General features: G+C 39.9%; 2 protein-coding genes across 7 annotated transcripts; both read right to left on the bottom strand.

Annotated features, from left to right (window-relative positions):
• Nucleotides 1-2,022: 2,022 nt before the first annotated feature.
• On the bottom strand, nucleotides 2,023-48,489 carry PGCKA1 (PDCD10 and GCKIII kinases associated 1). Of its 5 annotated transcripts, XM_074587786.1 has the most exons (6): nucleotides 47,626-47,728; nucleotides 27,739-27,788; nucleotides 25,113-25,203; nucleotides 22,103-22,157; nucleotides 5,442-5,489; nucleotides 2,024-4,345 (listed from the first exon to the last, which is right to left on the bottom strand). In XM_074587786.1, exons 5-6 carry the CDS (start codon nucleotides 5,471-5,473, stop codon nucleotides 3,394-3,396), a joined length of 984 nt encoding a protein of 327 aa, XP_074443887.1. In that variant the 5' UTR covers nucleotides 5,474-5,489; nucleotides 22,103-22,157; nucleotides 25,113-25,203; nucleotides 27,739-27,788; nucleotides 47,626-47,728; the 3' UTR covers nucleotides 2,024-3,393. The 5 variants fall into 5 exon arrangements, with proteins under 5 accessions (XP_074443886.1, XP_074443885.1, XP_074443887.1 ...); XM_074587785.1 differs by lacking the exons at nucleotides 22,103-22,157; nucleotides 47,626-47,728 and adding an exon at nucleotides 48,211-48,489 and having other exon boundaries at nucleotides 2,023-4,329; XM_074587784.1 differs by lacking the exon at nucleotides 22,103-22,157 and having other exon boundaries at nucleotides 2,023-4,329; nucleotides 47,626-47,762.
• A 4,416-nt stretch (nucleotides 48,490-52,905) lies between these two features.
• NWD2 (NACHT and WD repeat domain containing 2) lies at nucleotides 52,906-111,857 on the bottom strand. Of its 2 annotated transcripts, XM_074587781.1 has the most exons (8): nucleotides 110,701-110,814; nucleotides 103,977-104,376; nucleotides 89,202-89,290; nucleotides 83,626-83,742; nucleotides 63,370-63,573; nucleotides 61,396-61,540; nucleotides 60,502-61,091; nucleotides 52,906-58,568 (listed from the first exon to the last, which is right to left on the bottom strand). In XM_074587781.1, exons 4-8 carry the CDS (start codon nucleotides 83,674-83,676, stop codon nucleotides 54,633-54,635), a joined length of 4,926 nt encoding a protein of 1,641 aa, XP_074443882.1. In that variant the 5' UTR covers nucleotides 83,677-83,742; nucleotides 89,202-89,290; nucleotides 103,977-104,376; nucleotides 110,701-110,814; the 3' UTR covers nucleotides 52,906-54,632. The 2 variants fall into 2 exon arrangements, with proteins under 2 accessions (XP_074443882.1, XP_074443881.1); XM_074587780.1 differs by lacking the exon at nucleotides 103,977-104,376 and having other exon boundaries at nucleotides 110,701-111,857.
• Nucleotides 111,858-118,176: the final 6,319 nt, after the last annotated feature.

The following is a 118,176-nucleotide window of genomic DNA, read 5'->3' as shown; positions in this document are numbered from 1 at the left end:
CCAGGTGCTTTCCTCTAGTCTATTTTAATTCTTGGGGGGAGCAAGATGAAACCTGCTGTGACTTGCACTCGAAGGTCAGGTTAAAAAAATCAAATTGAGTGGATACTGAAAAATTGGATACATTTCCTGAGGTGTGTGTTGCATTTCTTTCTTTAACTTTTTTTTTTTTTCTTGCTTAAATAATTTTTCATGGTTTATGGTGCAGCAGGAGCTGGTGGCTCCCTGGGGCTGGGATGTGGGGAGCAGCAGAGGTTCCCCCAGGGATGGCAGGGCTGGGCCTTGCAGCTGAGGCCTGTCCCACTGCCCCTGCCTAGGAGCAGGGGGGGCACTGGGGCAACCCCAGCCCCAGGCTTCAGGTGTCTCTGGTGGGACCAGGCCATGGCTGGGCCAGGCCGTTAGCTTGCAGGTAGGCCCAGCTCAGTGGGGCCTGTGGCCAGGCCGGGCAGGGCTGTGGGGAGCTGGGGCAGGGTCTGATGCTCCCCGGGGGCTGACATAGGGTCCTGGGCAGGACAGGGAGGGTGAGCCCTGGGAATGGGTAGGGACAGTCAGGCCAGGTGATGCCCTCACAATATAAAAGCAGACATATGCTACCAGTACTGTTCAATACCTTCATCAATGACATGGACAGTGGGATCGAGTGCACCCTCAGCAAGTTTGCTGATGACATCAAGCTGAGTGGTGTGGACAACACACTTGAGGGATGGGATGCCATCCAGAGGGACCTGGACAGGCTTGAGAGGTGGGCCTGTGCAAACTTGATGAGGTTCAACAATGCCAAGTGCAAGGTCCTGCACCTGAGTCAGGGCAGCCCCTGATATCAATACAGGCTGGATGATGAAAGGATTGAGAGCAGCCTTGCTGAGAAGGACTTGTGGGTATTGGTGGGTGAGAAGCTAACATGAGCAGGCAATGTGCACTTGCAGCCCGGAAAGCCAACCATATCCTGGGCTGCATCAAAAGCAGCGTGGCCAGCAGGTCGAGGGAGGTGATTCTGCCCCTCTACTCTGCTCTCATGAGACCCCACCTGGAGTACTGCGTCCAGCTCTGGGGCCCCCAACCTGAATGGATGACATGGGCCTGTTGGAGCAAGTCCAGAGGAGGGCCAAAAACATGGTCAGAGGGCTGGAGCACCTCTGCTATGAGGACAGGCTGAGGGAGTTGGGGTTCAGCCTGGAGAAGAGAAGGCTCCAGCGAGGCCTTATTGCAGCCTTCCAGTATCTGAAGAGGGCCTACAGGAAAGATGGGGACAAACATTTTAGTAGGGCCTGTTGTGATAGGACAAGGAGTAATGTTTTAAACTAAAAGAGGGTGGATTTAGATTAGGTTTTAGGAAGAAATTCTTTACCGTGAGGGTGGAATAGATTTCCCAGAGAGGTTGTAGATGCCTCATTCCTGGAAACGTTCAAGGTCAGGTTGGGTGGGGCTCTGAGCAACCTGATCTAGTTGAAGATGTCCTTGGTCATTGCAGGGGGGTTGCACTAGATGACCTTTAAAGGTCTCTTCCAATATGAACTATTCTATGATTCTGTGTTCTGGTACAACCGTAACTAGCAATATGCAATGTACAAATAGTCTTCCACTGTCACTCAGTATTATGGTAATCTTTGATACACAAATATGCATGTAAAACTTGTATGTACTGTTTATTGTACGCAATGCTTAGAAGGGCCTACAAAAGTAGGAAAGTAGTAGAGAAATCAAATGATAAACAGTACTGCACTACTTTGAAAACATCTGAAGCTTTTTATTTTACAGATACAATGTGATAACTTTCATCTATCTGAATTTAGTTTTTTTGAAGCTAAGACTAGGTTTTTTAATTGCTCTTAGGGATATCATTTGTATTTTGAGAAAATGAAATCTGGATTTGGTCTTTCAGTATTTGGAGGAAAGAAGAAATTATGCATTTAAACAGAAATAATTTAAATATCTACACATTACTTAAAATCCACCTCCTAATATTCTGATCCTTAAGTGTGTTAATGGTTAGACTAGGATTCAGCGTATGCCGTTGTCAAATACACAGTTGGTGCTTTCTATGTATCTAAGGAAGGGTGTATCTTATAGTACTGATTTTTATGCAAATGTTATATAATCAGAAAATGCATAAAGCACAAAAGCCACCAGCTGATTTTTCATATGATTAAAAAATTTTATTAAGAGTTCATAACAGACTCAGAAACCACAAAATTTCAGCATAAAATGTCAAGGACTTTCTATTTCAACCATTAAGATCCCACTTTTGATGAAATGGCAGCACCAATTTGTTCTTTATCTCCTTTGCTTCCCACAAGAAAGGTTAACATACTGGTCTGAAGATGAGAGGGAGAGTAAACACTCCAGGAATGAATCTCTGATATTTTCAGATCTTACACTCAGTTCAACTTGGAAGCTTGTTCCCTTTCCTGCTGGAAGTTTAAGGACTGCAGCAGAGCTGGGGATGGGTCCACGCTGGCTCTCGCTGTTTGTGTATAAACAAAACACAGCTTGCTGGGGAAGTTTGAGACGCAATCTGTTTGCAAACTGTATTGTTAAGGCAAGTGATGTGTGCCTGGAAAATTTAGCAGAGTTGAGAAGTCTCAGTCTGCAGTTTCACAACAGTTTTAATCTATCCAAACCGGTAGGACTGAGTTTTGATCCCTCTCCAGCACCTCTGATAATGTGTGTGCAATTCCTACCTGAGCTACTTCAGCTCATTAAAGCAACAGAAAGTTACCCACTGTCTTGGATTTGGCTGGGCTTCTGCTGTTCTAATGAATTGAAGCAGGTCACTTGGGGTATCAAACAAAGTCCAGGGGAGGTGTCAGGGAAGATATAAGGTTATCACCCTAACACCAGCTGCGCGTGCACAGATTTAGGCTTAACCTGGAATGAAACCGTAACCACAGTGAAGAGCAAGCCAAGCTGCTTTCCCTATTTCGTACTTCATTAAATTATAGAACTTTGAGTCAGTTTTATTTTTTCATGCTAACATTATGAAAATCTGTGGTTTCTAACTTCATGTTCGTGTTTTAAATAATGGAAGTTGACTGAACCTGGAACATGCAGTGTGCACAGACCCTCTTGAGGGTCAAAACCAAAGGAAACGTTTCCATGAGTCCAGGTGAGGTGGGTATACAGCAGAATATCCTGTGTGGAAGAAATGATGCTTTGCACTCCTGGTTGGCCCCATAGAGAAGACTGTGAGTATTACCGTTAGCCAACGGAGCACTTCTGTACCTCAGGCAGCAGAAATTAAAAGGCTGTATAAAACAGCTGAAGGGACAGAGCTTTAGTCCCATTCCTTTTATATATGCTGTTCATAACAGCTGTCCGCATGTGCTGTACATGTGTTCATATAGATCCAGAACTAAAATCTGGATCTCACCCAGTGTACTAGATAGAAAGCTTCGTCTAGTACTCATCGTCATCTTCCAGGTCTTCCCCTGCAGTTGCAGCTTCCAGTGCAGCCAGAGCTGCTGCTACTTCTGCATCTTCCTCCTCAATTTCTCCATTGATGTCATTGTGGTTGGGTTGTGTGGGTGCCTGTGCTACTTTGGTAACAGCCACAGCAGTGATACCACCAGGAATGCCCTCACTCAAACCTGTGGAGTCAGTTTTAAAAGGTTCAATACTGCTTTCCTTCATAGGTGAAGGCAGAGTTACACAAAGGTCCTGGTCCTGTATTGGTGAAGGCCCAGAGTTTTGGTCTGAATGTGCACAATTGACTGAAAAGCTATCTTTTTCAACATAGTTCCTGGTTTGATTGCCATTTTGGGGATAATCAATATCTGGCAGTTGTATGGCGTTGTTTTGTGTCTCCAGTATTGTGCTTCCTTTGAGAAAGATGCTATCTTCTGCAGACCGGGAGTTCCCAACTTGAATACTATTTGGCTCATTGCAGGCTGCCTTCCTCTGTCTGCCTGCCTCTAGGTCAAGTTCTTGGCCAGACCTATTTGATTTGGTGTAAAAGTCTCTACTGCTGGCTGAAGCAGACTCTGCTGACTGGCTGGAGGTTCCCTGGTCACTGGCTTCGGTCACTGGGTTTGTGTTGGGATCGAGCGTGGGGTGCACTCCTGCACAGGAGTTGCCACCATTGACTGCAACATTGAGCTTTGCAACACACTTCACGCCATCCTCTTGAAAATCGTTGCCTCCATGGTTCCAGAGATTTTCTTTTGTGCTATGTACCTGATTTTTATTTTCTGTTCTGTTTAGCTCATCCTTCTGGAGTTCATTTTTATGTTCTTGAATTTCACTATTCTCTTTGAATTTTGATTTATTGCTGCCTTGGTCGTTGTTTTTGTAGCTGTTTACTTCAGGAATACATCCAGGTGATTGTACTTCTTCCTGATCAAAAATATAGCTGGAGTAAGGAAAAATTGTACAGGAAATGTTAATTATGCTGTTAATCAGTATAATTAGAAAAAGGATTAAGCTAAGTTTTTTTTTAAACTGGAGATCTTGAGGAACGGGTGTCACTAAACTTTACGTGGAGTCCTGAGCATAAGCTAAACTGAATGAAGTTGCTGAACTGAGCTATGGGCTGCTCTCTCCCGGGATCGACCATAACCAACCCCTGTAGTCAGATTCACCAGTAGCATAAGGAGGATGTCAGAGAACCTTGTCCTGGTTGTTGCATGTTTCCAGCTTTATTTTTTATTTTCTCTGAGGGTTATATTAGCCAATAAGTATTCGCCACATAAATTGTTAATTAATATGTACTCATGTAGTTGCTAGAATACCTCCTTTTTTTTTCCCTGGTGTTCTTCCTTTCAAGTCTTTATCTCTTTGTCCTTTTTTTATTTTTATCCCCTCCTTTTTCCTTTCTTACTCAATTTTTTTCTCTCTCTCCTAACTTTTCCTTGACGTATTTCTTCCAGAGGCTCTCTCTTGTTTTTATCTCTCCTCTTTCTCTCATAGTCCCGGTTTTCTTTCCCACTTCCTTACCTGTTCTAGAGATGTGTCTGAGTGAAGGAGTAACCATCAATTAGGGATGAAGTGTTGTCTTTCTAAAACTAGCTAGTCTCCCTCTCCAGGGAGGCTTTTAATGTAGGAATTGTTCCCACAACTAATCTAAAAGCTATGACGGAAGCAAGGATCTGTAGCCCAATTTCATTGCTTAGGAGGAGAGGGGGGATCTGACAAAGTCTCTGCTCCTTGTTATGCTAAACTGAGGGAAACTCATGCTACCTAAATAAGGAAAAGAGGTGCTAAAGATGAGTTCACTTATTCTGTAGGATAAGAATTATAGAAATGGACCTCAATTACAGTAAATCAAAAGGACGTTCACAGGAAATCAGTATGCCTGTGCTCTGGAATGAATTTAAAGATAACGTAAACTTCGGGAAAACTCCAGCCTTGTAAATAGGCTTAATTTAAGCAACAGGTGTAGGGAAGCACAGACACATGTTTTAATGCATTTCTTTTATTCACTCTAAGCAACTCTTGTTCTGTTGTACCTTTGTATCATTTTGCAGCACCTGCACCCCATCTGGATTTTCTTTAATCTGAAAAGAGAGAGAGGGAAGGCAAGGGAGAGGGGAAGTGAGTGAAGCATTATGAAATTAATGTATGGGCAATTGCATTGAAAATGATGCTCATGTTTAGAAGGGTTTTATTAGCTAAAATGAAAGATGCCTATACAAGAATGGATGCAGTACAGTTTAAGGTCTTTTTAGGTTGCTATCTTGCATTGACAGTGGCCTTTAGTTGGGGAAAAATCCGGGGAAGAAATTAACAATTCTTAAACAGACAGTGGTGTTCACCCAGAATATTTTCCAAAGCAGTTTTATGATTTGGAGTCAGAGAGTACTGCTGAGTTTTTTTGGTGGGTTTTTGTTGATTTTTTTTTTGTTTTGTTATTTGCGTGTTGGGGGTTTTTTTTGTGTTTTTTTTTTTGAATTTTTTTTTTTTTTAGCAGCTGTTGATGGACTTCTCTTCCATGAATTTGTCCAGTTGTCTTCTGAACTCCACTAAACTGCTAGCATCCACAGCATTCTTTACAGCCAAACCTTACCTGTGTGAAGAAGCACCTGCTTTTCTTTGACTTGAACCTGGTTCTTACTAGCAGTATTTGGTGCCTTCTAGTTCTTGTATTAGAACAGATGGTGAGCATTGTCCTCTTGTCACTATAGTACAGGTCTTGTACTGCCCCTTCAGTTCTGATATGCTGTCTGAAGAATCCTCATCTTTTTAAGTAGTACCCATCTGACATTGTTTCATATCCATAGATTGTCCTTGTGGTGGTTCTCTGGGTCTTTTGCATTTCAACATCCTCCTCAGATGAGGTGTGGGAACCACAGATGTAGAGTTCCCAGGGTGTGGGGAACCACAGATTTATTCTTTCCTAATAACACTTGTCCTCACTCAGTTGGCTCTGTGACAGCTACTGAACATTGAGGTGACATTTTTGTGAAACTGTCTCTTAGACACAGACATATTGCTGGGATTGGGGCTTTATTATATGCAGTGTGTTGCACCTGCATTTTGCTATGCCAAATTCTTCAGGTTTTGACTAGAGCCGTGTCCTGGTTTCAGCTGGAATAGAGTTAATGTTCTTTCTAGTAGCTGCTGTGTTTTGGATTTAGTATGAGAAGAATGTCAATATTACATATTGTTTTAGTTCTTGCTAAGTAATATTTACACTAGTCAAGGACTTTTTCAGCTTCCTATAGAAGCTGAGAGGGAGCATAGACAGGACAAGGTGGCCAAAGGAATATTGCATACCATAGATGTCATGCTCAGTATATAAATGGGGGTTGGCCAAGGGGCAGGAATCCATGATCGCTGCTCGGGGCAGGCTGGGCAATTGGTCATTGGGTGGTGAGATCTACTTGTGTTGTATCACTTTATTTTGTATATTCTTTTACCATTATTATTATTGTTATTTTCCTCTTCTGTTACTGCGCTGTTAAACTGTTTATCTCAACCCAGGATGTTTTTTTCCTTTCCCCTCCTCTTCTCCCTCTTCCCCCTACCCTACTGGGGCCTGGGGTGGAGTGAGCGAGTGGCTGCATGGTCCTAATTGCTGGCTGGGATTAAACCACGATGAGTTAGTGGAGTGTTTGCATTTTGCTACATCGCTGTATACTGCAAGCTTTCTGTGTATGTGTGTCATTGCCTGACCCAGTGAGATGCTAAGAGCTATCTATTACATGGTTCATATGCCAAAGTCTTTTATTATGAGAAGAAATAATTTGCTAATTTGGACCCTTGAGAACTTTTATATTCTGAACCTAAAGTGAAGATGCAGATCTGAACATCCTAAAATCCTGGAAAAAACATTATTCTTTATGGGTTGGGGCTATCTTATTTCAAGTTAATCAAGTCAGGACAGGTAGGTAGTATCTTTGATCTATCATTATTCGGGCTCTTTCTTTTTCTCTTGAGATGTTCTACAACCTCACATAGTATTGCCATTGCCTAAGGACAGCAGCTCACTTCCCATAAAACAGAAATTGATGATGCAAGGTCAGGGTATTTTTTAGATTGATTTATTTACAAAACACCAAGGGAAAGTAGTATTGATTTATTCTTACCAGGCATGGCCTGCACTGCACACCAGTGATTATGCTAGCAGAAATTACAATCAAAATTCTCTGTTGTATGGGCTTATTGTCTCACTTTGTTTCCTCCAAAATCTGACTTTGGTGTTAGCACTGAACAAAATGCTTGATGTCAAGCCCCTGATTCCTGGAGCCTCTAAGGGCCTGCAGTCATTCAGCAGCCAGTTTTAGCTAGGGTATAGCTGTTCCTACCTATGCCTTTGATCTTTGCACATGAACTGTTTTGGAGCAGAAACTTTTATCAGGACTAGCCAGCTTGCTGTAACTCAGTGCCTGTTGGGATGGTTTGTAAGCCAGCTCCTTTGCTTACTTTGTCTTGGTGCTGTTTCTCTCTCTTCCTTGAAGGCATTCTCCCTTCTGCATTTCAGCTGATCTCATGCTGTGTGTCACTGTGCCCCACCCCTCAACATCATAGCAGGAATTCTGATACAGGGGTTTTCATCTGAAGAGGATGCAGTAACTGGTGAGGTGGTCATTTGTGCTGACCCTCCTTATGTGCAGTTGCTTTACAGTCGAAAGGCGTTTGGACAGTTTTGACTAGATAACGGGACTTATTTGAGCTGGCTGGCGTAGCCGTCTTTTCCAGTCAATGAGGAATTCTTAATACAATTTGCTTTGATCACACTAAAAGCTGAATTAGCTATAGCGATTCTTTAAGTTAGGACTGGTATGACGCTAATTCAGTTGAGCTAAGGCCGATGTGGACACTTTTTTTGATTTATCTATCTGACACCTTTAGTTTTCACTTAAACTTGCTTCTAAACTGAAAGAACAAAAACTGCATAAAGTTGACCAGCTGTTGATAGATTCAACCTTCAAGTCTCAGTGGTTGGCAGGTTACCACATGTTAGATAAGTCACCACGTGATCTCTGTTCAGGGGAAAGGCAACGTAACTTGGCTTATGTTAAGCCTCTATCTATACGGACTCTTACCATCCCTTGTGCGTGCCATGGGCAATGTTATGCAAATGTTATTTCAGCTCTGCTAAATCATGATAACTGAAACTGCTGTCATTGCCATGCCCACGCAGCCTTTGGCTTGGCTTTAAAATAGGTTTGGTGAAACCAGTCCTGGTTTGTATGCAGACCAGTTCTGAGAACAGATAGTGCTTCTAGCTGGGTGTGGGCACTTCAGGTCAGGCTGCTTCTGTTTAAACTTTTATCTGACAAATTTCCTACTCAGCGCTTTTATTTATAATTTTTTGTGATTTTTACATCACAAAATCTTCCTCATATGTTTTAACCATTGGGAAGTGCTAATTGCTGTCCTTTCTGTTGTAAAGATGCTTGTGGTTGTCCTACAAGGCAATTATAAATGAAAATTGCTGTTGTTGTTTTCATAGGAAGCACTTTCCTGGCTGTGTTTTTTTTGTTTTGTGTTGTGTTTTTTTTAATTAGAGTTACTGTTTGAATTATCTCTGCAGCTACTGTGTTAAGCTTTTCCACTGATTAGTTACAATTGGATCTGTCCTCTGGCATGAATAAACTATTACATATGGAAAATACTTTATGTTATCTTATAAATTATTTCACATCCCTGAAATAGGAATATGGTTTTCCAATGTCATTGTCTGAACACTGGTTTGTTTGTTTTTTTTCCCTTGCACTTTTCTTTCACACGTATAATAATCTTTCAAGTCAAGTTGGAAAAGATTACTGGGGAACAAATTGCTTTTATAGCATGAAAAGGCATGTTTTAATTCTACTTATCTTGGTTTAGGTACCTTGCTCTAAAGACTTTTGTATTGTGTGATGTTTGTAGTTCAATTAATGAATAAGTAGCATTAACAAACTCCTGTCTGGAGCAGTTTGAGTCAAGCACATGCTGCAGACTTGCAACAAAAAAATGGTTAGAGAGCTCAAGCAATGGATATTGATGTGTTTTCTGATATAGAGTTTAGAAACATTGCATCCTTTTATGTTCATATGTTTATGTTTTATGTTTATAAAACATTTATTCTCTTACATATTCTATGCTGCTAAATTGATTAGTTAATTTCAGATGAACATGATGTGATGTGGAATGCTCCCTTGCAAAAAACTAATTCCACCCCGCAAAAAAGGCTGCCTCACTAAATCGGTAGTAAAATGCTTGGCCTTAATATTTAGGTCCTCAGAATTCAGATCAAGCTGCCAGTAATCCTAGACATCATTATTTCTCAATCATGAAATTCCTGAAGGCCTGTAAATTTCTGTCACTAGTTATTATGCAGTCATTTAATCCTGAACACTAACACATCATCTGGTGTTAAAGCTCTACTAAAATCCATACTAAGTAGGGATTTTTTTTTTTTTTCAAGATATGCACTGGAACACTTGGAGCATTTACAGGAAGGAGATGGAGCTGTTCTGGTGAGAGGAATGAGGGAGGCCCAGAATTTTTTTTTTTTTTTTTAACTCTGCTTAATTTTGAACTTTCACTTTACAGCTTTGAGTAGCTATTGAATCTTCAGAAGCTTGTTTCTGAGGTTGAGCTTGTACCAGTTTCTACAAAATAATCAGATTCTTGCAGCGTGAAAGAGTAGGATAGCCTTGTGGTTTGCATATTCAGTGTCAGTACTTGCTTCAATTACAGTAATGATGGTTTTCTTCAGTGAAAGACAGGAAAGAGGCCCAACTCCGTGTGTGTTTCCCCCAGGCAGTTGGCCATGCAGAAGATAATCTAGCTACAGTGTCCTTGCAATATATTAAATGAGTGTTCACAGAGAGACCAGGAAGACCTGATGTTATAAAAGAGTGAATTTCTTCCTTTAAAAGGAAATGATATAGAAGAGCAACTATTTTAAAATCAGTTGGGAAAAAAATCCTACTACAGTTATTAAAGAGGTAGTAATTAGACTTAATATGAGGAGAGCAGAACGCTAATCCCATCAGTGAAACAAATGCTGAAAAAGGGGAGTCTGTTTTTATTTGATTTATAATAAAAATATTTTTATGGTGGCACCTGCAAAGAGAATGAAATGGGACTTTTCTTAAAGTGTGAGACCTTTCTGAGGGTAACAAGAATAGTATCTGACTCCAGAAACTTAACTTTGCATTACAAGCCATAGTGTGCTTTGAGGGAAGTTTGCTTTGCTTTATCAGATTTAAGAAACACAACATATCTCATTTTAAATTATGTAATAACATAGCTTCTATTGTCTATTTAAACAGTAGCTGTGTTATGAATAAACAAAAGGCAAATGAAAGATAATGTCATGAAAAAGGAAGGAGAAATATTTTGGAGACATAAAAATAGCTTGACAGCCTTTCCTTGATATTCTTGGAAGTTTACATAGAAACAGAAAAAAGACAATCTTATTTTTGTTCATGGTGTGTTTTTTCTTCTGTCTTGAATTTTTTTTATTAATTTTATTTCTTAAAACCCCTCCAGGAGCAGAGGCAGAAAGGTGAGGGGAGAGCATATTAAAATAGCTTTTTTACTAGGTCTCAAATTGTTAAACTCTGGCTTGGTGCTTTTTGATCTGGGTCATTCTTTTTAAGCCAGTTGTTTTGTTTGTTTGGGTTTTTCCTCCCTCACACCCTGGTGTTTTATGAGCTTTAGCTGGTTTTTTTTTTTGGTTTTCACTCTCCTTCATCCTTTCCCTCTCTGGATTACAAAGTAAGGAGTTGGGTTTTTTTTTCCATGTGTGTATTATCTGGGCTGCTGAGTCTGAATGATGCATCTCCCAGGAGCCTGGGACACCTCTTTCTGCTCACTTTTTCCAGTAGAGGTACCTTTTGGACTAGACCCTGTTGGTGTCTTCCCCATCAGTCTGCTATGCTTTGCGCTCCTCAGTGAAACCTGTCCATTCTCAGGGTAACGGCTTGAGCTACCAGACTCTGCAATGGACTCAAACCGATGCTCATCAAAATTAAGCCTGTCAGCCTCACTGCTAACACAAACACAATTTATTTAGTGGGGTTCTTTTTTGCTAGCGAGGTGTCATAGATACCAAAAGCTAACCAGCAAGGAGACATATTCACAGAAGCAAATGTGGGAAGAGAAGGTGTCTGCAGAGAAATGTGTACAGAGGGAATATAAAGAATTTGGGGTGGGAATAACCTTAGAGAGCTCTAGCAGTTGGCAAGCTTCTCCTAGTGGGAGGTGCGGTTTGCTTTCCGTGCTGAGTAGGCATTCACACCTCTCAGAAGATTTCAGAGGCTGTCCTCAGCATGTGCCAAGGTTTGAGAAAGGGTCAGGTGTGTCTAGGTTGGAGGAGGGAAGTGCAATGTGTTACTGAGGGGTGGAGGCAGAGGAAGAATTGATCTGGATGACAGATAATATAAAAGAAGCATCGAAAGATTGTGGGACAGATGGTAGAGCTGAGAAGAACTATATTTAGAAATTTAGAAAACTAGTAAACATACAGTAAAAGAAAATCACCAGCCTGTAGTAGAGAGAGTATAACGGGGAAAAGGTTGTAAAGAAAGAAACAGCAGGAACATAACTTCATTATCCATGTACTGTGCAGGATAGTGACTACTATTGGATGAATATAATCTATAAGAACTGTCTCACTTTGCTTACAATACAGAGAACACTTCAAATCCTTTGGGTTTTTTTCTGTCCTTAGTTATTATTATGAGGCCAGAGGCCTTAAGAGAGAGAGAGAGGAAAAAATCCCCACCATCCTGGGCCCAGAATCCTTTCCTACTAATGCTCTGTGGAGACTAACAACGCTGATAAAACCTCTGTAGCTCACAGATAAATGTCTTTTGAAAACAAATTACTTTCCCACAAAAGTCCAGACCAGTTCTACTCCTGTACCTGAAAATTACAGCCCAGTTTGTCTGGAACATTCACATTTAGCGTATAGGTGAGAACCAAAAAAAAAATTGTGAAAATTAAAGCAGCATAGAATGCCTGATCTCTTTCATGGAGTCTATAGAATCTTTGGCAACTGCTGTCTTAGTGTAGTTGTTACAGAGGCAACAATTTGATAACAAGTCTGTGTTTAACTCTGCATTGAGACCCATACTTAAATCTGGACTAAAATCTGTCTACATTCCTTTTTTTCTGACTGATTCTTAGTCTGGAAATTTGTTTTAAAAGTGCTTCAGGGAACAACTGAATGGTCATATAATCTAAAGGAAATGAACTAACCCAAGGAAATACCGTAATATGCTCCCTTATAGGAAGTGGATCCAACCTCACAGGCTCTTTTTGTCTGTTTTTTTGTAGCTGAAATGACTTCGGACTCTTTGTTCACACTTTCTTAAAGTGCAGCACTGAAATGTTGTTTCCACGCTTCAGCCATCATGCAGCCCAGCCCTAGTGAGAACACCTGGCTGTGCCATCCTGCTGATGGAGTATGATCTGTGGATTGGCTCTGAGGCACCCTGTAGTCCCTGCTGTCTGCATTGCTCTGTGAGAAATGGGAACTGTGGAAGTGTTTTTCCTGGTGCAGCTTGGTTTACCCTCCTGTTTTGAGGAAGGCAGGCTCTATATTTGGAAGTTTGGAGTGTCAGTGTGTCTGCCAGAAAGAGCCTTATGCTATCCTGCCAGCACAAGGTTAATGCCAAGGTTATCATTGCCTTGTCCTTCCCCTTGTTACTCCTCCCCCTCAAATGTGCTCTTTCCATTTACTTTACAAACAAAGCTGGGGAGCTGCACAGGTCTACCAGTCACTTTTATTCTTCATTGAGGCCTTATTTGTCTACTGAACAGCTTGCATGCATCTCTAGTACAGCTAACTGTGAAGAGAAGTTGACATGGAGGGACCCATCAAAGACTCATACAAAACTTCAGCCACTGCCTAATTACAGTGGTGATTGTGGCAGTCAGCTTCGGCTGACTCCCATTGCCACTCTCTGCTTGTTGCTTTCCAGATCAGATCCCCTGTTTATCACAGATAAATGCATCATTGTGTGAATGCAAATAATTCCTTTTCAGACTATCTTCATCTGTTGAGAAGAATATTTATGTATTTTTTGAAGATGATTCTTTCCCTTATTTTCTCCCTGGCCAGACTGAATTGAGCCCATGGATTATACGTTGTTCAAGGCAGTGGCCTGATTCTTTATTTGTTTCTGTGACTGAAGTGTCAAACTTCTGGGTAATATTACACACTGGCACTATGTACAGACAATGGCTGTTTGCTTCGGTGAGGGAAGAATTTGATGTATTTGGTAGGCTATTCAAGGCATGAATTTTGGGGTTGGTTCTGTGTGTAGGGATTTAGCATTCATTTATGCTTCTTCCCAATGAAGCCATGAAACTAATTTAGACTGGTAGTTTTTACAAGAGAGAAAAGTGTCTTCAACCAGGGCGGGTATCAAAAAACTGGATATTTTCATGCCTCAGAAGCACGTGTTGCTTGTTATCTGGGAATTTATAGGACTGACTCAGTTCTGGCTTCATATGGCTTCATTGATGCTTTGTATTCTGACATAGACTAGTTCTTTTGTTACTGAGGAAGTATCTCTGATATCACAACATGTTTTTCCTTTGTCAAGGTAGCACGTGACAGGATAACAGAATCCTTAAATGACAAAGGTATGCGAGCAGTTGTAGCAAGGGAAAAAGCAAGCCAAGTGACACCAACACAGAATTGTTTCCAATTAGCTGAACCCTACACTATTCAGGAGACTACAGAGCAAAGTGATTTAATATGAAACACCCAAATCACAAACACTATGCTTGCCCTATGAACCATCAATACAGCATCAAAAGAAGCGTGGCCAGCAAGTCAAGGGAGGTGATTCTGCCCCTTTTCTCTGCTTGAGTGAGACCCCACCTGAAGTACTGCATCCAGCTCTGGAACCCTCAGCACAGGAAAGACATGGACCTGTTGGAGTGGGTCCAGAGGAGGGCCACAAAAATGGTCAGAGGGCTGGAGCACCTCTGCTGTGAGGACAGGCTGAGGGAGTTATGATTGTTCAGCCTGGAGAAGAGAAGGCTCCAGGGAGGCCTCATTGTGGCCTTTCAGTACTTAAAGGGGGCCTACAGGAAAGATGGGGACAAACATTTTAGCAGGCCCTGTTGTGATAGGACAAGGGGTAATGGCTTTAAACTAAAAGGGGGTAGATTTACACTAGATATAAGGAAGAAATTTTTCACAGTGAGGGTGGTGAAACACTGGTTTCACAGAGAGGTTGTAGATACCTCATTTGTGAAAACGTTCAAGGTCAGGCTGGACAGGGCTCTGAGCAACCTGATCTAGTTGAAGGTGTCCTTGGTCATTGCAGGGGGGTTGCACTAGATGACTTTTAAAGGTCCGTTCTAACCCAAACTATTCTATGATCAGCTAACCACAGCCTACTCACCAAATAACCAGGGGGAGTAATGTTATCATGATTTTAACCTCTATCTGTGTGGCATCATCTGAAAATGTGTGTGTCTATTAAGTGTTTATCCAGGAAATTTGCAATAATAATAATTGACAAAAATTTGCGCTTACTGTGCTCTTTGTCCCAGGATCACAACATTAGCAGTCAACACTAATTACTAGGTACATGAAATAGTACAAACTGCATATTATACCTTTGGATTATTCATAACAGCATCCAAGGGAGAGTGCAGTCTCCCAGCTGAGAAGTATGTCTACTGGGCAGGAGTCAATTATGTCTTCTAATTGTGGGTGTGTGCTGTGGCATTTCTCAACGCTGGGGAAAAGAATCCTGCCAGCGTGATGTCCAGCTACAATCTGATGAGAAAAGACTCTGGCAGTCAGGTTGCTCAGAGTAATGGAAATATCTGCTTACATTCATATTCTCACTCAAAGAGCTGAGAAAAGGTCAGATTTAGGTTGATTCTGCTGATATTAGAAAAATACTTGCTAATTATTTTACATATGTGTAATTGTAATACCAGGAAACTATACCACTATCGTTGGCAATGGCAATAACTACTGGCTGTCATATGCCAGTGCAAATACTTTACCTGGAATGCGGAGCGTCTGAATTGGTGAAAATGCATTAGAATCTGCTCCCCTTCTTTACAGCTGCTCTCTCCCCCTGCCCGCAGGCATCTAGCTATGTTTTTATCATATCCTGATGGTATTTCTGCTCCCACCTTGCCTCTTCACCTTCTTGTTTTTTCATGCAGCTGTTTTGCACCAAACTAAGATGCAGTGATGGCAGGTCTCAAGGCAGGGAAGCTTGAGTGTTGCCAGTTCAGCTTGAGCACACCTGCATTTGTTGTTTGCAGGTGTGCTGGCGGAAGGGAAAGGTAATGAAAAGTAGATGCTATCAGTTTTACAAAAGGTGTTTTGTTTTGAGTTGTAACTGTTGGTTATTGCCTAAGCTGATCTTCCAAAATACGTAATAATATGCATAGCTATGTTAAGTCCTGCTAGCTCCTCCTCAAAATGTCCTTCTTCTGCAATCAGTAAGGTCAGCCAGACCTTCCACTTACCCCTAGTAGCTTCCTGATGGCATTAGTCAGTATATGAAGTCCCATGTTTTATTCTCATCATAGATTCCTATTTCCACTCTGCCAATGTTTTTTATTTTAAAGTCATTTTTGTACTATTTCATTCACTGACTAATGTCTCTGGTAGCTGTAGGCTTTTTTGTAAGCGCCTCTGAGAAAGTAAGGCCAGCTCACAGGGATGGCAGACCTATTTGTGAGGCCCATATGTGAGTGCCCCAGAGGGCACATGGGTTACAACTTGGAGGTGATCTGAATGTGTCCATTTTTCCTGTTATGCTCTTTGCAATTGATTTTAAATATTTATAAGATTTTTAAGAGGAAATGCATTGTCTCTGACTAGTTCCTCATCACTCATAGCACTAGGTCACAGAACATTTCCCTACCCCCATTATTTACCATACAAAGTGTTTGTTTTATTTTTGATGATTAAAAGGAAGAGTGGGGCAAAGGGTAAAACTCTCACAATCATTAGCCAGTTTGCTCAAAGGAAAAACAAATATAGCTTGTAGCATAAAACCACTCATTTCCTCTTCAGCCAAGCTTATTCTCTACATCTGGTCTTCCCAAACTTACTTCACTGTCTGGTGTTTAAGTTACTGGAGTTATTTCCTGTCCTTTAAAATTGTTAATTCTCTAAAATAGAATAGCTTATACTCTGGTGGGGCATAAAACGCTGAATCGTGTTTAAGGCCACATTACACACAGGCAAACATAGAAATGCACTGCTTTCCAAGGGGGATGCATGGTCTAAATGTGTGACAAAGCAAAAAAAAAAAAAGGATATGATAAACAGATGGTCATGTACGTGTGAAAGAAGCAATCAGCAGAGAAACTATATTTGATTCAGTAATTGTGTTAGGCTAGGCCCAAGTGGGGATCTGTGTTTGGGAACACAGCTGGAGCCTCAAAATAGCTATCTTTATGTTACAAAGAAGGACTGTATCTGAAATCTCATCTCCTTTGGGAGGTTAAAGTGTCTCATTGCAACCTTGTCCAACTTTGCACTTTGGAGAATGGGTTCTTGGGTTCCAACTCTTGGTCTGAAAAACCTTGGTTTTATCCAATGTGTTTTTAAAACATAGAAAGAGCCCCAGAGTTTAAGAGCTGAGATAATGCTGCCATGGGGCTACAATTCACAGGATCCTTTCCTTACGCTTTGCCTGGAACAGCTCCCTTCCCAGTGGTGGCTTCAGCAGTCTTCGGGCTTCAGCAGCACATGAGGATGTGACTTTGATAGGTGTGAGACATGGCTTTGAGGCTGAGGGTCAAACTGAACCAGGGCTCCTAATTTAAGAGGGAATTCTCTAACCCTTTGAATACTAGGTAAAATAATCACCGCTTCTCCTGTGGTTTTGGCTGAGAGTTGCTGTGGCTGCTGTGTTTTAGGTTGAACATTGTACTCTAAGTCTGTGTGAGATGATGTGGCCTTCATGCACCTGCCAGGCTTTGGAGCCTCAACACCACCATGTGGTTTCAGGCCACAGGAAATTGGGTATAGTCACACTCTGGGGCAAGGGGCTTCCTAAGCTCTCAGCAGACTTGTGCCTTGTCCCTCCTGGCTTAGACGCATGTGGATATTTGATTATAAATCATTGCTCTTAACTTAGACTCCCTGTTCTATCATGTATTTGGCTGGACAGCCTTTCCTGATTCCTAATACAAATAATCTGCTTATTTTACAATTCCCAGATGAGCTTGGTAGGAGATATTTTGCTGAGACCTGTCAAGATGGTAGGAGCTCTGGTATGTCTATCAAAACAGCTTTAGTCAGCTAGACACCTTGGTGGAAATGCAGTGTCTGTGGACTTACAGAGAGTGGTGTGGATTTCGGTTTTGGGCTTGGGCACTTAAAATTCACCCAAGTGTCACCAGGATGCTAAAAGAGTGAACACGATTAAAAAAGGAGTTGGAATAAGAAATCCTTTAAAATGCCCTTTTTCCTGACTCTACTTAAAAGGTTCTATCCTGACTGAATGATATACATTTGTGTGATACGCAACAGATAGATTGGCCTGGGCTCAGTGAAATCAAAGCTTGAATGGGGTCTGAGGACAGGTTGTCCATATGGATAACTTCTTTTTCTGCTGGCTAGACGTTACACCAGAGAGAATCTGGGTCCTACTGGCATAGCAGTGGTATGGTTAGAAACTGAGCATTGGAAGCTGATTTGTGACTTCCCTGAGGACAGTGCAAAGTTCCTGTGCATCATATATATGACACAGCAAATCTTTTCAAGAGAAAAATGTGACTCATTTGCCTCATTTGTTCAGTCTTGCAGGTCAGCTCAGATTCAGCTAGAGGAAGTGGCTTGTCATTTTTGTGCCGTAATTTTTATGGTAAAGAAATGACATGGCAAGTTAGGTTGTAAGGTTGTATTTCTATATGCGTTTACGTCTCCTTAGGTACTTATAAATGTACCTCTCCTCAGGTGTCATGCACATATATGTATAGATAAATAAAAAGGTCTTACATAGGGAATAGGTCCATGGTAGTCCAAACAGTTTTCATGTTGGTAAAATTGTCTCATTATTTTCTCCCCAGCTTTGAAACACAACTACTGAAGTTTTGATTGTGGATTTCAAAGAGTCGTTGGTCTTATGCCTCAGGGACTTCTCAAGGGAATAGTAGGAAGACAGAGAACTTGTTTGATTTTGTTGCATGAGGTTGCTGAAGGAGAAGTGCATGACTATTGATGAATGCCATAAATGCCCAACTTCCATTTTTTAATGTTAATTTTAGAATAGGAGGTAGCTTATAAAGATGTTGCAGTAAAAATAAAAGCTATAATTTGGAAATTCAGTTACATGTTCACATCATTTTCGTGTAGCTGTTAAAAGCTGTTATTTGCTCCTAATAGTTTCTGAAATATTTGAATATTCCAAAATACTTCTCTGCTCCCTGTCTTCTCGTATAGTTCTTATTCTGTACCTTCACAAGAGGCTGCTTCCTAGTTCCTGCTAGAAATATCTGTACTTTAAGGTGTTACCTAATGCTTGTCCTATGTCATATTGGCTGGAGGATCAAACCTAAGTTTGAACTGCTCTATCTTGGTTCAGTGATATTCTGTAATTTCAACCCTGTTCAGTGGCCTGGTCTGAGCATCCTGAAGACCGCAAGCCTTTTATACTGGGTGCATCCATATTCTGTGTGCCTACTTGAGAAACGGTCATACACAGAAATAGGTGGAGACATTTCGGTTTGCATCAACAAAAATCTTGATGAGTCCATCCATTGACTAATTTCTGACTAGCTGTCTATTTCACTCGAAACGCTGAGGTTTTTATATGTATGTTGTTATTCTTTATGCTTTCTTTTTTCCTAATGGTTGAGTCTTTTCTCCTGGCATAAAAGCTACATACAAAATCTGGTGACTTTTTTGTTCTCCCCAGTAGGTGTCTCAGAGCTATCCTTAAAATATTAAGGAAATGAGAAAAACTAAAGGTCTTTTGATAGCTTTCTTACAGGTGCTTCTAGTTCTGTCTACAGGGCTAGATGAAGAAGTGAGATTTCAACCTTTGGTTGAAAGATGAGGTAATGAAGAAGGACTTAATAACTTCACAGGACTCAATAAATTTAGGTCTCAAAGAGTAGAGAGAGAGGATAGAAGCATGCTGCTTGATCCATCAATATATTAAAGGCTTTAGTAAATTTTGAAGACTGAGAAAATTCAACATTTTCTAAGAGGTCAAAGACATCCGTTAATGATAGCAATAGTTGAAAGATGTTGCTGTCTCTGGTGAAAGATCAGATTGAAATTTCAGCTGACTTTGAGGAAGGGCAGATGCTGACGCCAGAAAGGTACATTTGAAGAAAACATCAACATGTCAGGGTCTGCAGCTGCATCCAGCCCTTGACAGATTTACTTTTGGCTATGTCCCTTTTTGGCTGCGTATGAGATGCTGCTGAGCAAACTGATGAATTGGAGTGCCTAATGAGGCATAGTTGGGGGATCTCAATACCCATGTGTGACTTAAAGATGAAGTAGCACTAAACTGAGCTGAAAACCGGGGTATTGCTGATCACTCAGGTCACTGGTTTGAACTGGTATGGCAGTCCCTAAGATCCTGTAGCAATGCAGGGTACACATGGCAGCGTGAATACAAAGCAGATTCTCTCCTGGCCATGTATGTGGCCTTAGTTTGCTGCACCCTCACCAGAGGGGACTGGGAGAATGCAAATAAGAACAGAATCTGCCTTTCAGAATATTTAATACTCTGGGGCTGAATAAGCCAGAAACTGCACAGTTCGATTTTCTTTGCAGAACTGACAGGAAAGCAAACAAATCCTTTGACTTGAATTTTATATGTCAGCTTTACTGGCTGCGGAGCTGCTTGTTTTCTGTCTTCTGGCTCCAAAGTCACTTTTCCTTAGACTTCCATTTGCAGAATCAGCTGAAGACTATGAGCCTGCTTAAATAAAAAAGTATTTTCTAGATATGGATTGTTTCTCAACTGAATATTTACTTTTATATATAATATGAATATATAAAAAGTTATTTTTGTAACCTTCTGGAATAATTTAATTTTTATTGTATCAGTTTTATGGATGCTGATATCAATGAGAAATCCTGCTTGGGACATTAGGAAACAGAAAATATCAGACAGTGGGCATGAAGGCTACAATCCTACTGCTACAGGATTTAGTCTGTGAGAAGAATTTGGGAAGCCAGACTGGTTCCCAGCTATGTTATGTGATTATGCCGTGTACACTGTCACATAGCTGCCACTAGCTTGCAGCATAGCAACACACTGTACACTGCTATGGAATCGAGCTCTCCGTTGATCCTTCATCTGCGGGAAGCTGTTGCCTCTTGCATTTTCCTGTGAGTTCTGCTCAGCAGTGAAAACCCAGAAACAATTTATTTGCCTTCTGCAGCGATTTGGTGGCTACAGATAGCAGAATCTTTAAAAAATGCTGTTGAAAGACTTTGAATATTGACATGATCTGGGAAACACTTTGTGAACAGAGGAAGACGGGAAAGGAGAGAATGTGGAGACTACATATGTTTTAGTTGTAAAATTCTTGTAAGTTAAAGTAAGAAAATAATAGAACCTATGAAAACAACAATTAAGTGTAAGTGCACTAAGTGGTACAAGTTAACTCATGTAATTCTGCCATTCTAGCTTATTGGAAACTTTTTTTTGTTTGCACATCAGTTTTGTGGATAGGCTCAGTGCTTCTTTGTTTGCTTGTTTGGTTTTTTTCCGCTGTTGAGTCTTTGGAAGTGGGCAGAGACACTGCTGGAGTTTAGGAGGCCTTTATCCTTTAAATATGCCATACATTTTTACTTCAGGGAGCAAGATTCTGAAAGTAGGCTCGAATGTCGATGGAGATTGCTTCAAATAGGTATTGGAGTTTTTTGCATATATGCCTTTAGGCAGGATTGAGGCCAGGGTAGGATATGTGATCTCAGCTGTGGTATTCAATTCTAGCTTTGTGTCCCCAAAAATCATCTTGCCCTGAATATTTCAAATGCTTCTGATTTGTTTGTATCATCCGAAATATTGCTAGTGGCAGGTATTGTGGTGGTATTTTACTGCTCAGGACATCAGCCTTTCTTGATACAAAGAAAATTGGATAAAGCTGTAAGCAGATAGTATGAGTCAATGATTCTCTTCTGTAAAAAAAAACCCAACCCAAACCAAAACCAAACAACAAATGGATCAAGGGGCTTTCTTAAAATTGTCAGGATATTGCGTTTGACCATGTAATGGAATAACCTGCAGCTCTTTGTAAGGGAAACGTTAGAAGTCAGTGTGCTCTCCCTCTCCAGCCAGATCAGTCCTTATGTGTTCCAATTTGTTCTTCTTCCCCAAGTCCCCCTCCTTCTTTCTGCCCTTGCCTTAGCTTGTTCTTCCTGTACCATTTTCTCCTTCTATTTTTCACCTGTGTTAAGTGAATGAGTCAGTGTATCTTTTTCTAAACTTCAGAGTGGAAACTGGCAAGATTTTATTTGTTACAACAGAAATATTAGGGGTTGGAAAGAAACACAGTTCAGAACCTGTTCTGTTACCAGTGCTAATAGCAGCAAAGCATCATCATTAGAAAATATGGTGGAGTACCACAGAGAGAAAAATAATCTCGTCATGTTCTCCGTTGTGGAGTGCTGAAGTTACAATTGAAGTTAAAACTTACGATGGCCATTAAGTTTTAAACCTAAACAAGTAGAATAAAAAAAATGTAAAAAAACCAATCCTACCTTTCAGATTGTACTCCATTGACTGCTTGAAAGGTTTGGTTTAAATGTCTTGATCCTGGAATAGTAAAACGACACTTTGCGAGTGGTTTCTTCAGGTGCCCACACAGGGTGTAGGCTGTCTACTGCAAATAATGTGGAAATATAACAACCTCCTTTTCGTGCCATTGTGAATTTTTAATTTAGACAGTGATCAAACAAATCACTTGAGTAGTATGCTCATCCCCTTGAGCTGAACTGGAATGCTAACCTGCTTAAAGTGACCATGAGCTTGCCTGCAACAGTGGATTAGGACTCATGTGAAGTGTTTGTACTTTAAACAACAACAATAAAATCAGAAAATTTTCAAATGTGCAGCATTATGGGAATTCTTTTTTTCTGTGCTGGGAGCCAGAATATTTATAGTATCAAGTAGAACTTTACCTTTACTGTATCATAGAATCATAGAATAGTTTGGGTTGGAAGGGACCTTTAAAGGTCATCTAGTCCAACCTCCCCTGCAATGAGCAGGGACATCTTCAACTAGATCAGGTTCCTCAGAGCCCTGTCTGAGCCCTTGTCTGTATGTTTGTCAGAAATTTCTCCTTCAGATTTTCACGAACTTTGAAATTTAAGGAATGCCTCTGGCATTGCAATAATATTCTAGGTATTGCTAAAGCTATTGTTCTTTCAGATATGTGTGCTCCAGGCTAAATGGAAAATTCAGCAAAATGTTTTCTATTAAGAATTTAGAGACACAGATAAATTCATGAGATAATGACAGAATTAGAATGAAACAATGCAGGTGCTTTTTGTCCTTTAAAAATATTAATATTTTCTGTGTTTCTTGTAGTGAGTAGAATGTGGGCATATGCCCATGTGGACCTGTGTGTGCTTGCAAACCTGTAATGAATATTAATTACCAAGTTGAGCTAATTTATGTGAAACGGGCAATGTATTTTGCTGTGAATTTTAGAGTTTGGGCCATGTGCTTTGTTTCATTCTTGGCAACTCTCTGCTTGAGTGACAATAACTTGAGAAGTCTTGGTGCAGCTTATATTACAAGCCCCAAATCCAGGCAGAGTTTTGGTTGCTCCGTTCTTGAAACCTGCAAGGCTTTTCTTGTAAGAGAATGAGGTTTTTACTGGCCTTGAGATCCCTTTCAGTAGAATTCTCCTAGGATCTATGCCAAGGCAGTTCATTCCTGAATTCAGCATCCATAGGTAGCAGGGATGGGGAGGAACAGTACAAGGCAATTTCATGGTCATTGCTCTTGCTGCTGGTTTTGGTACACTATCCTTGCATATATATTCCTTACAATTATACTTTTCAGAATTTGTGGGTAAACTCTGAAAAGTTCTTATAAAATTCCACTGCTAGCTTTCAGGTTTCAAAGTACCCTTGGCTGTATATTTTCATCGTTGCTGTTGGCCTACAAAGTCAAGAAGACAACAATGCGTGATGTCTGACCCATAGGAGATATTTGGAAGATTTTCGATTAAAAGCCTGAAATATGACTGAAAACTAAATGCAAATTGAAGTGCATTGAATGCACCCGATATCTGATGTGACTCATAGCTAAGTAGAGCCTGGGAACCCTTGATTCATTGTATTGCTCTGTTGCCCTACAGCAAGTCACTTAACCTGTCCTGTATGCTACCATTTCATATCCTTCTCATAGCTTAATGTTTGTGTGGGCATTTTGGAGATTTATAGCCCTATTCAATCTTATTATACTGTTGCAAAGAGTTGAGAATGTTTCTGTGCATCTGTTAAAAGGTGCTGTCAGTACTTTAGGTGGAGTAAATAATCAAGCTTATGAAGAATGAGTCATTGTGTTTTCCTATTTTTAGGCAACCTTTTACTGGGGTCGTCTGGTGTCTCTTTTTACCTTAATTCTGTTCTTATTTGATATAGCTGTCATTATTAATTACCAGGTAGATTCTTCCATTTAATTTTTGTTCCAATCTCTAATTAATGTTACAGTGTAACTCTGTCTTGATGTCCTTCTTTGTTTTGTGTAAGCCATGGCCTAAACATTTATGTGTACAATGAAAGTAAAATGAAAAATAAAATCGATGGCCTCTTGCCACATGTTGAAAGGATGCAGATTTTATTTTGCAAATGCAAGAGATGTAGCCTGCTTAACTAAACTTTACAGTGCATTCTTATCTCCTGTGAATTGCTTTTGTCTGCTTAACAAATTTTGAAGTAGTAGGTTAGCTGTAGGGTTTTCTATTAATTTCTAATTGGGTTTTGTTTGTTTATTTTAAATCTTCTAGGAAATATGTTTCTATAATTCCCTGGAAATTTAAAATGAAAACGTCAAAATGGAGAGCTGATTGGAGTCATAGCTATTGGTAAGTTGTAAGCTACCATTGTATCATGTCAAGTGATAACTGATTTCCCTGTGAACTTCTCTGATGCATGTGACTGGCTTTTGCCCAAAAAGTATGGTGTGTTTTTTCTTTAAGAAAAAGGAAAAGCAATGAATTAGTGAAACTGTTTGCCTATAATGTTGAAACGAGTGCCAAAAACTCAGTCTCAAACAGTGGATATTTAACAGAAAAATATGTGCAGAAGCTGGCTTTCAATTGAACCAATAGTTCATTTTCTCTCTCAGACAGAATCAGGCATAAACCATTCTATATTTGTACTTAAACTAGAGTTAAAAATATCCCCTTTTCATTGTACTTGGAGCTTTTTCCTCTTCTGCTTGGTGATAGCTTGGAACATTGCTGTTAGCCCAGCAAATTACACTCAGAAATCTTAATTAAATACTCTTTTTACCATCATCTTTGCTTAGCAACATCCCTTTTGAGATATTCTGGGAAACTTAATATTTGTCTGGTGTGTAAAACAGTGTTCGTAAATCAAGGAATGTTGCCACATCCTGCTCGCTTATGTTGTTTAATGCTTTTTATATTACACTTTTTGAGACAGAAGCATGAAGCCTTATATACCCAGTCACTCCAACTTGTTGCACGAGACAACTACAAGTGACCTGAGACCCAATCTTTGGAATATGGCTTACCATGTTGGTGTAGATCATTAAAGCGAGTGAATAGTATCTACATGGTTGTCATGGATCCAAGCAGCAAGTAGTTTTCACATTCCAAAATAACCTGGAATTTAAACAAAATCATTAGGCTCTTAGAAGCTCCTATTTGCATTTTCCATTTAATTTAGTTGCTGAAAAACATGCTATCTTAAGTAATATAGTAAAAATCTAAATGCAATACCCTAGGCCTGCTTTGGCATAGACCCTGGATGTGCTTCACACCTGGGTCTGTTTTGTGCAGGATAAAATAAACCTTTTGGACACTAAGCAGTTATTTCTGTATTTACCTTCTAGTACTGCTGTTGAATCTCTTTCTAGGTTTTTGTTTTTTAAAGTTGTATTTGTTCTCTGCTCAAAGTGTGCGTGGGATGCTGCTTTCTCTGCGCAGGCTGGACAGTTGTTGTTCTGATCCACCTGTTGTCTCCATTAGGAGCTGCCACCCTCAATTTTTGAAGCACCGTTCACAGTTTCTCTGTTGTATAACATTGTGTGAAGCTGACCAGCACTTTTCATAAGAAAAGAGCCTCCTTCACCCTAAGGATCAAAGAGAACTAACACAAGTTTTACTCAGACAATACAGGGTTTAACTCTTTCTTCCCAAAATTCATAACTTGGTCTTCCAAGCTGGTCTGAAGATCAGTTGGTTATAGACATTACTTCTTTTCCTTTGTTGGTCAAAAGTATTAGAACTCCATGCTGTCCCAACAGTTTCAGAAAATGTTCAGCTATTGACAGTTGTTTTAATTTATGCCCTGAGGTTTGCATTCCCCTCACAGTTTCCCTCCCTTCTCTAATAGCCTTGGCCCTGCCCCATATGTGCTTTTGTGGTATTGTTCAAATACTTTCTCTGCTGCAAACTCTGCTGTCCAATGGCTTTTTTGGGGTCTTTTTGATCAGTTCAACTCTTCATCTCAATTCAAATTTCAGTGGAACAAACCTCTTATTTCCATGCATTCTTTGTGTTTCTTCCCATGTGTTTCATTATAATTGTTTACATATGGTTGTATTAATGTGCTCTTTGCGCAAGGCAAGCTGAGATGCGTTTTATATGAGGGATACTGTATAAAATATAGGTCCACTGCATGTTGATGGTAAAACTGTGATTGACCTTGCTAGGAGTGGAATCAAAGCCTTTAAGATTCTGTTGCATTGTCATGTAATGGAGAAGCTTTGTGAAATCAAAGCTGAATTTGAAACTCTTAAACTGCTTCTATGAATGTTGGAGTAAAGAAATAATCTTTCAACTGTAAAACTGCACGCTTCTCTCTTAGTTTCTATAGGGATGAGGAGAAGTATGTATGTAAATGTATGTAACTATAACTGTCTTGATTTATTGGGGGAACTGAGGAGGAAGAGAGATGAAAAGTCAGTTTTCTTTATGAAAAACACCTAAGAAATATAATCATATTGAGATTAGTTGTTCTATCGATCTTGAATTCAAAAAGGTTTTCAAGACTTTTTGTGTATTTATTGGTATGCTAGTTCTTGAATTTTGTCATTATGCTACTTGTAAATATCAGACCTGTCACTATATATGAAGAGCATAAGCAGGTAACTGAGATACCATTCACCTGTTACCACTTGAAAGAACACTGTTTAACAATTCTTCGAGATCTGACCAATGTCCCTGATTTGAGAGCCTCTTCAGTAACTGAAAAGGCACAGGTTGTTTCCTGAGTGGTAAAAACAAGCTGATGAAAGGAGAGCTCTTGATCCACAGCTGAAAATAGGTAGTAATCATCTGAAAGAGTTCTGTGGTCTTGCCAGTTCCTGGGTGCATGGGCTGAACTTCCAGTCACCACCTGTGTGAGTTGAGTTGTGCTCATTTTGCCATAAATAGAAAATGGTGTAAAGTGCTGGTGTGTTGGACTGTAAGCAGTGGTATGTTCAAATATGTACAGGAGATTCCTGGAGAATTACCACCTTTCCATTAGGTAAGTCAGCTTAGGATAGTGCTGTCTGTTTAGTTGATCTTGCAGCCTGTTATCACGTGCCTGTTTGTGTCTAGATACAGGTTCTTAGCTATTGTTGTCTTTTAGTGAGGCCCCTTTGGATCACTATCAGAAAGAGATATTTTTATGTTCTGTTTGCTCCAGCACTGTTGTAGACCGTGCTGCCACTTTCTGTTTCTTCCTGGCAACTACTGATCATGAGCTAGTTTAGACGGTAGTATCCTTGTTCCTAGCAGGCTTTCTGCTGCCTAGACTATTAATAACAACAAAATAAATGTGTCTTATGTTTCATGAAGTGTTGTACAAAATAGTAAAATAATTGATTGAAAGGGAGCTCCAGAGTTCATCTGGCCCAACCTTCCACTCCGTAGAGGTCAATATGGGTCTACAGTGTGGTATGAAGCGTATAACCTCCAGCTCATTAATTCATGGAAAGCTTTGATCTTTATTGACAGTGTCTGCAACAGCAGCATATGGCTCTGCTGGGCAGGTGATGCAGTGTCAATATACTCTGTCTGTGTTTGTATAGTTCTTTATTGGTAAAAATCTCCCAAAGCCTAGGGTGAAAGTTCAGCATCGAAAACTTTTCACTTCTGTAACAGTTTCCTGTTCTTAGCTTGGGTGTTAAATGTGTTCTGGTTGCTTACCTCCAGATTTCAGCCCAAAATGCCAGCAATCTCTCTCTTGTTTAAAGAACCTAGAAGAAGAAAATAACATACTGGTGTATTGCTGTATATTGCTATTTGCATATATCGCTATGTGCTATGGCAATGCAGAGACATTTGTCTTCCCTCGAGAAGAAGGTATTTGTGGCAATTTCCCTGGCTCCGGTGTTAAAAAGAGAATTTTTTGTTACAGTAGAATACACTGTTCCTCAGGTACTGCTTTCTTGTTTTAAAGTTTTTGTTGTCAGGACAAGCAAAATAATGACTAGATAAGAAATGTCTTATGAGTGGGACCTTTTACAGCTTCATCCTGAAGGTTGCTTGGGCACAGAGATGTTCAGATAGATACCCAATTCCTGCAGAGATTATTCAGCCAGCACTGAGAAACCACGGCAATCTGACAGTACTCTGCATGGAGCAGCTTCCTTTTCTTCCTTTGCAGGAGTTGAGGACATGCAGCCTTTCTTATGATCAGAATCTGAAAAATCAACCTACCAAGATGCTTAAAAATTAATTAAGGGGAGGCAGTGAGCAAAACCAGCTCCTGGTTCCTGCAGCTGTCAGTGCCCATAAATCAGCTCTGTTTTTCCTTTTGAAGCAGGACAAGAGCATGAATTTAATTAATGGGTTTGACTTGCTCTGGAAACACACGGTAGAAAAATTGCCCTACCCACACCTTTCACAGATGCTGTAAACATACAAATGTTATTGTGTATTTACTCATGAGTGCTTTCCAGCATCATTGTGTTAGACACAGTCGAATGCCTCAGGCAGGTGGCGAGCCAATGACTGCAACAAATCCTTGTTCTTTGGACACCCAGATCAGAGCCACAAAGGAGCAGCAGGTTAGCTCCTGGTTTCTTGGTTCCACCCGAGTTCTGCTCAACAAAGGCATTAATAATGGCTGCTACAGAAAACTCTAGGGGAAAACAGACAGTGTGTGTTTTGTCTGTTCTCTATGATCGAGAATTTAATTATTAAAAAAAACCTCAACTAGATTTATCCCACCACTCTGTTTAAAAAAAGGAAAAAAGCTTATTCTTTTTTAAACAGTGCCTGCAATGGACAGGAAATCTCTGCATTGTTTGATATTTCTTGTATTTCTAATTCTACCTTGTTATGTGTAAAGAAACACAGAAACTGTGAGGCTGGATCAGACCCGAGTTCAGTGCTGTACTCAGCATCAGATACCTCAGAAGAAGTTGTGCAAACACCCTGTGGGGAGCTGGTATTATGCAATTTTTACATTCATTCACATCAAACATGGCTTAACTCTCTGAGTTTGAAGACTTACAGTCTCCTAAACCCTTTAACTTTTTAAAACTTGAATTTGATTTTTGTCATGTTCACTGTTGTGATGATGGATAGTGTTTGTTTTTTGCTATGGAAACCTCATTACACTCTTTCCCTCAGTAACAAATTTATAGCAATTGCCCAGACTAGTTATGCTGGAGGAAGAATTTTCTTTGCATTAGTCCCTTTTTGATCTGATTGAATTTCCCCAGTATTTATACTATATAACAAGATGGTTACACTTTCCCTTTAGTCCACAATGCAGTGTAGGATTTTGCTGTCTAGACAGCTAGAGGACTTTGAAAAATGGATATTGAGAAATGCAGCTTTTTTTTAGAAGAAAAAGTTACGCAGAACGTTATTTGAGCTCTTCTATGTGGATAGGTCTTTTTGGTTAGCATGGATGTCTGAGTTGTGGAGTTAATCTCTGAGTAAAGAAAATTGGAAAACAGTGATGCTTTACTCAAATACTGAAAAATAAGCTTGAAAAATACTGAAAAAATGGTTGGACGTTGCTTTATATTCCCAGTGTTTCTTACAGGTATGAGAGCGTTTTGGAAACTTTAGATGCAGAACGGCATCCACTCTCCTGGTTTTTGCTTTAACACTGTGATGTTGAACTATCAGTATCAGGTCTAGTTTTTTTTCTTGGGAGGGAGGGTTGTTTCTTGCTTAGAGAGAGTTTTTGGGCAGGACCTAACTGGAGATTCAAGGAGAACTGGGCTCCTGAATTTCAGAACAACGTTACCAGACCTGTGGTGAGTGCATTTATGAATGTTTATCTGGAATTTAAGATTCGGAGTGAGTGTTAAGAGTGCAAGCCATTCTATATTTTAATAAGGCAAAATCTCAGACCTCTATTCCTTTCTCTGTCATGCTCATATCCTGACAAGATCCATGATCCTTGGTTTTTAAACACTCATGCCAAAACAAGAACATCCATAACAAATTTCAGTCAAAAAATGCTTCTTCTTTTCTAAGTTTAAATACTTAAGCACACATAACTGTACTGGCCAGACACTGACATCGGTAATTCTGGGAAACGTTCACAAAGAATGCCAGACACCGGGCGACTGGTGCACTATCTCTTTGTGTTTGTTGTAAGAGAACATTTTTTCATTTAACTGTAGAATAAATAGTTTAGCTTTCTCATCTATATATAAAAGCTTTAATCAAAAGATTTTTTTAATTTCCTAAATTATTATTAAAGCTATACCTGGCAGCATTTTATCATGTAAAAAAAATCTTCTTCAGCCTGATTTCATCAGCACAACTTCCTGTAAAGGCTGTGTTGCACGCGCTGGCATCTTATGTAGTGATGGCTGAAGAAGTAAATCATCATTCCCAGCTATTGGCCTTATCTCAGTACTGGTTAAGGCCATTTTCAGCGCAGGGAAGGTGGAAGAGGCTGTGTTTCTTCTTTTCCTTTTAGCAGGGGTCACAGCACATATTAATGTAAACTGAAATTTGTTGCAGTTTAGCTTTCATTGCTGCATGTTCTACGATGACTTCTCCATGGCAGTGGGCCTTCCTCCAACGGGAAGAAACTTGTGTGGTCCTTAAGCTTGGTCAAAGCTGGACTTTGAGTCACTCATACTTGAGTGTTAGACTTGGCTCTGTGTTGTTTTATTGCTTGATTGCTGAAGGGTCTGACAAATTAGAGGCAGGGACTTAATGTGCAAGTCGTGCCCTGCTTTTAGCTGTTCAACCTGCCTCTGCATTGTCAGGAGCTTCATGGGGATGCAGTGGGGGAAAGGCTTGTTTTTGGCCTTTTTTCCTGTAGAATCATAGAATTATCGGGTTTGGAAGGGACCTCTGGAGATCATCTAGTCCAACCCCCCTGCCAGAGCAGGGTCACCTAGAGCAGGTTACACAGGAATGCGTCCAAGTGGGTTTTGAATGTCTCCAGAGTTGGAGACTCCAGCACCTCTCTGGGCAGCCTGTTCCAGGGCTCTGCCACCCTCAAAGTAAAGAGGGTGTACTGGAAAACACTGAGGCCCGGTGCCTGGCTGTAATGCCATGGTGTCACCTAACAGTAAGAGGTAAGAGCCAAGGACATACTGTAAGCCTGACCCATCACTATTTCCCTGATGCTCTGCTCCCTCTCTGCAGACCTGCCGTGGCTCTTTTCCTTGCTTGGACTTACCAGGGAGCTTGTGTTGTCTATATTCTTACACCAAATCATGTATTTACTGATGGAGGGGAAGGGAAGATTGTGTGTGTGCTGGATGCCTTTCTACTCTTTCATTAAAACTGTCTGATGTGGCATGCACTACCTGATGCAAATGTATCCATGATATTAGCCAGTCTTGACAGCTTTTATCTGGGTTGCAGCTATCTTGCTTAGGACCTGGCTCTGTCAGCGGTATTCCCAGATACCCGGTCATCTCTCAGTCTCTGCCTATTTTCAGGCAATGGTGACAGAGCAACATCTGATTTAGCTGGTTTTGAAATTATGAATGTTTCTGAAGACTGCTAACAGAAGAGCTTATGACAGTGTGTTACAAAGAGCCATGTGGAGTCACCTGTAGAAATGGGATTTCCCTCCATTCACGTTTTTGAGGATGCGGAAATGGACTACATTAAGTCATGAGCTATAATTTAGACAGTGAGAAGATTGCAGATTGATTCTATAAGGAGAAAAATCCCTTAAGGAAACACATTATGTCTATAATCCTGTCAGAAGATTAGAGTTTCAGTCAAAAACTAACTTATATAAATGGCTTAATAGTAAAGACTGTGCTAATAGAGGTAAGAAATGTATTTTGCTGAAGGCAACGAAAATTGTGGAACTTTGAGAAATGGTATTTCTTTTCATTTTGAGTAGACACAGTAGCAAAATGTTCTGAGCTATAATTAGTTGACCAGGACTCTTCTATTGCAACATTTGAAATAATAGTCATTACGTAGATTTGTGGTTGAAAGAATCCCAATGTGCTTAGCATTCACTTATATATTTGGGTAACATATACAGCCCTTAAGGCCGCAACTTCAGAGTGGGACTTGTTCATTATAGTTCGTAATTGTGTGAATATTACACTGCCACAATTAAAAAAAGAACTGATGTGGAATAGAGGTGCTTCAGATGACATTTTGAATATTCAGTGCTAGCAAACACTGGCTTGGAAGGGGGTTTTCCCTATCACTTTTGTTATGTGCATATATATATCTATATATATACTTTTTTTTTCCTGTTTTCTGTGGTTAGTGTGTAGAAAGCCCTACACTATCAAAGTTAGTTTACAATAGTGTATATTCCTCTTGTCAGAAAGATAAGTGAGTCGCAGCAGCAGCTGCTGCTTCTTTCTCCTGCTTTTGGTAGGGTACATCCTCCTTTTGAAAATGAGTTTTTGTTGAGAAGGTGGAACCAGGTATCCTCTTGCTTAGGAACTATGATATTGAGTGGAACAAATGGATGGACCCTTATTTTTTTAGTTGGCGTACACTTATGCAGCTCATCTTACATCAGTAATCAATGTAACCAATACATGCACAAAATGACACATACATTTATTTTGCAATTTGTTATGAAATAGTTGCAGCTACAGCATGAAGTTTGGCTGACCGCTTCCTGGTATCTGCGTCTCTCCCGGAGCACTGAGTGCTGGAGAGCCAAGGCTGGAGCTGGTATCAGCGAGGTGAAGTGTTAGTACGAGGCTTCCTGCTCTTCCTGAAGTTGCTCAACTTGTGTGAGGGAGGTCTAAAGCTGTCCCCGGAGGCCAGAAAGCCCCATTGCCAAAGTAGTCAACAGCTCTACCCTTTTCTCCTTCTGCTTTCTGTGCAGGCAGCATGCTGCACGAAACAGACCAAGACCAGACTGTAGTAGGGTAGCTCCTCTGGGTGAGAAACAGGCGGTTTTGATAAACCTTAATGTGCCCGTAAGGGCCTAAAAAGCACATAAAATCCTGCTGAAGCTAGCTTCTCCTGCTCTGTTTGAAAGTTCTAGCTTTAATGCTAGCAATATTTTCATCCTCCATCTGAGTAAGAGCTTGGGAGGATGTATCAGCAGTGAGTCCTCTGAGCAAAGAAGGCAGTAGCGAAGATAAAGATTTTGAAAATGAAAACATTTCCCTAATGTGGTCTCTAATGCCCTTTCAAAGCAGGTAGCAAAAGTGCTTTTCAGACAAGCTGCTGCAATTCAATTAGACTGACCTAATTTTTATTTCTTCTCTCTCTGCTACAGTTTTCCACGCTGATCCAATTTAACTTCCTTATCATCATGTTATGACCTTGGGTTACAGCACCATTAATTGACAGAATTTAAATATAGAAAATGTTCGCTGAATGGTTGTCTTGTGTATGTGCTCATCTGAGCTAAGAAAATGGAAAAAAGACTTTGATTTGGGCAGATAAAACTTTTTAGGAGGAAAGTAAACTCTGTTGCAGCCCAGAGGAAATGCTACTGGCTATGATTTATGCCATTTATATACTCTTTAATTAGAAGAAGTAGAGGTTATAGGCCCACTCTTCTATATTTATATTGTTATCTTTGTGCTGACTGCTCACAGTGACTTATTAAATGGCAAAAAACTCTCACTAAACACCTATAAACTCAGCTGTGCGCATCACATCCCACAGTTAGCAGAACTGGTTATGCATTTAAAGCAGTTTTAGCTAGAAATAGAAATTCTTACTGGATATTTCTTCAGCAGCATCTCTTTTCTTTATTTAACTTAATTAAAAGCCGCTTTAAAATGTATTGACGACATCAACATTTGGATGAGATTATGGAGTGATGGTTCTAGGTTCCAAGACTTTGAAATAAACGAAGGTTCTTTTCAAAGCATGAAATTACTTTTTCTTGCAACCTATTTCTTAATTTAAAATTGCTAATCCTATGAGACTGACAGTCCAAGCATCCGCTTAAGACTGAAGCCTTGTTTGCCCACAGAAACAGCACTGTTGTGAAGCAAGAGTAAACTAATCAAGATAAACCAATTTTAAATCAGTGCATCATTCTTATGCACGAAATTGCTTCAGTATAAGTATGCCAGTGCAACACGACACATTTTTTAGAGCTGTGTGTGTAGTACACACTGGTCTTTCCATGAGCTGCTTGAAGCAGTGGCTTTGCAGCTGAAGCAGTGCCATTGCAGCATTTAATACAGGCTGGATTCTTGCATCCCCTGTGCCAAGAGACCCCTGCAGTGCCCTCGTGTGAGACCGGCTTCCTTGGGTTTTGCTAGGTGTTGGTATTTACTTGCAAGCTGCATATGCAGGATTGAAACCAAAGGGTTAGTTTTAAATGGTGAGAGGCATCCTCACTGTCTGCAGTCTTTGACCTGTGAAGAAGGTCTCCAATTCAGGTATTTATTTTTCTGTTGTAGGTTTAACTTAACTAACTGGCATCATTTGTACATATTCCTGGGATTTTAAGCAGAGAATGCATAGGTTATTGTCAATCAGTGTTCCTTTTGATTTTACACTAACAAATGCTGTGTATCGCGTTTTGAATGAGTTTTGCCTAAATTTTGGAGTTGCTGAGGATGGTTAATTCTATAGCAAAAACTTTCTTTTCCTGCAATGTAATCAAATATGACCGGTATCAGTTCTTCAGTCATGTGATTTAATTCTCAGAATGGATCATTCCTCAGCTGTGACAAAATCTAATGTTTTAATGTTAAAATCAATTAAAATGAAAATCCTGGACTTTCATTACACATCCCAAAGCCAATATTGATGCAGTGCTTTTCTTTTTACAAATCACCTTTAATTGAGGGCCTAAGTGATCTATGGGAACTAAAAATGAGTATTATAACCAATAATAAGGACTTGTTTCCCCTCAACTGTTTAAGTTGTTTCTCAGGTCCAAGTGGCAGGGCCATCTGTATGAACTGGGGAAACTGGACGCCGCAAGGGTCTGTGCTGTCCCTTGCACTGCAGTGTTCTAGGTCTTTTGTTGTGGTGACTCACCATACACACTCCACAACATTTTAACATCTCGAGACATTCGGATTTATTGTATATATTTTTTTCAAACATCATGTAGTAATAAGGATGAATGGGGAATGGCAAGTTTGGTTTACAGAAGACACAAAAAATATAGCTTTGTTCCAGTTGACAAAACACACATTTTTGTTTGTGGTTTCTTTTTAAAATTCTCCATGACAAAAACATTTCCCCTTTAACTTTATAGAATGATCTTTGTGGTGATCTTTCCCTATCTGAGAGAGCTTTGAGGTTCTTGTACCCCTGGAAAAAACATCAGGGCTTAGTCTTTGTGTTACTTGTCAGGCTGCCAGTTTGATTTCCAAAGAACAGAGTTCCTTTCCCGGGTTGGATCACAATGCTGGTAAGATGAGATGGTGAAGCGACAGGGAAGTGGTAGAGTTGCTGATGGAGACCCAGATATCTGCTAGATTCTATCAAATCCTGCCTTGTTCATGTCAAAAACACACCAGAATTCATTTCAGCTAGGACGGACTGGCGAATCTGCATAAAAACGTAGCTGATGCTTTCCTAACCCTTCTGCTATCTCATCAAGTTTCAGTCTACATGGCTCATTGTGATGAGGTGAGGAAGGGGTCTGGAAGAATAAGATATTTTGTACTTTACAGAAAAGAAGTCTTTTTCACACTGTGCTATCTGGCATATTGCTTCTTGAAATCCTTTAAATGTAGCAAGCTGATGTATTTATTTTCTCTGTAGCAAAAACTTTCTTGCAGCAAAAGTGACACGAGTGACTTGCAGTGTATTTTCATGTCACAACTAAATTTCTGTGATGCTGAAAGGCTGACAAGAGATGGCCCTTTTCTCACCTATTCCTTGTGCTGTGCTGTATGTATTCAAAAGGACAAAAAGTCCTGAATTTGAAGATTCACAATGAACAAAAGTCCTGGAAAAAAAACCCCTCACTCTGCTGTGGCTAGAGCTTAATCTGAGCCTATAAAATGAGAGCCTGTGAACCAGAGGGCTTGACACCTGCTGAAACCATTGCATTGTCCTAAGACAGCTGGAGTTGAGGGTGCCTTGAAGGTGTCCCCTTGGGCACTGGCTCTGAGAGCAGCATCTGGTGGCGCCTAGAAGTGGGTGGTAGAGGTTTTCCCCAGAGGTGAGAGGACAGAGAAGCAGCTCGCTGCTGATTTTGTCCTTTCTTCCTCTAACAAAGGAGTCTGCGTATTCACGTGGTGTTTAATAGTCAGAGAACAACCAGGGAGTTTGCAAAACAAGCCTGCTGTTCAGTTTGCAATGCCTGTGCTGTTGTGACATTGTCTTAAAACATCAGCCCTGCTGCAGCCTGTGCGGGAAGAGGGGAGTGCAAACTCATCACTGTTGTTCCTTCTGGAAAGGAATACGTTGGAATATGTTGCATGTAATGTTGTACAGAAGAAACAAAGCTTGGCTAGATCAAGCTATTTTGAAAGATTCACTGATTATTTTTTTTTATTTATTACTTTTTCAGATAGTAGAAAGTTTTACAGACATGAAGGAAGTGTGAAAACTTGGGAACTAGGGCTTAGGGAAAGGATGTCTCCATAGGCTAAGCCTAATAATAAGGAAACAGGGTGCAAACATTAATATTAGGGCAATTAGCTGCGTGTTTTGGGTGGAGCAATGATTGGGGAGGACAGCTTTGTGATTAAGAGGCCTAACTAACACCCAGCAGTTTGTTTGTGGCTTCCCTGCTGGTGCTGCCTGCCCGTGATCTCCATTGCCCCAGCGGTGGGTGGGCTGCAGGAGTGGTCTGCGGAACACAGCTCCAGCCCAGCTCCCACAGTGGACAAGTGGCTCACAGGTAGTTAGCGATAGAACAAGAGGGAATGGCTTCAAGCTGCAACAGGGTAGGTTTAGGCTGGACACTAGGAAAAAAATCTTCACAGAAAGAGTGGTCAGACACTGGAATAGGCTGCCCAGGGAGGTGGTGGAGTCACCATCCCTGGATGTGTTTAAGACTTGTTTAGATGTGGTGTTAAGAGATACGGTGTAAGGGAGAACTTTGTAGAGTGGAGTTGATGGTTGGACTCGATGATCCCAAGGGTCTTTTCCAACCTAAATGATTCTGTGATTTCTATGATTTTAAGTGCCACATCATGGCAGAACAACTCACAAAAGCCTACCTTGCTGTGTGGGATACTAGTGCCTATTATGTATAAGGTTTTGCCCTGCAAAATCTGTGTAGCTGTCTAAAGTCCTGTTGCTGGGCTTCACAGCAGCATGCTTATGGCAGGTAACCTTCGGTCTGGGCAACGCAGTTTGACAGACACGTTGTTGAAAGGAACTTAACGTTCACAAACCTAGTGTTTCCTTGACCTTGAAGAGTCGCAACTGCTCTGGGTGAGCTCTGAGCCCACCTCATGCGCAGGGCAGACACCAGAGCCCACTGCTATCAAAGCAACATGAGGCAGTGGCCACCACACATTGTGCAGTAACCTCATGATGTCGCCCATCACTTAAGATTTCAGGTACCTCTTAACGTGGAGGTTAAGCGCCACCTGAATCCAAAGGGATTAAAACCCAGAGCATTTATTTCTCAGGGATAGTATATTCTTTACTAATAAGCAAGATGGGATTGGGTTATGCTTCTATATTCTCCCTAAAGTAAGCAGGTGCCAGAAGTCTGGATCCAGTTTGGAGCTCTCTAGGTAATCTATAAATGTTTAAATAGGGTATGTCTTATTAGGTGTCTCTGTGACAGCCAGAGTAATGAGGCCTTTATCGCATCTGGTGCCTGTAGATGCTGCTGTAACACAAACAAGGAAATACGGCAAAAAAATGAAGGTAACTCAGAGGTAAAGCACCTACAGCCTCTTTATATGGGGAAATCCTGCAAGAAGGGAGGGGGCAAAAGCTCTAAAGTATAATGGGAGCTGGGTAATTGCACGCTGTGAATAACAAACACCTTAGTCTTCCAGGCATCTCACCTGGATGCTTCAAAAAGGCCATTCATGGAAAGCTTTGTGGCAATTAATTGCAATCTTTGCTTCCATATAGAGATCTTCAGGCCTCCTGGAAAGCAAAATAAATGCCTGGAGAAAGAAGAAAGGTGAAGCGCAGACTCTGTTTCAGGCATGCCTTTGTTACCAGGCCTTTCAAAAGGGCTCATTGACAGGAGTGCTGTCTTGTTTGTGTTGCTTTCTGCTGGACTAGAAATAGATGTTTTAGTGGGAGAAAAGTGTATTGGCTCAAAGAGGAGAAGATTTTCTCAAATCAGGTTTTTCCAGGTGTGCTATTTTTTTTCCATGGGAGGAAAGTAGCAAAAGATCTCTCTGTGTGGGAAGGTGGCATGGGAGGGGGGTAAAGACAGTTCTGCAAACAGCCTTGTTTCAAGTACCACCGTAGAGAGAGACTGCAGATTTTTGGAGACTGGGATCCATGTGGTAGGTGGGAGGGCATTTCTGTGCTATTGATTAATTCCAAATTGTGTGGGAATTTCTTGGCATAAATGAATGGGGTCTTTGCCAATTTAAGCTTAATTTTTCTTCTGTAAAATGAGCTGTGAGAGCTGTGTGATGAGGAAGTTTTGAGGATGAAGGACTCCAGAATCTGCAGGGCTTTGTGGAGTTAACCTTTCCATTTACCTGGGAGAGGGAGCATGGCTTTTACTGGGCGGTAGTATATTTACTCACGTAGTTTCTTATGCAAAGTTTCCAGAGCGTTATTCAAGAAACCCTGTATATCTCCTGGAGCACAAAAGGCTTTTTAATGATATCTTTGGATATTATGCTCCTTACTGGAGATGCCATGGAGATGAGGAAAACCAAAACAACCCGAATAAAGTACAAATCCTGCAGGGTAACTTGCACAGATTGGGAAACAGAAGGCCAAACCTAGAAAACAGGTGGCTCTTGATGGACTCAGTCCTTGGGTTAGAGAATTTATGCCAGTATCTAGGTGAGCTGTTCAACTGCGTTAGCGCTACACTGCACAGTGAGCTCTGTGGACAGAGGAGTATTGCAGGCTGTAGGAATGTGAGATAAAGTAGAACTGAACCGGCCAGAAAAAAAATCTGTTTTACTGAACAAAGAAATCTCAGTCTATGATTAACTTTATTTCATGTCAAGAGTAGAACATACAAATCTAGGCTCTTTCATGGCCTGATACTGAACAATACAAGCCCTGTAGCACGGAGAGCATACCACTGCTGGATTATCTGTCCTAAACGTACTTTAGAGAAATTCAGTCAGGTTTACTTTATCCTAACAAATACTCATTTAATGCAACTGTTACAGCAGTGTAAACCACAGATTTGCAATAAGCCATGATTCTGGGGCTCATCTGAAATACTGGCCTTATGAAACAAATTTTTGCAGATTTGTCTTTTTTGCACCAAGCTGGAATGATACAGAGAATGGAAAATAATTTCATAAGATTAGAAGAATCGGTAGTTTACAGACTTCAAAATCGCGTGACAAAGGCAATCTAACATTTCTGGTAGCTTAGCAGGTTAAGGCAACTCATCAGGTTTGGGAGGAAAACATGAAACTTCAACTCTTTGAAGGGCAAACAGAACCCACAGGGAAGAAAGTCAAAGTTGGTTTCATTGTTTCAAAGGAAATTTAAGTAGATACAGGGAAAAAGTTGTATTTTGTGTGGCTGACAGGCTGGAAAATCTTTTGTGCAGATTTCAAGTTATAAACGGATCTTCAAAGTGGAATGTAAACAGAAGGAAAAGATACTGAAACCTGTTTATAAATAGCTTGAGTTTGCAAGAGTTACATCCTTTGTTTGTTACTGCTAGCCCGAAGTGAATTCTACACAGAGGATTAGGTATGACCCACAAAGCACATGCTGTAAATTCATAGTTTAGCCCAAACATATATTTTCCTGGCAAGACTGAAATAAAATGCCATGAATTACCAACTCAGCCTTCTGCCCAAATTCATGGCTCCTAGCAGGTCTGAGAATCAGGAAGCTGTGCATGGGGCACAGCGTTTGGGCTAAGGCATATACAGAAGAATGGAGTGGGAGAAGTAAATGTAAAGCTTGGAGAACAATATAGTTAATGCAGATGAGTCAGTGGATTTGAAAGAAAAATTTGATTTTGCTCATCTTAAAAAAACGAACCTCGAACTCAAACTTTCTTTACCCATTTATCCTGCATGTAAACAGTGGTAAAATCAATTTTATCACTTTCATCATTATTTCTTATCCCTGTTGCATTTTAATTGGATCACAACATGAAATTCAAATAAGTAATATAGCTTGTGTTGCAACACCGGAAGAAGATCCTTTCCTCAGCAGAATAATTTGTCATGTTCTGGGAGAAAATTTGGTTTATTTTGTGACCAAAATGGTAATACTGCTAGTTATGTCAGATAGTAGTGGTCCACGGCTTTTATGAATGCCTAGCATGTACGGGCACCAAATGTTTAGAATCTGTATTTCAGTGAATGGTATGGCTCAAGCAGTTATTTCTGAGATAATCTCATAGCCTGTAAGTAGAACTGCTTAGACCCAGTCAGATAAGGGGATGTTTGAGAAGGATCAAATACGTACACGAAAAATAGGAATCCTTCTAAAACAGTATAAGGTATATAAATTGTTTTCTTTATCAGGTTATATCTGTATCAGATCTCAGATCAGACATAGCCTGAAAGATATTAATACACCTGGTTTTCCTTCACCCTTTTTTTTGGGGGGGGGAAGGGGTGGTGGTGGTGTCTTTCTCCCAGTTTCATTGCTCAAGATGCTCCCCCTACACAGTACTGCTTCTACATAACACGTGTGGGAAACATACTAGGACGCATTTTTTACCTCATTGTTACCGAACGTTTCACGTAAAGAATGGTCGGCAGAGAGTAGAAAAGCAGGGGATTATTTGCTATATAGTTACAAAGTACTGTAAAAACGGATAACAAAACTTTTAAAGCAGAAAAATACAGAAAACACTAAAAGTCACACTCAAGAATCTTCAAGAAAAGACTCTGATACAATACCTTAATAAAGACCCTTTTATGTGATATGACTTTTTCTCTTATACGAGTTCTTTTTGACTCAAAGGGTTTTTCTTTCCTTTTAAATACAGCACTTAGATTAATGTGTAAAGCATAGAGATAATTTAATCTAGAGCCGTTTAGAGTGCCTGTGAACTTTTCCATTTGGTTATTTTAAACCAATTTCCTTCACAGACATTGAGTGATGATGGGCAGCTAAGGGAACGATTAGACACACCAATTTCGTGAACAAGAGTAAAGAGTTTTTATGCTGTAATTACAATAATTATTTCTCAGCACAAGGCAAATCCAAAGTATTGACCACCGCAATAAAAAGGTCAAAATGTGGCTAAGATATAGTAATGGTGAGATAGCAGTGAAATACAGCTGCATTTCTGTTGTATTATTGCTTATCTTGATTGTATTTGCAATCTTTTTCAGTCTCTCAGTAGAACAATACTTGAAAGCTATAGGAAAAGTATTCACTGCCTTAAAAGACTAAAGACTTCATGTTGTCTGGCACCTAGCCAGTTTAGTAATCTTTTTTTTTTTTTAATCCTATGCAAAAGAATGGGCTGTATTCACTGAAATTATCAATGAACATTGCACAATTAAGTCTGACTTGTGGGACTGTGTTTTGGCAGCGAATAGCTCGTGAGGCTGTATGCTAACCACAGGCTGACGTTTCCAGCAGAACTCCTTGTTCCAAAGAGTTTATGCCATGGCAATAAACGGTGTGTCTCAGGTAGCTCTATCGTAAAGCAAATGCCTGCTGCCTGTGTGTTAGAACTTTATTTATTGGCCAGTCTGACATATTGCCCCATGACAAGAAAGTGAAAGTTATTGACACTGGTTTGGATTTTTAAATTGTGTTAGTCTCCAGAGGCAGATTTGTCTCTTGGAGGATTTGGGAGACCTGGATTAAAATTCTGGCTGCTGCACAGAGTACAGGGTTGATTTAGCTCCTTGCTTGTCAAACCTGGCCTCCCCGCCCCAAAATGTGGGTAACAATATGTGCTTTAAGGTGCTCTTTTGCTCTCTCCAGGAGGAAAGTCCAGCCGCATTGATTTCAGTGGTGCCACTGTAAAGCTTTACCGTGGAAGGACAGCAGAGAAATGAAACAAAGCTAAGGCTGTAATTTGATGAATACTTGGTGCTGGTATTAGCCGTGAAAGCAGCAAGCTGGCCTTCCCCTAGCATCTAGCTCTTTGTCCTTGGCTTTGCTCTGTTTTCTTAAACTGTCTTTGGGGTTTTTTGATCATCTCTGCATTAGTAAATCCCTGTGTTTGTAGTCTATATAAACAGAAAGTGAATAGAAATGTTTTTATAGAAGGTAATTAATTGGATAATTGCACTTGGATAATTGCACTGAGCATTAGTTTTTAATGTGTATTGATAAATATGGACTAGCCTTCTAGCAATCTGTGTGCATTCATCCAAAGCAATGGAAACTATTCCCAAGTGATTTTAATTTAAAAAGAGATGTTAAGCACAGAAATCGGACATTGCACATGGCTGTAGCTTCCCAGGCCCCTGGAGGCCTTCAGTTTAGGTCTGATGACCATAGCTTTTGTTTCATTTACATTGCAGATGAAAGCTTACGGTATTTTTGGTCTTTATCCACGTTTGCCTCTGAAACAGTGCCTGGCAGTAGAATCTGTATCTTTGCTGCACAGACATTGCCTATTCATTACTAATGTTCAGTGGAGACATACACGTACGCTGACAAGAGAAATGCAGGGCTGATATCAAGCCGTGCAACATCTGCTAAATTCACATGGGGAAAAGGAATACGAAAACAAATACACAAAGGGCACAGCTACTGAGATGGTAAATATTGTTTTTTCCATGCCACACCCAAACCAAAAATAGAGACAGAGGGGCCCTTAACAAAGCTTTATTCAGGTTCCTGACAGCTGACAGTAACTGCTTGTTTTCCACTGAGCTCCAAGTGAACAAGACTGACAGCTTACTTCAAAAGCCTGAATTTGCCTGAGACTTATTCTTCTTTTCCTATGAGTAGATGAGAAGAATAGCTCCATGGAAATTAGTAGTGTTAAAATCATGCAAAAGCGATCACTATCAAGCTTGCACGCCGTAAGAGGAGTAAGAGCTGATAACGCTTTTTTGGAGGGGAAGAAACTGTGTGTAATGTGGAGCGGTGTGGATTAACTAGGTGGGCAAGAGGAGCAGCAGGCAAGGGAGCCCAAGGGCTGGCTGCAGTCCTGGAGCTGGGAGGTGCCCTGGCATGGCGGGCCTTGGGAGGGCCCCTGCTCTACCTAGGCGACTGTAGGAGGGAGAGGAGGAAATTGTTGGGTGGCTGTGTCAGGGCATAGGTGGTGCTTTCTGCATCTGAGGTGCTTAATAAGGTAGATAAAGCTGGGCGCTCCCGAAGCTACCGCTGATAAAACAGCGTTGCAAAGTGGCTGTGGGATGAAGGGGGAAGTGAGTGTAATACAGCCCAGTCGATAAATACAGTAAGTGCAATAAATACAGTGGGGAGGATAGGCAGTCAGGGGAGGAACAGACCAAAGCCTGACAGGTCCTCAGGACTGTGGGAATGTGGGTCCATACGGCTCGTTTGGGACACTCCCCGCCTCTCCTGCCTGAAAGCTGCCTTCAGAGACTCTGCATCAGAGTGTATTGAGAGGGGACGTTAATGCCAACCTGCCTGGGCAAAGTGCCTTAACATCCAGATGCACCTGTCTTGAGCGCGGGAGATCGGGCAGAAGTGGAATAATCTGTTTTCATACGGTCTGGAGAGCTTCTGTCTAGCACAGGCAAACCTGTGCAGCTGCCCTGCTGTCCTCCCTGCTGGCAGCGGTGTGCTGGGTAGCACCGCCACACACCAGGCTATTGCTTTTTTCCTGGCCTCTGTTGTTAGCGTGAGGACTTGATACTGGAGCCAGTATGAAAAGTTCCCAGGGTGGACTTCAGGTTGAAAGGGTTTTCTGTCGTTGGGTGTGTGTTCTTTACGTGGGCTGCTCGTGTCCTTGTTACTCAGCTCTTTCAGAAGATTGTCTGCTATAGCGAGGCATGGGACCTTGTTTACATAAAGTCAGACAATTAACTGCTCTTTAATAGAAATACACATCTATATTAAATAGTTGGGAAATGACGCAAAGTTAAACCAGGCTCAGTTGGTAACACCCAAAAAAATCAAGCCCCAAGGAGATGGCTTACTCCTCGCTATCCCAAATGGAAAAGTAACTTATGTGAATTAATAATAGAATATTCAACCAGAAGTATTTTTCTAACCAGAAAGCATCTGTGGCTTTGCAGCAAACATCTGTGGTTAGGGTGAAAAAATGGAAGTTAAATAAACTTGTATCAAAACTGCAGACAGAAAAACGTCATACAAAAAAGAAAACTTGGGTCTTTTTTCCCTGCTTCCTGCTGTAAGTGATTAAATGTTTAGTTTCCAAACAATGTACTCGGCTCTTAATAAAATTTTAAAGTTCCTCCATATGTCTAAATGAAAGTGACTCAGAGGAGAGCTCACAGGAAAACTGCTGCCTTTTTTTTCCCCTTTCCAATAATCTCTTTTGACCTTTCTGCCGAAACTCATTTATTTTGTCCATTTTGATAGCAAACTTTCAATAAATAAAACTACATCGTGTTTTATACCTATTGTCCTTAGCAATACATCCTGCTTGCCAGCACTCTTCTGTAGCTCAGAAAAAAAATCAACAATTGCAGTGTATCGTTGCTTGGACCTGAAGTTTTGATGTTACTTCTCTAGCACGAGCAGGTGCTACATGAGGTGCTCCTGATTAAGGAGCAGTGGGGATTTGGCCTCCTGCTCTGCGGTAGCCATGCCCTCTCCATGACAACTTCGTTGTGTGGAAATCACGGGCATACTCTGCTGACAGGTGACCGTATCTAATTCTCAGATGAACAGGGTCTGAAGGAGGAATTGCAACTTCCAAGCAAGTATTTATTGCCTGAGTACATTTCATTGTGTTTCAGTGGGTTGTGTGTGTTGAGTCCCCCCCACCCCAAGTCTTTTGTGAAATGATATCAGTGGAAAATGTAGACAATGCTAAGGCCATGTTTAACTAGATGCTGTGCAAACATAGCAAGAGACCATCCCTTCCTGAAAGACGTGAACGAAGGCTTTCATTCAGTAAAGCCTGAGAGCAAACACTTAGTTTAAGTAAGTTTGTTTCCTTGATATCAGCTACAAACAACAGTGTGGTTAGAGAAGGTCCTCAGCGCTCACAAGTGTCTACCTTGTGTGGAGACCACTTTCAACTGGGCTTTTCAAGGAAGCCACAGTTCCCTTCACTTGCAGGTCTTGCTCTATCTTCCCACCTACCTAGAGCTGTGCAAAAATCATCAGGTTGATGATTTTCATTATGAGCCTTAAATCTGGTACGAATTTCCTGAGATTTGCAAGCTTTTTGGAAGATCTGGATTGACTTTTGACCAATGCTTGTCTTAGCTCTGGTTTTGGGGTAGAGAAGACTATTTCAAACTTCTGGTAGTGTTTTGATTTTTATGTTTGCTTGACTTCTCCCAAAATCCAAGTGAAAAAATGTCTTTTAGGTTTCCGATAATCTTGGTTTCCAAGAACCTCTCTCTTTCCTTGTTTGTGAGCAGGAAGTATTTGATTTTTATGTCTTTCCCATGAAGCAATGCTATGTTTTACTCAATGTGACAAAGCAAGAGAATAGGTTGGTTTGTTTCATCAGAAAAAAAAGTAATAATTAGAGCAGTACAAATTCCTGTAATAAGTGTAAAATTGTGGGTATAAAACCCATCTGAACTATTAGGGTGTTAAACAGCAAGTGCCTCATTTGTATTCCTTTCTTTAGGAAAGGAGTTATGGTTCGGTCTCATTCAATGCACAGTCTGTCTTTCTGATCACAGAATAACTTCAGTGTTCATTCCACCTTCCATCCTACAGAGATACTTTGCGTAATTAACATTCAACAAATGCAACTACTGAGCTACTAAGTGCTGGTTTACCAAGACACGCCCAATTTGTACAAACATTTCTTAAAAGAGCCTGGCCATGGCAGGCTGTTCCTACCGTGTCAGGTGCAACGTTCCTCCTCAATGAAAACTTGTGTAATAGGTTGGCTGTTTACTTGGGAGCTGGTGCGTTCCCCTCACTCCCCTGAGATTTAAATTTAGCTTAGCAAATAAGCCACTTATCTACAAGAGCTTCTAAATAGATTTTTGTAAATAATTTAAGTTCAGAGGTGAGTTATAGTAAATTTGGAACAGTTCTTTTAAGGTGTTACTGGCTTCTTGCTACATTCCCACTAGCGCAGTTGGGAGCCACTCTGCTGGGAGTTTAGGAGTACAATAAGTTTGATAAAAAGATTTTTTTGGTGTCTTAAGCTGAATATACTAGGCCACACTAGGATCTTTGTCCTCCTCAACATTAGACCTCAACATAGACATGTTTCAAGATGGGCATCCTGAAAGTGAATGACAATATTAATTTTTTGAAGCACTACTGGTAAACTTGTTTGGGCTCAGATGTTCTCAAATTTATTTTAAGTACTGCTAATGAGAAACCCCTTTTTTTGCAAAGAAAGTTGAGAGCTTATCTGAAGCAAGTTGCTGTAGGTATTATTATTCTCTGCTTCTTTTTAGTATCCCCTAGCATTATGTGGGAAGAAGAAAAAGACATGGGCTTTATATAATAAACTAAGGAAAAAATTAATTGCTTGCAATCACCACTCAACCATTGTAGGAGTAAACCAATAAACACCACTTGCTGCCTTTGTGCAGTGGGAGTCCCCAGGGGGTGGAAATCTTATGGTGCACTAGAGATCTTTTTGTAAATATAGATTCTGTAGCTTTATAGAGTGTAGTCTCTAACTAAATTCCTATAAAGGGATTAAAATAATAAGAACACTGAAAACAATTACAGTTTAAAGAAAAATTGTGATGAGAAAAAGATCTTAGTTATAAAAATGCTAATGTGGTACCCTGGAAAAATCCTTCAGCATAAGTAAAAAAAAAAAAAAAAAAAAACCCAAAAAAAACCCAACTGCAATATTGCCAACAATTGCCAGTGAAACTTTATTACTCCATGTGAAAATGGATATGCTTTAATGTAATTTAAAATCTCGATTAACTGTGTTTTAACTGACTTTCCTGTGACTCCCTATTTTGTAAATTTTTCTCCTTTTATGGAGCACTGTAATACTCCCCATCTGCCTTTCATTTGCTTTTGTAAGGTTTGGTTTTTGTTTTTTTTTTAATGTACCAAATTCGAGGAGAGACAATCAGAAATCGTGTGAGTTCAGTGAGGAAGCCACATCCTTTAAAATACATTTGGATTGAAGTGACTGAAACAATGTGCAATTCATGGCATAAGTAAAGTCAGAAGAGTTCTAAATCCCTTCGTTTCAGACATCAAAGACATATTAACTCCCCCTTTGCCTCACGTACTCTAACACAACCATTTCAATAACTATGAAATCTTTAAAAATATTACTTTTAAAATAGATTTAGCTTTAAAAAGTTGCTTCGTTTGGATTTCCGCTGAGCCAACTGTGTTTCTGAGTATAAAAACAACACTGACTCTACAACAGGTGGAACAAGTAAGATTAGATATTTTCAGGATCAAACTGTTAAACTATTTTGAAAGCTAAAAAAGAAAGAGAGTGCAAAATATGCCCTGTAAACAGTTTCTCTTGAAAGCACAGCATTACAAGTTTAAAGGAAGAAGAACTTTTCCTACCTGTAGCTTTTGTGCGGATCAGGAAGTGTAGCTTTTTTCTGATTACAATCTTCCATGGCTTAGCTTGGCTTCTGCATTTGAATGTTAAATATGTAAGAATGCCTTGTTTAGCTTGGGAGTTTGCATGACCTCTTAATGAGACACTGTAGTTAGTGTCATTGGGTATTAAGGCATCATGTGACTGTAGATGAAAATAAAATCCTTTAAAGTTTGCATTTAATACTTCCTAGAATCTGTAACCCTTTACCTGCAAGCTGGATAAAAACCTGATAGAGCTCACTGTTTTCTGGCCAGGGTTAGAAAAAGGAGAAGAGCAAGAACACATGCCAAATAATTCCTTTTCCTCTGGGACAGTTGCTTACAATAACCACAACAAAGTCCGAGCCTGTCAGTGTATTAATGCCGTCATTTGCATATTCTTAAAATTAAATCTCCCCACGTCAGAAACGGCGCTGGAGGGATTTGGCAGAAAGTTGCTCTGTTATGTTTTGCCTAGCAGCGCCATTTGATCCCTGCTGTTTTGGGGGTTGCTCTACAGGGGAGCTCTGCTCTGTGGTATATTTGCAGGCATCGCATCACATTTACCTGTGAAAGTTGCAGACTTTCCTGGAATCATTTTGGTTTGGGTGTGGTGTTTCCAGAAGTGATATGAAAGAAGTTCTGCTGCCACAATCCAGTTAGGATAGTGTTCCCTGTGCAGGAGGAGAGATTTAACTTAGGCATTATCTGCAAGCATCTGGATCCGGTGTTTTCCAGCTGTAATCTTTAACGTATATCGATGTACCTGGAAACTGTAAAAAAAAAAAAAAAAACAACCAACCCTCCCGGAAAGAACTGGCACTAAACATTGCATCATCTAACTGCTGTGTCACGGCCGGGGGGTCCAAAGCAGCGCTACCAGAGTTTACTCAATAATACTTTGAAAATGTTCTACTAAAGCCTTTGTTTGTTTGTTTGTTTGTGGTGATAAGTCTCGTGGAAGCAGTTATACGAGGTTCGGCTGCTGTACCTGTAGGTGTGCTGTCCTTGCCCTAAATAATGGTGGATTTCGGGTTGCCTCCCTGCCTGGCGGGGGTTGCATCCTTGCCCTCCCCGTGTAAGGGGCGTGCTGGAGTCCCGCTTCCCTTTCTCATGCAAAGTATCCTCCTGAAATCCCACTCCAGCAGCGTGCGGGGTTTGCCCGGTTGTGCTTCCCCTCTGTATGCGCTGCGCTCAGCTAAAGATGAGACCGTCAAACTCATTTCAGCAGTGGGCTGAGGGCAGGCGGGTCCCTTGCCGGGGCGCAGACTCACCTGCGCTGCCTGGCCCCCGCCGCCCTCTGCGGCACCGCCACCCCGGCCTGGCACATCGGATGCCACAAAACAAATTAATAAAGGCTGCTTTGGATAAGCTTATTTTAAAAGCAGAGAGCTACGGCAGAACGCAAAGGCCAAATATCATTTACAGTCTGTGAGCTAGTGAACTGCAAAGCTCTGCAACAGCTCTTTGGCAGATTTTTTGGCTTTATTTTTATTTTTATTTTACTATTCCTGAAAGCTTTTAGCACTGGCTGAAAATGGACTTCAAGAGCCAGAAATGTCTTATTACAAAACCTTCACTAAACTGTGCCAAAAGCTCTCTAGTCAGTAAATAAAGAATCGCCAGGGTAATATACCCCCAATTAGTTAGAGGCGGTGAGGAAGGTGGGAGATGCAAATGGCTGGGGGCTGCCTCTGCAGCGTGGAGCGTGATGCTGTGGGCAGACCCCTGCGCAGCGTGTGCTGTGTGCCCGGTTTACAGCCCTGCCGAGTCAGAGCCAGGCCCCGTGGGCCATCTGGTGGCATTTTGCTACTATCCTCATGGTGGTTGGGCTAATGAGCTGGGCTAATGAGGCTGAGACATGTCCCAGTTGAAAAGCTGTGCTGTAGGCTGGGAGGTCACTGGAAGTGACCTCAGGGAGGCTGCCTCTCCCTTTCTGCTGGTACTCATCCTCCTCATCAGACCCTTTTCAGGACTACCCTATTTTTGGCATCCCTGAGACTATTCATTCTTGTAGTTTCTTGAAACCATAGCCAGGGTTTCTGCAGTAGTAAAGTTCTGCTCCAGCCCCTGCAGTGCCCAGCGTGCTGTGCTCCTCTAGTACTATTCCTGAAACCTAGTATTTTCTATGAGTATGTGCAAACTGCTGGGATCTTTTCAGGCTGACGGTTTGGTCAGGTTTTCAAAGACGTGTCCTGCATGGAGTGATCACTTGTCTCACCAATCCATAGTCCTTGTTCAAAAACACGGGCGTGACAACATTTTTTTCAAGGGAAAAGTAGTTGAGACATTCAGCCCGCAGAAATCCTCTTTTTCCTCTGATCTCTAATTCTTGTACCTTAGTCAACTCTTTTGGCTGAGGTTTTCTGGAGAATGTTCCTGCTGAGATAGAAGTCTGCCTTGAAAAATTACAGCCTAAAAGGTTAACTTTGTAACTTCAGATACTATTGTTAACATAGGGATGATGGGGCAGCGGAGGCAGGGACAAGAGCTTGCTAGGGGCAGATTTTAACAGTCACTTTGGAAACCACTTGTGATTTTAAGAGGATATTCTGCTGGACTGGACATCTCGCGAGAATGTTCCCTCACACTCCTCTGGTTATTGGCCTGTGTTTTCAACTGAATTTAGCACTGGTCCTTGATAGTGAAAGTCCCTTTTTCACAGAAGGATGGTAGTGCAAACTGCCTCTTCTGGAGAAACACATGATAAAATGCCTCATCCCACCCTGGGAAGGATTGTGATGGCTATTCCTTCAGCCTTTGACCTCCCTGTTGAAACTGAGAAGTGAGACTATGATTTAGATGCACACAGAGATCACCATGTCACGTAAGTCAGGGGACTCCCTACAAAATGCAAGGAATGGTGTTCAGTGACCTGGCTGGAAACCACAGAAAAAAATGTTGCTCATTACTCTCCTTGCAGCGAAGCAGTGTTGCAGGAAGAGATATCGGGTAACATCTTTAATGGGGTACAAGAACTTTGAAGTGGGTCATATTTGTATTGTAAATGCTTGATAGTGATTCTTAGTAACAAAACCTCGATAATCAAAACTTCCCAAAGGCTGCAGTCCACGTTTGGATGATTACATAATCAATTTTATGGTTACATAAAAAATGTGTAGAAAAATAAGATCTCTTTGGTTTTATAATTAGAAGAAATAAAAACAGATTTCAGAACTCTGTCTTTTCGCACTCTTAATATTTATGTTAAAACAGGTATTTTTTAATACTTAATCACAAAATAAAACAATGCAGATTGTTGCTAATAGCCTAATAGTAATGACTCAAAGGATGTATGATACAGACACACATAAGAAGCAAAATCTCAGGATTTTAAGCTGATGTGGAGCTGAAATAGTCCCCCCTGCATATGAACGCCATTTTAGCAATGGATTTTTGCTTGAAATTCCCTTTGCTAGACAGCTAAAACTTCTGTTTCCACCGGTCTATGTACAGGGCTTGAGTATGCAACATGGAGAAATCAGGGCTGGGGAACCACTGAAACCTGAATGCCTTCTGAATGCCTTTTCCAGGCTACATGTTAACTCACATTTTGATGTTATCTGATAATAATGTGAAAAAAGTCGAATGGCCACAGGCCGTATGAAATGAAGTCACGGGCTGTGCATTCCCCAGCTGTGGTACAAAGGAAATGACTGATAAAAATATTATTTCTAGCTGACCTCCGGCTTACCTTTGTCTGCCAAAGAATTTCCGGCTAATTCCCCTGTAAAGCTTTCTTGCAGCTACAGCCTATTCCTAGAATCTTCTGTGTCAGAAATTATGGACCTCATCTGAGCCTGTTTATTGATGCACTGAAGATAAAGAATAAATGAAAGCTTTGTTCTAGATATGCAAATACTGCTCCTTAAATAGAGCAATTTACTTTCTTTTCTATGTAGGGATAGAAGAGCACTTGGCATTTGGATGGCTCATTATTAGAGAAACTACTTTGTCCCTGTACCACTGCACAGACATACCTGGGGACAGATTTGTGAGGGGCTACGGGGTAGTCACTCTTGCAGTAGCAACTATTTGGACACTGAGCAGCCTAATGCCATTCAGGAACCTGTGTCTGCTGCTTAGGCTCAGTATGAGGAGTCTGACCCCTGAGAAATAGATTCAGGAAGCTGGAAAGCTGAATGAAATCGTTTATCTATTAAGACATAGATAAATTATGAGGAGGGACAGGACTTAAACAGCATCCTTCAGTGAGATTAGGAACCCAATACTTGGCTGCAGGGCTTAAGTAGATTAGGAGTCATGTTCATGTTCAGCTTTGTCATTGTTTTACAATTAAAAAAAATAGTGGTAAAAACCACTCATGCTGTCCTTGGTTAGAACATAAAAGACTAAGGTTCAAAGCAGGACAAGAACACCCATGCCTTTTAATATACAGCATCACTGCTTTCACGTGTCAGCCTATTGCTTTGACCAACTAGACGAGGCCTAAAATCAATTCCCTCTTTGACCTGAGCTGAAGGGAAGATTGCTTCCACTTTTAGGTGGGTCCTCTGTTTTGCTGGGTATCTCCTGCCCCAAGAAGCTGTGCCACTGTGCAGAAGACCGTGAAGTTCATTGAAACAGAAAACAAGAGGAGCAAGTCTGGGTACTCTATCAGTAAGTCACTCAGCTGAGCTGGGACCAGCTGGGTTCTGGTAGTGCTTCCCCAAAAGGAAGAATGTTACTCCATTTCTGTGTTTTGCTTTGTTTCTATGTTATACTCCTTTACTGCCCAAAGTTAGCCACTCTCCTGGCAGAGAGGAGATGTGTTTTTACTCTTCTGAGATAATGAAGGAGCTAACTTTCCAACATTATGCAGGTTATGCACAAGAACTTCAAGGCTGAAACGCGTGAGTCATGCCCAGTGTTTGAAATAAGGTGGAAGTTGCTTACCTTCAGAACAGGATCCCCGGAGGCGTGGATCCCACAGCCCCTTCCTGTAGCTCCAAAGGTCTGAAAGGGAGTAGGATTTCAGGTGCTCCCCTCTTTTCTGAGCTTTCCACTAGATAGGTTCCACAAGCCCTCATGCCTGTTGACTTGCACAGTGGCAGTATGCAATCTAGTCATAAGCAGCATCTAAGCACGGATGTTTTGTGTGAATTTCATTGATTTTTTTGAATGCTTGATTTAGTTAACTGGTGGGAAAAACACCCTTAAATATAGCCCTTAAAAATGATTTAAATACAGGCTAATGGGAGCTGCAAATGCCTTGTGTCCCTCAGCCCTTTAATTTCCCTAAAATTAAGGGACACACACAAGACTGTTTCCTTAGTTTATTAGTACAAACAATGCATACACAAGACTGTATATTGTTTGAAGACTGCAATAGATTTCTAATTTAACAACTCTGTAACAAAATTTAACTAAATTTGACATTTATGAAAATATAAATCTCTGATTGGGTAGGTTTTCCCAACAATACAAAGTTTACATAAAAACATTCAATATGATCTATTAGTTGCAAACAGGTTAGGAAAAAATCATTCAAGTCACTTAATATACTATATTGGCTTGTACATTGAACATTCACACACTACATTAAGTTCTAGCTTAGCATTCATTTCTTGGAAATTTGTGGCATGGAGTTCTGATTTTAAAAATAAAATTGTTTTGTTTAAATAATTTCAAAAAATTTCTACTGGTGTGTCAACTTTAACATACGTAAGGAGGGAAAAAAATCTTCTTATCCTTTCAGATGGTGTCCAGTATTTTATTTTCCTTAGTCAAAATGTATTTTTTTTAAAGCATTTGTCATTATTTCACAATTTCTGCCTTGAAACTGGTAAAACTGTACAAAAGGCTCAGAACAGTTCGAAAGCAGAAAGTGAAGCTTGTATGTATGTGGAAGTAAGAAAAACCCATTACAAATTGGACCAGTAAAGAACCTTTGGACAGCCTTTACATTTAGTGGAGTATTTCAGCACATATACAAGCAGTCCCAGAGTGTTTGGTCATCTGATCTGTATTTATGATGGGAAAGAGCAGAAATGATAGTAAGGCAAATGTTATCAAGATTAATACATGGCATGTCTGAAAACTTTCTATTAAGATTACTTTGGGGACATAGGAGATACTTTAGACTTTCTTACAACAAAATGGATAGCAACCTTTTAACATAAAGAAATTAATGCGTGTAACTGTAACGCCCTTTCTCTTTGAAAAAGTTTTCATTACGACCTGTACTAATACACTGTGAAGACGAAAAAGTTCCCCAAACCAAAAATATAAACCCCAAGCCCTATATTCCTTTTATGACCTAGGTTTTTATCATTTTTGTCACAATACAGAAACCTGAAATCCCTGCATGCAATTAAAAAAAACCAAACAAACTTTCAGTCCATTCATTCAGGTGAACAAATACTTATCAGCTCACATGTTGACATGTTTGCAGCTGACTGGCACCTACTCCTTTCAACCCAAAGATTAATCCCAATTAAAAAAAAAAAAAGTAGGTATTTTTTAAATGATGATGGAATGTATCAAGTGTTTCAGGTTGGCAGGTGACATCTTGTCATTGCACCATCAAGCAGTAAAACACATTTTTGCAAGTGGGTATAAAGTTGGCTGTTAGCTATAGACCCATCTAGGTGACTTGATATAGAAAATAGTGGTCTGGCTTTTCTCACCAATCGTGTGGAGCTTTAGCTGTAGTTAAAACAGTTTGTCAATCCCAGATAAGATCACCTAACTTCTGTAATAGCATAACAATTCTGATAGTATTGCTAGAAATTTTTAATCAAGGCCCTGGTGAAATCCTGGACTGAACCTTGTATTCCAAAATTTAAAAAACCCTGCAGCCCATTTGCTTTATGTTTGCTTTTTTTTTGTTTACATAAATGTAAGAATATTTCTTGAGGAAAAAACAGCTGGTCTGCCCTCTGCTGTTTCTGTCTGTCTTCCAAGAAATGCACTGATTTTTACGTGAATTCAGAAGACAAATCTATGCACGTATACTATTATTCAGATAAGCTAGTCCAGACGGTTACTTAGTTGTCAGCAGCAAAACTGTGTCCTCTGCAATCTATGGCTGAGCACACTTTCTCATAGCAATAGTTGTGTTTTTTGGTTGGTGTTGCTTCACTCACCTCAGGCTCTGTAACTGTAATGGGGCTATCCCTTGCGAATACTTCTGTTGATTCCCTCCAAATGCAGTCTGCAGTCACTTTGAAGCTATAATTGTGACATTTTGGCCTAATCACCTGTGTTGTGTTGTTGAAAATCTGACGGCTGTTTGAAGTAGCAATTTTGATTTTCAGTGCAGCGTCAACTCGATCCACTACAGTGTAAGTACCTATACTTCCGTCATCAAATCCAATAATAATATTTAAATGTCTCTGTGAGAGTGCAAGAAAAGTGGGAGTTTTATAAAGAGAACAGGCACCGATGTTTTTGCCATCCGCTAGCCTCATTACTATTAAACTAGAGACTGCACCGTTGTCATCATCTTCTTCACTGCGAAAACAGATGTACACAAGATAGCGGCCATCCCGAGACAGCCTCTGCCGCCAGATGACACCTGGAGCGTGAACCACACGAAGTTTTCCACTGTATAAATCAAGCACGTTGATGTTTTCGTCACCACGGGTTATAATTCCTAGCTTCCCGTTTGGGGATATTTCAAAGTCTTCCAAATTTTTTAAGAAATTGGTAGGCAATTGTACGCGTCTGCAGATGACTTCCTCCGTCAGGCTCCAGATGTTCACAGTTTCAGTAGATGTTATAAATACTATAATATCTGGGCAGTCTGGTATCAGCTTAATATCCACAATGCTTGCGCCATCATCACAGCAAAACTTCTTGGTTATACTGCCTGTCCAGAGACTCACTGCCAACACTTTATTCTTCGCCATTCCGACTACGAATGTATTTGCAGTTGTTATAAATGCATTCTGTAAGGCAACTAAAATATTGCAAACCCTATGTCCTGTAGCCAATCGCCAAACTCGGGATGCATTTTGCTCACAGAGAGAGACTACAAATTGATCGTTATGAGTAATCATTAGCTCTGAGATTTTTTGTCCATTAATGCGAAAGATATTTTCGCCACTAACAGTGTGCCATACATACTGGCTGCATTTATCGTCTGATGTAACCATTATCTCTCCAGAAGAGGTCAGCACACAGTTTTCAACGATACCTTCGTGCTTGAACACGGCTTCAATAAATCCAGTGCTGAAGTTCCACTTATGGACAGAATCTGATCCATCCAATGTGTATATTAATTCCCCCCTGGCTGGCAACACCAGTCTTTGGATAGGCTTGCCAGATTTGTCAATATTGGACATAGCAGTTATGATGTCTATATCCCAAATAGAAAGGACACCACTGGTGGATAAGGATAGCAGCATGTTATGATGATTTGATTTAATTAGCCTGACTATAGTTCCTGAGATTTCCTGTAAGCTTGCCATACACTGTCCCGTATCTCTTCTCCAAACAAAAATGGCTGAGGTATTTTCCATTGAAGCAATTATACAGTTGCCATTTTTGGACAACACAGCAGATATAAAGCGCTCATTGTGTTTAGCTCTAAACTTTTCAGCCACCTTCCACACACGAGTGTCAAGAAGTTCAATGCTGAGAGCCTTACAAATTAAAATTGCACTTTGGTCTTCAGAAAGCTCTATGCTGACAACTTCACTGTCTTCTCTCCTGCAGTCAAAGTCATCCGTAAGCTGGGGATTCGCAATTTCCTCTGTATTCCACACAGAGAGGCTACCCTCATTGTCCACCATCACCATTTCTTGGGCTGTGTCCAGAATGAGAAGGAATTTCACAAATCCACTGGAAAATTCGGAGGTCACAGTGGCCAGCTTCTCTCCACTGCCCAAGTGAAAAATGGTGGCGGTGTTCAAATACTGTCCGCAGAACGCATAAACTCCATCTGGAGAACACTGCACACAGGTCACCTCGTACCAGCAGTGGAAGTGATAGAGAGGCCAACCGTAAAGCAGATCTATTACAGTGACGTCTTTGCTGGCCTCCAGCCAAGCAAGCGCATGGTTGACTGATAGCGTAAATCCATTTATAAAACTGGACCCCCCCCCAATTCCACAATGTTTCGACCCCTTAATTTCCACCTCAGATAGAAGACAGGAATTTACGTTATCGTATATCAAAAGAGTGTTTTTTGTTGTAGCCACTACAAGGTACTTTTCATCACTAGTAAGCTTCATGCCTAAGATAACAGATGGAGCTGTTGTGATCTGCCTTAGTAACTGGCGGGTCTCTACATCCCAAGTGCTGATGGAGCCATTTTCTAAAGCAGCAATAATTGTGCTGGGATTAAAAGTAGGCAAAATCTCAGTGACGTGCATGCAGCTGGATGACAGTGGCAGGCGCTCGGGGCTGTAAGTCACATCCATGGAGGAATGCAAAGGGACGATAGAGCAGTACTTGGGTCCGTCCTTGTCACATTCTAAGAGGAGATGTCTGAGTTTGGGCAATGAACTTACCACTGGGAGAAGCCTCTGCTGCAATTCAGCGGAGAGCGAACCTGGGTATTTTACTACTTTGAACTTTATACTGCGGAGGGTACTGGCCAGAAATTTCAGCTCCTTTTCTTGCGAGTAGGTATAAGCCAGTTCTATGTCAGAAAGAGCTTTATCAAACTGTCCTATTCTAATCATGGTGTACAGCCAGCTGAAGTTCATGATGACTCCATACAGAAGATCATCTGTTCTTCCACATCTTGTCAAGTGGTGAATAAGTTCTGTCATTTTTCTGTGATTGATAAAAAAGATATCAGGCTCTAATGGATTACACTGAAAGACCCATGGCTGATCAGGTGCCTGCCTGTCAAAAGCAGTCTGATCCATGCAATGCTTTTCATCCTCGTTCAGGCCTCTACTGTCATGGTCAGGACAACCATTCAGATATTGGTCATTGCTGTAAAAAGGCTTTCTTCGTCCACCTGACCAAACACCAAGGAAATACTCTGCCATGACTGTGTGCATTTCATGCAAATCTTCTTCATTGTGCAGGTACAATTTCTGGGCAATTAGTTGCAAGTGCCTATTTGCCCAAAGAAGAAGTGTTACATTTTTCACCTGTCGCTCTATCAAGTACCCCTGTAAGCCCTCCTTAAGCCTTGCAATGTATATATATGGAATTCTCAGCGGGTTACTTTCTCTGACGCTCTCACTCAGTTCATACATAACACTGTTGTCAAGGGCTAAAATATCTTCCAGTTCCATTTCACTTAGGCCAGATTTGGACATAGTGATGTAGCCAAGTGCTCTTGACAATAGTCTTGATCCACACTTGTTTTCCAGTGACCAAAACAACTGCTCTATGCTTTCGTGGACAGTGACACAGAGGGAGGACTCATCCACATCTTTGTGAGATCTCCAGTTCCTGACCTCTCTGAAGGTTAAGTTCACAAACATCGGCAGCGTGCACTTGGAGAATGCTTCATTGACGTAGATTTGTTGCCCTGATGTTACTTTTCTTTTAACCCGCAGCAGCTGATGTTTCAGTACTTGGCTACACATCTTTCTGTCCCTTGCAGTCAATTCAATGTAGTTGTCTTCTTCATGAATAAGGCACCTCAGTTTTTGGAGGATCCCGTGCTTGTTTGGCAGTGTTGACAAAATTATCCGTACTGAACGGGGAAGGTGAATGGGAAGCCACCAGAGCTTTCTGCCATCATCACTATCTGTTAGCTGTTCCAGGGCATCGAATATTATCACCAGCGGCCTGTGGAATGAAGACTCATTCAAGAGATTGATGAACAAGTCCCGAAGGTCATGAATCTTTTTTGGGTAACTTTGTACGAGACAATGATAGTTGACTGCTAATTGTTCACAAATACTTTGAAGTATATTCTTCAGGTCTGTACTTGTTTCAGTGGATCCCAAAAATCTTATAACTACCACAGGGTCAGAATCTGGTCCCATCTCTTCTTGCAGCCAGGAATAGGCCTAGAATATAGAGCATAATTTTGTTAATATGTAAATGAAGCACAGTAACGGAGTTTATAAATAGAGATTGCCTATACATAAATAAACACTTTAAAATGTTACTGGTTGAAAGACAATGCTCTCACTGGCAGAGTTAAAGGCTGTTTTGATTTATGTGCACTGGGTGAAACTTATGGGTGCAGTGGATTAAATTTATATGATATGTTATCTTTGTTTAGCACAGGTAATATCCAAAACACTGAAACCCTTACATTTAAGGAGACATGAGTAGAATGTAGCCCATAAATCCCAGGGTACCCTTTGCAAAATCTGTGTCCCACTTCTGAAAGTCAGCAGAGAGATTCTTTTATTAACCACCTTCCTTAGATGCTAAGCAACGTCATCCCTGGCCAGGCAGACCAGCTTGCCACCTAAGCTTGTTTAACGTTGATTCCCATCTGAGTGGATGCCCTGATGGTTTTGGAGGACAGGGATGAGAGTACAGGATTGCTACCCTTTACTAGCAGGTTACCTTAGTTCCTGGACCACAGAAGTACGCTCTGTTTTAGTGTGCCTCTGACTCTTTCACACTGCCACAAGGGGTAAAAAGTATCTCTTGCTGGTTTTTTTGGTTAGCATACTCTAAGCAAGCGAGGAATGTGACTTTAAATGCTCTCAGTGTGTGCAGGGTAGGACACTCGGTTCTCTTACTTGCTAAGTCTTTTCACCTCACTTTATTACACAATACTTTAAAAGAAAAGCATAACGAGAGTCTCTAGGTTAACTTATGTACTCAGGTCTGAAATGAGATCTTGAATTGCAAATCCCAGTTTCATGTAGGCAACTAATGTGAATCTATAGGACGTCACATTTGGGAAAGATACGGGATTTTAAATGTTATTGTTGCCTTACAAGTATCTAAAGGGTGGGTTGAAGGAGGATGGTGCCAGACTCTTTTCAATGGTTCCCAGTGACAGGACGAGGGGCAATGGGCACAAGCTGGAACATAGGAAGTTCCGTTCAAATACAGGGAAAGACTTCTTTACGATGAGGGTGACAGAGCACTGGAACAGGCTGCCCAGGGAGGCTGTGGAGTCCCCTTCTCTGGAGATTTTCAAGACTCACCTGGATGCAGCCCTGAGTAATGTGCTTTAGGCAATCCTGCTCTAGCAGGGGAGTTGGACTAGATGATCTCTAGAGGTCCCTTCCAACTCTGAAGATTCTGTGATTCTGTGTGATTCTCCATTTCCTTCTGGCTGATACGGCTGTTTCCCAGCCCACTGTGCTAAATTCTCTGAGCACCCTGCAGGGAACTCAAAGTTATGACTCCCAGCTGGAGAACTAGGCTCAGAGATGCCAGTTTGGTCTTTTTCTGCATCTGGTCCTGCCTTCCAAGTGTTTCACTCATCTTCCTCTTGTACTCAGCTCAATGATTTAAACAGCGTATGTCAGATAAAAAAGTACGGGCATTTTTGCAGGTTATTACAGATAGATTTGTAGCAAGTGTAGCAGCCTAATTCTGGAGTAATTTCTGATAAGAACATAAGATGGCATGACTTGGAAAGACACGTTATATTTGTGAGTAAGACTAAAACCAGCATATGACGTTTAGATGGTTCTAGATTCATAGGAGCTCAGTGGAACAAGAGGGAAAGAGACCCTTCTAAAATACATGTTGTTAATTCAAAAATATATTGATTCCTATTAGGTTTTTAAGATGTCTGTTAAAGTACTTCAGTTTTGGCTAAGCACATGACAGAGACATGTTATTACTGCAAGGTAAGTCTTTTTATGAATATGTGTACAGTAATATGTAGAATATACTTTTTATTATCTTTATTTTATATATTGAGGGCTGGTATCAGATCTGTTGACAAAAGGAAGAAAGAGAACTATGAGGCCCTTACACACTAATGCTCCTAACATCACCGTATTATGTAAAGTATTTATTTACCTTCTTTGCCACTTCGGCTAATAAAAGAGTCTTCCCTGTGCATGGTCCTCCGTATATGATAAGAGGGTTAATGTGTCCTATTTTACTAGGTAGAATGTATTTGTGAATTATGTTTAATGCCTCACATCTATATTCATAAAAAGTGGAGTATGTTTTACATAGGGATGAGTGTTGAAGAACTTCATCGTACAGCAAGTCTGTCTCGGTGTCAAAATTCTGCTGGACTGTTGCTTGGATTATATCAATCATGTCTTCATAGAACTGTTTACCAAGCCCTTCGATGTAATGGTTCTCCACTTCTTGGGAGTAGCCCAGTTTCATGTCACAGTGAGTGACGGATGTGTACACTCTCAGATTGGATGATGCGACGATGGTAGGAATGAATTCATCCCTGAGCTTGATCAGTTTCTCAAGGGCTTCGGGATCTCGTAGAAACTTCCCAGCTGTATGTACTACATCCATGTATTTTCCCATCTCTGGAATTTTAACAAAACGCTCAATGTTGGCAATTTTCCGAATGTAGCAAACACACTTCTTTAGGAAAGCTGGTGTTTGTTTACCCAAGGCAAAATCAAGTTCATCTTCAATAGCTGAGGATGAAAAGAGAACACAGAGTTTCTGTTATCTTTTCTTTATAAACAGTTCAAGAACATCCCCCACCCCCAACAGGCAGACTCTTAAATGATTGCATCTGTTTTCTGTGAAAAACAGAAAAAGCATAGAAAAATCGCTGGGTGCTTTCGTATGGGTTTTCGTTTCAAGCAAGCACAATGAACATTATTTTTTCTCTTCAATTATACGTGAAATGCCGAGAGAAATAAGTTTTCATTTTTGTGGAAAGTGGGTAGAAAAGATAATAAATGAATATATAGAAATAGTTAGACTGAACTTTACCAGAGGAAAGGTATCTTTTTGCTTGGCTGTGTTTCATTTTCCCTTTCTCATACAGCAATTTCACAGCAGTCTTAAAAATCTTCTTAATCTCTTCTGATATATCTTGCCATTTGTTCTCATTCATAGAGTTTGAAGAAGATTCCATCTTTTAAAAATATCCATAGTTAGACAGTAGCTGTAATACACACATCTACAACTTCAGAAAGTAAAAGTCTAATATTCAAGTTCATAAATAACATGGTAACAGAGAAACACATACACTAAAAATAAATAAATAAGAGTTAAACTTTTTATACTGTCATAATGTATTCAATTTTAGAATTATATAAAAGTTATCTACTTTGAGTATTTTCTGAATTCCTTTTGTAGGCAGCTTAATGCAATATTTTTCAAGGATAAGACCAATAACACCTTTAAAGAAAGAGGGTTTTGAGAACCAAGCCTGAAATAATGATAATAAAGCAGCAGTAATACTGCTGAAATTATCGCTCCTTTAATGAGAAGTAATAATAATAATAATAATAATTATTATTATTATTATTTAAAGTTGGATCTCAAAACTGAAAATGAGGTTCCTGGTACCTGTAATTAAGCACCTCATATTAGCTACCATATTTGAAAAATACAAGATTATATCTGACGTTACTTTCATTCATTCATTGCTATAGTAACGGTAATCTTACTGTCATCAGAGAGGGACTCTAATATAAATTCACTAATCCTTTCAGATGGTGTCTCACAGATGCCACGATGGAGGTTTCTCTGAGGTAGCCAGTAGTTGCTGCTGCATTACTTACTGCAGGTGAAGGGTTTAAGGGGTCTCCAGTTTTCCTGGAGGGTGTAACAGGCAAAAGAACGGCCTCCAGGACGAGCTCCCTAGCAACTCTTTCTTGACACATTCAGAGCTGTGTATCTTTTATTACTTTCTCTAAGTTTATGAGATGTAACTCTATGTTAGCTTTAAGTTATGAACATCTTTTTACTTACTCCTGTGTATCAGTAGCTTGAGGAAAGGTAGAAAGCTTTAATAACAAAAAAACCAAGCTTTATTCAAAGGGATACTCTGGGCATTAGCAAAACAATGCAGTTACAAATCTTGCTTTCTCCTTTGTGATCAATACTACAGAATTAGGCACACTATACTGTCTTCAGGTCATTAAAACTCTTTCTGTGTCTATGCTTTTCACGTTTTCAATGTTTTTTCATGCAACAGAGAAAACATTCTGCTACACGGTAAGTGAATGCAGCATAATGGTTTAACTTAATTTTCTTGTATAATACCATATGCACTCAAAACGAAGGGAATACGCTGTTAAGGACTTAATTTTTCGTACACTGAAATGTGTCCTTGGGTATATAGGATGTATAGAAGGGTAGAACTGAGCCCTAGGTAACATGCAGTTTTTATTGACATCAATTAAAAACAAATGCCTGTTTTGAAAATTATAATTAAAAGTGTTCAAAAATCTTCAGTTACAATACAGTTCATAAGTTCAAAGTATGAGATCTGACTCAGGACAGCACAGCGCTTGTTTGACTTAAAAACCTTTCTTGTATGGGGATAGAAAGGAAAATGTGTATTTTCTCTGCAAGTCCTGTTCACTGCAATCTAGCAAAAGCACAATACCAGGGCAGGAAAGCCTGGGCTCTCCCTATTCCAGCATCAGGGAAGGGAAGAGAAATCTGTATCACTGTCCCACTAGCCTCAACAGGTCATGGATGGCTACAATCCACTTGCTCTAGCTGTTATTAGAGAGTGCATCAACACAGGAGTCATGACCCATCGTGTCCCTTGGCGTTTCACAGCTGCTCCCTTCACCACCTATGGGAAAGGAGCATCACAGCACCGGTTGCTCAGGTGTGGACAGGGCTGTAGAAGTTAATTCAGAGACAGCAGCAAGTTTCTGGCCTGGGGGACTGCCCGCCACTGTAACTGCTAGAGAAGAATTTGGTAAGGAGGTGACTATGACTTACCGTATTCTGGTAGTTCTTCAGCATTTCAGATTTTGGTCTGAGGTAATACGCTGGTGGCACCGCATTCTCATCCCTGCAGTACCACTCTTCTAAAATCCTTGTCTCTAGCTTGGCCTCCACAGCAGCATCCAGGATCATTTCAAATTCTGCTGACTCAACTTCCCCTGGTATTCGGATGTTCCCATACTTCTCTCCTAATAGGCCCTGTGTATTTGCAGGAAAGTAGGGATTAACTTTTGCTTTTTGGTTAGGCAAAACCCCTCCTCAGGATATGAATTTCATAAAAATCAGTGTGGTAAAAGTTTAAGGACTTTGAAATTACTAGGAAGGGAAACAGATACGGTGTAAGATGAATTATGGTTGAGGGCTGAGCTGCATCCTACTATGATGGCTTGGTAAAATTTCAAGTAGGTGCATAGTCTTTCTTTATTAACTGGTAATAAAAATAAAAAGGCATTCAAAAGAAGAAATTTAAAAATGCCCAACATACTTTCTTAGCACAGTATTGACTCGAATATTATTGATTCCCATCAGCCACAGGTTGGCATTAATCTCACATAAAAAAGTGAATGTGGAAATCCTTTCCTCTGGACTCAGGCTAAGAATGCGTCTCTGGATTCTTTAGCTCTTGGCTTTATTCTTAGTTTCCACAGTAATGGAAGAGATGATTTTATTTGCTTGTTGATGAAAACTCACATGATATTATGTACAGCTTATATTGATGTTATTAAAAATGTGGCTTATACCAGCAATACCAAGGATCAATGTTGCAGAACCACAAGCTGCTTTGATGTCTCATATTCCCTTGTTGCAAAAATGTTCGATGTCTTTGCCTTGGTATCTGTCTGCTGAATGAACCGCGGGGCAAGGGAAGACAGTTTTGATCAAATACCGAATAGAAATAGAAATTTTAGTCCTTAAATGCACATATTTGGTATACAGGCAAAGATTTGTGGAAATCAGTTCTTAAACTGTGGCACAGGATATTTTTCACCTTCAAAACTGAGGATTAAAATATTGGTTGTGATACTCTGAATAATTTTTTTAAATTTATTTCCATAGGTTGCTGTCCATAAATATTTTATAAAAAAAGTATTGGGGAAAACGTTATAGAAGATAGAGTTGCAGGACACTCTTGCATTCTTTTGACCAAATTTTTCAAATTTGCGATCGTCAGCTTAGTTCTGCATTCAAATCTTGGTCCATAGAAGCCAGTGAGAACTCTCACTTCCTTTAAAGTAAGAGTTTTTATATCTTTCCTCATTTAAATGTATTCAGTGAAGATTTTGAGTTAATGAGAAGGAGTACTTAATGTGGAGAGGAACCAACAGTATCAGCATCTTGATTTGAATCAGAAAGATCTCTTAGTAAAGTAATGCTAATGCAAATACAGTTACCCTAAAAATGTAAATGACCTTGTTTGTAAATAATAAAAATCTAAATATTCATTATTTTTAAAGCACTTATCATAATGAGAAGCTGTTTTAAACTTTTCCAGCTGTAACTAAACCCTGAAAATCAATAACTGATGATGATGAACCCTGCTTCACTGATTATAAAAACGTGAAGCTGCAGACCCCTTTTCTGAATCCACTTGTGTTGGCAGAAGGTGCTCAAGCGGCTCATCATGCTAGATGCTGTAGCCCCAGAGCAGAGGTGGCAGAGCAGTGCATGTGAACGCTCCCTATCCTCTTTGAGGCAAAACCACCTCGGTTAGCTCAGACCGCAGTTCACGTTGCATAAATGAACCTGGCTGATTTTTGCCTGAAGAAGATGAGGAAGAGCTCACATAAACTACACTGCTGGCTCCGATGGCGAGCGGTTGGCATCCTCCAACAGAGTAGTGACAAAGAGCTGATGGACATGAACAAGTCAATGTCTGTCCACTGCTCAGGAGAAATGAAGGAATGTAGGACCTCTGATAGTTCATATAGTCCGGGTTTTGGTCTCTGACAAGTCCCAGCACCCAAATCCAACAAGAAGCTGCTCTGATAGAGAGGCATTAGGGAAAAGATGGGTTTGCCTGGCTGCCCATTCATATCCTACAATATCTTCATTGAGGGTGCACATCAAGGAATCACGAGAAAGGAACAAACGTGTTCAGTAACTAGAATTAAATAATAATCAATTTAATGAAATGATCCACTGTTTTTATAATATGAATTTATTTTTTCTATGTGGTCATTCTAACTACTATGTCCCCTCATAGATAGAGCTACGTTTCTTCACATAATGAGATGACCAGGAAAAATTTTTGAGTTTTTACTGCTCTGAGCTATTCATAGAGCCCTATAATTTTGTCATTCTGAAGGTGCAGAGGTTAAACAAAATGTAATCTTTTTTTTCCTTCTTTATTCAAGTGAGGTTAATAACTCATATCATGCTGAATTGCAAGCCTTTGCACATTCAGATTGATGTAGAAATCTCATAAATTTCTCTCAGAGGAACTTTGCTATGCAAATTTTGCAATTACCTTCTATAGCAATTATTACTTGAAATTCATTAGGCTACACTTTTTCTGAATTTAAGTCCAGTGGATTCAATAGAAGCCCAAGCAAAGATCAATAGCTGGGCCCTTCATTAACAATACTAAAATGTCAACATTAAAATGTCTGGTTTTAATGTACTGCATTTTATCAACTAAATTTGTTTTGGGATTATTCTGTGTACTTTTCTGCTTCTCTGGTACAGTTTGTGCTGTTCTCTCTTCACTGTACTATAGGTAAATTACAAAAAGCAGTACTTTAAAATGAAAAGACGAATGGTTTTTTCTTGTATTTTATCTGTCATTGCAACAGACATTATGTAAATAAACCTGTATTAGGGATCATCCTTCTGGCTACTAGAGCAAAACACAATAAAAAGGAACTTTGACGTGATCAGAATAATAGAACCACTGTGGATGACTGCGTCACAAGCTTTTAAATAAGACACAGGCCTATACAAATACTACTGGAAAGCCATCGCATTTTTTAAAATCAAATGTTAAGCAGTAGAGGACATACATACATTTATCTTGGTGTATCTTGGTGCTATAGATGGCATTGCTAATATTTTGGTAGAAGTCCAGTATTAGTTGAGGGAAGAACAGAGACGCATAGAAGAGGAATCACACAGACAAAAGAGTGCCCTCCATTTGGAATAATGGCAGTGAGTTTAACAAACAACAAAATAAGCCTTTGCTTTGAGGTATTTCTCCTCTTCTGGTTTGGTTGTGGTTTATGCAAGAGTTTTAAGGTTAGTCTTAAAAGATGATACATGCATAGTGCTAGGAAGAAAAGGAATGAGGAAGTGTGGAGGAAAGAGAAGTCTGAGTGAATATATGTTGCAATGCAAGGTGCAAACTGGGTCTAGCTTGTTATTGTTGACATCTAGTGTTTAGGACTGCCCGAAGCTAACAGCTGTACCAAGAAAGGAACACATCAGTTAAATATCTTGTAAGGATCTAAATGTGCTAAACAGTTTAGTTTTAGAACTTAAAAAGTGGACCATGGCAAAAAAGGAAGCTGCAGAGGCCATGCCAGCACCCGTCTACTGCATATTTGTTCCCTGGGAACTGCTGAGGGAACAGCAGGCAGCACGGTGCCAACCAGTCTTCTGTAACTGCACACCAGAAAATGATTGTGGTGGAAGTCTTTCGTACTAGCTGCATAAGTTGGCCAGGCCAGAGCACACCTCTGAAATTTGGCTGTGTTTAACTCAGGAATACTGCTTCGTGTGGCTGGTGTGAGCAAGAACTCCATGTTTTAGCCATAACTTAGGCATTTCTACAATTAAAGCAAAGTTAAGGAGCAGCTGAACAGAGATTCTGAGGACACCTGCGGCACCTACTTGGTGAATGTGTGCATTTAGAAAGGCAATTAAATGATTAGTGTCTTTGATGTTCTAATGCAGTAGAATTGATAAGTAAACAAAGAGAAATAGAAATAGAAACAGGTTAGGGAATAAAAAGAACAGCACTGGAATGAGAACGGAATTGATTACATGAGTAGAACTAGCAAATTGTAAATACTGTGCTGAGCAGGTCTATCATTTAGAGCAGAGCAATCCCAGGCACTGCACTGCAGCTGTCTTCCTCTTGGTGCCCCAACAGAAGTTAGTTGACGTTCTAGTATTAGAGGTACCTGACTCTGTAGCCATTTGAAAAATATTCTGGTAAAAAAATTTATATAGTAGAAATCTCTTGGAGTGATTCCTGTGCTTCCCAATAACTCCAGACTAGCCTCAATCTACAGCCCAATTTCATTGGCCATTTAACCGAGGTATTGAAACACAACTTCTTTTCATTTTTTTGGAGAGGACAAAAGTAACTGACACTGTTTTTCTAAAGGACTGTGATATCACACCCCACTGCTGGAAGCAGGAGACTTGCTGAGTACATGCAGCATTTTCTCCTGAGAGACTGGGGTGCTGGGTTGCATCACATAAACACACCAGGCTCGTGGGCAACAGTTCTTCACCTAAACACACCTTCCTCCAGATGCACTGCATGTTTTCCATTAACAGTGGTCACTAGCAAAAAAAAAAAAAAAAAAAAAGACTCTAAACAGACTATATGCATTTGTTGAAATATTAATCTTAATAAACTACTTGTTTGTAAGGCTAAATGACAGCCTTAGGATGGGTTTATTTGCATGCACAGGCTGTGAAAACTTAATCTTCCCGTGTTTAGACACAGGCGAGGCTTGGAAATATCTCCATCTAGCTGGTACCAGGGAATACCCACCTCCCCTCCACTCTTTCTGGGGTCGTTATCTTTATATCTGACTGTGTTTGTGTAGTCTATCAGGGTACAACAAAAGCACTCAAGCCTTTAGAGGCCTAAATGAGAAACTCTGAATTGCACTTTTCCTTTGGGGGCTTCAGTGTCTGCACTGCATCCATGCCAGAGCCTTGCAGCAGCCTCTGGAAATATCTGCCCCCCTCTCCATAGTCCCTACACATTCAAGCAAATGCAAATTTCTTCATAGAAAAATGAAGAAAAATGAAGCAACAGAATTGAAAGAAAATAGAATTTTTCACAATCTTCATGTTGTTTCATACTGAGTCTGCAAATAAGAATACTGTTATTTCAGACCTTTATCAAAAATATCAGAGTATTCTACAGTAATAACCTAAAACTTCAATTTGTGGTAACAACATTGCAGCATTTTGATGATTATTGTAAGAAATTATTTTTAAAGGGAACAGTAATGTTTACACTATGTTCAGTACCAAGAGACAGTTTTATATGCAGACTCGTGAATCAAAATCTCCCACCTGATGAGTCATTTTCCTTTAATAGTAAAAAAACAAATTAAAGATTCATTAGATTGAAGGTGATTGAACTGTTTAAAGCTACCAGGCTGGCAAAGATGTATAAAACCCTCAGCAACCATTTGTATCTAACAAAACTTTATAGAATTAACACAGAGCAAGCTCAGCAGTTGTCTCGTTAGCTTTTTTGAGCCTGAGGCTAAAGTTACTATTAAATGAAGATTAAAAAAATACCATTTAGATCCAGATGGGAAATATTTTTCCCTGTGATCTTCTTGGTGTGGAAAGATATTCAAATTATAGGCACAGTCAGGACAATGACCAAAAGGAGGAAACTAACCAGATTTGGATTTGATCTTGATATGATGGGTTTCATAGTGCAGCTCGTGTAATTAATTCAGACGTCATCACTAAGATGTTCATGAACCCTAATACCATGCCTTTTATTGATACAGAACAAATTGAAATGTTAGATATATTTAATACCATCTAAGATATTTAGTGGTAATTTTAATAAAAACAAGCTGTCAAATAACAGCAAGTTATATTCATTACTGATTGGTTTCATTAATCTGTTTGGGTGTTTGGTTTTTTCTTTTTTTTTAAATTATATGTGGGCATCTGCAAACCAAGTAATGTGAAAAGTCAGATTTGTAATGTTTTGTGAAGCGATTTCAGATAATTGTCAGCTTAAGAGCAACAATTTTTTTTGCTGTTATGCCAACACAGAAAGCTTCAGTTTCATTGAAAATACAGTTTTGGAGCTGGTGAATGATCTGATCCAATTCAATGATCTTTTGCTGAGCTTCATGGGATCAGCCATTCCACTTCTACGTCTTGGTCTTTGTCAAGTTCCACATGTGACACTGAAGCACATACATGTGTCCTCTCTGCCTCTTCTCACAGCAGTCTTGGATTGCCAACTTTTTGAAGAATAAGGATTCAAGAAATCATCTTTGAAGGAATTTAATCTAACCACAATTAATTTTTTAACCTAAAATACACCTCTGTGTGTCCAGATCTAGGCACTTCTTAAACAATTTGGTTTTGCAAGACCCATGAGGGATTAGGGAGTATTCTTGTCCCCATTTGATGTGGGAAGTAGGTGCAGGGAATTAAGAGTGGGCAGAGATTTGGAGCCGTGACAGGTATGCAGTGGTTAGCTATAACTGGGTAGTGGAAGTTGTTCCTAATTCTCAGCCCTGTCCTTACAGAAACTGCTCACTACTAAAGGAGGAAAACCTTGCCCAGTCATCAATTAGGTCTCGAGTGACTGACTTTTCAGCCTGCTAAATTAATGTAAGCTTAAACTGAGATGACTTATTCAAAGTAGAACAGCTCCTTTAGGAGAAAGAGTGTATCTCACATTATTGAAGATGCAGTGAATGCTTCATACTCTGAGATTAAAATTTCCTGCAGGCACCCAGCATCAGCATTCAGGTGTCACTGAGATACACCAAGTGGTTCTTCAGCAGGTGCTTGACTTGTAGGGACTTAAGTGCTGTTAAAATCCCTTGGGATGTTATGTTGTTCATCTGTTGTCAAGGGTTGGGAAATGCTGCTCCCCCTGATGTCCTGGAGGTGTCCTACCATCCTCAAGGGAACTGTGGATTGCAGTCTGGTAGAAACTCGTGCCACATCGCACCAGGAGGCCTTGGGCAGAAAGCTGGTGAGGAGCAGGCTGTAGCTAGTGGGTCATAATCTAACGCGAGGCAGCTAATGAGGAAGCTGACCCATGGAGCAAGAAGCCTGTTTCAAAATCTCTCCTGAACAAGGAGGACAAGTCTGTGGTAATCGGGTATATACCCTACTCATCAGGCTTCTGGGCATCAGTGATGGGGTAACAGTAGCGTGCCAAAGCTGCTGCTAGTGCGGCTCATCTCTGTATATGAAGCCACATAGCTTTTGTATAAGTAACTGTATAGTAATTGTAGCAGGAACATGAACTTTATCTTTCCAGTTTGCATGAATGCCCTATTCCAGGGCTGCAAAGGCAGTCCTCTGGATCCCCGTCTCCCCTGTTGTCGCTTGCTCTTCACTGCCTCTTGTGAATCCTGGGGTTAGAGATCTAACCCTCTGCTCCCTCAGCCTGTGCTTCTAGGCTTCCTTCCTCTTGCAGTTAAATATTTCTTATGAAAGAAAAGCTTTTTTTCCTCTTTAATGCAATACATTTCAGTCAAATAGCCATTTTACTCAGAGAAATGTGTTTTTTGTGCTACTGCTTGCTGTGATGTTAATATATCTATTAGCTGATAAAAAGTACATTACTCCATAATAGAACAGACTGCTATAGACAAAAAAGACTCATAAAGAAAAATACAAGTGAAAGATTGACATATCTATTTAACTTCAGTTTTAAAAGAACTCAAATTTCTTATAAGAGTTTTGTCAAAAAGCACGTTTATTATAATCGGATGCTAATATCCATCCATTTCTTTCAATTGATTATCTGTATGTTCGAATTGAAGACAGAATCACTTCAGCATAACTACAAGAAATGCTCCATTGTATTCAAACCTTACATTTTATATGTATACTGGCTACGCTTTCTGTCCTGTCTTTCATACTGAATTCGGATGTGCTAACGCAACCCATTTACATGTGCAAACCTGCCTAGGTTTGGCATGTTCAAGTCAGGGAAGGCACGCAGAATTTGTAACACCTGGTCTGCAGAAATGTGGGCTTAACTGACATAACCAAATATACACGTAAATCACGTCTTCCCAATCTGGAACAAATGGTTAGGGTACCAATTTTTAAGGACCTTTCATTTAACATCCCATTCAAAGAATTTTAGTACAACTACAGGTCTTTTTGGTTTGTTGCCAGTAGATTGTAACTCTGTTGTAACAGTACCCTATAGAAATTACTTATGTGATATAAGATGTTTAGGCACAGCCAGAGACATTTTGGGGAAAAAAAATCCCCAACAAAATAACAGGGGTAGCTGGAATCTTGCTTCTGAGAAATAAATATGATTTGAATGGAAACTGAGAATTTACTACCAGAAACAAACAGAAAATAATGTCCTATATTATTTTTTTATTCCTTAAGGCAACAATAGCCAATTTTTCTCAAACTCAAAGCAAAAATGCTAATGGCTAAACAACCGTGAATCATCTGAACTGAAACTAGGAAAGTATATTTACTTAAATTTATTGGCAATGCCCTAATGATTTCAGTAAGAAGAAAAACAAATATATGAATTAACTGAAAATCTCAATGGAGTATATATTGTTAGGGTAAACTCCAAGCCATTAAAACCGAACTGAACAACTGAAACCAAGATGGAGAAAGCTGCAATAAGGCACTTCATCTAAACCAAGTTTTAGAAAGCTGGAGTTCCAGAGTAGCTGGTGCCCAAGAGATGTCTTGAAAATAGCTGCTTCTACTCCCATTTTTCCCTTCTAGCTGCAATGCGGTACAGTGTGAGGGCCACCTGATACATGCTCAGAGAGAATATTCTTCAATTAAATACATTTGACTGCTTTTCTTGCCTATTCATGCTAGTGATCAAAGGACAAAAGTTTTGTTGCATTGGAATTTAATCTCCCAAAAATACTTTAATATGAAATCAAAAATATGAAAAAAGGCCAAAAAAGTTGTAGCCTGTGATTTCTAGGATGTACAGATCAAAGTGCCTTCAGAACGGTATATTTCTTCTACTGCCAACACTTGTAAGGCAGTGCAATTTAGTGGCCAAAACATCAGAGCTGGTGCAGAACTCTTAAATCTTCTTTCCATTTTTGCTTCATCCCAGTATGGAAACTGGTAACTTCCTGATGCTTTTGCCACTGCCTCAGATTGCCGATCTATAAAATGGGGCTAATGATAGCTTGCAAAACAAGTATTTCTATTTTGAGTGTTGATATGCAAAGGATCCTGTGTATTTAGGTATCAGCAGGGATGGGACTGTTGCTTTACGTTGTTTGTCCTGTTTAGCTTTTAAGGGAAAAATTATACCATCGAGCAGTAGCACACATTTTAATTTGATTTTTCTCCATATCTAGGTGCTAATAATAGTGTCCATACCTCAATCCTTTGGTTGAAGCTTATGGGTAAATAGATTTAGTTTTAGAACTTCAGCTGACTGTACAGATTTTTAATTGAAATTATTGAAGTGAGTAGAAAACTGAAGGCATAATAAAGACACTTCTGTGCTGAGAAATAGATTATTTTTTTCCACCCTGCCTGGGTATGTATTTATGTTCCTTGGCTTGAGAAATGTTGCTGTGCACTGTTTCACAGAGCCATGCCCTAATTTCTCTCTTCCTTTTTTCCCTGGAGGTACTCCAGGGGTACACTGGGGGGCTATAGGTGTTTCAGAAGCTTGAGATGGGTATTGGTTTCACCTCCATGAAAAACAAAAAAAGGCTGTTAAACTACCTTGTAAGAAAACTGACTGGGACTGGAAGGATGATGTGCAAGTGATGAAGTCTTTTGCTGTGAGTAATGTTCTTGACATAAGGCGTAAGAAGAAAACGATGGCGGAGTTACCTGATGCTTAACCCACCTTTCAGAGAATTAAAGAGAGCAGCTGAATCCAGCTGTAAATGAAACAATTCCCTCAACTCTGAACTTCATCCACAGTGCAATACTTTTAAATCTCAAAGCTTTTCCCTAGTGGTAGGGAGGTATGAAACAATGATGAGTAATTTCTCGGGACATAGTGGCTAGGAGCTAACAGTCCGTCATGCAGAGTGAAGGTGCTTCCTCAGAAGAAATTCATGACCTACTTCCCTGATACATTTTGTTTCAACAGAACTCTCCTTTCTCCTGCCTGTGAAAGTATCAATGGTCTGCTTCCTCCACAGTCTTTCTCCTGTCTTCTACGTGATCATGTTGATTTTGTTGCCTTTTCCTTCACTGTCATTGATGGGTCTTCGATCTCCCTGAACATGGGTGCAGGTGAAAAACCAGTCAAAAAGAATAAAATTGGGAAGGAGGTCTGTGCATAAAGGTAGGATAGAGGAAGGACTGGAGAAGATTTTTGCCTACCTCTGGCTATAGAGTTGAGCTGCTTGCTCACTCTGATTCTCCAACAAACAGATATATCATTCTCACTTTGCTTTCTTTTTTTTTAAATTGGGTGGAGATTTCCTGATAGACATGTATGTACATTTTTCCTCTCACATAAAGCTCAGGACCTTGCAGGTAACTCCTACTGCAGTCCTGATTCGTGTCAACTCTCTGACAGGTCTTGCAACACTCTGTAACAGTGGAGCTGGGTAGAAAACCAAAGTACAAGGGCTAGATTTAATAAAAGACTTTAGGACTCAGCCCAGACTGGAGTCAATAGCCTTGTCTGTGGAAATCACTACAGGGAGTGGGAAATGTACCTGTCCTGGAAACAGCAAGGAGATCAATCTTGTTTACAGGAGGGCATGGTGGAGTAACCTCCCCTGCTTTGTAGAATAATCACAATGCTTACCAAAGCAGGGAGGAACTGTGAAAGGGCTTGAAATCCTGTCTTGCATCTCATAGGTGAGGTCTGCCTAAAAAAAGCTTCTCCTACTGTTGCTCTTTAATGTGTTAAATACCATTTGGGGATGGTACTTAAGTGACAAATGATGAGTCAAAGAGTTTAGATTAAGGTAATGCTGGGCGTGGCAGGAAGAGATGAATTAGGCACTAAGGGATTAACAGAGAGGCATCGTGTCGGTAGTCGCCGCCAAAATTGCAGCAATTGAGGAGGGATTTTTAGGACTGCAAAAACTATCCAAATGCTACTGTAAGCACATACACACACTCTTTATTGGAAACAGACCTATATATTTATGCTTTTCCGTAACATAATTAAGCTGTGTTTCTCAGTAACATATATAGCCACTATGAAGGTATTAGAAAGCATTAATTAGTGAGCATTATCAGAGGCAGAGATCACTGATGGTATAACAGAGTTTTTAACATCACTCCTGACTTTAAGAAAACTGAAGCTAGTTACAACATGATATGAGATTTTGCTGCAAATTTCTATTTGCTGTTTTCTTCCCCTTCTTATTAGAGCTGAACAGATTAGTATTCATTGAGTCTACAAATGAAAACCTAATTTTGTAATTAAATGTCAAGAAAATGATTTCACAACTTGCATAGAATAATACAGTCCCCATGAGCCTGGTATGACCCATGGCTGTATAGTGTGTAGTGAAGCACCTAAAACACATTTAATAAACTTGTTTTGCAGAGATATAACATAAATGAAGGCCCAAAGGCCAATTTTTAGTATAAGGGACATTAGTTCGATCAGATTATAATGCCCCCTCTCTACAAGCACTCAGAATTTAATTTTAGTGTTTATCACAGTATGCAAAACAGGTATCATAATGTAACATCAAACCTGCTTTGCAAGTACACATGGAATGGCCTATATTATTTATTTTGACTGGTTCCTGGATTTTGATGACTTTTATTTGATTTCTGTATCCTTATGTGCCAATTGTGATGAAACATTCTTTTCTCCAAGCCAGCTGGCGTAGGTTTCCGGGCTTGTTATTTGGGACAATTGGTGGCTGATACTCTCTAAACTTTATCAATCTATCTAGTCCTTCAAAGATGAAAAGAAATGATTAGCTAATTCATTCCACAAGAAGAGACACATATAAAAAGAGTATAATTTTCCTTCCCCAACAATGCTAGCAGTATGATGGCCCAGTAAACTTAAGACTGATGTGGAACTATCAGTCCCTTCTGTATGTTCTTAAATTATTTGCATGTTCCCCCTACTTTTCACATGCTTAGAGGGGAAGAACCATTTTTTTCTGGTTTATTAAAATGTTATAAATTTGTAGGAGGCTAGAAAGGACAGTAGGATGAAAGGAACTAATAATCTAAACTGTAATAACAGTTAAGGAGAGAAAGAAAAATGTGTAAGGGATCTTCAAAAAAGCTGAACTGAAGGAAAAAGACTAAAGCAAGCACTGTGATAATAGAGATTAAAGCTTTCCTTGACTTCATAAACCACACCCCTTCCACACTTGACAAAGACTGCGGCTGATGAAGAGCATTACTTCAAGTATTCAGCGTATCAACAGTATTTAACTGTTAATTCACATCACCAAATATTACAATGAGAATGCTAAACCTAATAATTTAATAATTTATATTAAATATAAATCCCTCTCTTCATAAAGCCGCCTTTAGAACTGTCACATTTCAAAAACTATTGTTCTTCAATACTACCCAATATTAGTTTTCAATTTATAGTATAGAGGAAAAAAAAACCACCTATATAAATCCTCTTAACTTTATCTTACCATACTTCTTCAATAATGAAATATGTTAAAATAAAAACTTACCTATAGTAGCTTTCTAGTGGGATATCTTCGTGCCTTTTCTAACACTAATTTTTAACTAAAAGGTAATTAATGGTAAGTGTACAAAACTAAGTACTGGCTGCAGGTAACAGATCAAATCATTTGCCAACTGTTTAAAAACTGTAGCAAATCCTTATGGGAAAGGACTGAAATGTAGCAAAGAACATCAGGTCGTAACACTTCTTTCAATAAAAACACTATCTTGCTCTGCCATGCAATGGCATGACCAAGAGGCAGAGTACATGCTCCGCAAAAGTATGCAGCCCAGGGATGTGCTGTTTTTCCAGCCACGAGTAGCTCTACTATTCTAAATTCTTTTTAAACAGATTTAAGCATTAAAGTAATTTCTATACTATGCAAATGAGTTAACAAGAAAAGAACATATAGTTTACCTATAATAGTTGCAGTCTGCATAGCATTCTAAGCAAGTATTCTCTGCTTCATGTTTTCGAGGTGGAGTGGAATAAAACGTTACTGTGTGAAGTTTTCCACTTATTAAAGAAAGAAGCATATAATTAGCTGCTATGTGGCATGCTAACAGAACAGGAACTCCAAAAAAAGCACCTTGCACTGAGAGCAAATATTTTAAGAGAAAAGAGGCAATACCTTATGGATGCATACCAGTATTACTATGGCGAACACTGATACTGTCTCTTATTTTAGTTCAGTAAATTAATATCTTTAATTGAAGAAAAAAGGATCCTGTGAAATTTATACACTCTGATTATCTTAAAAAAACAGACCTAGCTACTACCAGCTGGCTTTAACAATAATCAGACTGAAAAGTGAACTAGTTATTTTGTGGGTAAGTGTTTGTTTCTGGGTCTGTTATTGGAGAACCAAAGGATCCCTGAAGTGAATCTCTGAATTTGAGAAAAGGGCAGGTATATACCCTAAGTGCAAGCAATAGCATTAAGAGTTCTCTTTGAACCTATCAACTACCTGCTAAATACTGTAAAGTATGCTCTTTCTTTACACAGAAATAGAATCGCACAGTTTAGGATTCCCCACCCCCACCACCTCTGCAGAATAGCCAATGTTGGCTTTCTGATCTAGTTTCATTTGTAGAACAGACCGTTATGTCTAGCTGATTACAATACTACCTCAGAAGATGGTCTGGTAAAGCTCTTGAGGGTCAAGAGAAAATAAATCTCATAAATCTCATGCAGCCTCTTTCTTCCTCTACACATTATACATAGAATGATGGAAACTTTAGTTCATGCTAATCTTGTTCTCACTAATATGGTCATTTATATTAAATATAATACTTAACCTTTCTGGAAGGCAGGACCAAAAATTCTATTTATGTCAAGAAAAAGAAATACAGTGACTTAGCAGAAAATACATACAGTCTTCTGACCAGAGGCTGAAAATGCAAGTTATTTTAAGACTACATCAAACCCTGTGCAGTTTCAATGTTCCAAGGAAAAGCTGCCTTGTCTTGTAGGTTTTTTCAATGGCATATATTTAAAAAATGGGTAAGCCTTTTTAGACCCTAGATTTTAGATTTAGAGAATCAGAGGTGATTCACAGGAAAATACATTCCCAGCCCTACAGCAGATCAAGGAACTGACTTACAATAGCTTAATCATATAATATCACCCCTTGCTTGATTCCACTCTGTGTGTATGTGTGTTGTTCAGAGATAAACAACACGGAAAGGGATACACACCCTTTGCCTGTTTGTCTGGAGGCTGTGAAAGAAGATCGAAGCTTGCTGAGGGGAAAGTTGCATACTATGTCTTTAAAATTCAATCACTTTCTCATTTTGACGGATTTTCAAAAAATACACAGAACTCTGACATTCACAGAAAAATTTTTCCTATTCACTAAACAGGATTAGTGTCCACAGACATATACTTCACTTCAGGTTAATGCCAACAAGTCCTATGGAGCCATTCCTGATATGCTATATGACCCCGAACTCACTTATGTTAGACGGAGTTCTTATTTGGCTGGGTTTTGAATCAGATGTGGGGTGAGAAGAAAATTCATAGTTTGATATTTGTTTCTTGGAATATACTTTATTGGCAGAGGTGGGCTGTTGTGCCACATTTGGTTCCAGCTATTTCTCCTTATTAACTTAAAAAAAAAAGAGTTGCTTCCTTGAGGAAAATTAAATTCTGAAATGTACCAAGCACTTGTAACTTCTGCTGAATTCCCAAAGAGCACTGGGTGCTTAGCATTCCCCCTGAACTGGCTGTTTTATTATAGACACATTGGACTGACTTTAGCCTCCCTAACTTAAAACATGTGGCCTTTTTCCCAGGAAAGCAAAAGCAAAATGTAACTTGGGTGTTCCAGAACCTGTCTGTATTTGGTTTTTACATTAGGAATAAACCCTAATGTAACACCAGACCTGAAATGGAAGATGAGGAGATTCAGCAGAGCTGGAGTAATATAATTTGGAATTTTCTCTGAGCTGGAATGCGCTCAGAATTAATTATCAACCATTTGTACTAAGCAAAGAGAATCAAGTAGCAGTGTACTTCATGGAATAATTAAAGCATGCATTGCACTGTAGGAACAAAAAGATCCAGAGATGTAAAAAACCATTTCGCTCTTCAATTTACTATATTTCATCTTCAATTTCAAGGTGATTTAAGGACATGCCAAATATTGTGAATTGCTGATAGTCTTTCAAAATCCTACTGGAATCCAAATTTTATAATGCTAGGTCATTTTTAATAGTTCATTAATGCTGAAATTAACAACAAGCTGTCAATAATTTGAGATGGATAATGTAAGTTACGATGTCTGTCCAGAGTAGGTAGAAAATGTTTTTACTATTCTTTGGACCAGACGATTTGAATGATGGGTGGGGAGAATCTCTTAGGTTTGTACAAACCCAAACATATTTAATTGAGCAAACCATTACAGGCGACAAACTAACATTTCATTTCCATGTCTCCCTTTCATTTTACAGCTTTTCCGGATGTAGTCATGCAAGAACAGCAGTTCAGGCAGAGACTGTGTGGAGCCGCACAGATGGAAGAGAGCACCCACGTGTTATAACTTGCAGGGTGTGTTTGAAGAGAAGCACAGAGGATCTTGCCAGTTCTCTCAGCTGTACTAAGGCGCAATCAACTGCAGGTTAGTACTGGAGTATTACTCAGGGAACCCTGATAAAAGGGCAGTAAACTTATTCTGCAAATAATCACTATAGACTAACGACACCCTAAATAGCTCAAGGCCTTAACTGGTATCAAGCACTGTACTTGAGTTCCTAAATTAGCAGTCTAACTCCCTAATGTCTTCTTGCTGTTAATGGAGAAACGGTCATCTAGAAGATGACTCAGATATTACTGGAGGTACCTATATCTTTCTATTAGTTGTCAAAGGTGTTGATACTAGGTCCATAATCATAGAATCATAGAATCTTCATGGTTGGAAAGGACCTTTGAGGTCATCGAGTCCAACCATACACACACAAAAAAATCCCTACAATCTCTGCCACTAGAGCATGCCCTGAAGTGCCAAATCTGTATGTTTCTTAAATACCCCTATCCTGCTCATGATCAGTACTAGCTGTGGGATGATAATAAACCTCTATCGTCACTCTACCATCCTGTCTGTATTGCCATCTCTTATGAATTTCCTAGGAAACATAGCCCAAGAAAATGTAAAGCTTCCAGTGATGCACTGAATGTATTTTGTCTTTGGTATTGTTATGCAATGCAGAGTTTAAGTAGTTCACAATTTAATAAATATACTGCATTTCAATCTCCCCACGTAGATTCCAGAGACAACCAGTATGATTTCTGCATAAAATTTGTACAGAAAGTATTTTTTCCACAGAAGTAGTACTTTACAACTCATAAATAAATATTGATAAATTATTCTGTAGATCAAAAATAGCATGGTATGTATTTACCTACAGTAAAGGCTATGAGTTCTTAAATGATCATGTATAATAGGCACTGATTATAAACAGCAAAAAACCAATGAAACAAAAAACCCAACTTAACCAAAAAAGAAACAACTCCCCTCTCCCTTAATTGGATCAAGTGTTGATAGAGCTCAGGCAGTAGGTAAGAGGCAGACTGTACATTCCCAAAGACAGTGTTGCAGGAAATGAATTATCCATTTTTTTCCGAACTGCTTCCACCTTTGTGTTTAGGAATATGTGTTCATTTGGATTTTGTTGTTCTGTATCTGAAGAAAAGCTTGGGGCTTCCAACTTATGCACTGCACTAATTTAAGAACTGAATTTCATTTTCTCGCCATCTGATATCACAATGCAGGCACAAAATGCCATAAAGAAACACTTTCTAAAATCAATCCATATCTGCTAGTTAATTCTGAATAGTTCGATTTAATTCCAGTTCTGTGTCTGAATTAAAAAAAACGGTAATTGAAAAGTAAAATAGTACCCAGCTGAAGTGGGGTGCCATGAAGTGGCACATTTTATAGAACTTTCTTAAGAAACGGGAACTTGCCCCAAGCCTGCGGTGCCAAAGTCAGTTTTTAATTATGTTGCTATAAATTAAAATTAATTATGTTTGTTGGAACAGAATCTTCTTCAATTTGTGTTGTAAATGAAATAAACCCCATCCCACTAAGGTGCAACAGAGAAAAAAAACAAATATGCACAAAGAGATGTCTGTAGCTTTGCCAGTCTAGTCATTGGGAGAGCTATTACTCTGACCCATACTTGGAAAACCTGGAATAAATATTGAAGTCACTGGTGCACTGCAACCTCTTTGCTAACTGTTTTGTTCTCTTTAAAATTTCTGATTTGGCTTGATTTCTTTCCTTAGTAACAATATCAGGCAGGCAGTTCTTAACAGCTTCAAAATTCTGAGCTGCTAAAATATGCAGCAATGGTACATGATGAGGTTTCCTTCACTGTCAGAGATTTTGGAACACCCATGTCTAAGGACACTGGGTTTCCTACAGGAAAAAACGCCATGCCTTTCTGTTCCAACTCTGTTTCTTCATCAAAGGGAAGATAAAAAGTAGAAAAATAAACCCAGAAAACTAAATTTAGTCACCAAAGATGGAAGCTACCCAAACTCTCTAGAGATCTGGGACAGTGTGTGCTTGTGAAAAACAGTGTCATGACAGCATGAAACCCAGCCCAGTCTCGGTACTCCAAACACCAGGCTCTTTATGGTCTAGCACTGAGGACGGCCTTTGTTCCCCAGGGCTCTGAAGCTAAAGAAGAGAGTGAGGCAAGCAGGTGAATGAAACAGAGCCAGAGATGGTTGTAATAGTGTGATAAAAGTACAGAACAACACATGCTACAGCTTGCTCTTTGTCTAATCTTTGGCATGGAGGGAAGTGATCTCCAGCCTTCACAGCAGGCAGTTTTTTGTATTCCTTCTGTCCCCATGGGGTTTTGTGGTTTCAGTTCCCTAAATCTTTAAAATTCTTCCCTAAAAAAAAATAAAATAAATCAAGGACTTGCAGTTTTTTCAGAACTCTTCTCTGCCTTATCTAAGAATTAGAGTTCAATTACCTAATTTAGGTACAGAGGAGAAATCTACCTTTTCTAAATTATTTTCTTAGCAAATATATTCTAGAAAAGAAAATTTGGAATAGCAAATGCATGGTCGTAAAATTGTTTTCCATTGAAGTCTAACATCAAAACACAGGTTAATAAATCAGGATTAAAGCTGTCAAAGGAGAGTGGCAGGCGTCCTTTGATGTCTAAGTGACAAGCATTCCCACTACCCTTCCGGTTGGAATAAACAAGTGACTATGGAGAGGATAATCAGTAGTGTGTTAATAGTAAACAGAAGCAATGTTTTTTTTTTACTTTCAGACCAGTCCTTGAGAACTTGTAATAAAGATGTATAACAGCAAAATGCTTGTAATGCTTGTAAATAGAAAAATGCTTGTAAAACTCACACTAACAATTAGTATAATAATTGACAAAATTAGTTAAGTAGGATTTGGTATGTTTACTTGAAAACATTCAGCCTAATGGAGAGATACTGAATGAGTCTGTCTTTTGCCCTGTATGTTCTGGTACTTCTAAAACACTAACGAAACTGGAACTGAATTTATCTAATGTAGGTGGGATATCTATTTTTTCCTCTGCAAGGACTTTGCCTTAAATAATGTTGGTTGTCTTCTTAAATGCAAATGAAGAGTTTTATAGAGGTTAATTTAACTTGAGACTTATCCTAATATCGCTGCAGTCCTACAGCTATGTATAGAAAAATAATTGTCGTACATCCCGCATTTATTTCTCGCAAAGATGGAGCCTCAAGACAACTGATAAAGAATGAAATATGTTTTGGAATAATATAAATATTTATCTTTTAGAGAAGTATTCCTGATCATAGCAAACCCTACTCACGTGACTGGTTTTGTACTTTCACTGAAGTCTGCCTTGCACATAGTACTTCTCAAATACAAAGTAAACTCATGTTCTTCCCAAATCATCTTGTATTTTGTTTTGATGCTTTAACAGCTGCTGTTAAGTACACAGTATATACCACTGAATAGCCAATCTCTTGAAAGAGATTCTACGTCTACCCAGAAAGTTAAAGAACAGCCTTTCTCTTCACAGATAATGAGGATATGCTACTCCACAAACAGCTGGGAGAAGGCATTTATCAAAAGTCAAATATTTTTTGTCTATGCACTGAAAACTAATACAGTTGGCATACCATGCACTAAACTAGTCTTTAAATATTTTTCAAGTTAACTATGTTCATCTTAAAACATGGTACAAATCTTTCTAAGCACAGAAGAAGGAGAAAAAAAATGCACTACTCTGAATTGTATATTTAATAAAAAATCCATATCAGCAAAATCTACTGTATATGATTCATTGGAAGAGGGAAAAGCATACCTGGCAGGACTTTACATATACAGCCTACTCCCAGTGCCTTTCAGCTACTAGAACCCTACACAAAGTTTGGCATGACTTCATAAATTCACGCTGTTTCAGCTGTAAAAGTTGCAAGGGATCGCTGCCGACTGTTGAGCTTGATGCAAAACAACAGGTTCATCTACAGAAAAAGACCTCTCTGACATTAAAATAAATATGTAATCCTTTACAGACCACTGCTGTAAAAGTGGTTCAGTCTTTCCTTTAGGCCTAATAGGGAAAGCCCATGAAGATCTATCTTTTTTTGCCAGCTTTACTGACTCTTGAAGAATCCTACAAACGATGCTTGTTCTGGCAACAGTAAAGAGAAGTCAGGGAGCAGGTAAAACACTTAAGTCTTGGAGCTTCCTTGGGTTGCCACTGACCGCCAGTCTTTTCACACTCTAATACCTGGCACCCTAACTTGTTCTGGTTTACAACACAAAACAGCAAAATGCAGGCGAGAGCAGATAGCTCTTCACTGCTGCTATGCTCCCCTAAGTCCTTCTAGGCCAGCCCATAATGCATGTGTGAGAAGTGCCGTGAAGTAATGAATAGTGGCCTCCTTAAACAAGTAGTCCATACTTCTGTCGTGATAGTAGTACAGTCACACCTTGTGGTTTCTAAACCCATCTTGCTATGGGGATTGATCACGAAAGATCCTTCTTTCCTCTCCACTGAGTAATCACTGTTAAGCTACAGTGCTGTATAAGGAAACATTTGGATGCAGTATAGCAAATGTACAGCGAGAAGTATTAAATATTTTAGAAAGAAGAAAAGAATACATTTGTTACTGAATCATGCATGCTAGGGTAGCTAACATTGTATTTCTGTTGTAAAGTAAAACATTATTTTTATACCCACAACAAAACATGGACCTGCAGAACTTTTCAGGCAATCTTCTAGCAGCTTCATACGAGTCTTTTGCAGCTCGGGACTGTCCCATTCATCTGCTTCAACTCCCCAGTATAAGTCTATGACCTGGAAAACAGTATACAACATTGTTACTTTATGGTATGCCCTTTCTACCTGTCAAATTAAAAATTAGCTTTGTCAACACTTCCTGTACTGCTAAGCATTGCTCTGCAGCGCAGTGAAAGGCAATGAGGTCTGTATCCAGTCCTTACAGACTGGCAGGGTTTCCTTAGCTAAATGGCAATTCAAGCCTCTTCTTTTCTCTCCCAGATAGTCCCTCCTAGGACAGTCTCTCATTTCATATTCATATTTTTTTGCAGAGATTAGCATGACAAGATCTTGATTTGATGTAGTCTTTATTTGCTACTAGATTGCATATAATGGATAGGTGAGAATAATGACAAAAGCATCGATAAAATCCTGGCTGCATGGAAATTAATGGGAGTTTTGCTGTGGATCACAGTCAAGACCACGACTTGACACCCTGTGTCATTTGTATCCACAGGATATAAACTCATCCTGTGCACAAAAAAAAATACTCAAAAGAAAGAATACGCACACTTCTGTAATATTGTACTTCCTTTGTTAGCTGGTCTTTGTTACTTTGGAAGCAGAGATTGTATAGATATGGAATGGCAGACAGCTTGCTGTCCAACCTTTCATCTGTGGCTACAGACTCAGTTTTGTGATGGTAATTAGATGCAAAAAAACTCCTGGAAGAAACTGGAATATGGATGTTAAATTTATTTGAAGAAATTAAGTGATGAAGTGTGATTTCTCTACACATTTTAACTAAAAGTCTGAATTCTTACTGTAGAAATTGAATTTAGAATAGGATCATATGTATACTTTTCTTTTGGAATAAAACTTATGGTACGTGCTACAACTCTCTCATTTAAGCCACTATTGATTGCATATATCATGTACCTAACTTGAACAAAAAAAAGTTCAAATGGATAGTTAAAAAAAAAATCAAAATTGTATTAAGACATGAATATATTACAGTACTGTTTACTGTAATATTATTTGTACTGTGGAAGCACTCTGCTGTTTCCATAAGAAACAGAATCACAAAACTAGCTGTTGTCTAAGCAGATCATAAAATCAGCCTGAAGATCTAATATAAGAACTAATAATGGGTGGATGTAAAAGTAAAATTCACCATTTACATGGTTAATCTCCTTGGAAAATTTCTCATAACAATAAATGCCAAGGTTTAAGACCTAATCCTAGAAGTATTTATGTTTAATTTCACAACCAACACTCTCGTTGGTCATTTCTACCAGAAAATTTTTGGACACAGGTCAGTGTTTGCTGGAGTAGGCCCACTGTTGCCAAACATGAGAGGTAATGTACAGTCTGACTGATGATAAATGAAATAGCCCAATGTATAGAATGCACTGTAGCTTACACTGCCAAGAAAATACATTTAATATTTTTATTTTTTCACAGAAACTCTGTTCCAAAATTTTGCTGGAACAAGCAGCTTCTGCTTCACAAAACCGCATCTCAAACAGCCTTCCTATTTCCCTCATGTGCACCAATTTCTTCTCTGTGCTTTTCTCTTTTAGTTTCATTAGGAAAAAAGTGTTCCCTTCTTCCTCTCTCCCTTCTGTTATTATCTATCCAACTTCATTATTGAACTTCACATCGTATTCAGCTGTCTGATTACTTGAATGATGTATGATACGGCTTAAGTATTCTAGCCATAAAATTAGAGCATCTCAGCGTACAGTCAAAAATATTTGAGTTACTGGTTGAATGAATTTATTGTGAAGCCCATCTGAAACATAAAAGCAATTTCTATTTTAATTAACTGTTCAGAAACCATGTTAATTCTGTAAATGTGAAGAGGAAATTCTTGGAATAGCAGATATTGTAGGGTCTCAGTGGCTGCTTCCTGTGTGTTATAGCGTTACAGATTATTTTTATGGGGTAACACAATTTTGGTGCTGTCCTGGTTTCAGCTGGGAAAGAGTTAATTTTCTTTCTAGTGATTGCTGTGAAAGGAATGTCAATAATGCATACAGCTTTAGTTATTGCCAAGCAATGTTTATGCTTTTCAAGGACCCTTTTCAGCTTCCCATAGAAGCTGAGAAGGAGTATAGACAGAATGATGGAATGGCCAATGGAATTTTCTGTATCACAGGTGTCATGCCCAGTGTACAAATGGGATGAGCCAGGGGGGCGGGAATCCGCAATCACTGCTTAGGATGGTGCCAATTCACCAATTTACTGGGTCGTGAGAGTGACTTGTGTCTTGTATATTCTTTTACAATTATTATTATTATTACTATTACTAATTATTATTGCTATTTTCCTTTTCTGATATTGTTCTCTTAAACTATCTTTATCTCAGCCCATGAGTTTTTTGGTTTGGTTTGGTTTGGTTTCTCTTTCCTTTCCTCTCCTTTTCTCCCTCTTCTCCCAACCCTTCCTGGCGGGGAAGGGGGAGAATTGTGCAAGTGGCTGCGTGGTCCTAGCTGCCGGCTGGGGTTAAAATGTGACAGGCACATAGTATCTTAACATATTATAATTTTCTCCTGGAAGAAGAAATATTTAGCGATCAAACCTCTGAAGGCACCAAGAAATTCAAAATGAGGGGCTCATCAGTTATTCTTTATGTAAACTGAAATAAATAGGATTGACAAAATTAAAGAAATGGAACAAGACGACAATTGTATCTGATGTTGAAGTACGTTTTGACTTATACTTGGAAAAACTGCGTGACAAACACCCACTCTAATTTCCAGTAAGGCTGCCAAGGTGAGATACAACCAGTGCTCTGTGCGAGAGCTACTTACGCACAGTGGACTCGCACTGGTTGTGTTCAGTTCCACTCTAGTCACCTAACAGAGACTTTTCATTCATAATTCAGTGTTTTCTTTTGCTTATTTTAGCTTTTGTCCTACCAGTCTTACAGTTTGACAGATTTTTCTAAGGAAATTAAATAATTTCATCTTTATTGCTTCCAAGTGCTTAAAAAAACACTAAAAAATTTCATACATGCAAAATTCCGAGTCCCTTCTAGCATATATCACATGGTAAAAATAATTTGAAACAGTTTATGGTTCCCAAGAAGAAAAGAGAATGCTGCTAATTAACTGTGGTTAGCTATCCTCCAAAATTTTTCTATTATAAATACTTTCTTGAACCTCTCTGTCCTCCCCTAAAAAAATACTGTATTTCAGGTACAAACCACCATGCACTCTGGAAGTCTTTTTTCTCAACTTATTTGCTTTCAGTCTTCACCCATACCTACCTGTTTTTCAGAAATATTTTCTGATCCAATGGAAAAGGAAGTCCATCGAGCAAACAAATTCATAGAGTGATTGAATGTATTCAGTTCTGCTTCCACACACATGGCAGTTATGTTCCCTAACAGCCCCCCCCCGACTTGAGGACGCCTGAGGGATCTCATGCTTTGCAACAACTGAAACACCTATCAGTGCAGCCAGATGACTCAGCGGAAGCTGGAGCAATGAATGTGCTCAAATGCATTTAACTGGGGTCATAACTTATCAGGAAGAGGGTGTCTTCAGGGCACCCTATATTATAGTGCATTTGTGGTAGCCACATGCAAGGTAGTTCTTGTTTGGTCAGTAGATTACATATCAGGATGAAAAGTTCTGTGTTATGCTCTGTACAGGGAATATAAATTTATCCCTGTATCTGAAAAGTACATAATATTTTCTTGACACCACTGCGCTAAGAACTGTAGTCTTGATTTTGCATGCTAACATAAGAAACTCAGTGTATCAGGAATGGAAAAGGCAAAAAAAATGTTTTGATAGATGCTATTTCAGAGCCTACTCCAAAATGCTTTACTACTTTCCCTTGGTAATTTTTTGTATGAGTTTTCCTACTTTGCTTCCACAGAAATGTGATAGCTTTCTATCTGCTTTCTGAAATGTGTCAGTGGAGCTGTCTCTCAGACCTCATATCACATAAGGATGCTCCTGGTGTTGAAACTATATAATAAAATAATTTGCTTCCATGAATATAAATTAGACTAAACTTAATTATTCCTCCCCAAGAGACTACATTACAATCCATTTGAAGACAGACATGTTTCCTCTCACAAAGAATTCAGTGGATTATGATCTACTTGGAGGAGACATTTCCCTCCTATCACTGAGATGTCTCCTCAAAGATGACTGAGAAATAGAGAGTTCATATTTTCCATTAATATCACTTGGTAATAACAGGCAAAAAATGCTCTATTATTTAAATATCTTTTGCTATTCCTTGCATGTGCCACTGCAGCTGGGACTTCCCAATCAGCTGATGAGCTGGGACCTTCAGATGAAATTCTTTTATAGCCATACTCAAAAATCACTCTGGAATTTACCACCATGCAGATTCAGCAACTCCACTGTGACTCAGGGAATTAAAACCAAATATCCTAATTTAAGAACTTGTTACTTTGATTAAAAACCAGCTGCATGTGCATCAAGAATAATACACTGGGAGGAACAGGATGTGGTCTAAAAGGCATTAACTGTTTCGAGGTAAGTTACGCTCTGGAAAGCTGAGGTTTTGGGGTCACTAAAATGGGAGGTTAATACTAGTATGTGAGGAAGGCTTGAGGGTGTAGAATCAGAATTTTTGAATAACTGAACAACATTTTTGCAGCATCGCACACCACATTTGTTTCTCGTAGCAGACAGCCAGTTCCAGGCCTGCTGACATATATGGGACTTTACTGGATGACTTTGCTGGACTATGAACATCTGACTTAAAAGTACCCGTGCCTTTAGCTGTGATGCCAGACTCCTGCGTTTTAAGTCAAATGCAACTGTATTTATTATCAATTGGCTCTTACCAAAGATGTGGTCTATGTCTTGGGTCTTGGGTCTATGTCTTCCACAACATGAAGGAAAATATGAACTGACTGAAGCAATGGAAATTTTACAATTGACATTAAACGAAGCAAATTCCAGAGTATATAATCTCAATAGAAATGTTCCACATTCAATTCATTTTGGTAATCAGTTTCAATATTCACCTAGTTAAATTATTTTCCACATTACAGTGGAAGACAAACCTGTAGTTAGAGTAGATATAATATAACAATTATCTGAATATTCAAGTGGTGCTACTTCAGTGATGATTACATGAAATTAAAAATAGCTTGCATTAACTTAAGTATGGTTTCTAGAACACGGTAATTCAAATGTAACATTATTTCTTCTTAAATACTTTGAATACCTAAAATGGAGGTAGTTTCATTAAGTTTCTAATGTGAAAGTTGTCAGTTCGTTGCCATACTGCTTTTACCAGTGCCATGTGGCCATTGTAAAACCCTGTGGTTTTTTCACCTATTCAGAATTTACCCCAAATCTGCCTGTATAAAATAATTTATGTACATCAATCCAGTACAATTAACATGTGAAATACATTTTTTTGCAATTTTCTACTTTACCAATGATATGACAACAATTACAATATTTAAACATGTTATACGTTCTAACCAGAGTTAATTTCAAGAAAAAGTAATGCAAGATTCAACAGAACAAACCTACCTGAAATTCCAGCCCATAGTTTTCCCTGCAGAATTCTCTCAGTTTAGGATACACATGTTCTCTTAGGGCGCTCCTTTCTGCTATTGTATCTGTGTTAGGGAAAAAGATGTTACTAATAATATTTATATGAAATCTGTTCTTTTAGTCAGAGATATAGATTTATCAGATAAAAAAAAGCCCTTAAAACACACACACACAAACCTAATCAAAATCAAGTGCTGGGATTTAATCTCCAAAGTGTATGTTGCACTTTGTGATGTTTAACATAAATGTGTTTGTATGTGCAATAATAGGCTTCAGGCACATCATAATATTGCAGCATATTTCAATAAAGCGCAGCTGAATTAATTTTGTAATTCAACAGTCAGAATTTCTTTATCAGTTTGACTTCTGTTTAGTTGTCAGGAAGCTGAATTTTACTAATTAGAAACACCATGGAACATACCAAAGATTAAGTAGATCTCTATACTTAGAAATGAATCAGTAATATGAGTTAATGCCATTGTGTCAAACACTATCACTTTCTTCACCATCTTTAATCTGATAATATTTTAAAAGGAAGTAAGTTGTTAATAGCATAATTTATGGTATTTTTGGTCTAGGTGATTCCTGCTATCGTACTAAATGCACAGTTCTGATATCATGTTATTCTCACCACGCAATATGACACGTGTTTTGATAACGAAGTACATATGGCAATGACACCAAAATTATTATTAAGTTCTGTCTGTCCAAGTTAATCTGAACACGTATATGTAAAACATATCACTAAAGAAACATACTGTTAATCTGAAGTAAATTGGGTTAGTAATGAAATCTTGTATAGATAATAAATTTTATTGTGTCACAATAAGACTAAGATATGTGATGGACTTTGCTAGGTCTAGATTGTGACTGATTTCGACTGAGTTAAGACACAGAGGCATGACACCATTGCTAAGTTATTTTCAAAAATAAACCACAACTGCTGTAAGCCACTAGATCTGAGTGCCACGTGATGAAAATTAAACAGTGTTAACTTATGGATGAGGGAGAACATCTACTGCAGTTAAAGCAATATTTGTATAACTGCACTGAAACAAAACAATAGGTTAAAACTGATTTAACAATCCCCATATTGTTGTAAATCAGAGATATGTGTGTAAATCTAACAATGTTTTGCTTATCAGAGCCACAGCTGACACATTTTAGTCAAAGATCTGTTCATAGAATCATGGTCACAGATTTACAGTATTTTTTATTTTGACAATTCTAGGAGAATGTGAAATCCATACTTTAATTAATTACACAAAATTCTTAGTATTCTTCTTAATATTTAAATATATCTTTCAAATATGACACAAACGTGGTATAATTACCATTTATCTTTACAAACAGAAAGCAATCCAGAACACCTGCAGTGAATTACTTTTTGTGAAATCTGCATCAAGGTAAAAAGGTGTAACCACAAAGATGCAAAAGTACAGCCATGAGCTTAATCAAGTTTATCTGAATTACCAGTTCTTCCTTCAAGGACTTTTGATGGGGAGAAAAGTCAAAGGCATAGTAGTTTTCATAAAACATCCTCTCTAAGTGCAACAATATTCCATATTTATGATTTCATGTTTTAAAATATACTAACTATGCTAATGTGTTGTGAAGACAAAGAATGGTCCAGCAGCTTTAGTCAAGTCCTTGCTGCATTGCAAGCTTTCTGCTCAAGGCGAAATCCTAAATCTGCAGTGCACGGCTTTTATATATCCAATTTGAACACTGCAAATAAGACAGACCCTGCTCTGGGCTACATTTGGAGGAGCGTGGCCTCACTCCCTCTCCCCTCACTTCACTCTGGAGAAGGTATTACTTTCCTCTGCCTGCCACTGAAAAGGCTGCAGCAGGAGTTCTGTGCCCAACTCTGGCCACCCCAAATCAGGGGGAGGATGGGGAAGAAACTGGAGAGGCTACAGAGATGGCGAGGGGCAAAGAGCACATGGCCTACAAGGGGAGATGGAGGGATCTGGGCTTGTTTAGTCTGGCGAAGACTGTAAGGGGGACCTAACTGCAGCCTACAACTACTTCTAAGGCATTTACAAAGATGATAGAACCAAGATCTTTCTGGCAGTGTCAGACAGGGCAACAAAGGCAACGACAGCATATTACAGCTTGGGAAGTTCAGCTGGGACACTAGGAGAAGCTCCTCTGTCCTTGAAGCTCTTCAAGGCTCGACCAGACAAGTTCATGGTTGACCACGTTACTGTTGGCAGCACTTCAGGAGGGAGACTAGCCCACACGATCCCCCTTGCAACCAGCAGTGATCCTGTCTCTCAGAAGAACCTGCAGGTTTGGCTTAGTCATGCAGGTCCCTTGTACAGTACCTGGGAAGACTTTTGCTACTGCGTGGGCCAGTGCGAGCAAAACTGTAGAGTACAATAGCTGGTGCAAAGGACCCAGTGTCCAGGCCGTATGTATTTCAGGGGATTTCATTCTGGATTGGGCTCAACTCCCACAGACATTTGGAGTGCGTTAGGTGAGATCCTGGAGTTATTTGTCTGGTTTTCAGCCAAAAGGAACCCAGTTCATACGCACTACATACATACTATGATGTGAGTCAAAGTATATTAGACTGTGATGGTCAAGAGATTCACCTCCGAAATGTACTCCAGATCTGGATTAATACAGATGCATCCTATGAATATTTAGGAATGGAGTGCAAAAAACATCGCGCTCAGCCCAGAGTCACCTGAGTTAGTACATATGGAATTGAAGGATGGATGAGTTTCTCCCTCCTTAGGATCCATAGTCATTAACTTTCTCTCATACTTTAGTGCCTAAGTCAACCTTTTCTTGCAGAATGTAGTACGCAGCTAACAAGGCTAATTAGCCAGAGGGTTGCACTGTGCTGATGCACAGTATTATTTTGGCTACAAAGCAACTTTTCTCAGTCCCAGCTTGGAGTCACTGTACTGCATGGTGTTGCTGTACCCTGTGATAAAAGCTACCTGTGTACTTTGCTTCATTTAAAATAGTTCACTTACTTTTATTTTTTTTACCTTCACAGTAACCAAGGACCTTAGATCAGTCAGTGACAGGAGACTATATATTCTATATTCTTTGCCTTAAGACCGGTTAATTTTGGCATGCAAGTCTACGAAAACACAGAGCATTATATCTTCACAATTGAGTAGAATAAACTCAGTTGAAAACCAATTTACTACTCGGTTACTGAGCTAAAACAAAATGATTCTTGCCTCTCAACTGAAATTAAGCACGACTACAGCTTTGTTATAAAGGAAGCAACAATTCAGTTAGTTACTGTTTGCAGTTCCTTAAATGATCAATGTGACAGCGGACGGAACAGTCTTATGAGGGAACTAAAATAGGCTAAGTTGCAGGAAAAAAAACTATGGAAAAGAGCAGAAGTTAAGAGTAAACATGATTAAATCATAAATAGGAAATATATTATCTGAGGTATACAACAGATAAAACCATATTCTGCTGCTTTCTATTTATGCCCGTAGGACGTACCCTGCAGAATCACACTGGCTCTAGTTTTAGAACATGGTGCTGTTCCCTGCAGCGTTAACTTGTAGAGTCTTGTTCAGAAAATTAAACAACACGCTGCGAGAGTAGTGCTACATTTCTAATACCTTACAAATGAAACAAAAACAGATAAAACAATCCTTCGTCTAGAACTGTGTTATAAGACACTGTGTGATAAGACACTCAGCGTACCCATCCTGTATTTTTATTCCTACCTCCAAATCTACTGGAATGTGCTTATCTAATTGGAATTGGAGTATGGTGCTTATATTAATGAATATTAGGAATCCCTGGATTTGTAATAATTGTGAAATTTTAAGGAAACAGAAATACGCATAGTTAAGGTGAACTACAGTAATTAGTATGGATGGCAGATAAGCTGGTTTAATTAAACAAAATCTAACCTGATTTACAGTGACAGCAAATCTGTGAAGCTGGCAGATCCTAACAACAAAAATGTCACACAGGCAAATTCCACCTTCCAGGCTGCTGCTGCAGATGAACGGATTGACTAAATGACATTCGTCTAGCAGCCAAAATGAGACAGTAGTTGTGAGATGAGCTTTATACACCTCCTAATGTTAATTCTGATACTCTGAAATCCAAATGACAGCCCACAATGAACTACGGGAATGAAACTACATCTGCAAAACTGTTGAGACTTAAAAAAGCCCCAACCCTAAATTCGTCTCCAGTATTAACAGCAAACTAAAAACTAACCCTGTCTTGAGTGAGACGGTGACTTGCTGAACGTACATCTTCCCTACAAGTGCTAACTCTTGCAGATGACTGCCTCCTAAGGCAGTCCATAACCACACCATCCTGCCTACCCCTACACTTTGAACCGACTATCGCAGCCCTCTCTCTCTCCGTGCACCCCCAGTGTAATGCTGAGGTCAGAACTACATTAGCCACATACACATTTATGGCCTCTCTGCTAAATAGTAGGCAATCGCTGCTTAAACATGAGTGTTTGTGTGAGGTGTGATTTCTCAAGGCTTGTAGCTCAGTCAAATCACTGCCAGTTTTCATTAAAGTACTCCAAGGTGCTGCTTCTCAGCATGAACTATTTCCATGCCAAAGTCTGACCTTCAAACACAAGCTGTTCTGCTATTAAAGTCGCTTATTTTATTTTTAATAGGGAAAGTACATTTCACATTCCTGTGTTAGTAAACACATGATGTGTATTTACAAACAGTTGCCAAACATGAATCTCTGGGATAAAATAAGTCATGGAAAATAGCCTAGTTGAAGAAAATTTCAAAACGTATATGCAAGTGAACAGAAAGAGTTAACATGGAAGCCTGATGGAAATAATTGCCCATTTTCAAGCACCAGTTATTCTGCCCTAGGACCAAAGAGTTTCTCTTTTTGCTGGTGGTCTTACTGGTCTGAGTTCAGCCCCAGCAATGGGAATGGCTGTTTCACGCAGGTGTGCTGCAGTCACACGATGACTCTTACTCAGCCAAGGTTCAACGCAGCTCAATAAGGAGGTTGCTCAGCCCCATCCTGTCACCGTGTGTTGGCACAGGGGGTGCCAATGTGGGGACAGAGAGACCCACTCGACCACCCTCAAAGGAGCAGCACATTCAAGTTGCGAGCCTCTTCACAGAAACGTTTAGTCACCCATGAGTCACCTTACCCAAGCACAATGCATGCTAAAGCCCTCGAGCAGGGGAAAGTCCTAAGCAGGGAGGGTGTCAGCACTGCCATGGTTTGACTGACGGAAGAACACGGCATTACCCAGCTCCCGGGAGCCAGCAGGAAAATTGCTGACTGACATAACAGGTTGAGGCAGGCAGCTGAACCTGGAAGGACCAAGGCAGAAAAAGAAGAAGAAGAAGAAGGAAAAAGCTGCCCTTGCAGCTGTTCAAATGTCAGAAATGAACGTCATACGGGGTCACAGAGCTGCCTGCAGGTTGCATCTCCAGCCTGTCACCCAGGAAAGGGCAGGTCCCTGCGTGCGCAGAAGAATTTCTGTACCACCCACCCTGCGCTTGGTGTTCCCGAGCTTTGCAGTGGTCAGGACAGAAGCTTCCTGGGGGGTCTTGACCTCACCTCTTCCACTGCCTACTTCTCTGCTAGCTTAGTCTCCTGCACAAACGCACACAGATATGTTTATTATCACATAATGTTGGAGTCTTCTGTGCAACTGTGGAGGTCTGATGCCCTGGATGAGCAGAGGACATCTTCTAATCTAGTCCTGAATGCATATCCACTAAGATACCCAGCTATTTGCGTCCCCTAAGTATTCTAAATGCTTAGATTTGCTGGATGGGTAGGACAAATTCTTGCCAGAGGATTTTTTTTTTAACGCATTACAATATTAAACATTGCGGGTATTTTATAACCATTGTCTACTGACTGCAGTGAGAATTTCTGTACTTGAATTATCTAAGATATGATGCAAATAAGGTTAAAAATTACTTAGCAGCAATACCAAGTAAGGAAGTGACTGCCAAACCTCTTAATGCTAGTATGTTCTTGTCACATAGGACTATTCAACTGAATTATTCCTTTTAAACTGCCTTTTTTTTTTCTAATAATGCACAATAGCATTGTATATTACCCCTGATACTAAAAGGTTTGAATACCAGCAGGTAAGAAATGTCCCTAAATATTATGGAAACCTTGTCTCTGAAAATAATACCATAATAATAAGTCATTTGCATTTGTATAGTGCCTTTCATCTGAGAATCTCAGAGCACTTTGCAAGCAAGGAGTTTGAATCCTGTAGCTGGTAAGACAGGGAAAAATAACTTGAGCTACCTAGTACCCTTGCTTTCCTAGAAAATTAACTCCATCGACTCTGTTGTCATTTCCTTCCCTTCGCGTTTCTGGGAGTAGAGAGCATTAGAATAAGCATCCAAAGCTCCCCAAGACTCTTTTTAGGGAATGGAAACAGATTGATCTGGGTCACTTCTTCCAGTATGCCCTCCCTGAACAACACCGCCAACCTTCAGGTCTCTGCTGGCTCTTTAAGAAGGCAAATAAGAAACTAGACAGACTCTAGTCTCTCGTAGAGAGACTCTAGAGTCTCCTCAACCTTCTCAGTTATTAAAAAAATAAATACAACAGTGGGTTGAGCGTTTGAGCCCAAAGGAATGGGCATTTGGCATGAAAATCAGAAGAAATAATGGAAAATGACATTAAAATAGTAAGTAATCCTGAAATGTGTCTCTCAATTGTGAAGAAATGACAGGATGGGACAACAAATTTGTGGTCCACACCAGAACATTTAAACAAACACATTTTCAGAACAAAAGACCTAACTATCTGAGGCAGGATTCAAAATGCAGGGCATAATTATAAGCCTAAAACTTCCAGTTGCAGCAATTAGCTCTTCCTTTATATCCTAAAATCAAGCAATATCCGATTTAAAATTAGGTGTAGTTTTAAAATCTATTTCTCTGAAGTGTTCCCTACTGTCAGTTCTGTAAGATGACAAATTTAAACGCCACATATAGAATATGTATTTATTATTTTTTAATTATAATGCTTATCTGGCCAACATTCCACCGTGACATCTTACTTATAAAATACCCAGCATCTTGACTGTTAACATGATTAACCAGTGCCACCTATTGGCTTAACAAAAACACCCAGCTGTCAATTTATTTACATAAAAAAATGAGGCAACTAGTAAAATCAAAGGGGTCAAGACCCGTGTTAAAATACAGAATTTTTGGGAAATACCAGTATGGAACTGTCATGACAGAAGAGAAAAACAGTTCCTATATCTAAATACCAAAAGATTTTGATTATTCACAGATGATTGTGTTCCCAATTCAAAACAAATGTTGATTTCTAAGAGTTCTGAGTTTTATTATGTGTACAATATGCTTACATGATCCAAAGGTTGGTGAAGTTAATGGAAAGATCCGTTAACCTCAGTGGATCTTAAATGCAGTTCTACATGTGTGGAATATATTGAAAGCCCTTACCTTTTGATGCCTTACTGACTTCCACAGAGTTTGGATGAAATCCTTCAATCCGTAAATAAATTAATAAATAACCCCCCACTACATACTCATTAAATCTAGCGGGTATGGTATGAGTGAGGACTCTGAGGCAGAACTTGATCTTATAATGTATCCTCATAACTAACCTCACATTACCCCTTGGCAACACAGCACCCTTACAGGTAGGCGTTCTTAAAAAGAGTTAGGTTGACTCGGAATCCTTTCCCAATCCTGCAAATGGTCCCTAGATTGCAGCTTGGGTGCCTAGGTGTCCTTGCATCCCTCGACTGTGGTTTGTGGCAAACACTGCAAAGGCACCTGCCTGCAAATGCCAATGCACAGCGGGAGCTTTGGCGGCACTGTGGGTTGAACGCAGAATCTCTACAGGGGGAGAATTTTGCATTCTGCAAATGACACAGGTGGAAGAATTCAACAAAACCTAATTCTTTCATTTAATAAAGCAAACTAGCAAAAGCTCTTGAAAACATGACAATTTACAAACAATTATTGTCATACAATTAAATGATGTGACAGGGTGACAGGAGAAACTGAAGACACAGCACATCTCGAGACACCAAAATTAAGTCTGAAAATTATCTCTGCAGAACACTGAAGCTTAGTACAACTAAGCACTGGAAAATAGCAAAGCCTGCAAGGACAAGAATTTGCAACTATAATCAAAATTAACGTAAAAGAAAAACTTCTCATGAAATCTAAAGGAGGACTTCTGAGTGAGCTGTGCAAAAAACAAAACAGAAGACATAAAAAAGGCCAGTGCAATAACAAAGACACCTGCAAAAATCCTGCTAATTCATATAGAGGTGTCAATTCACCCTTCAAAAAATAATGGAATTACTTAGAAAGCAGAAAAAAAGCTGTACAACACTGAAAAATGTTTTTAACAATTAAGTTGTGTGTACTGAAGTAGCTTTACTATTTTTTTTCTGACATCACTAGACCAAAGAGAAAACAATCAGGGTACATTACTAAAGCACTTGAGGTAATGAGGCAGTGGCAATCAATAAAGCAACGGGATGTCACAGACATTTTGTCTCCTAACTGAACTGCAGATTCAAGAGCTGGAAGGAAACGAATGTATGTTGTAGGCTTAGAAAAGGCATAAAACAGAGGTAAGCCATAAAAAAACACAAGAAAGCATGGCTTGTAAAAGCACACGCGAATTTCACAGCACAAGCCAGTGCAGGCCCATTAAACAGACCTCATTCTGAAGAAATTCCAGTTAATGTTCTTATGTGACTTTACCTCTGGCAGCGCTGCAAAGCTATGGAATAGCTCTGCAAGCACTGTTGGCTCTGCGGTAAAACTGCCCTTCCCTTCTCTAAACTTTCTATTTAAGCTCACAAGTCACAAAGTTCTGATCCAGGTCATATTTTTCCTTAAGTTTGGTGGAACATGCCCATTTTTGGGGTCACTACAAAACTGCCGAAGTCAGTCAGGCCAGCTGGAAAAGCATGACTTTTGTCAAATGTAGCCTACTGTATGGGTTTCAGGTGAAAGATGTGAAGACTTTTATTCCAGAAGATGAAAAGTCTTGAACCTGACACTTGTGGGTGTGCAGACACCCCGAGAAGAAGTGTAAGGCGCTGCTTGCTATCAGTGCAGTAAGTCTGCATCAATAAAGTAGTTTTCTTTGCAACAGACTTTTTTTCCTTGATGCTAAATGGAGATGACTATGAAATAACATCCCTGCACCATCAGGATAGTACTTGGCTGCTGTAGAAACAGTTACCAAAGATGAAGACACTAAATGACAACCCCAGCAAAGGAGAGCAGCTGCAAGAGGGCATTAAGCCCAGAGCAACAGGACTACGTGAGGGAGGGATGCCAGAAACACCTTGCCTAAATAAGAGAATCTCAACTGATTTCTTACAGGACTATTTCAGAACCTGACAGACAACTTCCACCCAGCTATAACCACCCACTTATGGGCACTGCGGTACAACAGTTTCTAAAACTGAGAATTCCAGGTGGTTTCTGCACTGGAAGCCATTGAGCGTGACCAAATAATTCACAAAACTGGCTCGTTCTGACAGATTATGTAACGTCTGAGAGGAAAACAGTGATTGACATGTAAAGGAAGAGTGATTTATCTTACCTCCATTCTCCCTTACCCTTTCCAATTCTAATGATTCATCTCAGCATTACTTTCAGTGAAGATTATACAATCCAGTTAAAAAGGCATTTTTTTGTAATTTTTCAAATGTATCTGTTTTTATGAGTAAAATATTTTTGTGATGACTTGATTTTACTATATTTTGTTTTCTTGTTCCAGATCTTATTTTTTTCTGCTTGCTAACCACATTTAGTTGATGACATATATTCAGGCAATAGTAAATTTGCAGTGTAACAATCTTGAGGAGTTAGTAATTGAAAAAGGACAAGAAGCAGCAGATATAGTTGAAACAACTAAGTTCAGTTTCCCACTAATACATTTCACAGGTGTGATACAGAAAATAATATTTGAAGAACTTCCAGAACTGGCATACCAATTTAATCAATCGGTGCCTGAACTACAGACTGCCGTCCAAATTAGTACTTTCAAATTACTTTAGCCATCTTCCCCAACTCTTTGCTTTAATTTTCACAATAATAATACCCGATGAGCTGCAATGACCTTTAAAGGAGGATAAAAATCTTCTATGACGCTGTACTCTCAACGGCAGTGTAGAAGATGGCTGAAAGCACAGACTTGACTTCATTTCCATTTCTTGCACTGCCAGACACTATCAGTCTTTCTCAACGCCCATGAATGTATTTGTCCCTTAGCCACAGAATATCTAGAAACGTCTGCAAGTCATCTTTTACATTCTACACCTACATACGGTTAAACACAACCGAATCTACAACTGGGGATCTCGTTTCTTTTATTTGAAGTGATTTTGAATTTACATAATGACTATGAGGAGCTGACTGTGGCATTAACACTGGAACAATATACCAGCAATGGAATTGCTCAGTAGAATTATATAGTATTATACATCATTGATTATAGAAAGTGTAAAATAGAAAATTCATAATTAAAACAGGTGGAGTGTAGGGAGATCACGTGCATTTTTAGCTCCGTTTTCTAAAGAAAGGAGGAATACATGATGATCTGTGTGTCTTCTACATGTCTTCTCTTTTGAAAAATATTTTTAACTCATGACTGACATTAAACAAGTCTGACAGAATTATATTAATCTCAAATATAATGAATATCCTATATGAGAATCAATCAGCAGGTATATAAGAGAAGTCCTGTAAATGAGTCTCCTCTTCCCATTCATAAATAAACCACCAAAGGAAAAGCTGTAACATGAGCTATTAGACACTTCGTAAATGCCTTATTTGCAGGAAAGCTTCACCTGAAACAAGCATTTCTCTGCAGGACATACATACATGGTAAAATAATATTTATGGGAGTTCATTGCTTTATATTATACCTGCTTTTCTTGCATGCATAGATCGGCTTCCTGACATGGTAAAAGGATGAAGAGGCAGAAACTAGATTTGAGACATTTATGAATGACATAGACTAGTGAAAGGTACTGAAACTCATTCTAAGCAAGGAAATTTTCAGGGAATTTTTTTTACTTTTGGTAGTTTCTATTAACTAATGAGTTTATTTTGTGTCTGTATATGTTGCAGTAAGCACTACCAGTAGTGCTATGGAAGACACAGTGCAGCATATGCTGTAAAGTCCATTTTCCTACGTATTTTCTTAACTGGTTTGGAGAGAGCTCATGAAGAGCTAGACTGTCTTCTGTCAGGAATGGCACAGGTATGTTTGATCCTGCTATGGGCAGGACAGACACAAAGGCCTCAAGGAGTCCCTTCCAGCCTCCTGGTCTGTGATTTGCACAACAATAAATAACTGCCTAATGAAATAACTGCCTAAGGTCCCTTGGGCCTCTGTTGTTGACACATATTTTGGGTTTAAATGGCATGTAATTGAACTCAATGTCACTCATTTTGCTCACCCCAGATTGCTTAATTCTTTATAATCCCGTGTTGTAAATGACTTGCATTTCAAAGTACAAACTTTGCTAGTGTCTTGATGTGCCAAATTAGGGACCACATACACAAGAATGCTTCAATAACTTGCTTCAAAAGCATTGCGTAATTCTTCATCACTAATCCAATAAATATATAAGTGAATCAAGACCATTACAAAACAATAATATGATTTTATCATTTTCCTAACATTTACCGGTAACCACTCCTACAAAGAGGATCAACACTTACAGTTCATTGCTCTCAGTATCTGAGCTATCAGAAATAGAGGGTGTAAAATGAAGAAGAAAAATAGGCATTTTCTTCAGAATAAATAACTTTGTCTTGCCAGAACAGTACAGACTATAAATCTAGCCACTAAGTAAGAAACTACTTTTCCTCTGATCACCTTTTCTAGAATATGGGGGGGGGGGCTTTATTAAACAACTGTAGGTACAAAAAAATAAAAAGGTTAAGTCCTTAATTTTAAGAAAATAATTTATAAAGCAGTCATACATGATTTCTGTTATGTTTGATTATGACAGTAAAGCAAGATCCTCTAGATGTGTCATGCTGGCATAGTAGGTGTGGGATATTCTTGATAATAAAATAACCCTTAGATTAGACTCCTGCGTGACACACTGGACTCCCTTAGATTAGACTCGATCCCTTACGCACCTTAGATTATTGAGCATTGTCATTTCCTTATTTACTTCTTAGTATAGCTCCATTTTAAGAACCCCACGGAAACAGGGATATTCAGACAACTAGGTCTACACAGTTAACCTCTCTTTCTATATAGCCAAAAATGGATCATTACAATGATGGTTTTGGATGAAGTTACTCTTTTAGGGAGATCTGCTTTTAGATATCTCCACTCCACAGATATTCCCACTTTTGGTTTTTGGGATCTCTTCTTTGGCCTTGTTCATTCGTGGCCTTGTTCATTCCCACTGAAGTTAGTAGAATTAGGCGTTTCACCGGGCAATAATCTATCCCAAAACTTGGAAAGGTTGTGACAAGTACCAAGACTACTGACTAATTAGTAAAGCAACTAGATAAATTCATGAAAGCAAAGGACCTCACAGATTATTAAACATAAAGACATAATCTTTATCATTTTGTCCCCGTTGTGATTTCTTAGTCTTTCATCATGCATCTGAGATTGCCAGGGGCACAGGAGAAGTATTGGGCTCCTTCAGTCTCGCTATGTCCCATTTTACTTCATTTGCGTCTTGCTTATCTTATATATAATAGCTGATGTGCATAATTCTGCAAATATTAAGCCCACATGGTTATTCAACGGTTCTCAATCTTAATCTAATAAAATCCAGTCAGTGAGATCACTTGTGAAGAAACATCGAGTGTAAACTCAGGCAGTGTCAGGGATTCTGCTACAAATATTCTAAAGTGCCAGTCATTTCTTCCTACATTGCATGGTCAGACATCAATCTTATACAATACAAATAAACGATACTAACTAACAGATAATATATATCAAAGCCACTATGCTAAAAAGGGATTTTGGAGGGTTTGCACAAGCCGTTTATTTTGCCAATGATTTTTAACTTTGAACTTCTATATGCTTCTAAATGTCTATTTTGTACTTTTATGAAGTGCTGTAGCTTGTAAGAAATGCAAATGCTCTTTAGTAATACGAACACATCAAAGGGTCTAGGCTTCAGAAATGCCCGCCAATAGCAAACGCTCCAGTTGGGGGGCTCTCTGAAACCAAGGCTGTCAAGATAGAGCTCTTAGTCATTAATTCTCATTTCATCTTAATGTTTTTGTGAAACATTACTAATTAGAGACTCTAAATAATAATTTTACAAATAACATTGCTATGTATCATACATACACTGTAATAACTACATGTCTCAATACCTGATTCAGATAACAGAGAGTTGGAGGACAAAGCTGGAGATTTATAAAGCATAGGCGAGACTGCGAAGGTACTCAATTGCCAGTGGAGTTATATGGACTCTTATTAATAAACATTTTTGAGTGTTTAATTGTAGCAAAGACACACGTTACTATACTGAAGACTGCAGACCCAAAGCAAATGCTAGGAGTAGGTTGTACAAGACTCTTTTTCAGGCTCTGACAGTTTGAAATCTGATCTGTTCAGCTACTTGGTCAGTCCCAAAGACTGATACTTGGTAACAGCATGACTCTGGATTAAGCCCATTTGCTTGACTTTCCAGCTTCTGGCACCAAGTGTATTTTGAACAGCCTGATAAATGTAGTCTGTAAAGAAGATTTTTTTTTCTAGGTCCAGATTCTGTACAATAATGACTGTAGTGGGTCAGGCACAAAGTCTGTCCAGCACAGCATCTTCTCTCTGACAATGGGCATTAGCAGATGCTTACAGAGGGAGCTTAAGACCGGGTCACAGATGGAGGCAGGCATGTAATTATGGTGGTGATGGGGTGGCTTACAAGCATTGCATGTGGTACATCTTCTCCTTGTCCAACACAGCAGCATGCACATGGTACTCTGCACTGACTCGGGGCTCCCTCCTCTTTACCTTGCTACACGCCCTGCTTTCAGGTACCTGTGATTTAGCCCTACTCCCCTTCTGGCTAAAGATTTTGGAAGTAAAAACCTCTCTCTGATACAAACCCTAAATTAATAAGAGTAGCATCAGGCCAGTGGAGTTATTTTAGAGTTGCACTGGCACAACCATGATTAAATTGGGTTCTCTAATTCTATCTATTATTATCCTTCTTTAATTAAAATTCCAGTAAGGGGATAAAGCAGTTGTCTTGAACAGCACTGCCTATATTAAAAACCGACAGATTTCTCTGTATTCCATACACACGACTATCTATGACTACATTATATTTATATCTACCACCTTCAATATATTAAAACCTAAATTACTGGTAGCTAAATATTACTAATGTATTATAGTAGCCTGAAAGTATATCTTATCACAAAATACTCTTCCAGCAGATGAAAATTCAAAATTTCATTTGTTTCAGATGAAAAAAATTGCTGCTCAAGGACTGCCCTCATATCTTGTATTAGAAGTTCAGTAACTCCTTGATCTAAAGTTTTCTTTCTGTAATAAATATTTAAAAAATTCTCCAAACAAGACTTAAAGTCTAATGTAGGATTTTCTCTTGTGTTTACACGTCTGTGAACACATACATATGCCTACATAGTCATGTATTTAAGTATCTAAAAAGGAGAAATTTCACTGCATAAGCTTAGAGATAGGATGCCAAGTTATGTACCCTTTGTACTACACTGTCCTTACACGATTACAGAAATCCCGCCACAAAACACACGTGGTCACCTGGAAACGCAGCCTCGAAAATCCTTGTTGCTCAGCTGCGAGGTCGTCCCACTGCCCTTGATCAGGCAGGAGAGAAGCTCCCCAGTGTCGATGGGGAAGGCACTGTAACGCTGCCTGCACGGTGCTGCCGCTCATTTGAAGCGAGGTCTCATATCTTGCTCGGGGAACGATGCACTATAAGGACGTGATTCAACACTGCTGCCGTCCACCATCTAACACATTGTTTGACAAATTAATATTACACGGAATTTGCACAAGTGTTTCATTGTCCCTCACTGTACTTAGTGTCAAGTGTCCAGGGGCCGCAAGCTCCTCTTGCTCTGTCACTGGAAGGATGACACTTGGCACAAGAACGAGGCACGCTCCAGTGTCCTACGCATATCTTGGCTGCTCTGTGTTTCTAGTGCAACAAAAATATTCATGCATATATACGTATGTATATATACACAAACTACAATACATGGAACCAGTCTAGCATGCAAATACATCTGAAGAAATAAAGCAATATTTGCAAAGTTAGAAAAGAAAAAAAGAAATTGTAAGTTCTGCTCTGCTTTAATATTATTTCTTCGATGCTAAGAAAAACAGTCATAAAACCTAAGCTGTAGGTGCACACATAACCCTGAATGTTTACAAGTTTACTTGGGGCTGAAATCTAAACTCCTCTGTAAAACTTTTACTTTTACAATAGCATTTAACAAAACCCAGGCTGTTCTTCAGTAATGCTAGAATTACAATCTCGAGCAATGCCCTTTGAACATAAATACCCAGTTCTCGCAAGGGGTCCTAACAGCAAGTTTGAAAATTGCCTATGATAGCGTGGCTTGAGTTTTATACATCTACTTATACCATTTTATACAGTTTATACCATTTTATATAATTTCTGCATATGTATGTGTGTGTGTATACACAATATAGACACATATACAAAAATTATATATTTTAGTATTTTTTTATATTAAAAAAGCATAGTCATGTGGTTAAAAAGTTTAAGTGCTGTTTTTTAAGTAGATAGTGTAAATATCTAATCCAAACTTTTGGAGCTGATAAGTCCAGATGCTGCTTAGCAGGAAGGTGACTGGGTTACAGGTAATTTGCTTATTTGTAAATATCAAGAAGAAAGAACAAAACCAACAAACTAAATAGCTTGCTGTTTTACTAAAAAAAAAACAAAACCAAAACCAAACCATGTCTCTTGATCTTAGTCTTGTTCCCCAAATGCACATCTTACCTTTTGAGTACATGAATGAAAAATCTTGTTGAAAATTAGACAAAAGTTCTCAATGTTTCCACTTGCATATTTGGTACATTTAGAGCAAATCCTTAGCCCAGACCCCAAGCTACGATAAGCAAAGAACCTACAAAACCAACAGGGTGACATGAAGAGCAGCTTTTTTCATACAGTTTATCAACATTTTCTCAAGTTTATCTGTCTGGCAGAATAAACTTAAATTCTGTCTCCGTCTTAGCCCAAAACGATCACCTCCTCTAACAGGAAAAAGGCTTGCAGATTGGCTCAGCAAAAACTCATCTCGTACTTGTTCTGCTTGAGATCTACCAGCCCTGCCTTGCAGAAATAGTTAAAGTCACCATGAGACTTGGTCACACAGTCTAAAGGAGAGTTAGATCTTGCTTTCTGCTCAACCATACCAACACCACAGTTGTTCTGTGGCACAAGAGGAAAGAGAGAAAACTTCACATAGAGGCAGAGATACTGAAAATGGCAGGCTTCTTTCCAAGCTAATGAGCTGTAGGTATCTCTGAGCCTCCTGAAACAAGAAATATTTCAGATCAAGACCCATACCGTACCCAGGTACTTGAACCATGTTGCTCTCCCAAACTCTGAGATACTCAACTTTATCTCTAAAACTATTGGACTTCTTTTTTTTCCCAAATGTAGCTTGGTTTGTAGCTCTTAAACGCTACAGTGATGTGCGTCACATAACACCATAAATAGCTACAAAGTTAGGTAACCAGAGCTAACACTTAGCATAAAAAAAGTCCTGGAGTTATTTGTCTCCACATCTCCGCAACACCTCCCTTGCAATTTCATACACTTGAACATCTGTGTTTTCCTTTAGCTAAGGAATAAATTCCACCCAGATTACATAAAATTGTCTTTGTAAAAAGATCTTCATGCAATGTATCCAAGTCGGGACACCATATGGTATTCTGGGGCTGACCAAAATGGACGATCGTTAACTGCGCAGTATTCTGGCTTTTGAGTATTTTTCCACATTAACGTTTCCTCAATTATGTTTTTCTTAGGAGAAACAACATTTCTCATAAAAATAATAGAATATACCTGGAATAGGCTAAGAATGAAAACTTGTACCTTTCTCTTATCACATATGGCAATAACTTTGTAATTAAAGCAAGCATAATTCTTCATCTGTTATGAGTTATTCACCCTCATGTTCGATAGCACTAAACTACAAATGCACATAAGATTTTTTCTTTCAAAGGTTCATCAAAATGCATAAAAATACATGTAATTCCTGCAAAGCAACCTATAACAATAGGTCCAAACAAAAACGTTGGTAAGGTCCATTTCTGCAATCATTATTTATAGGAATAATCCTCATCTAGTAGATAAAACTAACTGCAAGAGAGAATCTTGCTTCATGTATCATGAGAAAATATATAAACTGGGCACCAAACATTTGTGTTTTTCAAATTAATGCAATGTTCTGGATGATGCATGTCAATGGAAACTATACTAAGTTGAACAATTGCATAATAACTCAAGAACACTCAAACTCATTCAATAGTGTAAGACAAGGAAATCTCACTTGGGCAGTCTATGGGCAAGGTGGTGAAGTTCTAACTGCACAGGTTAGTTTTATACCGTGCTTGTACAACAGCGGCATTAAAGTGGTGGTAGTACCAGTAGTATCTTCTGTTAGAATAAAATCTTCATTTTACATTTCTAGATGTATAGAGAGGACTTCATCCTTAAGATTGTTAATCATGCCAAAGCTAGTGTTAGCTAGGTTTTTTATAAATAGTTGGGCTTATAGTTTTAAAAAATGGGTACTTAAGGCACAGAAGCCATGAGGAACATAGCCTTTCTGTATTAAAAAGGGCTGTTAAGAGAGAGCTTGATCATGATCTCACTGCAATTGTTTCTGTTTATACAACAGAAATGTTTTGAATGGCTAAAAGGTACTAACTGCCATGATCCAGTAAAAAGTGATCCTGTGTTGGAACTGTGGAGGTGTGCAGAGGTGCTGCACAGAGAAGAGCGAGCAGTATGCAGCTGATACAATGGCTGGAAAAGGGAGCATCCCTTCCATGGGAATTATTAAATGCAGCCCTGTTCACACTTTGAGATGAGACTGGCTAACACCACCTGTGCCAGCACACACTCAGACGCTATATAAAGGTATTATCATCCTGTCTTCAATGGAACCACCTGTCTGCGTAGGATTTGGCTTTATGCATCTCTCTCTTCAAATGCTTTCTTTTGTCTCTGCTAATCTACAGACATGAAAGGCACCTTCGCAACCAAAACTTACAGAGCTCAGAGTAAAAAATTATCGATGTCTTAACTAATTGAAGGAATAACAAGGCCTTAGGACAAACTAGCAGAAGGCTAACCTCCCCACTTTCAGAAGAGCCAAGAGACTTAATAATTATCAGAGTTTTGACTGTATGTTCCAATTCACACGATTTCATTTTCAAGACTAATTCCTAACTCCGGTTAAGGCATCAGTTTCAACCAGGGCTTGTAATATTGCCTTATATCACCACATAATTTCTTGGTGAATAGCTAAGCGAAATAGCAAACTTTGCAACTCAAATAATTTTCTGATTGAAGTAGCGAGGAGAACTACTGGAATGTTCTGAACCTACATAGGGCTGATGTCACAGCTCCATATAACGGGACCGTATGGAAGTTTATACCTGTTGTATTTAATAAGAACTGTATGTTAATGGAAGGCATCTATACAGGCACTATTGAGTAGCAAACAAACTGTCATTAACTGATTGCTCTTACAGTCCTTAGACTTCTACATGTAACAGCAATATCTTGAGAAAACCAATAAATTATTTAAAACAAAATCTTCAACCTCTCTTTGACAAAATACATATTTAAAATATGTCTGTTTGCTTATATCTACTGAAATGAGAAAAAAGACTAATTTATATTCAAATAATGAAGCAACTTCAATGTTTCTAAAGTGAATGTTTCTTCAGTGATATGAACATTGATTAACAGATATCAATAATTTGAACAAGACAATACTGTTACAGTTAACAGGGAAAACACAATTCCACTTATCTACATTTCCTCTAGAAAACAAGAGACTGTAATATGAAGCAATATGTTCCTATTACCCATGCTCACTGTCGCCACTTATTGGTCTTTTTAGGGATTTGTGTTTAAGAAAATTTACAAAGAATCATTTTCCTAATTGCATAATAAAATTAAAATATATTTCAATCCTACTGAAGTATGTTCGTAAAGAACAGACCAAACATTGATTCACCAGAGATCTCCAATATACGCTCATTAAACTTTTAAGATTGTACACTTTGAGTTGCGGATAAAGTTTTCTTGTGACCGCCAGCAGGATGAATCCCTAAGCTTCCCTGGCACCACAATTCTGATACGTAGAGAGCACAGCCAGGGGGTATTCGCTGCTACCTCTGGAGTTTGGGGACTCACAGCCCCTTTCAGGAATGCTCAGCACCAAGAGGAAGGGGTATAAAGTGTATTGATATGCTGAAAATGAACAAGAAAGGCCTTAGTCATGCAAATATACATTGTGGTTTGGGGCTTAAATATGCGAAATAGTTTATTAAGTTGGGAGAGTTTAACCTTTTTTTTCCAGAACTCTTGCATTGTGAACTCTTCTAGGTATTTTGCAAGCAGCAATTTTATTTCTAAGTACTTCACTAGACGATATCTAAATCCCATTGTAGGCTACTTGTTCTTGTTTATTCTTTTATTGTATTATTTTTTTAAGGTCACATGCAGTTAGTAATACTGTCAGTGTAATAGTGTCAGTGATACCACTGATAAGTACTCATGGCTGTTTCTCATCATTTGGAGTCCCTAAATGTTCATGTAAGTGGTTCATGTTGGCAACCAAAATCTGTAACCACTCCGAAATTTCTGTCCCATACTATCATTTCTGAAAGCAGGAGCAATGTTGCAAATAAAATTTTGGACATGAGAAGTGTTAATCATTGTGATCATATGTTCCTACAAAGAAGCTGATATAAATAATCCCAAACTGACCAAATTATTTTCTTCCTCTCAGTGCTTTTTTAAAGCTGAAATTTTGAAATAACAATGAAAGGCTAAAATCCTGCAAATGGACATATAAGGCTTCAAAACCCAACTTTTAGAATGAGTGGTTTGTTTGGTTTTTTGTGTTTTTTTTTTATTTTAGCAAATATGTAGCTAACGTACCAAGCTCTCCTGATGATAAATGCCATTCGCATCAAATACAGAGGCATCAGTAGCTCCATAGTTAAGGCAACGCTGGCAGAAAACCCGTTTCTAATGACTAACACATCTTCTAAAAATCCACACCAATTTTCTTTCAGAGCCAAATAATCATTTTTCTCGATTATTGCTATTTAGACATCTTTGCTTAGATTGCATCAATAAACTGCAAGCATTTTCACGCCCTCCTTAAAGAATGGCATCTTTTTCAAACAAACAGGGACGTCGGATGCAAGAGCTGAGAGTTTCCTTGTGTTGAGAGCAACTCGGAAGACCTGGAGGTGTGGGAATTCTTCAAGGCAGTGCTATGCCCACTTCTTTTTCTTTGGCTTGTGAGCGCTATTTCTCATGCTCACGTAAGTATTGGTGCCAAGACAATTTTCACTTCAAAATTCAAACTATTTTGTCATTTCAGGCATGATTTTCAGATCTCTGATGTTTGCATAAAAGGTGACAGTATTGTTGAATTGGAAGTGTTGGGCGGGGAAGGTGGTGGGTGGTGGTGTGAAAGAGAATTGTGAATACAGCGGGCTCATTTTTTGCAGGCAAGAAATGTCATAGGTGTGAACGCTTAATTTATTATTTCCGTGCTTCAAGTGGGAATATGCTTCAGCAACTTAAATTTTACGAGTGGGAATGACACCTCCTGAATGTATGCAAATTCCTCCTATCAAAGGGTAATTTTAAAAATAGACTTTAAGTAGCAGGATGCCTTATTAGTTCAGGTACCGGCTATGCGATCCCGACTTTATTAAGCTAAAATTGCAGGTTTCAGTGCATGCTTCCTCGGAAGCAGAGTATGACCGGGATCAAAGGATCACATTTGCCGTATCCTCAGCCGGCGGCGACCTGCTTTCCCTGCGCTATGAAATCAAGGGGAAACTCTATTAACCAGCCTCTCCGGGAGAGCTTTCACAAAACACCCCCACGGAAAAACCTTCCCCTTCGCTTTAGTCCGTTTCCATGTCCGAGACCCCCGCGTACCCTATGCCCCGCTGCACCGTAGAAGAGACACCCCCACCTCTCCCACCCCCGATATAACTTCAGAGCGGAGTACACCGGCGCCTCCAACCCCCCCTGCGACACAGCCGAGGCGAGCCCCGCCACCCCACCCCGACCCCCACCGTCACCCCGCGGGCCCCCGCAGCGACGGCGCCCGGCAGCAGCGGGAAACGCGGCGGTCGGTGCCGGCTGCGGGTCCCGGCGCTGCGGGCGGCAGGGGGAGCTGCGGGGCGGGCGGCGGAGCCCGGCGGGCGGCGGGTTTACCTTCGGGGTTGGCGCTGATGAAGACGCGGACGCTCCTGCCGCTCGGCACCAGGTGGGACGGCAGCGCCGAGAGGTTGCCGGAGAAAGCCGCCCTCCGCAGCGCCGCGTCCCGCGGGCAGGGCAGCCTGCCGCCCGCCCCGGCCGGCCACATCCCGCCGCGCTGCAGGGCGATGCTCGCAGGCGGCCGCCGGGCCTCGGCTCAGGGCAGACCCCGCACCGCCGCGGCGGCGGCGCTCGCCATCGGCTCGCCGGCAGCGGCCATGCGGACTCTCCGGCCGCCCGGGACCGCCGCCTGCCTCCTCGGCGGCGGCGCGGCTGGGGTTGGGGCCGCCGCCCGGCGCCGGAGCAGCGAGGAGGAGGAGGAGGAGAGGCGGCGGCCGCCCCCCGCGCCGCTGCCCGGCGGCGGGGAGGGCGCGGGAAGAAAGTTTGCGGCGGAGCGGGGGAGGCGGCGGCGGGACGGCGGCCCCACGGCGGCAGCCCGCCCGGCCGGCCGCGGCCGCCGCGGAGAGCAGCGGGAGGCCGGGCGAGCCGCTGAGCGGTGGGGCCGGCGAGTCTCTCGGGTTCCCCCTCGGCCCACGAGGGTTTGCGGTGTCCAAGGCAGGGACGTCTCCGACAAGACTGAGGGCGCCTTCCCTCCTCCGAGTGTGTCACAGCCCCGGGATCGGATTTTTATAGGAAAACTGCTGCCGGCTCATCCTTGGGGCTCTGAAGAGTTCAGAGCCCTTCTGGTGTTTTGTTCTGTAATCGCCTGCACAGGAGTCCCACCTGCTCAGATACAAAAGAGAGATGCTCTTGCTGCTTTTTTCTTTCTTTCCTTTTTTTTTTTTAATCAGTTATTTATTTATCGGAATAAATGAAAAGCCGCGGTTTGAAGAATGAAAGAGGAAGGAAGCGGCGAGACCCAGCAGCCGGCGGGATGCGGTCCCTTTGCAGCAGTCAGTGGCGGGGCGTCCCGTCGGGCAGCGCCGATGAAATATTCAGGGAGGCGGCGGCCCGGTGGTCCCCGCTGGAGGCTGCCGCGGGGGGGGGCGGGCGGGGGCCGGTCCCCGCTGGAGGCTGCCGGCGGCGCGGTGCGGCGCTGTGCGGTGCGGCGGCCCCAGCCCCGGCGGGCGGCAGGCCTTGGGCGAGCCGCAGAGTTTAGAAACCTCCCAGGGAGGGGCGGGCAGGCAGGGACCTGGCAGCAAAGCGGAGGGGAGTGGCTGGGGGCGGGGGGGGGACGGGGCTTTAATTAGCCCGGTGGGTCTGTTGGCCGTAGGAGTCCCTTCTTAGGAGGAAGCCGCAGGCTTCAGGAGGGGTTTGCAGGTGTCTCTACACACTAAAAAAGCTGGAGAGAAAAGTCTTTAATGCGGGTAGTATCTATATGGGCTGTTTCATGTGCTATATCTGATACAAAGCTGGTTTGTGTATTTACACATGAAATATATAATACACTGTGTATAGTGTGTATAAAACAACCTTCTTCTGTATTTATACACAGTATTTAGGAGCTGAGGTCTTCCTCCCCTTTCAGTACTCGCTTGCTGTGCCCCCTGCCCCCCGTGGTCCCCGCCAGGCCAGGAGCCCACTGTGGCAGGCGGTGACAGTGACATGGGAGGCTGAGCTGGCTTTCAAGGAGCTAACGCCACTGAAGTAGGCAAAAGCAAACTGCTCAGCTCTCCTTCAGAGACGAAGGTGGCAGCCAGATGGGTTCCTTAAGTGTTGCTGAGCAGATTTTTATTTTTATTTTTAATCCTGATTTCTTGAAGAAATAAGGCCCATGCCAAATTGCATCCCATGTGTATTTGCATGTGAGTAATTTTGTTGATGTTGCTTTGTTAGTTCTGTGCCCCATAAATTTTGGGGCAGTTTCAACCAAATGAGACACAGGGCAAATTTTAAAATATTAATTTTCAAAGAGATAACGTTCCTCTAAGTTCTGTGAACATAGCTGGGCAGGGGAGAGTGCACTTATCTGCAAAGGAAAAATATGCAGCGTACATTTCAACCATTAGTATTGAAATGTCAACATTGGACAGAGGCGTTGTGCCACTATGTTGGGAACTGAATCCCTAGGGATCGGAAAATCCCTCTTTCAATCAAAATGTATATTCCTGTAGGATTCACTGGTGTCCAATAAAGGGCAAATCTCAGTTGAAGCCTTTCATGGTAGACATGCATATTTCTCTTCTCTGTGGATTCTCTGATGCTCTGTTTAAGACAAGCCTGAAGCTTTGGTATAATTCAGTTAAAAAATCTGACAGTCATGAGATACAATTCCCTAGGAAATGAGGCTTCATATGTGTCACTGCTTACAAAACTATTGGTCTTATCTGCTCTTCACTTACCCTTTGTATAGCCAATGTGCTTAGATGTGCCTTTTTCTGGCTTATGTCATGAACAGGTAATTTCTCTAATACAGAGCTGAAAAGCAGCTCCTTGAGGCTGCAGGCAGTTAATGAATGCACGGAGGAAATGATTTATAGTGTAGGCTGAATTACGTCTTACGTACTTTGCTGGGACTAGCCCTCAGCTGGGCTATCTCCTTTGCTTGTCCAGCATAATGGGCTAGGCAGTTCTTATATATGAATGTACCTGTGGAAGCAGCTCCTGGTAAGGATGCAGAGACTCTCACTTCATATTGCTGCTGCCTTGGTGTTATTTATCATCAATAAATTTCTCAGACAGCTTCTTTGGAAGTTGAGGCTCATTGATCTACCCTTTTACCATGCCAGGCATAATGCAGCGGTTTTTTAGGACTCTTTTTGGCAGTCATCTTTACTAAGTTGAAAACTTGACCTGGCATAATTTGAATACTTTTGGAATTTTGTCTTTGACAACGTTGAAAGCAGCGTCAGCTTTTAACTGAATATATTGTCTGACGAACCCAGGCTGAATGAAATGGGACCAGGCCTTTCATTTCCAACTGGCCACCCTGTCTGTTTGCTGCCTGGGTGTCACCGCTCTGGCGGCAGGCGTAGTTGCATCGCATATGAAGCAGGTTGTCCGTGCGGCTTGCAGGCTCCCGCTATGCAGTTCAGAACCTGTGATGATCTATATTGCTATTTTTGATCTGTAAACCGGATTGCCTTTATGCATGACTCAGCTTCCTCTCACGGTTGCTGCCACCTCGGCGAAAGCTGAAGTGGACAGATGCCTCAGAGTGGTAATCTCTTCAGCTGTCCGGCTTCAATCTGCCTGCATTTGGGGCTCAACATCCACAGATTCAGTGCCTGCGAATATAAAATGCGGGGAACGAAGTTCAATAAGGCTGAAGTGGAGAGGATCAAGAAATGATTGCAGAGAAGCTAATTTATTGCTTTACCTGAGACTTTATCAGGATGAAAGCACTCTGTGTTAATTCAGTTTGGAGATTAGTTGGTAGCTTTTCTTAAATTAAAAAAAATACTTTGTTAATTCAACAAAAACAAGAATATCAAAGAATGTTACGTAAATCCAAATAGAAATCATAAAGAGGGTACTGCTGTGTTCATTATAAAACATACATCAAAATGATCCTGTTTCATATTGAATAATAGATTTTGTAAATTTTTCATTTAGCAAAAATTACTACTTCAGAAGTGATGTTTTAGAATCAGTGTCTGTATTTGAGTCCCAAACTAGTTATGTGGAAGCTGCCTGAGCAGCTTCTCATCCTGTAGAAGGATTGCAGAGCATTGCCTGAAGGCCGGATCCCCAGACTTTCACACTGCCTTTACTGTACTTGGGGCAGATCTTTAGTGTCTGTCATTAAAGTTAGTGCAAGAAGTATCCTCGTGCTGAACAGGAATAAAAACAGATCTGTAATTCTGCATATAAACGTGGCTAGCAGCTTGATCTTGAAAAACCATAAATCAGTGAAGTAGCAGGGAATCTTTACTATTATGCATTCAGTATACATTTTTCCCCTTTTATCTGAATGTTTCTTGGTTATCATTCTGACCTCATTTGCTCCAAGTTCAGAAATATTTAAATGAAGCTACAGAATGCATCCCTTGGTAGAACAGGTGAATAAAGCCAAGTTATTCCTGATGGCCTGATCCTGCTGTAATTCAGACAGAGCAGCGCTTTACTTCTTGAGCAGCCCCACAAGAAATGGTAAGACACTGGAGGTATGAAGTGTAGCTCAGTAGTCCTGATCCAAATCCATGGAGATCAATAAAAAATGCACCACGTTGTTTGGCTTGAACCCAGCATGAACAAGGGTTTGCAGTTTACATGCAGTTTTCTGAGGCACGTCATTCTGAGTTCAGTTTTGTACAAAAATGAGCATTATAGATCAACTCTAAAAGTCTGAAGAGCTTGGGAAGTAACCTGAGCAATACGCTATAGGCAGTGTTGTGACACAGACTTAACTATGAGAAACAAATTTATTCTGACTGCAAGCTAAATTTATGTTCTTGTTCATACGTTGCTTCAATACTTTAATACCTATTGTGGGGTGCGCAAAAGTGCTCGGTAGTTGTCTAATTTCAGTCTCACTGCAATCACTGGAGATACGGTCAGTAATTTTGTTAAAGTGAAGGCGTATCTGTAGTTAGAGCTTTTGGAAATCTTATACAAGTATGTGATGGGGTCATAATAGCTGAGGGGTTTTTTTTATATCTTTCAATAAATTGTCTTGCCCTGCACTAAAATACGGACACTGAGGTATGACCTAGGTACTTAAAATACCCATCAGTTCTCCTCAGATGTTTAAAGCCTGGTTCTGCCAGCAGCTGCACGCTCAGCCTTCCTATTGTCTTCTTTCCAAAACGGTAGCTCTTTGCAGGAGTTGGGAAGGCAAAGTTTTAAGATCAGGTCAAAAATCAAAGTTGAAGGGTCAGCAAATGGGCCAGCATCTCCCCTTTCAGGCAGAAGGTAAAAGACTCCTGTATGGAGTTACATCTTCTGACTGAATGCTAACTTAAAGCTGAGTGGTTCTTTGCAGCTCCCTAGCAAGCTGGCCCAGTTTTAGGAGCAGGCGAAGCAGGCAGTTGCCTAGAGCGACAGACGAAAGGAGGCAATAAAATCACATTTTAAGCAAGAAAGGGACCCTGTGACTCTTTGCCTGTTTCTGCCTGTTTAATGAGGACTCGGTCTGTCCCCCAGGCGTCATTCTCCCCAAGCTGCTGAGGTGCTGAGACCGAGCAAGCTCCTTATTACAGGAACTGTGGTCACAGTCCTGTTGTTTGAACACCCCATCTATTTGTTCTTGTTTCTGATTCAGCTTGCTGGAAGAAACTGGGGAAGAAACTTTCTGTCCTCCTTCTCCGCTCCTTTTTGACAGTGCTGCATTACTTTTGCTGGGGTGGTTGGATTGGCAGGAGAGCAGGGACAGATGTGCTGAGACTAGAGAGCTCACAGAATTCATGCTTCACTAAAAAAAATTCCTGTTATTATTATCCTTGCAAATCAGGAATGACAGGCTGCCTAGACTTACTGAGTTTATATTTGTGTCAAGAAACTGATTGCAAGAGATAAGAGACATCTTAGGAAATTTTACATGGATACTGGGTTCCTATAAGGACCTTTTACAGCCATTTTGGGGCTCAGTTAAACTCTATTTGATGTAGACTTCCATTTTCCTCCAAGTTTTGAGCGCTAAAAATGCTTGTTTCCTTCCTTCCCCCCAGCCCCCGCTTCTTGTGCTCTGATACCTCTAGGCTTTTGGGGTGAATCTCTTCCATGCTGTGAATAGGTTGCTGTATCAGGCTTTGTCAACAGGTCGACGGTAGCCGTCAGTCTCACTGACAACATGGTTACAAGCTGTCACAGAGATCCTGGCTGGAGTGATGGTCATTTTACTCTACTGCTCTTCAGAGGAGCTACTTGAAGCAGCAGGGGTTTGTGAGCTGACTGCAAGGTCTGAGAGATGAGGCTGTGTTGGTTTGCATCAGGTTCGCAGGTTTATCGTGTCATCGAAAGGCATACTCTGAAAGCAGTGGTAGGTCAGCCTTCACCTCACATCAAGATCCTTAATAGCAAGGTAGGAAATGGATATGGATTACCAAAAAAAAAAAAGGCAATCCAGTCTTATAAGAAATAAGAATTTGGAAAGCGTATTCCATTTCATTAGACTTTGCAACTTTAATCAATCACTGCGTCACATTGAGAGGAGATTAATGGGAGGCAGATTATCCCACATCGGTCCACGGGAATGTTCTTACACTTTCTCTGAAACACCTACATTATGACATCCAAAAGAGGATGCTAAACTTTGGTCTCAAAAAACAAGGACAAGTTTGAGTTTCTGTGTTTTTTAGTCCAGGAATACATTTTTCCTGTGGGTGAGCTTGTAATGAAACTCTGGTAAGCTCTCCATGTTCTAGCACAATTTAACACTAATAAAAAAATTTTCTTTTTCTGTTTTGCTATTTTGCTTTTGAATATACAGTAATGGAATGTGTGTTAAGTCTTCAAACCACATCACTTTCACTAGTGCTAAGGAGGGGACTCCAACCTGGAATAAGATTTCCAAATACAGAGGCATAAGAACAATCCTGGTTTTCATGAGCTGCCAAGCAATGTAATTATGCACCTGTGCAATACGCAGGTTAATTTATGTTTCAAGGAAAACAGGGAAGATAATACCTCAAAGCTGGTTAGGTTTGTACCTTTGTAAGTACAGTGGTGCTTCATTCTCACCTCCAAGTCTCAGTCTTATTTGCTAGCTGGCGTTGACATAAATTCTGCTTTATCCTAAAAACAGTGCACCACCAGGAATCTGCCTTAACCCCTGGAATGACAATCCAAGTCATATGAGGAGAGGCTGGTTTTTTTTTGGGTGTGTGTATGGTTGGACTCGATGATCTCAAAGGTCCTTTCCAACCATGAAGATTCTCTGATTCTCTGATTCTCTGACAATGATCTGGAAACAGAAGAGGTCTGTATGGGTTTTTTTTTCTTTTCTTTTTTCTTCTTTTTGGGCTTCTTTAGAAATTTTATTTTCTTTAAAACCTAGCAAGGCAAACATAGCCTTTTCTCTTAAAATGTTTTAAGTGACTACACCACATCTTTAATTTTGTCTCATGTTGCACTTGATTGAAAGGTTCTTCACAGCTAAAATAACATGATGAAGGCATGGAAATTATTGTTGTCTTAGTTTCTACTGGAAGCTTAAAAAAACCCTGTTTCTTCATGCAGAATTAGTGTTCTCTTGCACACATACATACATAGATGTACACTTCCCAAGGCCAGGTGCATACACACACGCACACACACTCAAAAGACACACAAGGATGTATGGACTGCTAAATTCACACAGGGAGTATCCAATAGTAAGATTTGCAATTCAGTCATTCGAATTTGCCTGTATAGCTTTAATTTTTACCCTTTTGTGAATATACGTTATAGCAATCTTTAATTAACTGACCCAGTACTTTATTTTACCATCCCTTGACATAACTCAGTGCAGAAAAGAGGAGTGTTCACTTAATGAACAATATTTAGCTGTTGGTCAGCGTGCATTTGGTGGCAGAGTTGTGGATCACTGTTCAGACCCTGTTAGAAGACAGAAGT

Source organism: Larus michahellis, chromosome 5 (genome assembly GCF_964199755.1).
Source record: "Larus michahellis chromosome 5, bLarMic1.1, whole genome shotgun sequence".
Classification (NCBI taxonomy): domain Eukaryota; kingdom Metazoa; phylum Chordata; class Aves; order Charadriiformes; family Laridae; genus Larus; species Larus michahellis.
This window is presented reverse-complemented; position numbering and strand designations above follow the sequence as displayed.

Excerpts from the sequence above, each read along its gene's own strand:
- PGCKA1 (XM_074587782.1), bottom strand. The coding sequence starts at position 5,539 with ATGCTTCACTCACTTCCCCTCTCCCTTGCCTTCCCTCTCTCTCTTTTC. Across the intron at positions 4,346-5,441 it reads TGCTGCAAAATGATACAAAG|CTATATTTTTGATCAGGAAG; the intron begins GTACAACAGAAC and ends TCCTTACTCCAG.
- NWD2 (XM_074587780.1), bottom strand. The coding sequence starts at position 110,851 with ATGTGGCCGGCCGGGGCGGGCGGCAGGCTGCCCTGCCCGCGGGACGCG. Across the intron at positions 61,092-61,395 it reads AAAAAGATACCTTTCCTCTG|CTATTGAAGATGAACTTGAT; the intron begins GTAAAGTTCAGT and ends TTTCATCCTCAG. Across the intron at positions 58,569-60,501 it reads TAGCCGAAGTGGCAAAGAAG|GCCTATTCCTGGCTGCAAGA; the intron begins GTAAATAAATAC and ends TCTATATTCTAG.